This window comes from Diadema antillarum, unplaced genomic scaffold (assembly GCF_040938485.1).
Source record: "Diadema antillarum isolate AM-2024a unplaced genomic scaffold, OU_Dant_1.0 seq00002037_RagTag, whole genome shotgun sequence".
NCBI classification, from domain to species: Eukaryota; Metazoa; Echinodermata; class Echinoidea; order Diadematoida; family Diadematidae; genus Diadema; species Diadema antillarum.
In genome coordinates, this window is record NW_027272689.1 from 100318 (window position 1) to 205522 (window position 105205).

The 105205-nt window shown below is 38.7% G+C and overlaps 5 protein-coding genes across 5 annotated transcripts; 1 reads left to right on the forward strand and 4 right to left on the reverse strand.

Moving 5' to 3' along the window:
- Positions 1-684: 684 nt before the first annotated feature.
- On the reverse strand, positions 685-7494 carry LOC139713716 (melatonin receptor type 1B-B-like). Its single transcript, XM_071625420.1, has 4 exons — positions 7266-7494; positions 2985-3135; positions 1606-2221; positions 685-801 (listed from the first exon to the last, which is right to left on the reverse strand). The coding sequence occupies exons 1-4, from the start codon at positions 7492-7494 to the stop codon at positions 685-687; spliced, it is 1113 nt and encodes a 370-aa protein (XP_071481521.1).
- A 34484-nt stretch (positions 7495-41978) lies between these two features.
- LOC139713710 (actin, cytoskeletal) lies at positions 41979-48524 on the reverse strand. Its single transcript, XM_071625415.1, has 6 exons — positions 48406-48524; positions 46466-46633; positions 45102-45341; positions 44318-44564; positions 43649-43840; positions 41979-43100 (listed from the first exon to the last, which is right to left on the reverse strand). Exons 2-6 carry the CDS (start codon positions 46589-46591, stop codon positions 42775-42777), a joined length of 1131 nt encoding a protein of 376 aa, XP_071481516.1. The 5' UTR covers positions 46592-46633; positions 48406-48524; the 3' UTR covers positions 41979-42774.
- Positions 48525-62364: 13840 nt separating this feature from the next.
- LOC139713717 (uncharacterized) lies at positions 62365-64431 on the reverse strand. The gene has a single exon (XM_071625421.1). The coding sequence runs from the start codon at positions 64429-64431 to the stop codon at positions 62365-62367; it is 2067 nt and encodes a 688-aa protein (XP_071481522.1).
- Positions 64432-69743: 5312 nt separating this feature from the next.
- Positions 69744-75858, forward strand: LOC139713721 (THO complex subunit 3-like). The gene is made up of 6 exons (XM_071625426.1): positions 69744-69929; positions 71214-71370; positions 71896-72100; positions 73186-73347; positions 73901-74001; positions 75223-75858. The coding sequence occupies exons 1-6, from the start codon at positions 69750-69752 to the stop codon at positions 75381-75383; spliced, it is 966 nt and encodes a 321-aa protein (XP_071481527.1). The 5' UTR covers positions 69744-69749; the 3' UTR covers positions 75384-75858.
- A 5390-nt stretch (positions 75859-81248) lies between these two features.
- On the reverse strand, positions 81249-103722 carry LOC139713707 (transient receptor potential cation channel subfamily V member 5-like). The gene is made up of 15 exons (XM_071625412.1): positions 103425-103722; positions 95051-95204; positions 92753-92923; positions 92010-92199; positions 91355-91508; positions 90045-90296; positions 88431-88589; positions 87644-87751; positions 86546-86650; positions 85618-85772; positions 84813-84922; positions 83980-84119; positions 83559-83675; positions 82864-82995; positions 81249-81776 (listed from the first exon to the last, which is right to left on the reverse strand). The coding sequence occupies exons 1-15, from the start codon at positions 103620-103622 to the stop codon at positions 81567-81569; spliced, it is 2355 nt and encodes a 784-aa protein (XP_071481513.1). The 5' UTR covers positions 103623-103722; the 3' UTR covers positions 81249-81566.
- Positions 103723-105205: the final 1483 nt, after the last annotated feature.

The window sequence follows — 105205 nt, forward strand, 5'->3', positions numbered from 1 at the left end:
CGATTCTTGGATAGATACTTGGGAAGTTTACATGTCGGAACAAAATCCAGTGATAAACAGCCAAACGATTAATATATCTTTAATTTCAGTCGTAAAAAGATGGTCACACACACACACTCACAAAAACACAAACAAACAAGTATACATGATTTATAAAGACACGTTTGATGAAATCAGTCAAGTTGGTAAAAGTTGCAGAAACTTGGAAACTTTTGACGTTTCTGAAGAATAGAAGTCTCCCGGGCTTATGTCACTCCTATGATTATATAAAATGAGTGTTAACATGAATGATATTTTCAAGGAGATATTACGCCCTCCCTGGCTATTTGCGAGCTTTAGATATGCGACACAAACGCTAAAGCCCACCGCACACTATACGACTCAGGACCTGACGACTGACAGACTTTGGATCTGAAATAAACAAGCGATGTTAATTCTGAGGATACTGTGATTTATTTCGGATCCAAAGTCTGTCAGTCGTATGGTCGTGAGTCGTATAGTGTGCGGCGGGCTTAAGACGACGCTATTGAGCAAAAAGAATAAAAAATGGTGTTCTCATGCGCGGAACAGTTGTTTTCATAGTCCATACGGGAAGAGACGCCGCCGTCGAAGATCTAAAGCTCGCTCCTGTCACTCGCGATGAGAGGCACGTGACACTGTCTCGTGGCAAGGCTTCTTTCACTGCTATCCACTCTCATCCGGCATAATTGCTTGTCGGGCGAGGATACCGCCCGCCCGGCGTGTGACCGATGCTTCAACGGTTGATCGCTTAGTCCTCGGGTACAGTGAGTTCAAGTAGGACTACTCGTGTGAAGATGGATAAAACGCCCCGACGTCGATTGTCACGTCATAAAGATTTCCCTTTCACATTTTCATATTTTTTTTTTTATTTTGTCTTCCCGATAACACTCTGAGACGGATTCTCGCTAAATCCGACATGCTTATGAAACCGTCAGCGTTTTTGGTTGTTTTTTTTTAGTCGGTTCGCTCTTCATTTCCATTAATTGTCTTTTCTTTCTCTGAATAATATATATGAAGAGTGTTTGTACTCATTGTCGTGTTAGAAATTGTTCAAACACTGAAAAAATAAACGTATGGATTTACACATCACTTTGGATGGGCATCTCAATAGCATGGAGATAATTTCTTTATGCAATATTTGAAGTAAGCATGCAAAGGTATCTTTGCTAGTATTGAGAGCTAAATGATTCATTGACTGTCACACAAATTACATCAAATGAATTGTGGGATTTCCTGTCCTTTACGCATTGTTGTCACGAACAGGTCTTTCTGTCGACCACTCGCAGGTTGTGTTCGAAAATTACTAGCTTCCTTATGGCACCAGAAATTTGGAATTTTCTTTTCCACGAAAGATGTTTAAATATCACTGAGAATCCGAAATTAAAAATGAAAAACCCACGCGTAAAAGTGATATTAAAGTGATAATTCAAATATACATTTTTGTACATCAGGGGCAATTTACATAAATTGGCTGACATCAATTCATCTTTTCGGCCAAGTTTCGAGAGTCCGCCCACTGGTTGTTGCAGTTTTTTTCTGAGAAACAGATATGACGGTTTTTTGGATCGCCTTTGATGTTCTTACCCTCCTCAGTATCAAATCAATGCAAATCGAGTAGCCCTGCCTGAAATTCCTATTGGTGACCGCGTAGATGAAGCAATTCACACAACTGTTTGTGTGAGCTAGCAGGATGGAAAAGATGTAGGTGTTTCTCCCAACGTCGACGACGAAATTGATGACGATGCTCAGGGCGTAAGGTGCCCACATGAGGACGAAGACGACGATGATGATGGAGACGGAGCGAGCGAGTCGCATGTCGCCCACTCGATTAACGGTCGTTCCCGTATCCTTGCAGACGTTCTTAAGGTTGGCGGCGGAGCGCCACGCGCGCCAGTAAATACGTGCGTAGGCGTACAAGATGACAAGGAGGGGGAGGATGAAGGCGGTAACACTGAAGAAGATAGTGTAGGACTTGCGAAAACTCATGTTACCTGTGCACAGCATAGTCTTCCAGTCAAAATTATGGAGTCCCCAACCGAACAAGTTCGGAAGATCGATGAGGAAAGAGAGGATCCAGATAGCCGCTACCATGGCAACGACCGTCTTTCGGGTGTACACGGTGTGATATCGGGGCCAGTGGCAGATGCACACGTATCGATTGAGACCGATTGCGGCTATCGTCCACATGGAGCATGCGCAGCTGTATCAAAGAGCAAATAAAAAAAAAACTGCCTTACTTATGAGCTGTCCCTACCTTTCCACAATCACGAGCGGTATATTTTGCCTATAGGAAGGAAAAAAAAAACAACCGACAAACGATGGTGGAATGTTCCACGGCATCATGAATTCCAACTAACAGACTTTTGGATGTATGATACATAATGATGTTACTCAGAAGTTCAGGGTCAAAGTAGAGGTTTTGGTTCTTCTTATCAACGTGGCCTGGGGCCAGATGTTTACGATTTCATACCTGACCCCCTGGGATTCATTTGTCGTAGACATTCTTAATAACTGATTTCATATCTTCTCAGGACTATACGCAAACTACTACAAGGACATCATCGATCATTTAATTGACACACCCCAAGACAAATTGAATCGATTCCATCAGAGTAGTCACAATCCCTAAATGCCAAGCTATTATCGCTATTGTCATTACGAGAATTATAAACATGTCTAAAACTATCCCCCAACCCAGGTGGAACTGATGTATGCTCGACTAACCAAGTGCAAATTGAAAATGATATTCAATCATAATGTAGTCACTCCCAAAATTCCAAGCTATTAATATCATTGTCATTACAAGCATTTGATATGCTGAATATAACTATCCTTCCTCCCCCTCCCCTCATGTGGAAGATGTACTTTCTCTTTGTGCTCTAGTGTACGCTCAACAAATTAAGTGCAAATTTAAAATGATAGTCAGTATTTGACGAGGTCCATTTATTTCCATATAACCTTACCAAGTGATGCAGATAACACCTACAAATTGACAGAGCGCTCCCTTGCCAATGAAGAACCGTGCCTCGGTCACCAGTCCGACGATACCGAAGCTGTTGACGATGGTACTCACGCTCAAGTCTGCTACGGCCAGGTTGACGATGAAGACGTTACCTAGCAAATTGGCAATAGTTTATAAAAGACGTTATATTAGTCATGCATAATCGCATTATATTTGCTGAATTGACACCTATAGTTACAATGGCTACCGGTAGCTATATGGCAGGCACCCAACAGGGACCATTTGAAAACTGGGCATAATTATCATCAGTAGCATCATGAAAAAAAAAATGAGAGCATAGTAAATCAAAAGCAACGATTAAGTGAAATTATGAGCAAATGTGGTCTATTGGTCAGGTATTAACAAACTTATGGTCAGACGAATATCGATGACTCATCTTGCACAGACGGTGTCCAATGAACGTCGAAGTGCTTGTCTGCGTCACGCGACTATTACTGACGTCACGAGGACATCTTGTCTTACTTGTGCATGTTCTTTGTCTTATATATCCGATTTCCATTTTCTCCAAAGGGCTACTGAGGATATGCCAAGGATATCATTTATTGCCACACACCCTTCAAGACAAGTAGAATCGATTCCTGCACGAACTCTCACTATATTTCAAGTTATCTGTCATAAAAGAGGAAAACACGGTAATCGTGATTTATTTAGAGCTCTCTCACCGACTAGACCATCTTATTGTCTCCATTTTGTAGCCTCGTCATGGGGACACGTCTATGAGTTTCTGACACTTTAAATGTCATAATCTCTCTTGACGGGAAATTGAGATTTCTCTCAAGGCTTGCCGATTTTTAACCTCCCTCTTTGCATTTAAAATTGAAACAAGTTTTATCACGTAATGATACTAGTATACAGATACTAGTATATATTATTGTTAATATACTGATATTATAAAGAAATGCATATCGAAGTAAATGCAATGTCTCCTCATTACACTGTTTTGACAAAGATTATATGTTAATCGGTCTCTCACACGAACGCTTACAAGGTGTATAGATAAACACACGCATCCACGCACGCTTAGACTCACACAATAGTCATGCAAACAATCACTCACACACGCTCACGCACGCACACACACACACACACACACACACACACACACACACACACACACACACACACACACAAACGGGTACACTTTAGTGCCATCACCATCACCAAAAGTATCATCATCATCATCATTCCGCAATACATATCAGCAACACTATATAGTGACCTGAAAATCACCTTCATCCAGAACTTTTGCCAATATTAAGTGTCTGTGTGTACTATGACACGGACACTTTACATTGCGCAGAGTCTATATTAAATCAGCACATCTGTATACTACAACCAATCTTCAATCTCGGGACTCAAACCAGCTATAAAATCACTATTTCGGAGTGAGAACATAAATTTGTCACTCACAACACCGACTGATGAATGTAGCGTGCCTAGAAGCACATCAACGGGCGTCCCAGGCACTGCCATGGGAAAGCTTCAGCGGGCCAACCAATAAGCATCGTCCTCAATCTCGAGAGATTCAATAAAAATCGTTATAACTGGAAATGCTATGCCGTATTTTATTGCAAGTCTAAGGGAAAAAAGAAACAACAACACAGGGGAGTGGAATAATATTAGGGATGACATCCCGGGATGATACGTAGTAATCAATAGTCGCTGTCCTGGAAATGCTGCCACAGAATACTCTCAGCATGATGATGCAAAAATTCAAATGATGAACCAAAAGGTATGCCAACTTTGATCTAGACAGAATTTGAGGAACAGTCTACTACGATGATCTCCGCTGAAATAATGTTGTTGAAATCTTAGCGTTTTAAAACAGTGAGCGTCTTGTCAAAGGGACACGCTATAGCTATCTGATTGTGGAAAAGTCTGACGAAATCACACATTTCTTGTCATCACAATATTGACATTAAATTCTTTGATCGCTTAACTCATCTCCTGGAAACGGGCATAATTATGTAGTAACACAACTTAATTGTTGAGCATTCTCCCATTTTCAGTTGGAACATAATCATAGTGCGTCTGCATTGCAAGCAAATGGCTCGGGTTCGAGCCTTGTTGTTGTTGTTGTTCTTGTTGTTCATTTTCCATCTGTGAAGATGGCTGGATAGCCACTGGATAGCCACTTACTGCAAAATTGTGAGTAATCATATCGTCACCTCTGAGTTGATAATAGAGGCAATAGCAAAATGTCTTTTGGGTAATAAAGCATAGAAATGGAGGTCACGTATTCAGAGGAGTCACGACTCACGGTGAAACGGTCCGCCCCACTGACATATCCACGCCAGAAAACGGCGAGGAAGATGCCAACCTCTCGTGGTCCATCGCTCAAGGCGACTAGCAGGAGTCAGTATAGATTGTATCGATTCGGCACAATGTGTCAAGCGAAGAAAAGAAGGAATAAACACTTGTGAAATTTAGGTTTTGTAGAGCTAGAATCTTGAAGTCTGGCATCAGAAAAAAAAATGTTCCTGTTTGACTTTATGTTCCAGAGTAACCTGTAAGAAGACCATCTCCCTGAGACTATGTTGTAGTTAACTTCATTATAACTTCATAAACTTCATTACCTATATATCTTGTAGTAAATTTCATTTAATGTTGTATTCCACCGGGTTTACAATAGAATGTACTGGGAAATCGCAGGACTGATGAAGCTAAATTCAATCTTTTCTGTTCTGCACTCCTCTGTCGACGTTTGAGAACTTTGAAATATGCATTGTGAATTCGTAGCAGCACACTTTTTAACTTCACTAGCATTCATACACTTTTGAAATGTGTGCTCAAATCTATAAAATATTCACATTGCATATGGAACACACATCACGACAACAAGAATATGACAAATCACTCTTATTCAATTCGATCGAATATTTTGAGTGGACTTATACATTGGTGCACATTTGTGTTGTATTTCAGAGATGATGTTTATTCTCTGACCAAGTGACACCAGAATATACATGGTGATTGATTGAAATTCCGTAGGTGATTTTTTAAAGTGCTCATAAACAGAACGGAAAGTGGGGTGACGATATTGGCTGCATTTTCAAGCCTGGGTCCTGTTTCATAAAGCTGTTCGTAAAGTTACGAACATCTTACGAGCGACTGGTGATCAGTTCTGATGTGCTATACTTATCAGAATTTCCATAGTTCAGCACAAGAACTGATCACCAGTCGCTCGTAAGTCATTCGTAACTTTACGAACAGCTTTATGAAACAGGTCCCTGGTTTCTTTTGTATCCTTTTCCTCAATTACGCCTTGCGACGTTTTCGATCAGAACAGCATCACCCGACCCAGGACAGGATATGAGCAATTGATTATCATTTTTGCCTCGAATTTGATTCCCCACTCACTCGTCAGCTGCCATGAAAAATTGAAACTTGCTGATGACAGTACATATAATATACTTGGATCCATAACTGACACATTAACTGTGAAGAATCTCGGATGCGATCTCGCATTTCCTCAATCAATAAATGCAAATACACACACTTAACACACACGCTCGTATACACGGGCAACAACATCCATATTCATAACACACGGACACACGACAGAACATCCACTCATGCAAAGTAACACCCCTTACCTCCATTTTTCATTAATTTCCATGTTACCTTCCCAGTCAAGTTCCACTTAAGATAGTGGTAACTTGCAAATACTTTGTCTTTTTTTTTTTTTGGGGGGGGGGGGGGTCATAAGATTATTATTATTATTAAGAAGTGTTTTGTTCCCATATAAGGTATGACATGTTTGTTTCATTAGATAGCCAATAGTCAGCTGCACTAGCTACCCTGGACTAGCTGGTCGTCCATCATGTCCATGGGGTCCACTTGGATGTGAGGCGGAACCACTTCACCGGGTTATGCACCCTGCTCTTTGCGATAAATGTATGAAGCGGGATCTTTTGCGTGCAAGAGTTGTGATTCTCTCACACATGGGACCTTCATTTTATGTCCTATCCAAGGGACAGAGTGTTTTTTTTTCCTCGTTTATACCAGAATTGACAGTATGATTACGCGCAACATTGCTCAGTTGGACTCGGGAATCGAACCCGGGACCCTTTGATCTGGAGGCAGACGCGCCATTGACTGACCCAATAATCACTACCCTGAAACGTTTACATGCGTCGGAGCGAAATGCGATAATGATGATAAATCATTACAAAAATTGCATCTTTATGGAATGTGTATCGTCGTTACTTCGTAATCTCACCGACGTTCCTGAGATTCTTATGAAGCAACACAGCGGCGATGACCAGGATGTTTCCAACCGAGCCGCACACAAGTATGATGGCGGTCCAGACGAGAACGATCATGTGAACGACCTTCTCGTCGGGATAGAAATTGACGTAGCCGCTTGGGTGGTCGGACGACGTCGAAAGCGGCGACGCCGAAGGGTCAATCGTCCAGGATGTGTTCTTCTCTCCGTCAAAATGGGCCATGCTTGCTGACAGATGCACAAGTCACCAGTCCTGCAAGTAAAATGTTCGTTATGATTATGTTGCCATTTGTTTATTGCGTTATGATTATGTTTGCATATTGTTTATTGTGTTATGACGATGTTGGCGTGTCATCACAACACAGTATTATTTATAATTTCGATGTGAATACAGAGGATTCTGATGCATATAGATCGATTCGCTTTAATCTTACAATAATATGTGTAATGATGGACAAGGACAAGGTTGGGCATTGGTTCCGAGTTCATCAAATCACTGCCGGCAACCAGGGACAGCCTGGTGGTAGTGTCACTGCCCGGAAAACAGTAGAGGACAGGTTCGAGTCCCTCTGGTTCCTTTTTTCCGACATATTTGTTAATTTACAGATAAGTAGTTGCGATCTTAAAGATGTCATTTGCAGAAGGAAACAAACTGAAGAAACTTCACATCCTAACCTTCACCCCTGTGATAAATATTCTCTTGCTTTCTCAATGATGATCTTGTCAAATTATCCCTTGGTGTCTGTGTGTGTATTTGTGTGTGTGTTGTTTGTTTGTTTGTTTGTTTGTTCTACATTTTCCAAACATTACTTCACATAATTATAACATGCCTTCTGATTCATAATTACCAAATGAATACAAAGTGTAATCCTTCCTAAGTGTATGTGACAGCGCAAAGTATATAGACATCAATAATGATACTAACTATTGAGATTAGTATGATATGTTTTTTATGTTTAAAAATGCAGACTAAAAAACATAATAAATTTTAGCTTTCCTTGATGATGGTGGACCTTGAAAAAAAAGATACTATAATGACTATTATGATGATACATGTATTGACAATGATAATAACACAGACACACGGAATTCTTTTTTAAAGTATCAATGTCTCCTTCACACCAAAATATAATGATCTCGTGACAACCCACGCGAATAAAGTAAAACCCGGGGGGGGGGGGGTGAAAGGGAAATGATAATTACATTAGCGCTTTATGGCTAGATTCAGAAGTCTTGCAAATGCAATCAACTGCTATAGTGCATCTGACAAATGCAGGTCGAGAGAGATTGGAAAATTTTGTCGGAAACAGGGCTTACAGATTACAATTCTCGTCTCCATGGAAGGCGGGGGAGGAGCGTGGAATGTATAATGGCCTCTCAGTTAACGACTCTTCGGTGTAGATACAACACTCTACAACGTTCTTGAAACAGAACTGCCAAAATTAGTTAGAACAGAGATGAGAAGATAGACGTTTGCGAGTATACTTTGCTCACAGCCTTTTGGCTTTGTCGGTATCTGTTGCAAACTCCTGCAACCAAAGTTCAATCCAAGTTCGGTCCTTCACGCCATTAATGCTGTGCGCCCAAATTTTGATTGGTCAGCAAAGATTCTATACTTGTATCGTCCACGCTGAAAATGACATTTGTTGTTGTTGCTCCTGTTGTTATTGTTTTTATTTTGTTGGTTCTAGGCTATCAGATGCACTTCAGTATAATGACTAGACCGATGATTTGTACAAGACCACCGATTGTTTCGCGTAACGCCATATAACATGATACCTCGGCTGTATATATAGGAACATTAAAAGTGAGAAAATTGTTGTTTCACAAGTATTGAAAATAGTCCTAATACTAGTATTTGAAAAGTTGTTGTTGTTGTTGTCGTTGTCATCTCATCACATTATCCAATCTGTACTTGACGTATAAGAAATACACATCATTGATAAGACTAACGTGCCGCCTTGATAGCGAAGGCGGAAAAAAAGAACGAACTAATGAAACTGTGGTCTATAGGATCACCGTTTCAAAATGCCATTGGTTTGCTTACCAGCAGGTTTTCAATGACTATCACAGGGTTAATAATCATAGTGGCCAGAAAGAGACAACCGCTGAATGTCCCACGTACTTTTATCTTGATTGTAGCATAAATTTTACATAATCTGCAATACAATGCTGGATTATGATATATGCACGGCAAATGCATATCAGCCCAACAGTTACCTTTCATCGAGGCAGAGAGGTAATGTGAAGTAGAATTACACTCTGGCTAATTAAGCATTGAGAGTGTATATTGGGCTATAGAAAGCACATGAAAGAGTATGCGCCATTTTATTTTGCTATATAGTAAATAAATTGTATTCATAACATTGATTTATAACCTACTATCTGATGTTTACACGGGACACTCCATGCAAAAATCAAAAGTGTAGTACTGTAGGCCCTACTATGCGTTCAAGACCGTGAAATTTAAGAAATAAATGAGTGTCATGTGGCACTAATTCCACCAATCACAAAATGTTGTTGTAATTACACTATTCCCCATAAGAGATCATTGAGACAGCAACATCTAATATTGAGTGGAACAATAGTGAAAAGGCACGGGTAACAATCCTGCATTGTTATCAAGCGAACAAACTTACCTTGTTAGCACTGCCTGCCTGGTAGTTCTTGAATTATTTTCTCTTCGAATACTGAATTTACGCAGGTTCTGCAGAACATAAAGGTAGGACCGCGATATTAAATAATATTATCTTGTTAAAGTCACACGTTGCTGACCGTCACTGCTATTGGATGTAAAACAATGCTTGGTATGTTTGGTAAGCGCTTAGCCATTGTTACATAATACACTGTATAATATATTACGGATGGTAACTTCTTGGGATTTGCGGTGAACGGTGATGTGGCTGGTTCGCCCTATTTGCAGAGATAAGTATCATGTGATAAAAAGTAAAACTCTCACCGGGCCCAACACAAGACAACATAATTTATGTTGATACAATCATTTTGATCAAATTAGACGAGTTACAAGCTAAAAATAAGCAAGATATACGTTCTGGGAAGACAAGTTCAGCCATTGCCTCTGAGATATATAATGCATTAGATTTAAATTCCTCTTATGTAATGGATGTCTGTTGGTCATTCCAGTAGTGGGTAAAAAAATTTCCATATCAACACATTTTTAGCTGTTCTAAATGTGACGCACTTGGCAAGAAAGATCACTTGGAACATTATTCATACGAAGCTACATTGTACCATCGATGTACTGTATCATAGCCAGGGACTCATGCTTAACTGGGACCGTGCTTTTCCCATTCCCAATAAGATTTATCAGCGAGAATCTGCGAGTCACCAAATTAAAAACAATTTCAAAACAAGATTACATGAAAATAAAAACATTGCTCAAATACACCTAGACTCGGGAATCGAACCCAGATCATTTGGATGGGGAGGCATTGATACGCGCTACCGACTGAGCAAAACCGCCGGGCAACTATAGAGAGGGCGTGGGGGAGAGAGAGAGAGAGAGAGAGAGAGAGAGGGGGGGGGGGGGAGATTTCCCCTTGCAAACGAAAAATATTTTAAGGATAATATCTTACATGCAAACAGGTACATAGTCATGAAACAGGTAGCCTATACACAGTCATGTACCCCAAGAAAAAATTATTTAGAAAGAATAAAAGGATGTGATTCCAGGGTCCTGTTTTATGAAGAGTTAAAATGTATTATATAGTTGATTTCAGCTGTAAGTCTAAGGCAGCCTGTGTGGTAAGGAAATTTAGAATCGATTTTATCGTTTGATAAAACGAGGCCCAGGTTTGTGTATATCACCACACATTTCTATTGCCTCATTCGTCAACTGAAGTATACCAAAAACTTACAGAGGAGACAAAATGCAGAATACAAAATACGGTATACAAAAAACGGGGGAGAAGATTGTCAAAACTGCTACAAGCTGAGAAGAAAGTGGGAGAAATGGCAGTTCCAGAGTACCTCTTATGGCTCTTCATGCAGCCCTTAGAATATCGAAGTCCACGGGCTGTTTACCCGAAAAACAAAATGTTATTCTGGAATAATAATAGTATTCTCATTTAAGCTTGAGCTATTCTGTCTAAGGGGTTCAGAGTCCAATGAGAGCACAGTCTGGATTGGAAATAGTTAAATAGACAAAAAAAAAAAAAAAAAAAACTTTAGGCTTTGAGGAAATTTGAAGGATTTATGGATTATTGTTAAAAGTGATTACATTACCAAACATCCAATTCATGGGAAATGATTCCATTCAAAAGCATCCCCGCTCGGGGGAAATGAACTGAGTTTATATAAGTCTAAATTCCTGGGAAAATGCCAGATTCTTAGTTATATGGCTAGTCGATACGTGCATCAATGCGCGTGGGTGCCAAAATCTCGGGTTTTTTCTTTCTTTTTCGTTTTTCTGTCAAAGTACTTCGCATAATTTGAATTAACCAATAAAGCATATAGTTAAATTGAAGTCACTGGGGAGTCTTTCCTCCATATTTGTAACATTATAACAAAGCAAAACAAAGAAAAAAGATAAACACAGTGACGAAACTACTTTTGCACATATAGACAGAAAGAAACATGATCAGTCAAGGATATCCATTATACAATTACTATACAAGTACTTTGTCGTAGTTTAGAATGAAAGAGACGAAAACAAAGGAGAGTCACCGGAGAGAGGAGATCGACAATGAGACAGTCATGTTCATTACTCTCTAAAAAAAAAAAAAAAAAATCGAGTGAAAATATTCACTCTTAAAAGAGTGAATACAAAAAAGAGTGAATTTAGAGTGAAATTTGGAGTGAATTTTCAGTGAAAATGTTCATTTTCACTCATTTTGGAGTGACCTCAAGGATCACTCGAAGATTTTGGAGTGATCCCTGAGGTCACTCTAAAACGAGTTAAAATAAATGAACATTTTCACTCAAAATTCACTCCAATTTCACTCTAAATTCACTCTTTTTTGTATTCACTCCTTTAAGAGTGAATATTTTCACTCGATATTTTTTAGAGAGTAGAGAGAGAGAGAGGGGGGGAGGGAAAGAGGGGGAAACAGAGGGAGACAGGAACATAGAAAGTGAGAGAGTGAGAGCTAAGGAGAGAGAAGTGCATGCAAAAAAAAATAGGCAAATATGGGATATCATACTCATTTATGTTGAGGGCACACTCGTCACAAGTCTTTGCACTTCTAGGGATGCGCTTCCAACATCATGAACATATTCAAAGTGATCGCACATAAATAAATATATATATATATATATATATATATATATATATACAATGTATATATATATATATATGTATATATATAATAATATCATATTATATTGTATCATATTATATTATATTATATCATATCATATCATATCATATCATATCATATCATATCATATTATATTATATTATATCATATCATATCATATCATATCATATCATATCATATCATATCATATCATATTATATTATATTATATTATATTATATTATATTATATTATATTATATTATATTACCATATAATATTATTTCTTTTTTTGTTGTTGCTGGAAATAAAATGTCATTGAACCTGAAAACCTGAACCCAATTCTGTTCGAATGGGCAACATTTAAGTTTGGGAAAAGGATCTAATTCATGTTACCTAACATGCTCCAATTGCTTGTCTGAGACACGTCATTCAAATCAAAAGATTGAGAATGGTTCTACAGGCCAAATCATAGTCACCCCAGTTAGTAAGTAATACTTGCAACTTACAAGAATTCTATGCATTTTTCTTTGTCAGAAAAACTGTCGAAACTCGTACTTTGAAATGAAAATACAACGAAAAGATTATTTGACCTGGAGCCTCACACTTGAAAATGAAAATAATTTAAAAGAAACAACTCAATCTGCCCATTTTTCACGGGGGGGGGGAGCTGGTGGGAGGGACGGCTTTAATGCTCATCGTACGCAACTGTTGTCATGGAAGCGAAACAAATTTGACATGAACATGACTTTACAACATTTCAGATGTTGAGTTCACTTTGCTATATGACTGCATACCTACGCTTAACACTGGAGGCTTTCCGACTGTTTATCGAAAAAGAATGGGCACTTTTCTCCTAAACTGTTTTTTATCTTATTATGTTGCCATAACAACAACTTTATTAATGTGATATTCATTATTTGATTATGGCTCTAAATGGACTGAAATATGACTGCAAGCGCGGGAACATCAAGTAATGTACCCAGCTAGACATTCAAAACACATTGCTGGGGTCATTTTAAGGGAAAAGAACATATTTTCGTTGCTGAAGACGAGTAAGGTACCTTGGAAGTTGAAGTGCATGCGATACTTTTTTTTTCTCTCTCTCAAAAAATACAAATCCCAAATTTGGAATTGTGTAGCTATGTGTTAACTCTGGCCAACTTCGTACTTATTTCAACCAAATTACCAAATATCCCATTCAATGCGGGGCGAATTCGGATAACAAAAAAAAATCAAAATGATAATGATAACAACAACAAAAAACCACTTATAGGCATTCAGTTAGAAACTTTTTGCAATTTCACGATTTTGCCAATCGAAAGGGTGAAAAGGAGGATTCAAACCAAAAATAACAAACTACAAATAAAACAAGAACTTGAAAATTGGTCGTTATACAACAGTTGCCAATCGCCGAATTTAAGCCACTTTTTTTTTTTTTTTTTTTGGCGATCTTCAGATTCTACTTCAAGACTTACCACAGTTTTTCCTTCTGTCCAGTTATGGTCTTCTGGAAAGAGTGACCTCCATGATGTAAACAGCTAGCTTTCGGGGAGCGTCAAACTGCGCAACTGCTGACGTGAGCCGCAATTAGTACAGTTAGTTTTCATCTACCGTAGATCACGTTAACACGGTCAAGTCTCATAGTTCGAATACTCCGAGGAAAGAAGGGCAAAGTCTCATATTTATTGTGAGCGCCGACTCAAAATCATACGTACGCACGCGTGCACACACAGGTGTCCTGTACACACATACACTTTACATTGATAATCACTGGCTCGCACGCCTGAACCCAACTCACGTGCACATTTTCATGAAACTGCATGCACTTGAACCATCAATATTGTTACTCTTCAAAATTTCGACGAACAACAATCTGTGTGACCAAAGGCATGCAAGCAAACAGGCACATAGTATTAGATTGTTTTCTGTAGCTACCATGGGTTCATTATCTGTATGCCTCCGCTTCAGATTGAATCAAGGTTATGACAGAGTACATTATTAGAGTAATGATCTGCCATTCGCGAAACATGCGGCCAATTACATGTAGCTTATAATACCGGCCCGCCAATGCATGTATTCCTCCTTGTTTAATTGTTTGCCAACCTGTCGCATTCACGATTTCTCTTATTTTCATTTCCCCATAATTTTTCCATTATGAGTGAGATTCCAATCTACGTTAACAAACGCGTAATATAAAGATATTAAAACACAGACACATGTGCAGGTACATGCATGAACGTGTGCATAGAGAGGTTCATTACTTCACATAAATGTGGAAAAAATATATATAAACAATAAATACATTATGAATAGATAAACATGTATGTAGATATATATATATATATATATATATATATATATATATATATATAATTGTTTTAAATCCAAACTAAAGCAAGAATTTTTCTGATGTTAGGTGTGAATAATCATGACGTTGCTGAATGGAATCCTCTGCCAAGTTCATACATGTTATCGTACTGTAGGTCTGATAACAGTACCACTCGTCAAAATAAATCTGTACTCACAAGAATAGTCATTTACTTCAGTACAGACATGACTCTAATACAAATCAGAATATAAATTATCATTTTTGAATGGGTGTATTCGAGAAGATCTTTGATGAACCCGCTCCGCTTGCATTTATTGTTTAAGATTTACGAAGTCTGATTTTTTTTTTTTTTTTGGGGGGGGGGGGATATGTTTTGAGAAGAATTTCAGCATTTGGACAGGAGGAAGTCGATTGTTTGTTCATGTTTTTCTTCTCATCTTAAAACAGCCGCGCACTCCTATGTCTTTTAAAGTAGGAAAGAAAGATACTGTTAACATCACATTCCATTTGTTCGATAAACCCTAATGTGCCCTTGATGTTGCCATGGCAAATTTCCGTTGTCAGTGACAACGACTGACACTATCCCGCTTGTATGTATTCGAACTTTTCCGCTACAGAGGATTAAGTGGCTCTCTGGTGAATTTGCCCAGAAAGAAGGCGTTAATGCTATACAAGGGTAGAGCACGTCAAGGATGCACTAGTTACACCCACGATGTCATCGTCCGTCCTTCACATTCGGACGGAGATGGATCGCCAACTCACCAAACCGCACCAGCGTAAAGGGCGCCACCAAGAGTGACTCTAATGCAGAAACTGCGTGCTTGCGTAACCCAAATTGGTGGCAACTCAAATTCTATATAAGAGATGATACATTGTACGAGGTAAGTGGACAAACCTTGACTGCAGCGGTAGGGTCTTCATTCAGATTTTCACTCTTTAAACAAATGCGTGTCTACGATTTTTCTTCTTACCAAATATTAAATGAATAATGTCATACTTTTGTAGTTGTGCGATTTCTATGTAAACGAGACATGAAAACTCGTCACATTGAGGACGAGTTAGGTGATACGCTTGTGGTCATCAGATGACAGTCATCTGTGATCGACAAAGAAAAGAATGTGATATAGGCACCTTGAAGTTATATTGAGCGTGCATGCGAAACCGTTTCTGTAACCACTCGGCCACGGGTCATCCACGGAAATGGTAAGACAGAAAAACAACAACAATGTATAGATATAACGGGGGGAAAGTCAATGCCCACTCAACTAACGCGGCCGTGTGAACATCTATTGCATTGCTAGACGGAAAAGCGGCCTTGTAACGACTGAGGTCGCTATACCATTTCTGGCAACTTGGGAAAAATACGTCCCGCAGACATAAAACCTATAATCGGCTGGTTTTGATACCTTGCCTTTAATCACAATTTTCAGTGTAATGACGTCATCAAATTACAAAACAATGACATGGTCTTGAAAGAAAATTGTTCAAAGTACAACACCTCAGTCGTCGTCATTACATACTATGATCGGTTTGACAAAGTCAACCTGCAAAATTTTGCTGCAGTCGAAGCAATGTGGTCTCCAACACACAAAAAAGAGGGATATGGCGTGTGTGTGTGTCTGTGTGTGTGTATAGGTGCGTTTATATACGAACGTGATTTCTACATGGACGAATATGTAATACAAAATTGAAGAAAAAAAAACAGTAAAGTAGCTAAGTATTTTGTTTCGTGATCTTGTGAGGTTCGAACCCGCAACCTCACGTCTCTGAGACGTCGCCTTTAACCACTCGGCGACACGTCTCGACGGGAAAATATGGGGAACGTTATGGACTTGAAAGACAGTTGTTCAATATATAACACATTCATCATACGTTGTCAGTTTGCTATTGACATGACGATCTATCACATGAATATGAGGGAGGCATTAGTACCTGTATGAAATTATTATAGGCATGGTTATCAAATTGCCCTAAAATATCCTTATAATTGCCTTATTTTTACACACAGTTACGCTATCCCTTTAAACTCGTCACAGTTTAATTAGAATCATTAACATCATACATTAGTACCATATTCAGTTCCATAGCTGATCACGTTTGCTAATCAATTAAGAGTAATTGTCTAGAATGTGTCATATGGCCAACCTGTATACACACGTATATACACACACACAATGCTAAATGTATGTATCAAACATCTGTAACACAGCTTTGAACTAACTATAGGAATTATCGCTGCACTTATCATCCATACTTTTTATCACTATCTGAAACTCCACAAAAACCACTAATTGACAAATAATCATCAATACAGAAGACTGAATACCTTTTTTACAATGTATAGCTTGTTACATGTATAAATCAGCACAAAGTAACCACGACTACATTGTGTTACTGAATTGATATGAACAAATTTCATTTTGTTACAGTATACTGTATCAGTTTGAAAAGCCCAACCTGCAAAACTATAATTTTGCAGCAGACGAAGTAATGCAGTCTCCAACGCAAAACAAAGGTATACTGTGTGAGTGTGTGCGTATAGGTGTGTTTACATGCAAACGTGATTTCTACATGGACGAAGGTGTAGTACTCCATTGAAGAAAAAAAGTTAAAAAAAAATTATTATTTTCTTTCGTGCTCTTGTGAGGATCGAACCCGTACGTGTGCAACCTCACGTTTCTAAGACGACGCCTCTAACCACTCGGCCATACGTCTCGACGAGAAAATTAGAGGAACGTAAGCTTATGTACGTGAAAGATGAATCACGAATCGTTTGGTCCGCATTCCATTCTCATTTTCAGTTTTAAATTGCAAAATTGTCAACCTCATGAGGAGATTTCAAAGAATAAAATGCATGATTACTGCAGCTTATTGTCACATCTACAACATAAATAAGTTTCAGAGGAAATGAAGCAAAATCAGCTGAGATAAAGGTGCTTAAACGTTGTCAAGTCAATGCATGGTTTCTAAAAAAATCACCTCCCATAGACAATACACGTAAACTTGTCCGATTTTGCGTCTTTACCTTTAAACACAATTTAAAGCATGATGACGTCATCAAATTTCAAAACCATGACATGGACTTGAAAGGCAAATGTTCAAAGTACAACATATCTGAATTTGGGATAATATTGAGCTTAAACAACAGAGATACGAGCAAATGAATGTCAGAAACAGTACCTCAAAAAAATTAATTCCACTTTTTTGATTTCAGATGACGATATGATGACGTCATAATGTAATTATGGAAATAATGATACTTGAAACGTCAAGTCCAATTTATATGCTTTTGTAATATGCAATAAAAACATAGGGTCACCTGACGTTTTAAAGAGCTATGGCGAAATAAACAAAGACATGTTTTTTCACTATATTTGCACATAGACGCGCAGGCGAAATTTGAACTTTGACGCAAGTGCATTGCTTTGTTATTTGTAGGAATCGATTAGAAATCAATGGATATTGTTGCTCAAAGTATCAGGAATCCAAATCTGTCAAAAAAAGTGTATTTTCATGTTGCTGACGCGCTGTGCGCGCGAAAATGCGCGGACGGACGCGCACGCGCAAAATTGTTTGAAACGCATAAAATTGTCTGAAACTTCGAGATTTCCCATTGGAAAGTTGTTTTGAGCCTTTTAAAATTTTGACGCGCGCTTACGCGCACTTAATGATGTCCTAGGTAATTAGCATCAAAAGAAGTAAGATAGAACGTGACCTGAACTTTATGTCCACAAAAAATGATACAGAAATGACCTTTAGTTATGAAGTTATGATCGATCATGTAACATGGTCCAAAAATCACAAAATGGCGCCTAGACGACGTCATAGATATGTTACTGTCATGAAAACCTTATTGTGGCTAGATATTGTCATGAGACATGTTCCCTGAAAATGTCATGTTATTCCGTAATGTCATTCTTGAGATATTGATGACACAAAATTGTCCAGAAAGAAAGAAGAACGAGACATGAAAACTCGTCACATTGAGGACGAGTTAGGTGATACGCTTGTGGTCATCAGATGACAGTCATCTGTGATCGACAAAGAAAAGAATGTGATATAGGCACCTTGAAGTTATATTGAGCGTGCATGCGAAACCGTTTCTGTAACCACTCGGCCACGGGTCATCCACGGAAATGGTAAGACAAAAAAAAAAAACAATGTATAGATATAACAGGGGGAAAGTCAATGCCCACTCAACTAACGTGGCCGTGTGAACATCTATTGCATTGCTAGACGGAAAAGCGGCCATGTAACGACTGAGGTCGCTATGCCATTTCTGGCAACTTGGGAAAAATACGTCCCGCAGACATAAAACCTATAATCGGCTGGTTTTGATACCTTGCCTTTAATCACAATTTTCAGTGTAATGACGTCATCAAATTACAAAACAATGACATCGTCTTGAAAGACAATTGTTCAAAGTACAACACCTCAGTCGTCGTCATTACATACTATGATCGGTTTGACAAAGTCAACCTGCAAAATGTTGCTGCAGTCGAAGCAATGTGGTCTCCAACACACAAAAAAGAGGGATATGGCGTGTGTGTGTGTCTGTGTGTGTGTATAGGTGCGTTTATATACGAACGTGATTTCTACATGGACGAATATATAATACAAATTGAAGAAAAAAAAGTAAAATAAAAAAAAATTGTTTCGTGATCTTGTGGGGTTCGAACCCGCAACCTCACGTCTCTGAGACGGCGCCTTTAACCACTCGGCCATACGTCTCGACGAGAAAATATGGGGAACGTAAACTTATGTATATGAAAGATACATGAGGAATCGTTTTGTCCACATTCCATTTTCATTTTCAGTTTTAAACTGCAAAATTGTCAATCTGATGAGGAGATTTCAAAGAATAAAATGCATGATTACTGCAGCTTATTGTCTCAGCTACAACATACTAAAGTTTCAGAGGAAATGAAGCAAAATCAGCTGAGATAAAGGTGCTTAAACGTTGTTAAGTCAATGCATGCTTTTAAAAAAAATCACCTCCCATAGACATAACACGTAAACTTGTCCGATTTTGCATCTTTACTTTTAATCACAATTTAAAGTATGATGACGTCATCAAATTTCAAAACCATGACATGGACTTGAAAGGCAAATGTTTAAAGGACAACATATGTGAATTTGGGATAATATTGAGCTTAAACAACAGAGATACGAGCAAATGAATGTCAGAAACAGTACCTCAAAAAAATCAATTCCACTTTTTTTATTCAAAATGACGATATGATCACTTCATCGCGTTTTCCTGGCAATATTGATACTAGGAATGTTATTTACAATTCATATGCTTTTGTAATATGCAATAGAAATATCGGGTCAACGGACGATTTAAAGAGCTATGGCGAAATAAACAAAGACATGTTTTTTCACTATATTTGCAGAAAGACGCGCGCGCGGAATTTCAACTTTGACGCCAGTGCATTCCTTTGTTATAGGTCAACATCGATCGGAAATCAGTGGATATTGTTACTCAAAGTATCAGGAATCCAAATCAGTCAAAAAAATTGCATTTTCATGTTGGTTACGCCCTCTGCGCGTGAAATTGCGCGGACGGACGCGCACGCGAGAAAATGTTTGAAACGCTTAAAATTGTCTGAAACTTCGAGATTTCCCATTGGGAAGTCGTTTTGAGCCTTTTAAAATTTTGACGCGCGCGTAGGCGCGCGTAATGAAGACCTGGGTAACTAGCGTTAAAAAGTAAGATAGAGCGTGACCTGAACTTTATGTCCACCGAAAATGATGCAGAAATGACATCTAGTTATGAAGTTATGATCGATCATGTGACAAGGTCCGAAAATCACAAAATGGCGCCTAGATGACGTCATAGATATGTTACTGTCATGAAAACCTTATTGTGGCTAGATATTGTTATGAGACATGTTGACTGAAAATTTCATGTCATTCCGTAATGTCATTGTTGAGATATTGACGACACAAAATTGTCCAGAAAGAAAGAAGAATAAAAAACGAGATATGAAACTCGTCACGCTGACGAGTTAGGTGATACGCTTGGGGTCATCAGGTGTCGATCATCTGTGATCGACAAAGAAAAGAATGTGATATAGGCACCTTGAAGTTATATTGAGCGTGCATGCAAAACCGTTTCTCTAACCACTCGGCCACGGGACATCCCCGGAAATGGTAAGGCAAAAAAGAAATGTATAGATATTACAGGGGGAAAAAGTCAATGCCCACTCAACAATCGTGGCCGCGTGAACATGTATTGCATTGCTAGACGGAAATGCGGCCTTGTAACGACTGATGTCGCTATGCCATTTCTTGCAACTTGGGAAAAATACGCGCCGTAGACATAAAGCCTATAATCGGCTGGTTTTGATACCTTGCCTTTAATCACAATTTTCAGTGTGATGACGTCATCAAAGTACAAAACAATGACATGGTCTTGAAAGACAATTGTTCAAAGTACAACACCTCCGTCGTCGTCATTACATACTATGATCGGTTTGACAAAGTCAGCCTGCAAAATTTTGCAGCAGTCGAAGCAATGTGGTCTCCAACACAAAAAAGAGGGATATGGTGTGTGTCTGTGTTTATGTGTGTGTGTATAGGTGCGTTTATATACGAACGTGATTTCTACATGGACGAATAGGTAATACAAAATTGAAGAAAAAAAGTAAAATAGCTAAGTTTTTTGTTTCGTGATCTTGTGGGGTTCGAACCCGCAACCTCACGTCTCTGAGACGTCGCCTTTAACCACTCGGCCATACGTCTCGGCGAGAAAATATGAGGAACGTAAACTTATGTATGTGAAAGATGAATCGGGAATCGTTATGTCCACATTCCATTCTCATTTTCAGTTTTAAACTGCAAAATTGTCAACCGATGATGAGATTTCAAAAAATAAAATGCATGATTACTGAAGCTTATTGTCTCAGCTACAACATACTTAAGTTTCAGAGGAAATAAAGCAAAATCAGCTGAGATAAAGGTGCTTAAACGTTGTCAAGTCAATGCATGGTTTTAAAAAAAATCACCTCCCATAGACATAACACGTAAACTTGTCCGATTTTGCATCTTTACCTTTAATCACAATTTAAGGTATTATGACGTCATCAAATTTCAAAACCATGACTTGGACTTAAAAGGCAAATGTTCAAAGTACAACATATCTGAATTTGGGATAATATTGAGCTTAAACAACAGAGATACGAGCAAATGAATGTCAGAAACAGTACCTCCAAAAATTAATTCCACTTTTTTTGATTTCAGATGATGATATGATGACGTCATAATGTATTTAGGGAAATATTGATACTTGAAACGTTATTTTCAATTCATATGCTTTTGTAATATGCAATAAAAACATAGGGTCACCTGACGTTTTAAAGAGCTATGGCAAAATAAACAAAGACATGTTTTTCGCTATATTTCCACATAGACGCGCACACGAAATTTCAACTTTGACGCCAGCGCATTCCTTTGTTATAGGTCGAAATTGATCGGAAATCAATGGATATTAATACTTAATGTATCAGGAATACAAATCTGTCAAAAAATGTGCATTTTCATGTTGCTTACGCGCACTGCGCGCGGAAATGCGCGGACGGACGCGAACGCGCGGAACGCTTAAAAGTGTCCGAAACTTCGAGATTTCCCATTGGGAAGTCGTTTTAAGCATTTAAAAACTTTGACGCGCACTAATGCGCGCGTAATGATGTCCTAGGTAATTAGCATTAAAATGTAAGATAGAACGTGACCTGAACTTTACGTCCAACGAAAATGATACAGAAATGTCCTTTAGTTATGAAGTTATGATCGATCATGTAACATGGTCCGAAAATCACAAAATGGCGCCTAGATGACGTCATAGATATGTTACTGTCATGAAAACCTTATTGTGGCTAGATATTGTCATGAGACATGTTGACTGAAAATGTCATGTTATTCCGTCATGTCAATGTTGAGATATTCACGACACAAAATGTGCCAGAAAGAAAGAAGAATAAAAAGAAAGAAAGGAAGATTTTGACAAACACAATAGGTGATACGCTAAAAGCGTATCACCTAAAAATAAAGAGAGATTTTGACAATCACAATAGGTGATACGCTGATAGCGTATCACCTAATAAAAAGAAACGAGACATGAAAACTCGTCACATTGAGGACGAGTTAGGTGATACGCTTGTGGTCATCAGATGACAGTCATCTGTGATCGACAAAGAAAAGAATGTGATATAGGCACCTTGAAGTTATATTGAGCGTGCATGCGAAACCGTTTCTGTAACCACTCGGCCACGGGTCATCCACGGAAATGGTAAGACAAAAAAAAAAAAACAATGTATAGATATAACAGGGGGAAAGTCAATGCCCACTCAACTAACGTGGCCGTGTGAACATCTATTGCATTGCTAGACGGAAAAGCGGCCTTGTAACGACTGAGGTCGCTATGCCATTTCTGGCAACTTGGGAAAAATACGTCCCGCAGACATAAAACCTATAATCGGCTGGTTTTGATACCTTGCCTTTAATCACAATTTTCAGTGTAATGACGTCATCAAATTACAAAACAATGACATCGTCTTGAAAAACAATTGTTCAAAGTACAACACCTCAGTCGTCGTCATTACATACTATGATCGGTTTGACAAAGTCAACCTGCAAAATGTTGCTGCAGTCGAAGCAATGTGGTCTCCAACACACAAAAAAGAGGGATATGGCGTGTGTGTGTGTCTGTGTGTGTGTATAGGTGCGTTTATATACGAACGTGATTTCTACATGGACGAATATATAATACAAATTGAAGAAAAAAAAGTAAAATAAAAAAAAATTGTTTCGTGATCTTGTGGGGTTCGAACCCGCAACCTCACGTCTCTGAGACGGCGCCTTTAACCACTCGGCCATACGTCTCGACGAGAAAATATGGGGAACGTAAACTTATGTATATGAAAGATACATGAGGAATCGTTTTGTCCACATTCCATTTTCATTTTCAGTTTTAAACTGCAAAATTGTCAATCTGATGAGGAGATTTCAAAGAATAAAATGCATGATTACTGCAGCTTATTGTCTCAGCTACAACATACTAAAGTTTCAGAGGAAATGAAGCAAAATCAGCTGAGATAAAGGTGCTTAAACGTTGTTAAGTCAATGCATGCTTTTAAAAAAAATCACCTCCCATAGACATAACACGTAAACTTGTCCGATTTTGCATCTTTACTTTTAATCACAATTTAAAGTATGATGACGTCATCAAATTTCAAAACCATGACATGGACTTGAAAGGCAAATGTTTAAAGGACAACATATGTGAATTTGGGATAATATTGAGCTTAAACAACAGAGATACGAGCAAATGAATGTCAGACACAGTACCTCAAAAAAATCAATTCCACTTTTTTTATTCAAAATGACGATATGATCACTTCATCGCGTTTTCCTGGCAATATTGATACTAGGAATGTTATTTACAATTCATATGCTTTTGTAATATGCAATAGAAATATCGGGTCAACGGACGATTTAAAGAGCTATGGCGAAATAAACAAAGACATGTTTTTTCACTATATTTGCAGAAAGACGCGCGCGCGGAATTTCAACTTTGACGCCAGTGCATTCCTTTGTTATAGGTCAACATCGATCGGAAATCAGTGGATATTGTTACTCAAAGTATCAGGAATCCAAATCAGTCAAAAAAATTGCATTTTCATGTTGGTTACGCCCTCTGCGCGTGAAATTGCGCGGACGGACGCGCACGCGAGAAAATGTTTGAAACGCTTAAAATTGTCTGAAACTTCGAGATTTCCCATTGGGAAGTCGTTTTGAGCCTTTTAAAATTTTGACGCGCGCGTAGGCGCGCGTAATGAAGACCTGGGTAACTAGCGTTAAAAAGTAAGATAGAGCGTGACCTGAACTTTATGTCCACCGAAAATGATGCAGAAATGACATCTAGTTATGAAGTTATGATCGATCATGTGACAAGGTCCGAAAATCACAAAATGGCGCCTAGATGACGTCATAGATATGTTACTGTCATGAAAACCTTATTGTGGCTAGATATTGTTATGAGACATGTTGACTGAAAATTTCATGTCATTCCGTAATGTCATTGTTGAGATATTGACGACACAAAATTGTCCAGAAAGAAAGAAGAATAAAAAACGAGACATGAAAACTCGTCACATTGAGGACGAGTTAGGTGATACGCTTGTGGTCATCAGATGACAGTCATCTGTGATCGACAAAGAAAAGAATGTGATATAGGCACCTTGAAGTTATATTGAGCGTACATGCGAAACCGTTTCTGTAACCACTCGGCCACGGGTCATCCACGGAAATGGTAAGACAAAAAAAAAACAATGTATAGATATAACAGGGGGAAAGTCAATGCCCACTCAACCAACGTGGCCGTGTGAACATCTATTGCATTGCTAGACGGAAAAGCGGCCTTGTAACGACTGAGGTCGCTATGCCATTTCTGGCAACTTGGGAAAAATACGTCCCGCAGACATAAAACCTATAATCGGCTGGTTTTGATACCTTGCCTTTAATCACAATTTTCAGTGTAATGACGTCATCAAATTACAAAACAATGACATCGTCTTGAAAGACAATTGTTCAAAGTACAACACCTCAGTCGTCGTCATTACATACTATGATCGGTTTGACAAAGTCAACCTGCAAAATTGTGCTGCAGTCGAAGCAATGTGGTCTCCAACACACAAAAAAGAGGGATATGGCGTGTGTGTGTGTGTCTGTGTGTGTGTGTATAGGTGCGTTTATATACGTACGTGATTTCTACATGGACGAATATGTAATACAAAATTGAAGAAAAAAAAGTAAAATAGCTAAGTATTTTGTTTCGTGATCTTGTGGGGTTCGAACCCGCAACCTTACGTCTCTGAGACGTCGCCTTTAGCCACTCGGCCATACGTCTCGACGAGAAAATATGGGGAACGTAAACTTATGTATGTGAAAGATACATGAGGAATCGTTTTGTCCACATTCCATTTTCATTTTCAGTTTTAAACTGCAAAATTGTCAATCTGATGAGGAGATTTCAAAGAATAAAATGCATGATTACTGCAGCTTATTGTCTCAGCTACAACATACTAAAGTTTCAGAGGAAATGAAGCAAAATCAGCTGAGATAGAGGTGCTTAAACGTTGTCAAGTCAATGCATGGTTTTAAAAAAAATCACCTCCCATAGACATAACACGTAAACTTGTCCGATTTTGTGTCTTTACTTTTATCACAATTTAAAGTATGATGACGTCATCAAACTAGAAAACATCGATATGGATTTGAAAGACAGTTGTTTAATGTATAATATATTAATCGTACGTTGTCAGTTTGCTATTGACATGACCATCAATCACACGAATATGAGGCAGCTATTGGTACCTGTATGAAATTATTATAGGCATGGTTATCAAATTCCCTTAAAATTTCCTTATTATTGCTTCATTTTTACACATAGTTAAGCTATCTCTTTAAACTCGTCACAGTTTAATGAGAATCATGAACATCATACATTAGTAGCATATTCAGTTCCATAGCTGATCGCGTTTGCTAATTAATTAAGATTTATTGTCTAGAATGTGCCATATGGCCAACCTGTATACACACGTGGACACACAAACACAATGCTAAATGTATGTATCAAACCTCTGTAACACAACTTTGAACTAACTGTAGAAAGTATCGCTGCACTTATCATACATACTTTTTATCATTATCTGAAACTCCACAAAAACCACTAATTGACAAATAATCATCAATACAGAAGACTGACTTAAAGGAACAATTCAAATACCTTTTTTTACAATGTATAGCTTCTTACATGTATAAAATCAGCACAAAGTAACCACGACTACATTGTGTTACTGAATTGATATGAACAAATTTCATTTTGTTACAATATACCATGATCAGCTTGAAAAGCCCAGCCTGCAATATTTTGCAGCAGTCGAAGCAATGCAGTCTCCAACGATAAACAAAGGGATACTGTGTGAGTGTGTGCGTATAGGTGTGTTTACATGTGAACGTGACTTCTACATGGACGAAGGTGTAGTACTCCATTGAAGAAAAAAAGTAAAAAAAAATTATTTTCTTTCGTGCTCTTGTGAGGTTCGAACCCGTACGTGCGCAACCTCACGTTTCTGGTGACGACACCTCTAACCACTCGGCCATACGTCTCGACGAGAAAATTAGAGGAACGTAAACTTATGTACGTGAAAGATGAATCAGGAATCGTTTCGTCCGCATTCCATTCTCATTTTCAGTTTTAAATTGCAAAATTGTCAACCTGATGAGGAGATTTCAAAGAATAAAATGCATGATTACTGCAGCTTATTGTCACAGCTACAACATACTTAATTTTCAGAGGAAATGAAGCAAAATCATCTGAGATAAAGGTGCTTAAACGTTGTCAAGTCCATGTATGGTTTTTAAAAAAATCACCTCCCATAGACATAACACGTAAACTTGTCCGATTTTGCGTCTTTACCTTTAATCACAATTTAAGGTATGATGACGTCATCAAATTTCAAAACCATGACATGGACTTGAAAGGCAAATGTTCAAAGTAAAACATATCTGAATTTGGGGTGATATTAAGCTTAAACAATAGAGATACGAGTAAATGAATGTCAGAAACAGTACCTCAAAAAAATTAATTCCACTTTTTTGATTTCAGATGATGATATGATGACGTCATGAGTTTTCCTGGCAATATTGGTACTTGAAACGTTATTTCCAATTCATATGCTTTTGTAATATGCAATAGAAATATAGGGTCAATGGACGATTTAAAGAGCTATGGCGACATAAACAAAAACATGTTTTTTCACTATATTTGCAGAAAGACGCGCGCGCGGAATTTCAACTTTGACGCCAGTGCATTCCTTTGTTATAGGTCAAAATCGATCGGAAATCAATGGATATTGTTACTCAAAGTATCAGAAATCCAAATCAGTCAAAAAAATTGCATTTTCATGTTGGTTACGCCCTCTGCGCGCGAAATTGCGCGGACGGACGCGCACGCGAGAAAATGTTTGAAACGCTTAGAATTGTCTGAAACTTCGAGATTTCCCATTGGGAAGTCGTTTTGAGCCTTTTAAAATTTTGACGCGCGCAAACGCGCGCGTAATGATGACCTTGGTAACTAGCGTTAAAACGTAAGATAGAGCCTGACCTGAACTTTATGTCCACCGAAAATGATACAGAAATGATATCTAGTTATGAAGGTATGATCGATCATGTGACAAGGTCCGAAAATCACAAAATGGCGCCTAGATGACGTCATAGATATGTTACTGTCATGAAAACCTTATTGTGGCTAGATATTGTTATGAGACATGTTGACTGAAAATGTTATGTTATTCCGTAATGTCATTGTTGAGATATTGACGACACAAAATGTGGCAGAAAGAAAGAAGAATAAAAAACGAGATATGAAACTCGTCACGCTGACGAGTTAGGTGATACGCTTGGGGTCATCAGGTGTCGGTCATCTGTGATCGACAAAGAAAAGAATGTGATATAGGCACCTTGAAGTTATATTGAGCGTGCATGCAAAACCGTTTCTCTAACCACTCGGCCACGGGACATCCCCAGAAATGGTAAGGCAAAAAAGAAATGTATAGATATTACAGGGGGAAAAAGTCAATGCCCATTCAACAATCGTGGCCGCGTGAATATGTATTGCATTGCTAGACGGAAATGCGGCCTTGTAACGACTGATGCCGCTATGCCATTTCTGGGAACATGGGAAAAATACGCGCCGTAGACATAAAGCCTATAATCGGCTGGTTTTGATACCTTGCCTTTAATCACAATTTTCAGTGTGATGACGTCATCAAATTAGAAAACAATGACATGGTCTTGAAAGACAATTGTTCAAAGTACAACACCTCCGTCGCCGTCATTACATACTATGATCGATTTGACAAAGTCAGCCTGCAAAATTTTGCAGCAGTCGAAGCAATGTGGTCTCCAACACAAAAAAGAGGGATATGGTGTGTGTCTGTGTGTCCGTGTGTGTGTATAGGTGCGTTTGTATACGAACGTGATTTCTACATGGACGAATATGTAATACAAAATTGAAGAAAAAAAAGTAAAATAGCTAAGTATTTTGTTTCGTGATCTTGTGGGGTTCGAACCCACAACCTCACGTCTCTGAGACGGCACCTTTAACCACTCGGCCATACGTCTCGGCGAGAAAATATGAGGAACGTAAACTTATGTATGTGAAAGATGAATCGGGAATCGTTTTGTCCACATTCCATTCTCATTTTCAGTTTTAAACTGCAAAATTGTCAACCTGATGAAGAGATTTCAAAAAATAAAATGCATGATTACTGAAGCTTATTGTCTCAGCTACAACATACTTAAGTTTGAGAGGAAATGAAGCAAAATCAGCTGAAATAAAGGTGCTTAAACGTTGTCAAGTCAATGCATGGTTTAAAAAAGAATCACCTCCCATAGACATAACACGTAAACTTGTCCGATTTTGCATCTTTACCTTTAATCACAATTAAAGGTATGATGACGTCATCAAATTTCAAAACCATGACTTGGACTTAAAAGGCAAATGTTCAAAGTACAGAATATCTGAATTTGGGATAATATTGAGCTTAAACAACAGAGGTACGAGCAAATGCATGTCAGAAACAGTACCTCAAAAAAATTAATTTCACTTTTTTGATTTCAGATGATGATATGATGACGTCATAATGTATTTAGGGAAATATTGATACTTGAAACGTTATTTTCAATTCATATGCTTTTGTAATATGCAATAAAAACATAGGATCACCTGACGTTTTAAAGAGCTATGGCGAAATAAACAAAGGCATGTTTTTCGCTATATTTCCACATAGACGCGCACACGAAATTTCAACTTTGACGCCAGCGCATTTGTTTGTTATAGGTCGAAATTGATCAGAAATCAATGGATATTCTTACTTAATGTATCAGGAATCCAAATCTGTCAAAAAATATGCATTTTCATGTTGCTTACGCGCACTGCGCGCGGAAATGCGCGGACGGACGCGAACGCGCGGAACGCTTAAAATTGTCTGAAACTTCGAGATTTCCCATTGGGAAGTCGTTTTAAGCATTTAAAAACTTTGACGCGCGCTAATGCGCGCGTAATGATGTCCTAGGTAATTAGCATTAAAAAGTAAGATAGAGCGTGACCTGAACTTTATGTCCACCGAAAATAATACAGAAATGACCTTCAGTTATGAAGTTATGATCGATCATGTAACATGGTCCAAAAATCACAAAATGGCGCCTAGATGACGTCATAGATATGTTACTGTCATGAAAACCTTATTGTGGCTAGATATTGTCATGAGACATGTTGACTGAAAATGTCATGTTATTCCGTCATGTCAATGTTGAGATATTCACGACACAAAATGTGCCAGAAAGAAAGAAGAATAAAAAGAAAGAAAGGAAGATTTTGACAAACACAATAGGAGATACGCTAAAAGCGTATCACCTAAAAATAAAGAGAGATTTTGACAATCACAATAGGTGATACGCTGATAGCGTATCACCTAATAAAAAGAAACGAGACATGAAAACTCGTCACATTGAGGACGAGTTAGGTGATACGCTTGTGGTCATCAGATGACAGTCATCTGTGATCGACAAAGAAAAGAATGTGATATAGGCACCTTGAAGTTATATTGAGCGTGCATGCGAAACCGTTTCTGTAACCACTCGGCCACGGGTCATCCACGGAAATGGTAAGACAAAAAAAAAAAAACAATGTATAGATATAACAGGGGGAAAGTCAATGCCCACTCAACTAACGTGGCCGTGTGAACATCTATTGCATTGCTAGACGGAAAAGCGGCCTTGTAACGACTGAGGTCGCTATGCCATTTCTGGCAACTTGGGAAAAATACGTCCCGCAGACATAAAACCTATAATCGGCTGGTTTTGATACCTTGCCTTTAATCACAATTTTCAGTGTAATGACGTCATCAAATTACAAAACAATGACATCGTCTTGAAAAACAATTGTTCAAAGTACAACACCTCAGTCGTCGTCATTACATACTATGATCGGTTTGACAAAGTCAACCTGCAAAATGTTGCTGCAGTCGAAGCAATGTGGTCTCCAACACACAAAAAAGAGGGATATGGCGTGTGTGTGTGTCTGTGTGTGTGTATAGGTGCGTTTATATACGAACGTGATTTCTACATGGACGAATATATAATACAAATTGAAGAAAAAAAAGTAAAATAAAAAAAAATTGTTTCGTGATCTTGTGGGGTTCGAACCCGCAACCTCACGTCTCTGAGACGGCGCCTTTAACCACTCGGCCATACGTCTCGACGAGAAAATATGGGGAACGTAAACTTATGTATATGAAAGATACATGAGGAATCGTTTTGTCCACATTCCATTTTCATTTTCAGTTTTAAACTGCAAAATTGTCAATCTGATGAGGAGATTTCAAAGAATAAAATGCATGATTACTGCAGCTTATTGTCTCAGCTACAACATACTAAAGTTTCAGAGGAAATGAAGCAAAATCAGCTGAGATAAAGGTGCTTAAACGTTGTTAAGTCAATGCATGCTTTTAAAAAAAATCACCTCCCATAGACATAACACGTAAACTTGTCCGATTTTGCATCTTTACTTTTAATCACAATTTAAAGTATGATGACGTCATCAAATTTCAAAACCATGACATGGACTTGAAAGGCAAATGTTTAAAGGACAACATATGTGAATTTGGGATAATATTGAGCTTAAACAACAGAGATACGAGCAAATGAATGTCAGAAACAGTACCTCAAAAAAATCAATTCCACTTTTTTTATTCAAAATGACGATATGATCACTTCATCGCGTTTTCCTGGCAATATTGATACTAGGAATGTTATTTACAATTCATATGCTTTTGTAATATGCAATAGAAATATCGGGTCAACGGACGATTTAAAGAGCTATGGCGAAATAAACAAAGACATGTTTTTTCACTATATTTGCAGAAAGACGCGCGCGCGGAATTTCAACTTTGACGCCAGTGCATTCCTTTGTTATAGGTCAACATCGATCGGAAATCAGTGGATATTGTTACTCAAAGTATCAGGAATCCAAATCAGTCAAAAAAATTGCATTTTCATGTTGGTTACGCCCTCTGCGCGTGAAATTGCGCGGACGGACGCGCACGCGAGAAAATGTTTGAAACGCTTAAAATTGTCTGAAACTTCGAGATTTCCCATTGGGAAGTCGTTTTGAGCCTTTTAAAATTTTGACGCGCGCGTAGGCGCGCGTAATGAAGACCTGGGTAACTAGCGTTAAAAAGTAAGATAGAGCGTGACCTGAACTTTATGTCCACCGAAAATGATGCAGAAATGACATCTAGTTATGAAGTTATGATCGATCATGTGACAAGGTCCGAAAATCACAAAATGGCGCCTAGATGACGTCATAGATATGTTACTGTCATGAAAACCTTATTGTGGCTAGATATTGTTATGAGACATGTTGACTGAAAATTTCATGTCATTCCGTAATGTCATTGTTGAGATATTGACGACACAAAATTGTCCAGAAAGAAAGAAGAATAAAAAACGAGACATGAAAACTCGTCACATTGAGGACGAGTTAGGTGATACGCTTGTGGTCATCAGATGACAGTCATCTGTGATCGACAAAGAAAAGAATGTGATATAGGCACCTTGAAGTTATATTGAGCGTGCATGCGAAACCGTTTCTGTAACCACTCGGCCACGGGTCATCCACGGAAATGGTAAGACAAAAAAAAAAAAAACAATGTATAGATATAACAGGGGGAAAGTCAATGCCCACTCAACTAACGTGGCCGTGTGAACATCTATTGCATTGCTAGACGGAAAAGCGGCCTTGTAACGACTGAGGTCGCTATGCCATTTCTGGCAACTTGGGAAAAATACGTCCCGCAGACATAAAACCTATAATCGGCTGGTTTTGATACCTTGCCTTTAATCACAATTTTCAGTGTAATGACGTCATCAAATTACAAAACAATGACATCGTCTTGAAAGACAATTGTTCAAAGTACAACACCTCAGTCGTCGTCATTACATACTATGATCGGTTTGACAAAGTCAACCTGCAAAATGTTGCTGCAGTCGAAGCAATGTGGTCTCCAACACACAAAAAAGAGGGATATGGCGTGTGTGTGTGTCTGTGTGTGTGTATAGGTGCGTTTATATACGAACGTGATTTCTACATGGACGAATATATAATACAAATTGAAGAAAAAAAAGTAAAATAAAAAAAAATTGTTTCGTGATCTTGTGGGGTTCGAACCCGCAACCTCACGTCTCTGAGACGGCGCCTTTAACCACTCGGCCATACGTCTCGACGAGAAAATATGGGGAACGTAAACTTATGTATATGAAAGATACATGAGGAATCGTTTTGTCCACATTCCATTTTCATTTTCAGTTTTAAACTGCAAAATTGTCAATCTGATGAGGAGATTTCAAAGAATAAAATGCATGATTACTGCAGCTTATTGTCTCAGCTACAACATACTAAAGTTTCAGAGGAAATGAAGCAAAATCAGCTGAGATAAAGGTGCTTAAACGTTGTTAAGTCAATGCATGCTTTTAAAAAAAATCACCTCCCATAGACATAACACGTAAACTTGTCCGATTTTGCATCTTTACTTTTAATCACAATTTAAAGTATGATGACGTCATCAAATTTCAAAACCATGACATGGACTTGAAAGGCAAATGTTTAAAGGACAACATATGTGAATTTGGGATAATATTGAGCTTAAACAACAGAGATACGAGCAAATGAATGTCAGAAACAGTACCTCAAAAAAATCAATTCCACTTTTTTTATTCAAAATGACGATATGATCACTTCATCGCGTTTTCCTGGCAATATTGATACTAGGAATGTTATTTACAATTCATATGCTTTTGTAATATGCAATAGAAATATCGGGTCAACGGACGATTTAAAGAGCTATGGCGAAATAAACAAAGACATGTTTTTTCACTATATTTGCAGAAAGACGCGCGCGCGGAATTTCAACTTTGACGCCAGTGCATTCCTTTGTTATAGGTCAACATCGATCGGAAATCAGTGGATATTGTTACTCAAAGTATCAGGAATCCAAATCAGTCAAAAAAATTGCATTTTCATGTTGGTTACGCCCTCTGCGCGTGAAATTGCGCGGACGGACGCGCACGCGAGAAAATGTTTGAAACGCTTAAAATTGTCTGAAACTTCGAGATTTCCCATTGGGAAGTCGTTTTGAGCCTTTTAAAATTTTGACGCGCGCGTAGGCGCGCGTAATGAAGACCTGGGTAACTAGCGTTAAAAAGTAAGATAGAGCGTGACCTGAACTTTATGTCCACCGAAAATGATGCAGAAATGACATCTAGTTATGAAGTTATGATCGATCATGTGACAAGGTCCGAAAATCACAAAATGGCGCCTAGATGACGTCATAGATATGTTACTGTCATGAAAACCTTATTGTGGCTAGATATTGTTATGAGACATGTTGACTGAAAATTTCATGTCATTCCGTAATGTCATTGTTGAGATATTGACGACACAAAATTGTCCAGAAAGAAAGAAGAATAAAAAACGAGATATGAAACTCGTCACGCTGACGAGTTAGGTGATACGCTTGGGGTCATCAGGTGTCGGTCATCTGTGATCGACAAAGAAAAGAATGTGATATAGGCACCTTGAAGTTATATTGAGCGTGCATGCAAAACCGTTTCTCTAACCACTCGGCCACGGGACATCCCCGGAAATGGTAAGGCAAAAAAGAAATGTATAGATATTACAGGGGGAAAAAGTCAATGCCCACTCAACAATCGTGGCCGCGTGAACATGTATTGCATTGCTAGACGGAAATGCGGCCTTGTAACGACTGATGTCGCTATGCCATTTCTTGCAACTTGGGAAAGATACGCGCCGTAGACATAAAGCCTATAATCGGCTGGTTTTGATACCTTGCCTTTAATCACAATTTTCAGTGTGATGACGTCATCAAAGTACAAAACAATGACATGGTCTTGAAAGACAATTGTTCAAAGTACAACAACTCCGTCGTCGTCATTACATACTATGATCGGTTTGACAAAGTCAGCCTGCAAAATTTTGCAGCAGTCGAAGCAATGTGGTCTCCAACACAAAAAAGAGGGATATGGTGTGTGTCTGTGTGTCTGTGTGTGTGTATAGGTGCGTTTATATACGAACGTGATTTCTACATGGACGAATATGTAATACAAAATTGAAGAAAAAAAGTAAAATAGCTAAGTATTTTGTTTCGTGATCTTGTGGGGTTCGAACCCGCAACCTCACGTCTCTGAGACGTCGCCTTTAACCACTCGGCCATACGTCTCGGCGAGAAAATATGAGGAACGTAAACTTATGTATGTGAAAGATGAATCGGGAATCGTTATGTCCACATTCCATTCTCATTTTCAGTTTTAAACTGCAAAATTGTCAACCTGATGATGAGATTTCAAAAAATAAAATGCATGATTACTGAAGCTTATTGTCTCAGCTACAACATACTTAAGTTTCAGAGGAAATGAAGCAAAATCAGCTGAGATAAAGGTGCTTAAACGTTGTCAAGTCAATGCATGGTTTTAAAAAAAATCACCTCCCATAGACATAACACGTAAACTTGTCCGATTTTGCATCTTTACCTTTAATCACAATTTAAGGTATTATGACGTCATCAAATTTCAAAACCATGACTTTGACTTAAAAGGCAAATGTTCAAAGTACAACATATCTGAATTTGGGATAATATTGAGCTTAAACAACAGAGATACGAGCAAATGAATGTCAGAAACAGTACCTCAAAAAATTAATTCCACTTTTTTGATTTCAGATGATGATATGATGACGTCGTAATGTATTTAGGAAAATATTGATACTTGAAACGTTATTTTCAATTCATATGCTTTTGTAATATGCAATAAAAACATAGGGTCACCTGACGTTTTAAAGAGCTATGGCGAAATAAAGAAAGACATATTTTTCGCTATATTTCCAAATAGACGCGCACACGAAATTTCAACTTTGACGCCAGCGCATTCCTTTGTTATAGGTCGAAATTGATCGGAAATCAATGGATATTGTTACTTAATGTATCAGGAATCCAAATCTGTCAAAAAATGTGCATTTTCATGTTGCTTACGCGCACTGCGCGCGGAAATGCGCGGACGGACGCGAACGCGCGGAACGCTTAAAATTGTCTGAAACTTCGAGATTTCCCATTGGGAAGTCGTTTTAAGCATTTAAAAACTTTGACGCGCGCTAATGCGCGCGTAATGATGTCCTAGGTAATTAGCATTAAAATGTAAGATAGAACGTGACCTGAACTTTACGTCCAACGAAAATGATACAGAAATGACCTTTAGTTATGAAGTTATGATCGATCATGTAACATGGTCCGAAAATCACAAAATGGCGCCTAGATGACGTCATAGATATGTTACTGTCATGAAAACCTTATTGTGGCTAGATATTGTCATGAGACATGTTGACTGAAAATGTCATGTTATTCCGTCATGTCAATGTTGAGATATTCACGACACAAAATGTGCCAGAAAGAAAGAAGAATAAAAAGAAAGAAAGGAAGATTTTGACAAACACAATAGGTGATACGCTAAAAGCGTATCACCTAAAAATAAAGAGAGATTTTGACAATCACAATAGGTGATACGCTGATAGCGTATCACCTAAAAATAAAGAGAGATTTTGACAATCACAATAGGTGATACGCTGATAGCGTATCACCTAATAAAGAGAGATTTTGACAATCACAATAGGTGATACGCTGATAGCGTATCACCTAATAACAACTTCACTGTTTTCGCGAAACAGTAATATCAGTTGCAGTCGCGTTTGTAATTCAGATGTGATGGTGTGACAATGTCACCGAATTAATGAAAACAATACTATTAGGTGATAATGTCATCGTATTCTCTTATTTGCATATATCTTTATCTCTTCTTTTGTGCCAAATCATAGAGACGACTTAAAATTCGTATTTTCAATTCTTATCAAAGTTAATGTCCTTTTATAACCTATCGAAACTCTTACCCTTTCGTTTTACTAACTTCACGTTATCAGCTTAAACATTGAGTCAAGTTATGTTTTATGTTTCATCTAGAAATCCGGTGAAAAACGTAACAGCACATCAGAGGTAGGAACAGAAAATATCGACAATGAATTTGGTCTTAGATTTAGTTATCACCCCCCCCCCTTAATGCATTACACTGTAAGTGTATCAAAGTGTATCTGTAACAGAGCTTCCCTTGATTGACGCACAGGCGGTATAAACATCTCATTATAGTGATTATCACTACTTAACGAAGAGTACATGCGGGTGTTGTTGGGTTTTTTTTTCTTTCTGGGGGGGGGGGGGGGGGGGGGAGGGGGCAGATAAAGTGTCATTTCAATTCCACGAAAACCCAACGTCCCCGACCTGCTTCCGGTTTGCATTTAGACCATCTATATTGGCGAAGATCTATAACGTAGAAAACGGCTACAGGCGTATACCAAGCAGACGTACAGTGTGTTGTGTAGGAATGCAAACTCCCTTTCTCCGTATATAGTATCCATGACGTCCACAGAGCTGGATTTTTAGGAGGATAAGAATCAATATTGCTTCTTTTCCACCACCTTTTCCAGTATTATAGTTTTATACTGTTCAAAACAGTTTTCTTATTCAGCTATCATTCCACAGGCATACATGTTGACATGTTTCATAGGCTTGTCCTCTCTGCACATAATAGGCCTATACAACCAGACATGAAGGGCGGGGGCTAGGAGGGGAAATTTCATTTCGGTAGTCATGTTTCAGTTGTCCAGATAAACTGAAATTAGTTTGAAATTCTGTGTCAAAATGGGTCCAATTATGACGAAACGCACATGCGCACTTATAATTATTTTGATGTATTAGTATCAGAGTGTTCTTTTTTTTTTCAATTTCATTTTCTTTCTTACTTAGTCGCAGTACTTACTGTTTTTAAACACTTTTGTATACCTGCTAATTTTTACATTCACGTACATTTGCAATGGATATATGCACTGTTTTGATGTTTCAGTTAGATATTTCACTTTGAGTGGTTTTCTTTGTTTCCCAAGCCACTAGATTTCTCGGTCGGGCCACAAAAAAATAATAATAATAATGGTACATTATGATGATTTTGACGGCCCGAACCACCAAGAAAAAACAGTTAATGTTAAGCTTCCCACACACGCACACACACACACACACACACACACACACACACACAAACACACACACACATATATGTATATCCGTCGGGAATATATAGTTTGCTGAGGATTGAAAAGTGCCCAATGCTGTAAAGCAGAGCATATTAGGGTACGCCTATATATATATATATATATATATATATATATATATATATATATGTGTGTGTGTGTGTGTGTGTGTATGTGTGTGTGTGTTTGTGTGTGTATGTGTGTGTGTGTTTTTGTGCTTGTTTTGTGCTTGTTTGTTCATGTTTCGTACTCTCGTGTGAGGATATACGTAGTGGTTCTTCAGCGGCTGCTGATATTTGGTTCAAACATTCTTTTAAAGATTCAGGAGGCGAGAATGAAAATGATGATTGCAGTTGTCGGAAGACACCTGCGACCCTAAATTTTTAAGTCTTTTGGGTCTTCATTAGGCTTCCGTAAGCCTTCAGGCCCAGTAAGATGTCACGCGAGCAGATTTATTATAATAATGATGTACGACAATAAGCTGTCCATAGTTGATTCGAGGGATAGTTATATGCCACGTGGGGCCAAGTGGTCGACGAGTGGTTTGGTCCGGAGGTCATACACGTATTTAGAAAACAAAATCAAAATAGGTAAAAAGAAAACCAAAGTAAGAAATAATAATGATAATGATTATACAAACAATTACAAATAATTATATATAAATAACTCTCATACTCAATTAAAGTTTTACAAAATGATGATCTGATTTCGAGTTGATATTTGAATATGAGAGACTCCTAATACTTCTTCTTTCACTCAATTCAGGTCTGGACTGACATCAAGAGAAAATGTTTTCAGGATCCACTACAAATTGACATAAAATATGAAAGAATACATGATTTGAATATTTTTTCTGGACCATTGTGTGTGATTATTTTTTTTTTCAAATGCGTATGTGAATTGCATGACGTTCCAGTCTGACCTGCCAGAGGTTTTTAAATGTAATCGCAAACCGGCTTGGTCTCAGAGTGATCCAGTTTTCCAGTGATTGTAGCACTGAATTGCCCAATGATTTATTCAATTCATTGCCCTTTTTGTGTCTATCAATGATTATACGCGCATATTGCAGAAGCTGGCAAACATTTGTCATCATAACTTATAGTCACATAACCGTAATCATTATAATGACTAAACTTTTTATTGTTAGGATCACGACAATCGTCACTATCAATATTCAACTAATATCTTTGTCGTCACAATTTCACTTCAGATGCAATTACCTCACATGAGAAAAAAAAAAGATGAACTGCCGTATCGTAGAATACTTCTGCTTCAGGGCATAATGCCTTATAAAAACAGAGATAACAATATTAATAATGATAATAATCAACAGTGATTATAGCGCATAACACATTATATCCCTATGTGCTCGAAAAATTGAAAGATTATACAAAAACATACAATTCTAATTACAATGATGGTACCGAGCTTCATGTTTGCTTACATTGTAAGAAATGTGTTTTAAAAGCATACCTGAATCTATTAATGTGAGTGATTTGTCTTAAATTCTGGGGTAGATTGCTCCATATATGGGGTAGAAGCGTTATAAACAAATGTTCGTTCTCCATAAAATTTGGTTCCTCTGTTAGAAATTACAAAGTATAGGGATCAAATGTTTTGTTGGGTTTCTCAGAACCATTGCGAGTCTATACCTCCCTGCAGTGCTTCTTTTAAAAAGGTAGAGTCTTTATAATAATAATAATAATAATTGTTTTGGATATAAACTCCAAATTTTATTGTCCAAGAATGGAGTCCTTTTTATTGCGAGAGTTATAACTTGTATCTTAATATATAAGGAGTATCAGTTTGAGGGTTTCCACGAATGTCAAATGTTGAAATCCCCACCTGATGTTGAAAATGGAAATATACCTTAGGTGTGCTTTATCGGAAACCACTTAAAAACCAATAAACTTCATCGAAAACTTTTCGCATATATACTGTGGAATCCGTTTCTGATATGTTTGCGAGTTCTTTTTTTTTTTGTGGTGGCAATGCGATTTCAAAATATTCAACTCTAATTGATATTGATTTTACCGAAAAGAGACGGGTATTCACGATCTGAGCATTATCGTACTTTGTACATGTGATATTCTATATTGTGCACAATAAGCTCTTTCATACGGTATTTTAAATCGAGCTGGTGTTACCACTTAAGAGATTCTCTAACTGCGTAGTGATGTTTGTTAAAGGATACTGTTATAACAGGGTTTATTTTCTGTTATTGCCCTATTTTCCGTAAATGATGGCATGTATAGCTCTCTCTCTCTCTCTTGAGAGGTATTTTGCATTATGAATAAAAAGTGTGCTCTTTTGAATTATGAATAGAACTGTGCATTTTGATCATTTTAACTTATTGCTGCTTAGAGAGGTAAAATGTTGGAAGAATGGATGTGCTCTTCTACCAGTGCTAACTTCAGCAGGCCACACCACTTTACCGTGCAAAAGATAGACCGACAAACTTGCGGATAAAAAGGCTGAATACAATGATGGGTAGATAGATTGATGTATAGATAGATGGAAGAGTGGAGAACGAGCACCTGCAATGCTTTATGTATTATGTATGTTATACGCACACACAAATATATCTTATATATATATATATATATATGTGTGTGTGTGTGTGTAGCTCGCCTACCTCCACCCATCATCACTAAATGTTTCCCGCAACCGGTTGGCAACTGATTGCCGGCTTGCAACCAGCCCAAATGTGAATTGTACATCACATCTCTTGATAAAGGGCAGGGGCCCGAAAACTTGAAAATGAAAATCAAACTGTGAGGATTCAAGCTACGTCTATCGTCTCATCCTTTCTCTCACCTACACACTACTAAGATACGACGGCCAAGGGGTTTAAGAACTGAAAACACACCTTTCACACTCACCATATATATATATATATATATATATATATATATATACATATATACCTATATGTACAAACATGCCAACTATCTCAAAGACTAAAAAATATTAGACCATCCATCAATCAATGGATGGATATGGCAGATTTCTAAGTTCGAGTTATTAGCAACGGTTGGATAATCTCTATTGTTGATAATGGTATGATTATAATTATAAGTTTAATGAGCACCACACTATGCTCACAAACTATAGCAATATTTGTGAGTTGTCAATGTTGAGTGTGATTTTTGTTTATCTTTATGTGTGTTGTATAGGATAGAAACGCAAGTCATGTGTTCACTCGTTGTTGAAATGATTGAATAGCTCAGTGACATACTGACATCGCTCAGTGAAGCAATGTGTCTGATGGTTTCGCCACCCCGACTCCTAACAACCAACATGACATCATCAGGTTCAGCTAATCTAAAGTTCACATCGCTGCTCACAGTCAGCAAATCTTACTGTCAATAGAATTACATCGGCCAACGTCACCACACACAATCACCAAAAACACTACACGGAATGTCATTGTTGAATAGACCCTTTACATGATTGCTGGGATGCGGTGACAAAATTTACCAGTCAGGTAAATATATATTAAAGAAATTACCAAGCTTACAATGAGTAAGTGTGTGTGTGTGTGTGTGTGTGTGTGTGTGTAATGTCTGTGTGTCTTTGTTTATGTTTGTATGTCTGTGTGTCTGTGTGTCTGTGTGTGTAGATCGACAATTTTCGAAAACCAGTGACAATAAATCTGACATTTGACAACGTCTTGATGATGCCAAGAGTTAGTGACATCATACAAACTGTGGTGGAAAGCGATATTATTTGCCAAAGACAGCACTCGATATCCACAAACTTTCACACTGAAACGCTCCACTTTCGTAAATTCAACAAATGAAAACTGAACATGTGAGATTGAACGGCTTTCAGTACTTTATTCAGTGATACTAAACCATAGAAAGTTACATTTCAACTAAATCTAAGAGAGAAAAAAAAGAATAGAAGATCACAAAAAAAAAAACTGCCTTCGCCGATCAAAAATTTCTTATCTTTCTGTTTCTCTTGTCTTTCAAACATATCTTTGATGAAATACATAGCAAACACTTGTTTCCCGTAAGAAAAGTTTTTATCTAGCCTGTCCTTCCGATAACATGAAAGATTCCTGATGTTGCTGAATCGGTATACAACGTAACGATGTCTTGATAGAACACGGCACGGTAGGCGCTCTTCGAGGCAAACCTTGCAAGAGGATTCCCGTCATGCACTGGGCGAGATCTTCAACGGTAGATCAACAAAAGAGGGCGACATACGAGTAGAGTTCTAAAACAAAATGACCTAAAATAATAAATATAATGCTATTGGGCTCCGACTACAGATTGCACAAAGAAAAACTGCCAATGTCAGCCCTCCAACCCACGAGCCCTCAATCTGCGTGGAAGACAGTGTGAACAGACTATGCCTTTAATATAAAAACAGAAGAACAAAAGAGAGAGGGAGAGAGAGCAAATGTACATAAGAAATAACTTAACCCTTTTATCGAGACGTTGTAGCGGAGTCGTGATGCATGGTGTACAAGTTGGCGTGGTGCGCAGAATACATGGTGTTACCAAGATGGATGACGGAGAAGTATTAGCCAGGCATCGGCATTGCGAACAGGTGGGCTTCACACTGCCTGCCTAGCCTCCGCGCCGATAGAGTCTTTGCATCCATCTTGGTGTTTTTGCGGGGTGGGAGCAAGGCGCTTAGAAGCACTTGCGGTGGACGATGGATGGGCCGGACTCGTCGTACTCCTGCTTGCTGATCCACATCTGCTGGAAGGTGGAGAGGGAGGCCAAGATGGAGCCACCGATCCAGACGGAGTATTTCCTCTCTGGTGGGGCGATGATCTTGATCTTCATGCTGCTGGGGGCAAGGGCAGTGATCTCCTTCTGCATGCGGTCAGCAATACCTGGGTACATGCTGGTACCACCGGAGAGAACGTTGTTGGCGTACAGATCCTTACGGATATCAATGTCGCACTTCATGATGCTGTTGTACGTGGTCTCGTGGATACCAGCAGATTCCATACCTGGGGGCGGAGAGAGAAAAGATGATATGATCGATTAGCACATGACCAACAAGCCGCAAAGATTAAGGTTCATCGGAAACCCACCCCTTCAGATCTCAAGAAAATCATAAAAACAAAAACAAAAACGAAGAGGCTGAGATGACGAGATTACCGTTTTGGTTATTACGAGTATTTAAAACTTTTGGAGGGTAAATAGTCAAGGGTTTCAACACGACTTGGTCTTACAGCCCATCTTCAGCATTTTCTTCACAAAATATTTCTCGTCGAACAAAAGTTTTGGTCTAAGCATTTTGTTGGCTTTGTCATTAAAAAAAAGAATGCATTCGTACAAATTTTACCACATGTTATAGGTGGCTAGCACTGAATTTTGAAAATAAAGTTGCATGCTGTGAGCTAAAAAAATGTTGAAATCTATATAAGTGTAACCCTCTTCGGACCCACTCCCTTACCCATCTCAACATGTCAATGAAAATGTGTACCAATAGACTTTCATCGATAATGACACAGTTACAAGAAAGATAGAAAGGGACACTTGGGTAATCGCTTACCAATGAAAGCTGGCTGGAAGAGGGTCTCGGGACACCTGAATCGCTCGTTGCCAATGGTGATGACCTGACCGTCGGGAAGCTCGTAGCTCTTCTCGAGGGAGGAGGAGGCGGCAGCGGTGGCCATTTCCTGCTCGAAGTCCAGAGCGACGTAGCAGAGCTTCTCCTTGATGTCGCGAACGATTTCGCGCTCGGCTGTAGGGGGTATTTTTCATAAGTTGAATTAGCACCAAGTGCAAAACGCCGTCGATACATCAAGCACAACGAGCATGGTCTTTATGGTGTGCAATTCGCCAAGATTTTCTTTTCGACCGTTCAACGGCACAGTGACGTAAAAAGCGTGGCTTCGTCGGCCACGAGAATATCTCTCTTAATCTATGATGAGAGCATTGGGTGAATTACCTTTGCCTCATTCATTTTTACGTTTGTCTTTTAACATATATTCTACGTATATTGGATCAGAATCATGGTAAGCTCTTTGTGTGTCGGAGCCTTGATGCAATTATCTCTGTCATATCTAAGCTCTTGTTTTAAAACTTAATTTTGGTAATATCAAAATCAAAATTCGGAGAAGGGAGTAGACAATTCTCTGTAGGCGAGACATTTCAAATCATGATAATGGGTAGGTCTTCAAGTAAGTATTTTTTTTTTTTTTCTGTGCAAAGTCCTTACCCGTGGTTGTGAAGGAGTAACCACGCTCGGTGAGGATCTTCATCAGGTAGTCGGTGAGGTCACGGCCGGCCAAGTCCAGACGGAGGATGGCGTGGGGGAGGGCGTAACCCTCGTAGATGGGGACTGTGTGTGTGACACCGTCTCCGGAGTCGAGCACGATACCGGTGGTACGACCGGAGGCGTAAAGGGAGAGCACAGCCTGGATGGCGACGTACATTGCGGGGGCGTTGAAGGTCTCGAACATGATCTGGAGTGGGTAGAGAAATAAAAGGGGATTGAGGGAAGCCAGTCGTCAGTAACAGTTTAAACACGGAGGGAATCTCTGCTCTGATTGCTCATAAGATACTGGTAAAGCTTAGATGCTACACACGCCTGTGCGAATGTGACTATAACGGAATCATACAGATTTGGCTGGAGCAACGCACAACGCACAGCACCGACCTCACCTCTCTTTCCTTCACATAGACACACACATCATAAAATAATTTTGGACGGTAAGATGTGTTTCGATTCGAACGCAAGGCCAAAACATCCTCTCTTTTACTTTGTTTCCTTCCAGCAGCATTACATGGTGTTATAGCTTGCTATTTGTATCATAAAGCTACTCAAATTGGATACTGGATTTGATGAGGTTTGAAGTTAGAAGTAGAAAGAGGAATAGTGATAGTTTTCAGAATGATCGGCTCTTCGGCTCTTTTCAGATTAATTATCAACCTTTATTTTTGCCGCGTTGCTTTCATACATGATACCGCAAATTTGTCAAACAAGACTAATGTATTTATACCTGGGTCATCTTTTCCCTGTTAGCCTTGGGGTTGAGGGGAGCCTCGGTGAGGAGGACGGGGTGTTCCTCTGGGGCGACACGGAGCTCGTTGTAGAAGGTGTGATGCCAGATCTTCTCCATGTCGTCCCAGTTGGTGACGATGCCGTGTTCGATGGGGTACTTCAGGGTCAGGATACCTCTCTTGCTCTGGGCTTCGTCTCCGACGTAGCTGTCCTTCTGACCCATACCAACCATGACACCCTGGGAGGGGAAAGTAAAACGAGATGAGAAAAGTTATAAACCAGCGCCATTTCGGCAAAGGAGTATATGAAAGAGAGAAATCATGGGACACCTTGACAACTGAACAGCAAATGAAACATATTTTTACTTTCAGGAGGAATTGAAACAGGTAGTCAACTTATCATATGAAATTAAAATCATAATGTTATAAAAAAGTGCTCCCACAGGGTTAAATTTTGTTCGATTTCTGTGAGGATAACAATATGGACTTGCAAGTATATTTTACCGAATTGCCTATAATTTGACATTAGATTTAAAAGTCTTTTCTCCTTCCCCTTCATTTCATAGAAAAGAACAAAACAAAATAGCAAACTGCAACCCCGACCAGAAATATCATTTTGTAGTCAAAAGGGCAGATCGTAAGTGACATTTTCTCACTCATGTCATGAAATGTGGTCGTGTACTAGAATCAATCCGTCCCAAGAGAGACAGCGGACCAACGCAGACGAAAAAGTATTTGCCACCGTGACCTTATAATTTGATGGGAACCGTGAAACTCTGTCAATTGTAATTTCGAAGCACGCGGAGTATTTTGACCGAAAAAAACCCAGACAAAAACAGAAAATAGGACTGGCATTGTATACTGCACGCAACACGAATTTACAAACAGAACGAAGCGCTCGGAGTGGGGAGTTTTCTTTTTCTTTTCTTCTTCTTCTTTTTTTTTGGGGGGGGGGGGTAGTTGCACTCCTGCTAGCGTGATCAAAACAAAGGTGTGGCTATTGTAAGAACACACACATGTATATACTTCAGTACTCTATGTTCAATTTACAATGTAATTATTTCTGAAAGTAAAGCTTAATCAGTTTAAAGCAGTTGCTATATAATAATTTAGTAACTTTGCTTTCGATATTCAAACTAGAACCCTTCAGAAGCGAGTAAAAGGAATGTTCAGTTTTCGTTTCAACTGTTGAATAGCCAATGCGTTTTGAAAATCCCAATATCTCAAATACATGCCAAATTTGAAATCAGAATGAAGAGTGGCAAGCATAGAGATCGCCCATCTGCACAAACTGGGGTTATGGTTTCCTGGGTTTGTGAAGTTCTTATCCTTCAGAGTTTGATGATTACAGGGCTGAACTTACCTGGTGACGCGGCCTTCCGACGATGGATGGGAAAACGGCCCTTGGGGCGTCGTCTCCGGCGAAACCGGCCTTGCACATACCGGAGCCATTGTCGACCACCAAAGCGGCAACCTCGTCGTCGCACATGATGACTGTTCTTTGTGTTTTACTGGACTTTCAAAAGAAGACCTGCAGCGCAAAAGATGGAGAAAGAAAAGGCGAAAATTGATAAGCTGATGAATATAAAGATGGTGATAGAGCAGAAACACAAAGGCGCCCAGAAATGTAAAATGTTTTCGAGAATTGTGGTACACAATATCAGCGAATTCCGAAAGAGAAAGCTATTTTGAGAAAACTGTGGTATTTGGCAAAAGTTAAAGAAAAATGGGGAGAAGCAAATTACACGCTGGGTTCACGTTTGACTCCTGTACAATGGTCTAGGTCGGAATGATTCAAAATATTTCTTGCTTGCTTGCTTGCTTTGTTGCAGCCCTCGAGCAATCGGTAACTGTTCAACTCGACTTCAGAATTCTTTGTACCCCAAGTTTCTTTTAGACACACTGGCAAAGAATTAGTTCATCAGCTCCTCCAGTGGAATGTCGCTGTAACATGACAAGTATAAATGCCTGGTGCGCAGTTAATTTAGTAAGAGGATGAAAGTGTTTCTGTTCCATTCTATGCGAGCGAGACGATCGGTCATGTAGGGTTAACTTTGTTACCAGCTGGCCCGCCAGTGAAATTGTTTAGGACCAAATATGGAAACGATAGATGACATTCCATTGGTAGGGAGTAGACGGGCGTAGCCACGCCCCCGCTCAGTTCGGCCAATCAGGTGCACTGAAGACGACTATGCACGCGGCTACTAGGCAACCATGTTAGGACATATTGTGCGAATGGGAAGGATACATGAGGGCCAACTCCATTTCAGCACGAAAGGTTAGAATGTTTTGGAGTCCACAAGTTTAAATCTCAAGATACGCGCAAGATTTTAGGCATGGGATATAAATTCTGAAGTAAAAAACAGACATGCCATCATGTCTAGTAGGCATGGAGCAGAGTTGAAGGCATGATCAAGCCAGCCTCAGCAATTCACTGACGATGAAATATTCCAAAAAGTTTTGTCTTTTCCTCAACTTCGCACGGTATGCCCAAACTAAACGAAAACCAAGCGATAGCATGCATAGTAGTCGTCAATCTATCAAGAATTCCTTGAGAACTAAGCTTTGCTCGGCGTATAGGAGGACAGGTAAGATAAGTAAAGCTCTGCCAAGTTTAGTATTCATTGACTGCCTAGTTAAGGATGCCAACTGTTTTAGGCCAGACCCGTTGTAACTGACAGATGACTGAATGGCACTTGGCTGCCATACAATGTCATTGACTGATTAACCGCAAGTAGTAGAGTGTGGGCGTAGAGCCATGGCGTAGAGCCAGATCACGTGGTAGGGAAATTATTATGATAGAAAATGATGCCCCTTCAGTCGCTGAAGATCGCATCGCGAACTTAAAGACACTAGGCCAGTTGTCGATAGCTGGAACACGTTAAGTAAACGCAGAGTTGTAAATACAACTTTGTTGGTATTTCCGAAAAATAAGCCATCAACAAATGATAGAAATTTTGGTGTCGATGTAAATGTGTGTTCCGAAATATTAAACGTCCTCTGTTATAGTGCACACAGTTCCGGTACAGAGAAAAGTACGTAAGATTCATTTTGAGGCCGGGTAATAGCAAAGCAGAAACGGTATGTAGAAACCAGTAAGAATCCGGGTAAGCGCAATTTGTGGAAGAGGCATCGTCTCTACTCAGCACACCCGCGGTCTTCTACTACTCCTAGCAATCGTCCACCGGGTATCTCACCCGTCGGTATATCCTCAGCGTTTCGCTCAAAGCACCAAGACCTTGAGGGCTATGTAGGCATACGTATATTCCGAGAAGAGGAGTATAGTTAGCTAGAACTACTCACCGATTTCGCGCTAATCCTTTAGCTGCCGCTGTTCACGGAAGGTGTGGAGCTTGGAGGGTGGAGGACTAGCATTTATACCAGGCCAGACCTAGTGATTCCCAGAAACCCTTGCCGACCCTGCCCATTTTAGGCCACAATCTGCATCCCAACATACACGGGACTCTATTTTCCAAAACGGCTCGGAGCGGGAATCGAAGCCTCTCCTCATTGGCCCAAGTTTATTGGGTTGTTGAATATGACATGAATATTGATGCATATTGCATATTCACGAGGGAGTTTTTCTCGGAAGCGATTGAGGGGGCGACCAATGGGAGGCGTGCTACCTATGTTTGGAGCAACCCGGACGGCGAACCGAATATGGCAGCGAGGGCCCGACAGCCGAGACGGTAAATGCAGAGGAGGACGAGGTATGCCGCACGAGGTATGTAGCGATCATGTCCCGAACTCCCTGCCGCGGTATCCCGGCCGCAGAAAATCAGACACTCGCTTAGCCACCAGACTTACACCAATAGTCCCACACATAGCAAGAGCAATTACATCCATTAGCATATCAACATCTTGATAATTATGCTCATTCTGTATACTAAAGTTTCATGAGCCTTTGTTGCTGGGGGGAAAAGCCATTTGATCTCTTTCGAATGAAATACTAAAGAATAGCATAAACCCAAAAATGATAACATGACATTGATCGCTCATGACCAGCCAACCTCGCATCCAGTCTATTCTTGGTATATGCACCGTTTTTCCTTCTATGAAAAATGAAAGATTATAAAAAATGCCAACAGAAAGACTTCAAATCACATGATAAACTGACATGAAAATAAAAAACAAAACGCAACCTGTTTGTTACTACACAAAGGCTGTAGCCTTAACGAAAAGACATTCTGATCATTGACATCATAATTATGGGACGCATGCATGGGTTGCGAATGTCATCTATATCTTATACATCAAATAATAAACCTTTATTCTTACAGTAGATAATAATTTGATCAAGCTAAACTGTTCATATATGAAGATGTTTCACGTTTGTTCGTGTCTTTGAGACAATGCCTTGAGATGCAGTGTTTCTTAACTGACTTACTTTGAAAGCTATCTCTAAAGCAAACAAACACAAACGGGGGAGCTGAAAATATCTGCATCGAAACATCCGAGGTATATAGGGGTGAATGGCCGAAAAGAAGGAAAGAGTGAATCTCCTAGAGAACGTGTATAATCAATGGTCATCTTTATGAATAGTGTATACCTAATATTGATAGACAATGCGGCATGCGATTACTTATCTCTTTACAATGATGCGAAATTTCATGGTTCACATGGATGAGACATAATCATCATCCACGTCTCCCTGACAGGGTTTCTTTGCTCTGGTGAAGAAAAACATACATTTTTTTTCAAAACAATTGCGAATCCCAAACTTACCCTGTCCTCGATTAATTGGATTATGACTGGAATTATGTATCACGTTTACGTTAGTTTGCTAGTTTGCTTTTTACTGTTTTATTCAACATGCAAGTTTTATATAAATCACTGTCCAGGATTCTGTCTTTTACAGGTTATTGAAGTCAGAGGTGAGAGTTAAACATCATTTCATTTCATTTCATTTCATTCATTAAGTTTCCACATAAATTATACAGTGTTGTTTTTGTAACATCAAACATCATTGGTGCATTTCGATATTCAAAAGTTAAAAGTCATCTTGCAATAATGTTATTGTGTCATGACAGCAGACTTCAAACATTTATATTCTTTGCAGCAATTGATATCCCCGCAATTACATTTTTAAAAACAAAACAAAACAAAATAAAATAAACAAACATCCTGGCTGAAATGTCAAAAAAGGAGTACACTAGCAGCTGAATTCTCATTGGCTGAAAGCCAAACGAGATTTGATTGTTTTGTTTCCCTGTAAAATTTACTCTTTATCCAGCGGATTTTATGATGCATTATGCCGTAAAATATAACTTCTGCAGTTGACCTGAATGCAACTTATGAGCTCGTTAGCATAATGACGGACTACTACACAGAAATGAAGAGTTTAATCACAAAACGAGTTCATTCCATTCTTGAGAATTTGAGGTATTGGCGAGTAAAGCTCATAAAACCCCCCAGAGAAAATAACAATAGAATATGGGATATTTCTAATCATAACTTCAAGAGTATTCCGTGTTATGTTACAAGTGAGGTATCACGATTTTTCTATCTTTTTGTTGTTCTCTTTGATGATGGACTTGCTCCAAAATATTAGAAAATGGCGCGTAGCTCATTTTGCGATGAAACTCTTCAAATATTATGATTATTGTAAATAAACATGAAACTTCATGACTTGACATGCTAATTAATCATCTCTTTCTTCGTCACAGCGAAACGTCAGCCTACAGACGAGAAACGAACACGGGTGATGTAAAAGAAAATTCAGAGTGCTGATTTTAGACTGGATCACTTACACAAAAAGCATGAAGTCGGACTAAGAGATGAAGTGCGTGGGATTGTCGTTTTGTTCGTTTGTTTGTTTTTCAGTAGATGGGAAGGGAGATTGTAGAAGAGGTCCCTATTTTACCTCGAACAGGCCCCGTTCACGTTTGTGTGGCTTCCCATATAAAATAAACTTTTTTTGGCTCAGTTGAAATTCATACCGCCATATATAGATATATTCTGTATAACGCTCAAACTACAGGCGAGATCGGAGCGATGTTTTTACATGTCTTATAATTTTGGTGGGCCACTCACCGGGTTATGATACCCATAGAATATGATTCAAATCTTTTATCTGTGGTTATATCATAACCTGCTTATTCACTGACATAATTATAAAGGGCTGTGGTGTAAGGTTTTTCTCCTGTTCTGGTAAATCAAAATCGTGAAGAAAGATAATTCTACAATCTCTATCGCTCAGACCTGACTTTACAATCAAAAACTACCTACCACTGAACTAGAGTGTATAATCATAATCCTAACCGCAATCATGAATATCATTCTAATCAAAACAATCGCTCTTAAGACTATTATCATCGTCGTAGAATCATAACGTTGAAACACATAACCCTTGTGTTGATTTTGATCTACTTTTATGAATTGATGTGATTAGTCATTAGCATTGCAATGTGACTTTGTCTCTATTATTGATATCTAGATATGACTATATTATCATCATTGGCAGGAGAAGAAGTATTATCATTATCATAATCATAATCATCAGTATTATTGATCTTTTATCTGTTCCATATCTATGTTTTGTATGTTTACTGTGCACGTTCTGTATGTTTATTGTGCACACGTTATAATGTAATATAATGTTTGACGCAGGGCTCCCTTGCATGTAAACATTAATGATCTGAAGCAGACCTTCTTCTTCTTCTTCTTCTTCTTCTTCTTCTTCTTCTTCTTCTTTCGGTAGAGTACAGGCCATGGGGTGTATTATCGTACTGGTATCGCCTTTGTAGCTCTGAATGGAACTGCGCTGCTTTTTTTTTTAAACTGAAAAAAGACTAAATAAATAAATAGCTAATTATCATTATTACAACCTTTATGACCATCAGCATCATTACCTTCACATGCGAACCGTGTCATTATCAACATAGTGTTGGTATAACTCTCTTATGTTTCGATATTGTGATAGATGGCAGACATTATCTTTATTTTGTTTCTTTATTGTTTAACCCTCACAATCATGATGACTACTTTGATTTTGACAACACCATAGTAGACTCTACCGTTACAAAAAACAAACAAAAAAAAAAAACACACACACAAACAAAAAACCCCAGCGTTAAAGGGAACTAATTCCAGACGATTTTCATAATTTCACATCATGTAGGCCCTAGTTCGTAATCGATAGTGCTATGTATGGATTTGTTGAATTTATTGCGGTCTTCGAGCAGATAAACAAATACTCTGAAAACCCCAAAACAAATTACAGTGAACAAGGATGATGGCATAGGAGGCTCACATATTCCAGTACTGTATCTATGTTATGCCGTTACCATATCACTTGCTTAACAACTTCAACTGTGTAGCTATGCATGCTTTCTTCTCTTATTCTACGTCATTGAGCATCAAGTCATGTGAAGCAGCTATTTCATTATCCTCGTTCATTGTTATTTTTAATGAATTTTGAAAACTTTCCTATTCCCCACCGCAATCACTATTAATTCTGAAACTCTGTTACCAGTATAACCAATTTATGAATGTTCCAAGGCTGAAGTCTTAATCATCTTGACGTTCTATTGAAGGGTGAACTCCCCATCACATTATTGTAATACCCTTGGCGTCAATATACCCACTTCTAAAAGTGCAGGCATGAATGCATTTTGAACGTAATAATTACAACATGAAAAACATGTGCTCATATTTCTCAAGGTCTCATTTATAAAATAAAAACATGATAGCTAAAATGCCCATAATCATTATAATAAAGCATGATATGCTTTACTATTTGCTTTAAAGGAAAAATGGGAGGGGGGTTTGTTCCACTTTGCTCTTCGTTTTGAAAAGAAAAGAAGTTCTCTGCAGTTGACAACGCCATGCGTCATATCATAATCACTCTCTATAGTTCCCGTCCTTTCATCCTATGAATTCAAGTCCTGTATCTTACTAGAATTTCCACTCTATGTCCCGCTCTTGCTGTAGACGAACCTAAAAATTGTACCGAATGATAAATATACCGAATGGCAATTTACCAGTGCGGCACTCGGCTCGATAGTGTGTTGGCTTATTACTATTCCGGTGTGGATAGCTGACATTCTACATTCACGCCGATGACCTTTATATGGCATAACTGAGACGGCGTTCCAAGCCGGTAGTGCTCATATGTTTAATATAGCTCAGTGCCTGTACCCCACCCATAAACATCCCATACCAGGAACACTTATATACACTCTGCAGTATATTTTCTGTCATATTTCTCCTTCGATATTCTGCATTTACATCCTGTGAGATCCTATATGTACAAAGTTGTCAGCATTCCATTTGGTTTGTGGTATATATGCACAAAATTCTACAAGAGGTATATATAGGTTTATAGGCCTATAAGCGACCTGTCTGTCCATCTGTCAGTCACTGCTCATCGCTTTCATTATTATCTTGACCTCTATCTGGCCTGCCTCACGTTGGCAGTCAGTTATATAGAGTGACAGAAAAATTCATTGACGAGGAGTAGCCTACCAATGGCGCAAAGCGAGGTCGTGACGTCACAATGATTAACCCATCGCTTCTCAGGCCCGTCGACAGTGTGGATATAATACCTGGTCCTACACTAACTAAGCGCTCTCTTCTGCTTCCCCTCCATCTACTAGTACTACATTGAAGTCCAGGTGCTTTGTCTTTGTAAGTGTGATTCATTCTCAACAAGGAGGAAAATTGCAGACCGCTGCCAACGAATCGGAGTGTGTTGGAATCCAAAATACTTACCTTTTTGGTAGATATTGACATCTCAGTTAAGTCTCTGTGTACGACGTATACGGGCAGCGGTAATGCCATATATTATAGTGTATTGATTTTGGTTTCTATACCTCGAATGTCATGTAAAGTTTCCATATTTGCTTGCATGTATTCTTAGCTGCTCATCTTGTTTTCGTCTTCACGGTCATGATTTATGTATTGCTGTGTTTTGAACACCTCACAACACTTAGGCTATCAATCAACTCTGGAGTATATTCTGTTATCCCCCAACCCTGGATACAGGCCTTCACGTAAATCATACAATTTCATAGCCAATCAACTTTCATATTTTCTTGTATGTGACTCTTGGTGTCGCTCTCACATCGTATAACTGCTTACGTATCGAACACGTGAATGCATCAATGTTAGAGAAAAATTATAGGCGTGGACTTGCGTTTAGTACCAGTAATAGGTCAATAAATTATGCTTGTGAAGTCAAATTCGTGTTTTTTCCTGTCCAAACTTGAAGTGATGTGCCGTTCATTGTAAATCATCTGCCTCTCATGTGGTTAATTTTCTTCAGGGGGATTTCCTTTTTTTTTGACTTCAATTGTTGCCATCTTGTCAAATTTCAGGCAAATTTTGAGCGAGCTTTGATACATCGGATAACCTTCCCGTTTATGACGTTGTCGCTAAGCTCAAATCAAGTAGAATTTCGTCCAGATGATTTTAACTATCAGCATCCCCCTTTATGCAATATAAACTCACGTGTAATGTCATGTGGTGTAAAGTAGTTATTTGAAATGCAGATGATGTGCAATTTCAATATCTATACGCCTATTACTTTTTTTTTGACGAGTTTCTTTGTTTACCCTGTCACGTAGAGTAAGCCAGGTCACAGTAAGCAATAGTCTGAACTTATCTCTATACCACAGCAGATGTTTCAAACCATGGATTAATGTTTTCCTTGGAAGAGCAGTTTCCGGGAGCAGTTGCAAGCAGAAATCGGTAATTTACATTTATCAAAAGTGCTGCATGAAATAGTTTTTGCTAATTTGATTGAAAAGAATAAACATTGACCTGCACACTCTGATGATTATGCACCTGATTCATATATGAATATTCATTGCAAAGTTTTCATGAAGGCCTATCAATTTTTTATACCTCAATAAGAGTCAATTTCAAGAGAATTTCTGATGTGATCTTCATGTGTACATGCACAGATCGTACCTTTGAACTGGCTCAATATACTCGTCGACGGGTCTGCATTATACTAAGATTGGGATGGTTTGCGGTTGGACCGATTACTTTTCCTAGAAAAGTTTACACTTTATTTAGATGTTTATTTATTTATGTATTCTAACGAAATTTCATATTACATAACGGACGATTCTCAGGTTAAGTAGTGAACATATGATTTTATCTCAAACCGGCATTTCAAAGTTTCAAGAGACGAAGGAAACGTTTTCGAAATTATAGTATAGTTGTCTTATGAGGGCTCTATGGTGTTGTTCACTGCAAATAGATAAGTGCACTCTTCTTTTCTTTTAAATTGAATGTAAGCCTCCTATGATGGATGTGTAAAAGTACATCAGCCTGAAGACAAGGCTACTGGTTTGACTGAAATAAGAGTTTAATTGAGAGGGCTGCATGCGAATCATACCAAGGTATTCGTATTCCTATTTATAGTTGGGCTTTCTAATCAGGACTCTACAATTGTAAAAATCCTGCATATAGTATGCAGTATGTGTTGAGTTGTTATTTTTTCAACAGTAGGCCCCTATACGTGTTTGGTATACGTGAATTAACTGACCAAGAACTTGATTTGGGGAAATGATACAGTCACTTGCGCTGGTGTTTTATGCCATTTCTGCTCCTTTTTCGAAAGAGCCCGCACTTTCAGGCCCCCCCCCCAAAAAAAAAAAGAGAGCATATTGACGTTTTCATATCTTGTCACTTGACCAAGAAGACTTGTTTTGAAGTCCCAAGAGTCTCCATGTCAACTGAAAGTTTGACAAATTGCAACTTTTTAATAGACTTGTCCGATTTCGCTCATATTTCACCGCTGTCGTTTGTGATTTCAGTCTTTCCATGCGAGAACAATGCCCCCATGGACATGATCAATGGAGATATATCCTCGTGATGGGCAAGCTACGGAAATATATTGGTCCTTAGTAGGAGTGGTCATGCTTGATGCGGGATAGCTCGGTTACTCTGGGGATGTGACACCGGTAAGGATGATAGCCACGCGACTGTCGAGTGGCAGGGAAGAGGGAGTCAAGCTCCAGTGATGCCTCGCATTCCAGCCGATCGAGTCGTTGACAGTTGTGGCAAAGGTTTCCGCTATGACTGCTCGTCCATTCTCCCCCTCGGGAAACACGTCAGGCTGAGGGGACATTCTGTAGGTCCTGCAGCTGCGAGACACGATGATGCATCGTGTGAGTGTGTGTATGTGTGTGTTGATGTTGTGCGTGCGGCAGATAATGATGAGCGCGCCATCTTTCCATCACCAAGGCAACGAGACGCCGTCTCCTCGGGGAGTCCGTTCACAGCGAGGCGAAGCACGTGCCGCTCCTTAAAAGGGCATAGGGTGGTGATGGGCCATTCTTGGCGTGAATATTCATGATTTACAACTGTTGTGAAATCTTGACGAGAAACACCAACTTGTTTTCCGTTCATCCACTTCCAAGCTAGTCGTCAGGACGTCATCCAATGTTAATCTGAGGCCAACCAAAAGTTTTTCATAAACGATTTGGAATGAGGTGTGTGGCGGGCCCGTAGTGAGGATAGGGAAGGGTTACAAAAGAGATGTGATGATGATTTGTATGGTCACACGCTAGTGCGTAGTTTGACGAAACAATTATGAACATGAAACAGGCCGCAGCAAATTTTTAGAGAAGTCAGAACTGCTGCTCTGATGAAAAAGTCAGTCCAACAGATAGTTGACTAAATTGCCAAGAAGCATGGCAGTTTTAGTCGTGATGCCCTGGGAGTGATTCTAGCCTGCAACGCCTTTATATTTATCTTATTGGTATGATTCAAAGTGATTCAAGACATGATAAAAATAATCTGGTAATTGAACTTATCATTATAAGTTATCGGCTATAATGACAGTAATGTATCTGTACTGCACAGTATTAGCCTTTATGTAAAATAAATCCAACCTGAAACTTACTTATTTCCAACCAGCCACCATTGCACACATGTGAAAACGTGGCAAGTTACTTTCCTCATCGAACAGTAGTAAAAGTGCTTTATCAAGGGTAAATGTACTTATGAACACATACAGTGCTATACCATTTGTTTCATGTTAACTAACGGAAAGTGGCGTATAACTTCATGAATTATCAGTATTTCTATATTTCACCTTGTCAGTCCTTGTGTAGTCAGGAGCACTCCTATCAAACACGAGTTAAATTGAAAAGAACATGACTTCATTGGGATTGAAAGAAATGGGAGGGATAAAGATCAATGCAAAAACATAGATAGATAGATAGATAGATAGATAGATAGATAGATAGATATAGTTAGAGAGATAGATAGATATAGTTAGATTGATCAATATAATAGGAGGTGGATAGAGAGGGAGAGAATGGATAGAGTGTGAATGAGAGCTAGAGAGAGAAGGAGATGGGTAGGAGATGATTATGCTTACCTCTGATTCATCTTTATTCATATCACCTCATGAATATTCATAGCGCTGGAGGTCGCGCGACATCAACCTGCCGGGCTTTCCTTCCCGCCCTCCCCCAAGGCGTTCATAAATGGTAAATGGGGCACTGACGGGGTTTGGGAAGTCTCGGGTCGACATTCCATCGATGCGATGTCCATTTGTAGACATGGCCGCACCCTAGCCACAAGTCCTGGTCGACTAATCCACGGCGACTTCATCAAACTATTATGTTTTCTTTTCCTGCAACCACAACGACAAGTTCATCTGCATCCTGTTCATCATTACACCACTGTGATTCCATCAATCACGATTAATAAGTTTGGGAATGCTGGCGAATGAAGTTTGAGTTGTGAACGACTTCCAGTAAGGTCCACTAAATGCAGTAAACGCTCTTGGTGTATATGAGCACATCCAACATTTTAGTAATTGTAGTTTGTTTGTGGATTCGTGTGTGTTTGTTTCCAAATAGCTGTGGAGGCAACACATGCAGACTGTGATTTCAAACTGTTCATTCTTATCGCTATTAAGCGGTAATTATATGATTAAGAGTAGTGTAAGAGCAGGATAGACAACTTAAAAACCTAGATGGTATTATTACAATTTAAGAAATCATTGGTTATTGGTGAACAAGGAAATAAGTTAATTCGTCAGCTCAGATTATTACACTGATACAAAATTCACGAACACAATATATGCGCCTGTTGAATGCGCAAAACATGCATGTCTGCATGAGCGCACGCGAAAACACCGCATCGTGCCCACGGACCGATGTATTGCACGGTGAATTCTTTACATTCCTAGACATGATTCAGTCTTAATCATGTATATATTTCTTAACTAGTCGTCCACACAACCATTGGTTAAAATTTTGTTCTATAATACTTTCAAACTGAGAAGCAAATGCTACGGTAATCGTAAAAATTTTCTTCCAATCATTTTCATGTATCTATAATTATATAATTATATATCCCTATTATATACATATATCATATACATGTATATCGTAGTATATATATATATATATATATATATATATATATATATATTACATAATTACACATAATATATCCCTATTATATACATATATCATATACATGTATATCGTATTATATATACATATTACATAATCATACACATATATATACATTTGTGAAATGGAAAGTATGTAAATCTTGTGCGTCATTCAGAGGAGTATATTCTGATGAGATAAAGTGAATAAAGGATTTTTTCAGGCTCTCCAATTAACATAATAGCAATGTTTCCTGATCACACATAAACTCTACTCCATGATATGAAAGTGCTGTCTTGGATTTTCGTATTTCTCTTGTTACACGTGGTATAACAAGGTTAATTTTGTTACTCTTTGTTACGATAATGTATCCCCCTCCCCCTTTACAGACTTAAAAGTCGAAGTGATGATAAATAAACTGGTACCACCAGCCCCTGCTGTGTGACTGAAAGAAGCGATGCAATGAAGATATTGTAATTCTTAATCTCTCGTCTATCACTACCTATAATCAGAATACCCTTCTGCATAACTTCAAATATCTCTTTTGGAGGTGTGGGCTCTGCCTCATCTCTTTGACTGGCATCATTAAAAATCGCTGCCGTGTTTCCATTCTCCTTCGCCCCTCTGTAAAATATACATCTATGCAGAGAGAGAATTTACAAAGTGTAATAGTTTGCTTGCAGAGACAACCATGCTCGGCTTGGCCATTCATCAGTGTTGAGAAAGGAGGGGGGAAGAAAGGTTGAAAGAAAGAGAAGAAAGAGGGGAGAGGGAAAAGAGAAAGATAGAAAAAAAAAGAAAGAGAGGGAGAAGGAGAGAGGGAGAAATGAAAGTAATAATTGATACTCGATCAGTCAATTAGTGGACAGGCACTCGAGGAATGTCGGCCATGGAACATTCCCGTCATTCCGCCCGGGACTTGACGGGATGGAGGGGGAGGAGACTTTCGGTCACGGCACCGTTTGCATGGTCACTCTCATCCTCCGCTGCCCCTACCTCGGGAACGACGATCACGCCTGAATTACCATGTCGAGTCAGAGGTCGTGTGCGTGCGCGCTTGTGCGTGTGTGCTTACCATGCGTGTGAATCTGTATGACGCAGTTTCGGCAAGGACCTGAACGAATGATTGGTTGAGAACTCCTCATTGCTATTGGTTGGATGTATTTGTACATGTGCAGTAGGGTGATGCAATACATGACACAAACACAAACACGCACACACCAGTGTAGGATACTTTAACAAAATGATACGTGATGCGACGATCTCATCAAACCCCATATCAAATTCAATAAGCCCTAGCCCTTGACAAAAAAAAAAGAACAGCAGAGCAATATTCATGTATGATGATAATCCTTTCTTTGTACGACAATAATCTCATATAACACAACAAATAGTACTTTCAGTGCTCAGACAGTCATGACTGAAAATGAGTCGGAAAACGATGTGCTTGTACAGGAGGGGGGGGGGGCAATAAACGATAATACTACGCTACAATTATGTAACATGACAGATTGAATGAAAGTGTGGTGCATATACGTACTTATGGCCCTGCAGTACACGACGTGTTTGTATGTGTGTACTTAGTACGTGTGTAGTTTGTGTGAGCACCATGTGTACATAAAATGCGTCTCTGCTTTAAGACCATCGACACAAACTGTGTTAAGAAGACAATGAAAGAACTGATTTTTGCAAGACGTTTTCTACACAAAGAGAATGATTACAATAAAACATGACACTTAAAAGATGAAATACTCCTCACATATATCAGGTATATAGCGTCTTGCCCTTTCTGTTCCCTTCGTTTCCTAGCTCTCACTTTGTTTGGTGGTCCTTTTTTTTTTTTGTATTTCTAGGCGAATATCATTGTTGCATACTAATACACGCCTTTTCAATATTAATTATAAAGATGATTATGCTAGAAATATAACCACCGCAAGTAAATTCGTGGTCAATACAGTAAAGATTTCGTTGATGTTTCATGAAATAATAACCCACTCCCCTTTTCCAAATAGACTTTGCTGCAAAGAGTTAAATCAAACCAGAACACTGAAAGTTTCATTGGCATGTATGGAACTAAAGATGAGATAGTTATGGAATTTTTAAGTTCAACAAGTTGTCACAGAATAGCGATATTTGTCACACAGATCAGGGCAGGACCATGACCGCACAAGAACTCGGTACAACTGTATTCAAATTGTTCACAAATTCCAACTTACAGTAACATCCTTACTTGACATGAACTGAATAATATATGAATATATATATATATATATATATATATATATATATATATATAGTCGTACATATCATATGCATCAAATCATTGAGTATCAATGACTAATCGTGATGATAACTCTGTTAAGTTATGGGGGTTCCGGTTGCCGAAATACTGACAAAAGAACGACTTAAAACATGCAATGACATCTCCGTCTCGTCCAATATCATATCATGAACATAATTAATATGCCTGCTTTGCGTAAAAGTAACTTGCAGTACTAGTATCTTTCAGTACTAGTTACACACACACACACACACATATATATATATATATATATATATATATATATGCATCAAAATTAAGTCGTTGAGTATCAATGCCTGCTTTGCGTAAAAAGTAATTTTAAAACTTCGTGACTGTCTTCCATTTCGGTCCGATTGTAATAAAATTTTCATTGTTCCTCTTGTCTTAGACTTAGCTCTTCATATCAATAATCAACTTAAACGCGGAATTCCCTTCAATCACCTAATGGGCGGCTATTTCAGCTTCTACTCATTGATGTCAGTCAATCATTGATGTCCCTAATTAAATTGAATTTATAGTTATCAGTTGTTGATGAACTAAAAATACCATACAGATTTTTTTTTTAATCAATGCGACAATGTTAAAAGAAATCCAAATTTCCTTTCTAAAAAAAAATCATGTAAAAGTCATATTAAGCTTAGCGATAACAGCTGCTCGAAGTCTTAAACTGCACCTTGGTAAATCTCATCATAGTTCTTCAACCTTATAAACTTTTCATTAACTAATGATGATAAGTACAGCGGACTAACGACCTCTAGAGTGTGTATTTATTACGTACATTTTTATACCAATTCTGGTTTATCTGAGAGGGCCTCTGTTTCATATCTGAGGTGAGATGCTGAGCCTGAGTCACGTATAAAAAACAAATGCGTAAAGTCTGTAAACATTTCACTAAAATTCCTGTCCAATTCAGGATTCGATTGGCAAGAACATCTCAACTAGTTACTGCTTTAACAATGACATTTCAAAGCGGAAAGCTCAATATTGAAATTGATATTTGTACGGATCATGCTGAAACGTCATAACATGCATCTGAGTCCGCTGTTGAAATGATATGCGTACAGCAACGTCAGTAATTGTAACGATCACCCCTTCCCCTCAAAAAAAAAAAAAAATCCCACAACATGCAAACAATCGAATGTAATAGCAAACCGCCCTATTATTCATTCATTCAAAACATCACAAAAATAAATTGTACGTCATCCTCAATGGTGCGGAGATGTAAATCAAAATTTTCTCCTGGACATAACACTATTATGCAAATGAACATATAGCATGTATACCGGCTTAAAGCACCAGGATTATGGTCACTTTAATTTCGTTCCAACTTCAGCGTCTGGGGTTGTTCCATTTTAAGCTCGTTGGCGCTATTTGAAAGAGAAGTTGATATAGGCACCTAGAAATTGGGATTCCAAAAGAGCGAAGTCTTGTTGAATAAATAGACACAAACAAAAGATACAGTTACCATCATCTCTGAAAACAACGAATGTCCTTATTTGGAAAATCTACATAAAATCAGCCATTATATTCTTCATGTGGGAAATATCGCAGCTTTTCTTGTCTCGTGCAGGATTTCTTGAAATGAGGAAGTGTTAACTAAACGTCATGAGACCACGTTTTCTTCTCCCTGTCCTCGTCACACTTGTGGCTCGGATCCTTGAAGGTTTTCCACGTTCCTATTAAGACGGTTGTCTTCTTGAAGCCGTGCATATTGAACGCTCGCCGCAGACGACACGCATCTCGCTTGCTGCCGCCAACTATGAATCCTCCCGAGTGCTTGAGGGGGACTCCAGCTCGGAAGGCTAGGATTCCCGCGTAGGCGTCATCAATGGGGATGAGCTTCGTAGACACTGCCATGGGGGCCATCTGTTGCACGGCCGCGGCGGACATGATGTAACCACCGCCGGAGAAATAAGGCAAAAAATACTTGAAGGGGTAGACTTCCCTGCGGACCTGGTACTTGGACGAGGTTCTGATAGCGGGACTCATGGACATTAGATTCCCCATGAAGAGGTTCTTTGACTCTGATGTCTGGAGCTGGTCCAGATAGCCGATCATGTGCTCAAAGTTTACCAGCATGTCGTCATCACCCTTGTACACGAAAGAGGCAGAAGGGCATTTCTCTGAGACCCATCTCAATCCCAAGATGACCTTTAGCGTTAGGTTATGAAAAGATTCAGCAAAATTAGCTTGCAGTATGTCACCAAACTGTTTTGCTTCTCCTTCGATATCTTGGACCGATTTCTGTGTTTCGACTGTCTCTCGACCTATCACAAAAATTAATCGCACTTTTAGGGGTTTGATGTAATTTGGGTGGCCCCAAGTCACTCGTATTGCACTTCGGAGATTAGTATTGTGCGGATGAGTACTAACCAGAGCTAACAGTGATATATCTTGGCCTTCACAGCTGCGAGGCTCGTGAATTAAACGCAATGCCTCACTGAAGTACTGTTTATGGTTTACGCCTTTAGTCCACCATGACACTTCGGTGGCGTTGGGAAGGGGGTTTGGACAGTAGTCCATCTTGTGCGTGTAGTTCCTCCATGCCCCACGTATGAGCTCTGGTCGACTGAAATCACCCAACGTCAAGGTATCGCGTAAGTCGCAGTAATCGGCTTCCCCTCCCGACTTGTGGAACTCCTCGTGGTAGCGAGGAACTATGTTTAGTTGGTTTGAGACTATCCCGACCATCGCGTCACTCAACGGAAATGCATTGGCTCTTTTGTTAAAACGAACAGCTCGTGGGTGGATCTCTCTCATACAAGGCACCGACATAACAAAGCCAGCCCCTCCCACGCAATAATTTGGGTATGTTTCTCTGGCGTACACCGTCTCGGATACATGGTCCCATCGCAGAGTGTCTCTTTCCACTCGCGCGAATTTCTTCACTCTCCCAAGGATGAAAGTCTTGAATGGTTTGGGGGTGACGAGTTTCAAACGCTCGACGATATGGTGGATATTGACGAAGAGTTCGTCGTTGGCGAAGAGCACAAACTTGGCTCCAGTACAGTAGGTGAGGGTCCACCCCATTTCTGAGAGCAGGACCTTGGAAGAGGGTCGGTAGGAAATCAAAGAATCCCCCGCCACACTATGGATCACATCATCGTACTCTGCCGCCTCCTTACGGAGGCCGGTCATGACATCCGGGCGCGGAGAGACCCCGGGTGTAACGAAGATAACTTTCACCCTGGCACCATTCACCTCGGACATGTTTCTCGCCCATGTTTCTCGTATCGCCTGGCGCTGGGCGAAGTGGGGTGGAAGAGAATGGACGAGCGTCAGCAAGAAAATGTCTTTTCCACTGCCCTGACAGCCACCTGCTGGCATAAGATCGAAGTTTTGTGACACTGCCGCAGCCGGTATAACCTCCCAATGATCGCCACTGTCTCCCTCCAATCTTCGCCAATCATCATCTTCCTTCCTCGCGATCTCATGGTGAGCCTGGTCGTCATGGTAACCAACAAAGCTGACATTGCTTCCCCCGCGGTCGTGCTGTCTCTTCGGAGCCTCCCTCCGAAGGACAGACCCAGAAGAGTATCCAAGCTGAAAGACCGGAGTAGGGGGCGAACTTTGTGGGCCGAGGTAGATGACGACGAGGGCGATCCGCGCGCAGGAAACAAAGCAGCAGATCGCAAGGAGATTTTTTATCAAACCGTCTCCCATGGTCATAAGGTCACCTTACACCAGCTGTCATAGCAGTATCGGAACATTTGTAGCCGATTTACGATGCCCTGGAAATATAAACAAAGAAACCAAATACTTCATTGATAGTATTTTAATAGGTAATCTAGCAGTTATGGGGTATGATCAAATGCCACGTGAAGTTGCTGTCAGATTGAACAGTCATTATTGCAATGTTCATGTCAAAATGCAGTAATCGTATTATCTCCCCCACACACATTCTCTCTATAGAAGTAAGTAGGTAAATGTTGCCACATGTAGATAAAAAGGTACATAGATAGATAAATTGTGGATAGATGGATGGATGGATAGGTATAGATATAGATAGATATAGATAGATAGATAGATAGATAGATATATAGATAGACGGATAGATAGATGGACAGACAGACGAAAGATACATTGAAAATTTAAGACATTTGATATGCACATCAGGCCTTTAAGTATGTAAAGGAGGACAAAATAAATTTTTGTATTGTCCACAATACTGCAATTACGTTGCATTTGTTGTGTGTACCGAAATTACCTTGCAACAACAATAAGTACAATAACACAGCTTCAATATTCCGATTAGATGCATATTTTGGCAAGATAGTTGCTACACCACCAATTGTTTGTTTGTTTGTTTATTTATTTTCTTTTTGTTTTCTCTTCAAATTGAACTGGGTGAGGTAAAAAGTTGAATTCCCTGAGATTGTGGTAGCATAATATATCCTCCCTCCAATGAGACGTTAGTAATAACAATAGTATGATGAAAATCATCATCATCATTACCAATAGCAGGTTCCCTTTTCAATGTAAGCTCTGCTCTCCCAGAAAGCTCTATTATTATCACTACCCTCAGCATTGCCAGGAAATGATATAATACTCCTCTGTAAATTGAGAGACAGTCATGGCTGAAACATTATGTCCAAGGAAGAACGAACTTGGTAGGATTCGAACCTCAGACCTTCTGTTTGTTTAAAACTCTAGACTCGTATCCCCTCTACCACCGTACTCCCACATTAAGCTCCTTGATTTCTAATACATGTATATAGCTCTTTTTACATCAACGTGTTTCGCATAAACTTTGCCGCAATAAGTTTGGAACGGTGATTAATAATAATGATAACACATCGTTTATTTTAAAAAAAAGACCGTCTGCTATTTGGTGAATCTGAGAAATTTTAATTTTGAGCCTTGGACCACACCCACTTTCCTGGTTGCCGTTTTGTCGTCTATAAACGAATACCTCACCCCACAGTCTGCACTCACCTTCATAGTTTGTGAAAGTGTGTCATCAGCATACAGACATTATGCATTATTGTCTCGCGGTCTAATTAACGATGAACGCTGTAGTTTCAGATTGCAGCACGACAAGTAGTATAGCGTGTCCAGAAGTGTTAACTGTATAGTGACGCCACGGACCGCTTCTCTGCCACGTCATACTATGTGGAGACGAGACAGAAAAAAGGCGAAGTAATAGACGGGGTAAATATATCTCACACAGGTGAAAAGGAGAGACGAAGGAGAGACTGAAAGAAGAGAGAGGCGATCTCGAGTGAGTGTGTGGCTGTGTGTGTGTGTGTGTGTGTGTGTGTGTGTGTGTGTGTGTGTGTGTTGTGTGTGTGTGTGTGTGTGTGTGTGAAAGAGGGATAGAAAAAAGAGAGAGGAGAAGAGGAGGAGAGTACAAATGTGCAAACAAAACAAGGAGGAAGGGGAAAAAAAACGAAGAAATGTCAGTTCGAACATAATGTTAGAGAAAAGGAAAACAAAGGAAAAGAAATAGTCTTGAAAAGAAAAAAGAGCTAACGGGCGAGTTCTAGCGGAAGAGGGAGTTGAGAGAGATACCCCAACTTCGTGGGCAGACTTCGATTCCACTTATTCAAGGGTCTTTTGAGGATTCACTTTAAGTTACATAGGCTTTACAGCTGTTTGAATGCGAATCCGAACGCTTTCAACCGAGCCATACCTGGCTACTATCTTTTGTTGACCCCCTGAGGTAACTCTGTAAGGGAATGTTTGCGTTCCGCTCGACCCGCATAATCGAGGCTCGGCTTGCCCCTCGATCCCCGTAGACATGGAGTGGTGTGCCTAGTGCGGCAGGAATGCGAATTATCAGCAAAATCATTTGGCAAATCATTTCAGAGTGATCTGGAAACCACTTGAGGAGATTAAAGCACGCCGTTTTGTATTAAAGGTATATAAGACGGACGTGGTTCGAAGAAGCTATTAGAGCTCACAATATTATTTAGATTATTTTTACTATGTAGAAACCGTCATTTACACGACGAGTCCCCCATTCAAGTAAAAGAGAGAGAGAGAGAGAGGGGTGGGGGGAGAGGGAAGGGGAGGGAGAGAGGGAGGGAGAGGAAGAGGGATGGGCAGAAGGAGAAAGTGGGAGGGAAAGTATGAGAAAGCAAAATTGACCGGTAAAGCATGATAGTCATGTATATGCAATAAGGATATTAGATTGCGCAGCTAAAAAAAAAATAAAGTAAAGGACAAGGAGAGCTTGATGGTCAAATCGTATGTGATTTTTCAGTCTATACAGTTATCTATATTTCAAAAGAAATACACAAATTGAAATATTTCCTACATAATGTCAACTGTACTAAGTATTCATATAAATTGATGCAGTCTGGGTAACAGTCGAAACACCAAAAGAGCCACACAAAGTCGCTGGATGCAAACCTGTCCAGAGCGGACATCCAATAAGAGAGGAAAAATGACGACTTCATACATACCATTGACGCAAATGATGCTACAAAACAGAAATTATTTTTGAGTGCACGAACATTGCGTGGCTTCTAGAAAGAATTGATCGCATTTAGGTAACCTGTTGATGGTTTAACCGAGTTGGCCTCTAGTGTCCTTTTAATGTCTGCGTACTAAAATTCTGGTGTGGTATTAGAAAAGCATCAATATAGGAGATAAGAGATAATCACATCTATCGAATTGTCTGATCCATCGATAAGTCAAAGGTTTTTATAATAAAGATTAGTAATATCCATAGTCCTTATATGATATTTCAATCTCGTTAACATGCTGATTAAAGGTCAACCGAAGAGTGAAACATGAAACATTAGAATATCATATCACACATTGATTGCTGACTTACTAATGCTCTTTTCCTGCACAAAAGTACTCGTACCAACTTGCTCGTTGTAACCCGCAAATACTTTTTAGCCAGTAATGATTTCATGGAAATGCTAAAGGGAAATCAATCAGATCTACCTGTGAACTAACCTTTTAAAAGCTTCCTCGCCATTCTTCAGTTTCCCTCGAAAAGCAGTCGAGTTGAATTTTTCTTGCGGAGATTACTAGCTAGTGGTATGGTACAAGCCTTTACTAGATACACAGCGGATTGTGTTCTCCACAGAGAATGCGAAGACGTCTGTGCACTAGCCGGTCCTACACGCTTTCTTCGTTATTAACACAAGGGATGCAAAATTGCCTTCGAACTGGTCACTCGGATCAATAAAAAAGGGTAAGAACCTACACACCCATGCTCCGCTCGGAGGAACACTATTTACATGACAATAGCGTATAATCTCTAGTCATCACATAGGGGAAGTCATGTTGAAAACAGATCGGGGTGGACAGCATTTTGGAGGACGTCGTGCTGGCTAGCGTGACAAATATGTAATCTAACGTTTTTATTTCCTGCGCCCGAGCTGTCAAAGCTGATAAGTATGAGATAGGCAAGAGATGGCGTATATCTTCATATTATGTTTTCTTTCATCCTATTTACCTTGTCCGACAAACAATAAAAGTATTCATCATTATGATGATGACGATGGCGACAACGATAACCATAATAATAAGTATAGAATGGTATTGAGCATAATGATAATTACAGTAGTAATAAGTAACAATTTCATATTTACCATCATCATTATTATCATCATTATCATTATTACTATAATTTTTGTTAGTATTATGATCATTATCATCGACATCATTATCTATATCATATCTATGATCAAATCCAGGGCTCATCACGCTACATAAGGAGGAGGTTTAAACCAGCAATGTTTTATCTTAACAGAACTACATACTCGTGATATGCAACAGATATCATAATACAAAACATCAGGCATTTCCATATCATGTGCAATTTACATAAAGTGAATGTCTGATGAACATGTGGTGGAACACAAACTCTTATTTCCCTTTGGATTTTCTTTCATATACCGTATGTAATTTTTTGTTGTTGTTGCGCAAATTGGCATGATTTATGTGTAGGGTTATGTTCGCACTCAAAATCAGGCCTAATACTGATTTTCTAAATCACGGCACTTGTATTTCTTTTCCTCAGACGAAGTAAAATTCATGATGTTTACCATTTGTTATTGGGGATGATGTTCATGAAATATTTTCATTAAATAGCCCGCTCAAATAAATTACCTTTGATTTTTATTAAAAGTTCTCAAACATTACGGCAATTACCAAACAAGTCTAGCTAAAACTAGTAAATCATTATTCACTTTTACTTTAAATTCACTATAGATAAGGAAACTACCGGTAAGTACTATACACTTCATGACTTTAATGGAAAACAACTTAAAGAATGTAATTACAAAGAAAATTCATCATATTTTCACATTTCTATCATTATGAAAAGCACTGGACTTATCTCCCCTCAGAAATAATATAACTCTTTGCATATGTCAGTAACAAGTCGAGGGAATGTTAAAAAATGACATTTTGTGGAATTCCGTATGTTTTTCGTTGTCCATAAATTGACGTCATGAAGCGAATTAGTCTCATCCAGCGATGGCGGCATCAAAACTAAAAAACATTCATGACTTTTGAACGGATTGCCCTATTTTCTTCAAACTTTCACTGATATTTTCTACTAATATTGCTGCTTATTACTTATTCCACATTTATATGTTGTGGACTTTGGTTTCCTAAGTTTTGGAAAAGAATTTGTGCTTTTTGAAGACACCATACTAAAGCAAGTGCAAAAAAAAAAGGGTAAGCACTATCTGGGCACCCGTCCCGCTTCATCATGAATATTCATCACCTACATGTATCCGTAATACCGTTGAAATACATATTTTTTTCATTTCCCGGCAGCGTTTTTACATTTCTCGGCAAAACTGAGCATTTTTCCATCTCCCGGCGAGACGTTTTAACATTCCCCGTTGATGCAATTTTTCGAGATTTTTACATTTCCCGGCCATACGTTTTGCACGTATCCAGCGTTCTGCCATTTACTAGTACAGTATCTTACTGCCTGATGAATATTCATGATGAAGCGGGACGGGTGCCCAAATAGTGCTTACCGTGCAAAAGATGCAAAGCAAGTGAAGATGGCTTCTCCCGTTGACGGACTGCGCAAGCATTTTGAAAGGAATTCTCGAACCAAAGAGCACAATGGCGCTCATGCCTCGAAAGTACACTCTGTCGCATGGAATTGTGATGGAAGAATGTTAGCTTCGGGTTCATTCGACAGAAATGTGAGCGTTTTCACTCTGGATCGAGATCGGATGGTGAGTTGCTGACAAACTCAGAGCTTGTAAACACATGCTATAAAAATTAAAGGGTATTTTCGGTCACCATTTAACGTCGGGGCGCTCCTCCGCGCGATCCGCTTCACACAGTTAATACTGAGTACTTCGACTGGTCGCAGTTGGTCAAATATAAATTATGGTTATGCCTGTCCGCTTACGTACTAGTCTAGTACTGTTGGCAGGCATGGTGGGTGTGGACGTGTTTATGTACCATGTGTACAGACAACAGTGCATGTTAAAATAACGCGTAACGGTAACCAAAATAACTAACGTTACGCGTTACCTGAACATTTTCTACAGTAAATTTACGGTGCTGCTAAAAACACCCCACCAGCGCCAGCATTCCCTTCTACTCTAACGTTAGCGCCGAGTAGCGCCGAGCGGAGTTGAATTTCCTGCACCACTTGCTGAAACTGAGCTATATGGTGCAGTTGACGATATCCTGGGGCAGAGCAGTCCACAGTCTGATTGTGTCTGGGAAGAATGTCCTTTGGTCAATGCAATGTTTGGTAGCCAACAGTTCGTGCATATATATGGAATAAAGGGCATACTCGTGAAATAGGCCCCACCTGCACCACTGCGTGTCCATACTAAAACCAATACACTCGTGAATTCAGCCCCACTGTGTGGCGTTCATCGGTAGATAAGCACGGCGGTGGGGCTTTCTTCCACAGTATACTCGTGAATGCATGCAGCCCCACTAAACAGGTTCGTCAGCTTTTACACGAGATTGATACAGCGGTGGGGCCAATTTCCGCAGCATAGCATCTTTCGTCCTCCCTTTCTTCTCGGAATTAGGCCTCCCTAATGTCCCTCGACTAATTTAACGGCCAATTTAACCATAAATACAACCCTACCTAACCCTATTAAAAACCCTAATCCTAACCTAACCTTGCTTGCTAGCTATGCTAACGCACGGGTACCAGGCACTGCGGTGGAGCCTATTTCACGATTTTGCCGAATAAAAGAGCTTGTGAGAATGTCTGCGGAGTGATGTTGATGAAGAAGGGCGTGTGATATCTGGTGCTGTTTTTTTTTTTCATATATTTTAATACAATAAATGAATAATGATGACGATGGTGATGTTGATGGTGATGTCAAATGATTTCAGATGTAAAAATGTAATAACACTTATATTATTGTCTATATGATAATATATGAATAATGATGATAATGATAAAAGTTTATTAAATTTGCATAGACCAAAGTGAAATACTGCAGTATTTTGATTGGAACTATCTAATTATCCTTTTTTTTCTTCAGACAAGGGAAATGATTCTGAAAGGCCATGCAGGTAGTGTGGATCAACTGTGCTGGCATCCCAGGAACCCAGACACTTTTGTCACAGCATCGGGAGACAAGACCATCAGAATTTGGGACACACGGTCTGGAAAGTCAGTCTCAACCATACAAACGAAGGGTGGGTTTTAATTTTGTAAAGATATACTTCGGCAGACCAGGTGTTTTTATTTCATTTTTTATTTTCATCTCTAGGCAGTGTGATGTCAACAAGTTTGAATTTTTGTCCATTTCAGTGCTTTTATGGTGATTAATGAGCAAACTTGTCTAGTTAGTAATTAGTAAGGAGCTCAGGTTATTACAAAAAAAAAAAAAAAGAAGAAGAAATGTTTCATGAGGCTTGACAGTAATGAAAAATAGACTAAAAATTACTTTTGTGTTGTCTTCATATAGCAATGCTAAACAAGTGCATTGCTTGCCCAAAGTCTGCAATATTCTCTATGTAATTATCTGTATGATTTATATTCCCTCTATATATTTTGTGTGTATACTGTAATGATTTTCACTGGATGCATATATGTAATTCTATATCAATCTGCTAAAATATTGGTAAACTTCAAATTTTATCAATCATTTACATCCTTTTTATTAGATAGAGTGTAGTAGTGTAATGTTGGCTGTCTTGTTTTGCGTCTGCAATTATCAGGTGAGAACATCAACATCTGCTGGAGTCCCAACGGCCACAACATTGCCGTGGGCAACAAGGATGACCTGGTCACCTTCATCGATGTCAAGTCGAGTAAGATCCTGAATGAGGAGCAGTTCAAGTACGAGGTCAATGAGATCTCGTGGAACAATGACAGTGATCTCTTCTTTCTCACCAATGGCCACGGTTGTATCAACATCTTGAGGTAACGATTCACGTTGCATGATTAAGGGCATGAACAAGGCCAACTTTAATTATTATGTAACATGTGTCTTTTAGTTTGGCTATGTAGTGGCAAGCCAAAATGCTCAGACACAGAAATGCCAACTCTTGCTCTCTTAAAATATTTTGCACTGTTTTTATGTCAAACATGCTGCTGGTTTTATGGAAAATACTATTTTTTCCAAGTTGTATTACTAAACATGTTGATTGTACTGAAGGTAAAGATACTGTTTTTCTGCCCAAATAAACTTGTGCAACCCTCACCCCCCCCCCCCCCAGAATACTGCAATAGTGTTTACAAGGTTGACATCCCTGCAGACATTACTAGTGTTTTGACTCTTCACGTCATAGCAAGATCAAAAGCTTTAAAACAATCGATCCTGTATTGTATGTCCATAAAACACATAGTGAAGTAGTGACAGAAAATAAATTGAGGCAATATAGGGTATGACTTTAGCATTTAACAAAAATGACCAAAGGCAAATACTGTAAAAGTGGAAATTTTTGCAGTGTTCAAATTTTCTCGCATTTCGCGCAACCAGAAACTAGCGCGAAAATAAAAGCACGCGAATATTTTTGCTTGCCATATGTGCCTGTGCGTGATGTCTTGATTCCGCGGAATTAAAAACATGCGAAACTCTTCCGACCCGGCCAAGCGCGAAAAATTAGTCACACGAAAATATCCACTTTTACAGTAATATGCACATGTTACATGACGAGTGGACTGACTTGAAGGTATCTTAGAAGCAGAACTGAAGTTTTTGTTATGTAACTCCAAAGAGTATGGAACACTTGTAAACAGGTCGACTCCATTCCTGTCAAAGGTCAAGGAAAGTGCATTTTCTTTCTAGAAAAATCAAATGATGAATATGAATCACTTTGTATTTTCATTTTTTTTTTTCAGTAAAACTTCACTCACTTAATATTTGTCATGAATGCAAAGGGCATTGTACTACATTGAGATGACAAAGACATGTCTAAAATGTTGAAAACATCCAGAAGTCTGTGTGTAAACTTCCAGGCAGAATATCATTGCTTTCTTTGCTTTCTCAACTCTCCCTTCCACAGCTATCCAGAGTTGAAGCAACTGCAAGAACTCAATGCCCACCCGGCCAACTGTATCTGTATCGAGTTTGACCCGACCGGCAAGTACTTTGCAACGGGGAGTGCAGATGCCCTGGTCAGTTTGTGGGATGTTCCTGAGCTTGTCTGTGTCAGAACATTTTCAAGGTAGGAAAGAGTGTATTTTTGCTCTTTGCTCCTCATTTATATGTTTTGCACAACTTGCCAAGCTAAGAAATACACAGCCTTCAAAAAGACATCCAGTATTCTGTAAAAAAAATCAAAACTCCTTCACACTGACTCAATTTTAGTAAGCTTCACTTGTTTTATGCTGTGAAGAAAAGGGTGTCTTGATCTCCCAAAAGTGTTTGTGTGTAATTTTTGTGCTGTTTTAGTACAGGGTGAAATTCAAGAAAATTTCTACATCCCAAAACATTTCATGTTTGCCGTACTGTGTTAAAAGCAAAGCTAGAAACCATTTCAAAGACACCACAATTCTGTATGTATGTATGTATGTATGTATTGGCATTATTTGATGAGGAAAGAATTGATCTGCCTCTATCTTTTGGGACCATGTGACCAAATTGAAACGAGTCAAAAGATGTTCTTTGATAAAGATGAAACCTACATGTAAAATTTGGAAACAAGTCTGTCAGTCTGTATCTTAACACATGCCACCATGATACCGGGTAAATTGTTTGGATACGTTGTGTCCTTCCAGACTCGACTGGCCGGTTCGAGCCCTGAGTTTCAGTCACGACGGCCAGTTACTGGCTTCTGCCTCTGAGGACCTCATAATCGACATTGCTCATGTAGAAACAGGTGAGATTTGAGTTCATGTATATGTACATCGTATTTGTACAATTGGCTTGTATATTTCATCACTCAGGGGTTCTCTCATCTGTAAGTTTCATCATGCTGAAATTAGCATCTCCAGGAGTGACAATTGTGGTAAGACAATGCAATACTTTGTGTACTGTACAATTTTATTGGTAAGGTATGTTTAATTGCATTACTTGAAGTCATGGATGTTTTAAATTTTTGACTTTTGTTTCACATAGTAAATATAAATTTGCTTGCTCTGCTCTTTTCCAAACTAAGATGTCTGAATATGGTAAAAGCTATTTCGCGTACAGATATTTTCTTGAATGAAGAGGTCACCGACGTTTTTGCAAGATGCTGTTTTTGCAATTTGACGCCGAGACTATGTAGTAAGTGCACTTATACCCTGTGTGTGGCAATGTTTTAGTGTGTTGTTAAATTTTGCAAAATTTGCACAAATTAAGCCCTTGCAAAAATAACAGCTTTTACAGTATGCCAAGGAAAGATTGTGCAACCTAGCGAACAAGAAAGAAAAGACAAGCAATACAATTGTAACTGCTCATGGGAAGATTTTGACAGGCAACTCTACCTGATTAAAATCTAAATTTATTTGGACCAGAAAATAAGCTTTAGCATAGGCAAAATTCCACTCACATACATGTATATGATGTAATTGACACACGTTCTCCACATTTTGGTCCGACAAAATGTTTAGACTTTCATAAAATTCAATATATACGACTTAAAACGTTGAAAAAGAGTTGACTGCGTGTGGTCCCCATCTACAAAATGCTGGGCTTTCTTTCACATGTAGTTGTGTGCTTGCCGTGTAGAGGCATCAAAGATCTCTTCAAGACTGACAAACCCTCACCATAGATGGCAGCATGCCAGTAATGAAGCAATTTACAAACGCATTGTGTGGAGGCGGGTGCTGCTGTAGCCAGCTAACTGTGAAAGAAGTTTTTTTTTTTTTTCCTCCCATTGCTTGCTTATATGCTGCCCACTAAGGCAAAGTGCAGCCAATCTGTCCCTTAGTTTATACCATAAATGCAACACTTCTCTGAAAGTACATCCGAGTATAGAAGTGTCAGATCTGTCATTCTCTAGGTTTAAGTCCACTTTTGACTTTTCCCTGAATTTGTGTGACTTTGTTTTGTTTTTTCACTTAATTTTAGCAGAAAACTAATGTAAAGTATTTAAAATCATGTGTGTTTATCAAAGGTGAAAAGATAACTGAAGTCAACTGTGAGTCACCAACATTCACTGTGGCCTGGCACCCAAAGAGATATCTCCTTGCATTTGCATGTGATGACAAGGACAAGTACGACAGATCCAGGGATGCCGGCAGCATCAAACTCTTTGGACTGCCGACTGATTCATAGCGTACAGTTGCTGGATAGAAACTTTCTTGGATAGTGTTTGCTGATATGATACGAGCTACGATAAGAGCTACAAGGAACACAAATTTGAGTAAAATGTTCTCACCAGAGTGTAGCGGAGGGTGTCACGGATCCATCCATCCCCACCCACATTTTGCTTCACCAGCTGGAGGCAGCCCTTGAACAAGTATCTAAGAGGAGTCTTCTCGATCCTTACACACACACCTTGACATTGGGTTTTTATCGCCAAAGCTGGACACACATCCGTCGGTCTCAACGGGGAATCTGTTTGTCCACCAGTCACTGCGGCTGAGCCGTACTCCGGAATTATCCTTGTTCCGTGGTTGCCATAACAAAGAGCTGTTTAGTTTGTTTGGCTAAAATTCCATCGAGGACATCATTTTATGTTCATGTCAGCTCCATGAATATAATCTTCAAGTTGAAATCTCAAGGCTGATAGCCAGCCTGACCCCAAAGGTACCGGTAGTCGTTACTCTCATCTCATTATTTTGTGAATGGTATTTGAAACAATTGCAACATTGTTGAATTACCTGATCAGGTGCCCGTTGCATAAAAGTTACTATTATGGTAACTTTGCCATTCAATGGTAACTACCATGGCAACAATACTCAACAGCCAATCAAAATCAAGAGTTCCATGGAAGTTAATATAATATAATAGTAACTTTTATGCAAGGGGCCCCTGATCTCTTTATAAAACAGTTTCATAATTCTTTTCTTTTTATTGTGAAATAACATCATGCCCCAAATGTAATAGTCAAGCAGACTTATGAATAAAGTACAGTGTATGTCTACGGAGAAAATGTGTGAATTAGTAGCATTTCACTTACAAAGTGATGTCAATTACTGACCAAGTTAATGTCTTATTGAGGTACCCATTTAATCCATATAAGGCAATTTACTAACATATATATGGTCATAACTTAATATTCATCAATTTGTCCCCAGTAGTTCACTTGTCTGTCTTTTCTAGTGTTCAGACAAAGCAGGTTTTACATATGGAGTACATTTTCTTCTCTTGGAATACCTATCATTAACATTTTCCTTTTGTTCTGTTCTGTTTTTGTTTGTTTGTTTGTTTTTCAGTAAAGGCTACACAAAACAGAAAAGAAAGGGTTGCTTAAATTTTATCCAAAACTACCTGCATGCAGAAGATTTCTGTGAACCCTAGCAAGTTTGTTTTGATTTCTAGGCATATTCCAGTTCTTTACAGCAGGTAGGGCCTACTTCGTCCCTTACCCACTGTATTGATGTCATTCAATTGACATTGTGGTATGCAAACCACAGTTGACAAGCATTCAGTAGATAAAGCCACAATTTATCTGCCAGTATTTTGTATATTGTGAGGGGCTCTTTGTTGGTGAGATGTCCAATCTGCAGATGGTAGTGGAAACAATCATCAGTGTTGTAAATAAAGTCCATTTTGTACAAATGATTAAACTTGTTGTCCTTACTCTCTTAAAATTGAGTATTACACAAACAAAGGACTTGGATGTGGTGCTAGCAAATTGGCCTGTGACTAAGGGTGCGTTCGAGTGCTCTCCTAAAGCGAACTGTACCGTAAAGTACCCGCGCCAGAGGAGCGCTCGAACGCTCCTAAAGTGTACCATACCATACTGTACCGAGCCAAAAGTGGACCACTTCCCGATGTGCTTCAAAAGCGTACCAAAAGCGTACCAGAAGTTCGCTGTAAAGCATGCGCGTATCATGCGCGTACGTCACAATGCAAAGACATCATTCTCTTTGTTCGGGACAGCTGTAAGTAGTTCAGGTACCAGGTGCATGACATTCTTGCTACAAAAATGTGTGACCTTTTCTAAAAATAACTTGTGAGGTACGCTTTCTCGACAGAGCGCTCGAACGCTCCAAATCTGGCATGGTATGGTACGGAACGCTTTAGTTCAGTTCGCTTTGGTTCACTTTAGAGCGCTCAAACGCACCCTAGGAGACACAGAAAGAAAGCTACTTAACCCTTTCAGTGTCATTGGCAACCTATTTGTACATCTTAGTTGTTGGTCATGAGAAACCATGGAGGAAACATTTGGTTGTTACTCCTGCAGTGAATCTGAGTGGTGTGCTCAATTTAAATTTACATTAAAAAAAAAACCAAGGTAATGGACAGTTTAGCAAGAAAATTAGGGGAATGTGTGTACATGGAACAAAATGTGCAGCATAAGTTTCTAGGGTAACATCATGACTTAATATCAATATGCAAAATTTGAAATTGTAGGGTTGCCAGGTACCAGGGCTATTGCTGGCTTCAAAAGCATTCTTGAAATACATACTGTAAAACATGATATTTTCGCGGCATGAAATTTTCGCGAATTGGAGCCGAAATTTTCCGCCAGTTGCCTCTTACATTTAATGCATATAGTGTAGACAAGAACTTTCGCATGCATTTTAATTTCGCGAATTTTGGCTCTCGAAATTCACGAAATTGAAATGCATGCGAACATTCCTTGTTTTACAGTATATACCCTGCTGTTTGTGTTACTTGTTACTTCTTTCTATTCTGCAATTGCAGATATCCATAAAAAAAAAACACACACACACACACACACACACACACACACTCCCCCAAAAAACAACAACAAAACAAAACAAACAGAACTTGTGTTGCTTGGCAACTGTGCATCAAATTTTACATTTCAACTGCCATGTGTAAGAGGGATACGTCCACAGACTGACATTTTCAAGCACATAGGCATCATTTGTAGTGCTAATTTCTGAACAGCCATAGACTCTGGCTATAACGAAGTCCTCGGGAACGGCAGTTTTCTTTCGTTATAACCGAACAAATTAACAATAAAAATACATGGAGTGGATAATGTTGTGGCCTGAATTTTCACTTCGTTGTATCCGGAATTTCGTTATAACCGTGTTCGTTAAAATGGGAGTCATATATCACAATGCTGGTCAAGTAATTCCATATTCTCTTTGAAGCACATGTACATACACAAGCAAACACAGACACACACTGGAAACCAAGGCCAGTCAGTGACTTGCCTTCATTGTGTTCATATATTATATTTCCTCCATGTTCAGTCACAGAAACATCCAAACAACAAAAACACTTCATCCAGACTGAAGATATTATGTCCTTCTCAACAGACTCACTCTCCTTTGCTTACCCCTTCTGCAATATGCCGTCAAACCTTTTTTAGGTGTCAGTTAATGCTGGTTTTCATATCAGAATGTATGAATGAACCTGTATCAGAAAATGCATATTTCAGAATAATGCATACTCATGTTTTATTGGTTGGAGATTACTGCCCTTGCATTTACTGTATATGAATTTGAAAGCAATTTACAAGAAATCAAGAGATCTTGTGGTACGTCTGTACCATTGGATGTGTATTGTAATTCCATCATGCTATCAATCATATTTCACTATTTCTTTTTTGAAACAATATTTTTACAATAGTGGCATCACATTGACATGAGAGCATCCTTATATCAAGCTAACTTATCTTTTGCATCCAAGCATAGTCCTTTTCATCAAGTATTTACTGCAAAAACCATAAAAAGAAAGCTTACACATTGTACACCTATCAGCCTTTATATATTATGTACAGTAGAGGAACACAACTAAATTCATACACCTTTGAAAGAGCTACATATCAGCATTCTAGTTGTGATATTTCAAGATATTCTGATTCATTAAATTATTTGTAGTAAAGAAAGACAAAGGGAATCAAGTTATTTCTTCTTTTCTTTTTCAAGTGCATGTAATATCTTTAGACTTTATACCCAAAGTTCAGCCTTGTATCACACAAAAAATAATTATTATGACTGTCTTGAGAAGTATTCCAATTGTATATGAACTCTATCAAGTGCAAAGACTTCCTTTGATTACAATTTGACAAGGATAGAGTTTACTATAAACTGGTGCATGTAAATCATTAGACCTATTGTGAGTAAATAAGTTTCACTTTAGTTCTTTAATTCCTCCTCCACACTGCATTAGGGGGCATGCTGGAAAGTAGATAAGGCTCTACATTCACACACCAAAAAAGAAATCCAGTTTTTTAACCCCCCACAGTGGTTCACATCTTTGGCCATGATGTTTAACTCACTTTGTTCATTGTGACCCGTGTGCAGAGATGGTTTCCTGGCATAACTGGTGTGGTGAAATTTTGCTCAGATCTTTATTGATCTGCATTCTAAGTACCACTTCTGTTAATCAAATTGTCTTTCTCTTCAATACACTTCACCTTAAAAACAGAAAGTGCACTGCTCTAAGATAAACTAGAGATATGATTTATCATAGATATGCCATCACTTTTAGATGAAACCATTTTTTGTGTTTGATGAGTTGGAAATCAGCTTGTATGTCCGAAACTGATTTCCGAAAATTCCATGTCTGGTGCATTATTCTTATTATACAAGAGTTAGGTGCCAGTTTAATTTATACACGGACAAGAAAAACTGTTCATGTGATGCTCGTTGAAACAGCTAATAATAGCACAAACCATTATTAACAGGCAGAGTGGTAATTCCAATGCCTAGCAAGCTGCAGAGTTTAACTGTGAATTAATCTCAGGGGATTTGTATGCAATATGTGTTTACGATGAGAATAAGAGAATGAAAGGGTCTGATGAATACTAGTACTGAAAACATTTCTTCTCTTCAGAAATAATGTTGGCTACAACCTATGCATAATTTACATTCACTTGCGTGAACATGGAACAATAAATATGCTTAAAGCAAAGTGGAATGAAAGCATTAGCAAATGAAAGACAGTTTTAAATTATTTCAACAAAACCTGAGATCTTGCAGATTCATAATAGAGAAAGTCATTCGAAAAGTAAATGTACATTTATATACAGCTTCATGGAATAGTATAGTAGGCCTACAATAATATTTGCATACCATGTATTGCCATATTGCACAGTCTATGACATCCTATCACACAGAGCTATTGTTCACACAAATGTAAGTACTAAACAAGTATTGTACCAAGTACTTTTTAAATTCAGAATACTTCTTTCTTGAATACAGCCACTTCAGCACATTTTGTCATGTAAACTACTTCTACAACACACTTTCCATTATTCATGCAAGTCGGTGTTCTGTATAAAAATTTGTTCATTGCTGTGAATGAAAAATGTACATCCTATGAACATTAGTCTCTTAACACAGAAAGCTTCTTGTTCAGTGGAGTCCAAAACCTCTGTACTGCTGCACCATGTGAATAGACGGTGCGGGGACACACTCTGAAGTTTACAGAATAACAACATACAACTAATTACATACACAACAAACATGTTGTAGAATGTTATCACGTAATATCTACAGAACAACAAACCACTAGAATCAGGATGGTCCACAAAATCTTGAAATTGGAGTATGTTGCAAGCTCTGAATGCGAGAATACAGTGAAAATTGCATGTGCCCGGTGTGCACATTACGAGCATGTAGCATGCAGTATTTTGCAACCGAATTTTTTCTTGCGCTGCTAACGTTTGATGGTCTGTCTCATGATTTGTGCACAAATTTTCTCAGTAGTTAATGGTTCTCAAGTTTTGCACATGTTTTTCACATGTTTGGATACATTTCTTTTGAGCATGTTGCTAATTTTCAAGGATGTTGCATAGCATGTTGCTAATTTTCAGGGATGTTGCATAGCATGTTGCTAATTTTCAAGGATGTTGCATAGCATGTTGCTGGCTTTTGAGAATGTTGCACAAGAATTTGAGTATGTTGCAGCAACATGCTCAAACCCCTTGTGGACCACCCTGAGAATGTTATTTTGTTTGCTTTTTCAGTGACCAGAAAGTTGTAAGTGAGCAGAAACAAAACTGCCATGCAAGAGACTACAACAACTTACAGCATACATCACGCCATCAAGAGTGAAAAATGCAGACTTCATATTGATTCATATTTATGCTTTACTGCCATACCCCTCATGAATAATTCATCAAAATCTACCCCAGAGACCAATGACACATGTGCCAAGATGGCTAGGCTACCAAGCTGGGGTAATGTACACATGCTTTCTAAATTGTTACGACACCCATAACATGTGCTGACATTCTGAATACAAAGAATCAAACTTAGTTATATTTGACTGTCGTAGTCTCATATGCTTATTCAAGAATGAGACATATTAGATGCCCTTAGCATAAATTCTACATAGTTCAGATTCATAAAATTTATGTTAATGCTACACGCACTCTCCGTCTGTCGGCGGAGTAATCTTGGTCTCGGGCACAGCGATGGTGAGACCATGATCGGTGGCTTGGGCTGCAGACACTGTGCTACAACGTGGTAGGTCCATGTCAGGTGGAGGTACCCACTGGCCATCAATGAACTTCATCTTGGAGTTTCGGTTGTTCCGCTGACGGGACTTCTGGATTTCCCTGTCGTCGTGCGTCTGTGCGAGAGACAGCAATAGACAAAAAGAAGATCATCAAAATGATATTTATTTCATCTCATCACAACCCTACCCGCACTGACTCATATAACAGATTTGCATGGAGAGCGGGTGTTAGACGTTCTATCACCGTGCTGCCTACCCTGGGACATGGGACACCCTCAGCAGATGTAAACTAAAAGTAGGATCAATCAAGGATCAAAAAAGCATCAGTGTAAAAGCTTAAAGGGATGGTACAGTATTGGTGGAGATGAGAATTGGGCTTTTAACTTTTTGCGACATACCAAGAAAACACTTATGGAATAGTATAGAGCATACCATTTTAAGAGGAATTCAAAGTTTATTTGATTAAAATCGGGTTTGGAATGGCTGAAACATCCAAAAACAAAATAAAACAAAGCAATTGTAATAAAAGTTGGGTCCTACGCTTTATTAGAATCGCTCTGTTATTGGATATCTCAGCCATTTCAAAACCAATTTTCATCAAATAAACATTGAATTCCTCAGGGAATTACATGCTCTTTCATATTTCATGAGAGGTTTCTCATTATCTCACCAAAAAATGTTAGAAAACCTGAAATCAGGTCTAAACCAAAACTATACGCTCCCTTTAAAGACAATATGTATTACCAAAGCTGCTCATTCTGAGGACAAAAGGAAAGTAAAACATTACTACTGTAAACATGAAATATTTGTCATTGTGAACATTTTTATGTAGTGCCTGCTTGACTATAAAGCTATTGTGAAAATGAATGCAAATACTTCGAATTTTTATTTGCGAACAAAAGAAATCTCGTCCTCAGAATTGTAGAAACGCATCTGTCATCAGGACAGTAAAAGAAAACAAATGATCTACTAAATTTCTACCTCCAAAGTAGTTTTATATTCTTGAACAAAGAAATGTCGCAATGTGAAGGGAAGTTCATAATTCTCTTTTCTCTTTTCAGAGTAGTTCTTCCTTGTTCAGGAACAAAGACATGCTATACATGGATATGTTGTAGATTTTGCTTTTCATAAAAGCACAGATTGTGCGGAATGAGGTTGTGACACTTGAGGGAGAAAGGGATGTATGGAACAGTGAGTTTACCTCATGCTCTGTTTGCTGTACCATGGCTCGGCCCGGCAGCCCCTCCCACACAGGTTGGGAGTACATCATCTGCATGCTGTGCCGTATCTCTGGGGACAGAGACTGTTCCAGGACCAGCAGTACCTTGGCCCACTGAAAGACAGAGTGACAGACAGACAGACTTGATAAAACATTAATTCAACAACGATCAGGGCCTGCTCCACTCTGTGTAACCATAGCAACCACTGCTACTTTACAGCAGAAACATATTCACTGAGGCACCATCAAAGTTATAGTTTAAATGTGGTTAATGGTAATGATGCTCTCGTGAAGATTCAGAACAAAAGCTTTCTTGGAACACACGTCATGATGATGTGAAAGGATGGTAACTGTATTTATCCAAAAGGTAGGTGGGAGTATTTGTATCCCATTCAGACCCCAACATGCTTTAGCCTTTTCTTAGCTTTGAATAAGACTTGGTTATCAAGAAATGCTCTGATCAAGAGTCATTACAATCTCACAAAACTATGGGAACATATGCGGCATTCTTCAAATTTGATTCACGACATAAATGATGCAATGTCATTTTCTTTAAAGTCCATCAATATACATACATATAAACACACACAGTATATACACACAAACAAATACAAATGCACAGAAAGAGAGAGCCCAGGATTTGTTTGTTTGTTTTTTGTTTTTTGCTGTGGTCATACCTGTCTTTGCCACTCGTAGTCTGCGTTGGCGATGGTGCTGAATGTATTTCCCATCATAGCAATGAGCATGTTGATGAGCAACAAGGTCACAAGAACCATGTAGACAAAGAAGAGAAACTGCAAGAGGAGAACATGTTGAGAATCAAATATGTGACATTCAACCATTGTGCAGGTTCATGCTTACAACAATGTGAACAAAAAACTTGAGCAATAACATATGTTAAGCTAAATACTGAAAGATCATGTGTCCCTAGTTATTTCACTTAGCTATAACCTGCAATAATGTGTCTTAACTTTACTACCAGCAGAATACTTTGATATGATCTTCAGTGATTAATTCATCATGGCTATATCACTTCACAGCCGCTTTCACCACTAGATACAACTTAAATGCTGAATTTCCTACGATTCTGTCACCTACCTTAGCCATATGTGGGTATCTTGTGTTATCGAACTTCTCATACACATCTCCAAATTCTCCCAGTGACATCACAAACATCGCTACGGCTGAGTTGATGAAGGAGGTTTGTTCTTCAGAGCCGAGAAACACGATGTGCATTGCTGCAACAGGAGGAGAAGAAGATGAAAATCTGGCAACTGATACATGCATTATCAAAGGAGATAAATCACTCTGAGGCACTCATGGATAGTAAAAACTTCAATCCTGACTCGAAATGATGAAGCTTCGACGATTCTTACATAGAAGTGGGATGAAAATAACTTTAAAGCCATGAAAAAAAGAAGAAGTTTGTTTCTCACGATTATCTCTCAAAAACATAGATACCAACGCCACCTTATGGACCAATTTATGGATAACAGTACACATATCATTATCATTATCATTATGATGGTTATGATGGTGATGATGATGATACTAATACTACTGCTACTACTGCTGCTTCTGCTACTACAACTATTGCTACTACTGCTACTATTACTACTACTACTACTACTACTACTACTACTACTACTACTACTGCTGCTACTGCTGCTACTATTACTACTACTACTTATACTACTATTTATACTAACATTTATACTACTCATACTACTACTATCGTTACTATCATTATCATCATCATCATCATCATCACCATCATCATTTCTTGTGGATGCTTTACAAAGTGGTAGGGTGCCGTTGTGGGGATCACAGGATGTACTTTGCTGTTTTAAAAGAAGACTGATATCAATGGAGAACCTCTGCACTGAATAAACTCTGGCCACTACAACTCTTTGCAAACAGCTTCCACTTACCTTGTGAGAAGCCAATGAAGAAGATGAGATAAAGCAGAAGGAACTTGAGTAGATCTCCCTGGATCATCTTGTAGATCATGAAGATGAATGGTCCTACCAGGGCATATACCCTAAGGGTTGGTTGATCACACGAATATGGTAATTAGCATCCTGCATTTGCATGCATTTATATATTGCTTTATTGAGTTTTTCATTACTTCAATAACTTGTTCTGTCATTTATTATGGATTTATCTTTCTCCTTATTAATTTCTGATCTCCGTGAAAGTGACACAGTCAACACAGGGAGTTTCTGAAACAGTACACTGTTTTATATCAGATTCAAAACCCTTCATGGCAAATAGCATAAAATTATAGTAAGTAATTTTGGCAAGTGAGAATCAATGATCAAAACTGAAATTAACATAGACAGGAAATCTGTGAAGGGATAGTCTGGTGTGAAAACCCCTGGAGAGCTCTCGTGAGCAGAAATTATATCAGATAAATTTAAAGCTTTTTCAGTTGGAAATGGCATGTCTTAACAAAATAAATGATGGATATTACAGGGGAATTCCAGTGCAGTTGAAAGTCTGAAAAGAAGGATGAAATTTTCTTAGAACAACAATGAGAATTTGATCAAAATTGGATGAAAAATAAGGAAGTTATGACATTTTGAACTTTTGCTAAGTTTTCAGGAAAAAAAGTCCTTATTTTTCATTCTATTTTGATCAAATTTTCACTGTTGTACTTGTAAAATTTTACTCTTTCTTATCAGACTAACTTATAGCGGGACTGGAATTCCTTTTTAAGTGCTGTTTTCTACGTACCTGAGAAAGAAGAGAAAGAAGGGACAAGCGGTCAGGACGCACAAGATGATCATGACGTCCTCGTAGTATGGGTTACAGGGAGGAATCCTACCAAAGCTTGCCAGTATCACAAAGAAACAGGAGAGTAGGAACATGGCCTTGGCTGGTGCATTGCGCTGTGGAAGGATAACACAATAGCATTTCAACCACCAATATGATGCAAGGCTGGCACGTACTTTCAAAAGGGGGGGGGGGGGGGGCAGTTCATATTTCTGGTGCCATTTCAGTGCAATTTTCCGGTGCCAGTTCTGGGTTTCGTAAGCTAACAAGCAAAAAATAAAAGTCTTTACTGGCGATTTTCTGGTACAACTTCCGGGGTTAAATGGCTTGAAAGCAAAAATGAAAAGCAAAAAAAGGCTTAACCACATTTTTCTGGTGCCACTTCTGGGCTAAAAAAGTGGGGGGGGGGGGGGCAAGCTATTGTATATGCCATATGCTTCATGAGTATATTTTGCGAATTAGGATGTGTAAGATGATTTTGCAAGTGGTTAATTTGAGATCTGGAACATTATGTAATGAGAAACCAAAACTACGATCCCTTTTCATGAGAAAAGTGAATAGCAGTTTCCCACCTTGGGGACTAAGTAAAGTGCACTTTGGTTACATCGCACAACATTCTCGCAATTTGTTAAATGTGCAAATATCAGTCTACTTGCAAAGTTTATGAAAATCTACACACCACAAAATATAGGGCCTACTACTGTGTGTGAAGTAGGCCTATCATATTCCTCTCACATTACACATACACTAGTCTCATCAAAAAACTTTCCCAGAACAACATATCATATTTCAAGAACTATACATATCATAAACTATGCATTTAATAGGGCTCAATCAATTAGGTCCAATTGATTTAAATTCTTCTATTAAAACAGAATAGACTTCTTACCAGGACATTCCAGTAGAGTTTCCTGAGATGGTGGAGTTCCTTGAAGGCAAAGAACACAAACAAAATGGCTCCCAGCAGAGTCAGGCATTCAAACGTGAGACGGCACTGTGAATACATGAGCAGAGGGAGAGAGGAATATGTGAAAGGACCAACTGCCTATAACAATGACATCATCAACATAAGTGAAAAACCATTCCATGTTCATTTGCCTTGAATCGAACTTCGACAAAACTGTCAAAAAGTGTAGGCCTAATTCAAGAGCAGACATAACATTAGGAAGTAACAGAATTTTACAATTCTAAAAACTTGATCTAAATCTACTGAAATATAATCTCAACCAAACATGTAAAATGAAAATAATATCAAATAACCTTTGCCAGCCCTTGAGTGAACCTACATTACAGATTTGTGAGGAAATGAGGAATAAAGAATACCCCTAGAAAAAAGAAAAACAAAATAGCTTGAACAAAATATATCATGTACAAGTCTAGAAAAGCACGTTGAGGGCATATACCCCCACCAAGCAGCTCATAAACACCAATGCACACATGCTGAAAATTGCCCTTATATCCAATGATGAAAAATTTTTCTGTTGTGTCTCAGAGTGTACCTCATCATCAGCTTACTGCACGCTGCGCCTTGAGTGCACGCCCAGTGCACATATGCACACCTCGAATATGCATATCTTAAACTCCCTCATTTATTGGCCCTATTTGTTAATGATAATCCTTTAAAAAAGTATCCTGGATCCACACGGTTATCTGGATCACTACTAAAATCTAATCATCTGTTACTTGTATAATTATCAACTTTTCCTGTAAGTTTTATCCAAATCCGTCGAGAACTTTTGTAGTTATTTTGCAGACAGACAGACAAACAAACAAACCAATGCTGACAAAAACATGTCCTCCCGGGTGGAAGTAATAACCCCAAAAGTCCTGTTCACACATATTTGAAATACAGTGGATTTTTGTTCTTTTCATACAAGAGGAAAATGGTTTGCCTTTTCTGCGAACTCAGACAAACAGACAAAATATGGGTAACAGATATTTACAGACATTCTGGTCCTAATTCCATATCAGTGATCATTCTCCTTACCACGTCTCGCACAGTGTCTGACTTCAGGAGGTAACATGGATCTCTCTCCACCCGCTGCGTGACGTTCCCAAATTCATCCGTCTCATTCACAATCGTGGGGTTCTTGTCCTGAAAAGGGGTGGCAAATATCAATTTTGACAGAGCTTTGATGATATGAGGAACTAATTAAACACAAAGTGAAGAAGAAATCATAAAACAAAAAATATTAATGGCACGCAATGTCATACCATCCAAGGTGTATGCCATGAAAATAAAAAATTAAACAGAATCAAATGTCTCATACCCAATCACATCTGAACAATACTTAAAAGCAAAGAGCATGTAAACTACTCAACATGGGATTAATAGTCCAGAGTCTCAAATTTGATAGAAAAAAAGAAAAATTACTTATAAATTTATTAGACACAGCCCAACAGTATGCATCAAAAATTTGTGATGTAGCCACACGACATCTTTATCTATTTGTTTGTTCGTTTGTTTATTCATTTATGGTTGTTGTTGTTGTTTTTTTTGGGGGGGTTCTTAACTCTTAAATAGTGCAGAGCCTCAAAATTGATAGAAAAAAGGAAAAATTACCAATAAATCCATCAGAAACAGCCCAAAAATGTGTATCAAAAATTTGGTAAGTGGCCACAAGACATTGTGTTTGTTTGTTCATTTATTATCATTATTATTATTATTTTATTTTATTTTTTATTTTTTATTTTATTTTATTATTATTATTTTTTTTTTTTTTTTTTTTTTGGGGGGGGGGTTCATAACTCTTCAGCATCAGTGGAAGACTCACATTGCCAGGTCTCAGGTAGAAAGCCGTGGTGAGGAGAACCAGGTAGAATATGAAGAGGCTCATACGGAGGTAGAACTGGAAGCGGCCAAACGTCTTCCACTTCTCGTGCAGCATCTTACTCATGAGGCCCTTCATCAGACACAGGTGTTCCAAGTCAGACTGGGAGGACAGGGCAGAGGATGGAAAGTACTGGTTCATAAATACGGAACTCATATTGATAGGTTCTGTCTCATTGATGAACGCCCCCTAGCATCCGGTGCCAACACAATCCAAAAATCCAATTCTCATTTAAACAAAGACCACATTCACCTGAATAATCTTTGATGCTTTTACCATCATTGGACCCTTCATGTCCTATTCAATTTGAAAGTTCACCCACAGTACCCAGTCAAAACTAAGTCTTTATGTCCCTTGTAGTATAGCCGATGGCGATTTGACAACCTTGTGTTCCAGCGCCATTTGCCACAGAACTGAACCATAAGGAAGCAAGCTCAGCCAGGATACAATGCCTTAATTATCGTACATCAATCATAGTTGGCTGATCATGCCCATTTCTCACAAACCCTCACCGTACCTGTCCTTGATTGGAAGAGCATGTTTTTGGCTTGGTGAACACGACTACGACTATCCTGGCCATACTGGAACATGACGTCATAATGCATTTTGTTGGCCAATCGCGTAATGACGTCAGAATATCTGCTTCAGCCCGCGTGTGCCCCAACAAGCAAAATGAGACAGTCGTATCAATATGTTAGATCTGTGATTCGGTTGTTAAGAGGCAAAAAAAAAAATCAACCTGTTCTTTGCCAGCACAGAACTGCTTATCAAAATCAGTCTCGCGCCATCTGAGGTTTTCATGACGGTTCTGGGCCACTTTGGGGTCCGCTCAAATTCACGATGCATACACCTATTTGATGCCATTATGACGAATGACATATGTGGGCGCTACTTTACTGTGTATAGGCTGCATCTTAGCAAAATCTAAAGCTACTTAGCAACACAGCGCAGGGACATACGAGAACAGTTGACACAACCGTCATCTTAACATTCGCGTCGCAGCTGTAAAGCTCGCTAATGTGTGCATGGGTCACCAGCATGCAGGGCACATGTGGTGTAGCATTGTACAAACTTACATTGCCGAAACCACATGAAAACGATGTTGGCAGGATAAATTCCTCCACATTTAACTGATGGGCTTACTACAAATTGGAACATGTCACAACATAAAGAGCCTACAAACTGTATGATCTCATAGTAAGGGATTATTCTCTTTTAGCGATGAGAACATTGCACTTTAAAACAGAAAATCACATGCTTATCATACTCATCTCAATTTCATCATCTTTGGTGTTTAGTTTTGTAAAATCATAAAACTGCAACACATAATGAAAATAATTACATTTATTTTCAACAATATCTTCACTCCTGTTTTAACTATTAGTATTTATTTGTGTGTGTATGTGTGTATGTACCTCTGAACCTGTCTAGGTGTATGCCTGTTTGTGTGTGTCTGTGCAATACGATGTGATCCATAGACAGACTGACTTCAAAGAGATTACTGTACTGTATACAACTGAGGAAAATGACTTATTCAAGTGAGCTTGCAGTTTTTACCTGGTTGACAATTGTGAAGAGGGCAGACTTTTCGTTAACGCTCCCGTCCACTCCGATGCTGTCTAGGTTGTAGAGAGGGTAGAGGGCACACGTCACATCTCCAAACTTCCACGACACCTGGCGCTCGAGATAGATGATGTAGTCAAAGAGCTCCTCGTTGGCAATCTCAGCCGCCAGGGAGAGTGGGGTGTAGCCCTGGGCGTTGGTGATGCTGCAGCTGGAACCCAGCTCGAAGCACTGGGTGAACATGGCCTGGGAAACCAGAAACAAGATGTTTAATGTTTTTTTTTTTTTAATATCATGTCTTTATATCATTGTTTGTACAGAGCATTGAAATAATCTGTTTTCATAATCATGATTGTAAACAAGTGCAATTCAGCCTGTTCAATTCGATTCAATTCAATTCAAGATGTAAACCATGCCCGATGTTAACATCAAATTTGAAGTGAAATTGCATATAGAATGATTGTACACCCAGGCAGTGAAAATGGAGGTCACAGAAATTTAAAAGAAAGGAATGGAGTGAAGTGAGACTGAGGAGATGGTGGTTAAAAAAAGCATGAAGGAAGACTTGATGAGAGTAAAGGGAAATATGGACAAAGTCTAGAGTTGATGGAATAGAAGGACACTACAGCAGATCGCAGCCATCCCACAGCCATGGGTAGAATATGCTTGAAGGTGAGGAAAATATTGCACATGAAAAACAAACAAATAAACAAACAGACACAAATCTGAAAATTCCAGTGTAGGAATGCCAAGTTTGGATGTACCGGTAACCCCCCACCAACTTAAACTATTGAATTCTATATGGATGTAGTGAACCAAATACACCCGATTATTGGAGTCAAGATGTGCAATGTCACACATAGCTCTGAATTCTCAGGAGTGATGTACCACATCAATTGTGTAATGATAAGGGTGGAGAAGTTAAAGAGTAATGGTCTTTATCAAATGCCACTAGTTATAAGCCCAGAAGGGACTCTATTACAAATGAAGTCTTGAGGAGCACATGTATTGATGTGGATTAGTGCTTAACTAAATTAAAGACTAAAAACTATAAGAGTTATACAGGAACTGTCACCAAAGGAGTGACAACCAATCAGCTCCATACCCATGATGAAGATGGATGAGCTGTCATTTTCATAAATTAGATTGTACATTTAATCATCAGTACCATCATAATTTTCTCTATTCCTGCACTTCATACAGTTACTACTGCTTTTGTTTTCTTTTACTTCCTTGTTTTTGGGGGATGAGGGTTAAGGTTGACACAAGTTCTAAGGACTGGGTGGGACCACCACCAGGCTCACCTTCTTGTTGTGGAGGACAGCCATGTGTAGGGCAGTGTTCCCGTTGGCATCCTGGGCATTAACGTCTGCACCCTTGCTCCACAGAAAGCGCAGTATGTCCTCCTGCTCCAGGCACGCAGCAAAGCTCAGAGGGTATTCCCCAAAGTAGGTGTGTCTGCAGAAACATTACCATGGCAACAAAAAGTGGACAATAGGCTGGTTTCCTAATGTATTCACATATTTTAATGCATCTTTATTACTGTATGCACCTCGAGATAAGCCCTTCAAATCAACACATTTATATCAGATACATGTAAATAGATAATTGATTGCCTGAATTAGTCATAAGTTGTTGTGAAGGTATATGAATATATTTCAGTATGTGGTATACCATTTCACTGAAATCAAAATGGTACAGGGAAGCATTCGCAATGGCAGTATATCTTTGTCACTTGATATGTCTCCAACAGATCTCAAACAATTAATGAGCACTGTTATATATTGATTAATTGAATGGCAATCCTTTCGTTTGCCTATCTGTAGTTGCATTTTAGAGAAGAACAAATACAGTTGATGAAGAAGAGGGATGAAAGGAAGAATTGGTTGAAGAGGAGGAGGAGAAGATGAAGACCAAAAGAAAGAGGATAAAGAGAATTTTATCAGGAATTTTTCTCACCCTTGGTAGTCTGTTTTAGGATCCACCAGGATGGCCTCATGTTCAAATGTGTCCTGCCTGCACGTCTTCTGGTCGTCGGGGAGGAAGAAGCTCCCACACGCCCTCTCGTCAAGGTACGCCCCGTGCTCCACCAGAAACTTCACCATGGCGAAGTCCTCGTTGACGATGGCAAAGTGCAGACAGCTCTCACCTGTGCACATGTGATGATGAAGCCTTTGATGATTTGGTTTGTTACTGGTACATATTCCATTTGGGCACTGAAATCAATGTGTGATCACTTCTCATGCAATTATTGAGTAGCCGTTGCTGTGATCTACAGTTAAAAACCTGGCTGCAGTATATTGGTCACCTTCTATAGGCCTATGTCACTGCTACTGTACAAACAACCTCAGAGAGTGAGAGAAGAAAAAAAAAAACAATATGGGATGAAGACCAAGTATACAACAGATACATAATTTGTCTCTTGGTGACAATATTTCACTTTGGCAAAGCAAGTAGTGTCTGCAGATCAAGCCCTGCCTGCCAACATACAATGTACCAGTATACACACTTCTTTTTGTCAGAGTCTCTGTGAATCACAAAACAACTTTTGGTCGGGACAACCACAGAAAAAAATAAAGAAGAATACAATGTTTTGTGTGTATTTTTGTAAACTTGTTGATGCTCCAAGACTTTAAGATGAGCAAGAAATGGTGGCAGAATTGTAGTTCAAGTGGAGGTTCATTGGGGTTTGGCGAACTCACCGTAATACATGTCAGTGTGAAACACGTCGTTGACAAGGTTTGGCCAGGCAATGATGAGCCTCTTGGCCAGCTCGTTGTGGAGGTCGGTGGCATTGAGGAAGCATAGATGAAGGATGGTCTCACTGACTGCTCCCCTCTTGTCCAGGTCCCAGCACACCTTGCGGAATGTGGCTGGTGTCAGAGAATTTATATAATCACACAATCAACTCTTAAACCTTCATCTACTTGTGGATTGAGTGAATGCAGCGATATTAGCAGAACACATCAGTGAAAGTTTGGGGAAAATTGGACAATCTGTTCAAAAGTACGAATTTTTAAAGTATTTGCGCAATCACTGCTGGATGAGAAGACTACTACAGTGCATGATGTCACATGCGTAGAACGATATGAGAATATTATAAAGAGAATTTCACAATTCTTTTTAAGTGCACATTTCCTTGACTTGTCACTGATGTATGGTAAGGGTAATTTATTATTGTGGAATGATTCTGGAGTATAAACAAAATACATTGAGGGTAGAGACAAAATCACATACAAGGATGTGAGCAATGTGCAAAATTCATCAATGCTAGATATAAAATCATACAAAAAACTTTGAAACACTGAATAGAAAGTCAAAAATGCATGAGGTAAAAACCAAAACATCCACTAAACTCTGAAATGCTTCATAGAATGTCAACAAAGACACATAACAGATCAGGAGATAGAATAGCAATTCAAATAAGCCTGATATGCATTGCTTAAGGCCATTCGAATAACAAAGTGTAACATCGACCAAAAAAAAGATGATTTCTCGTGAAATATACCAGGAGTCAACAGATATATGCCATTAGCTCACCATCTGCATTTCTTCATCATTTCTGAAAATTACACATTATGATGGCAAAAACGCTTCTTCTCTTCAATCTGACAAACTTATCTAAAAAGAAATTGAATAAAATAATGAACTAGAAATGTCGCTATGGCGACTGGTATGCCTCCGCCATAATGCATGATTCTCCTAATAGGTCTATAGTACATGTGGACAATGTGTGATTACATTTTCACAAAATTGGCAAAATATTAAAATGACATGTTTGTCACAAATGTATCGAATGTTCACCTTCCTTGACCTATGTTTAATTGGATGAATAGGAGAGCATGTATTTGGGGATTCAAGAACTTTAACTTCGACTTTGACCCTTTCATAAGTTTACACACTTGAGTAATTTTCAAGGTATGGAGTAAAAGTGCAATTTCTGTATTGAACAGTAAATTGTTATCATTTTCATCTGGCCTTTGATTCATAAGAGAATCACTGTCAGGCAGAACATACATAAATATGTACTAAGTTTAAAGATAACTTGAGCCACTTGCGAGATATGGAAAAAGGAGTAAGTTCAGCACTTTCACTTGATCTTTGACCTTTTGACCTTTGGCCTTCTTGGCAAAAAAAAAAATCCCAGAGAATATCTAGTGGGTTATACATGCATACATCAAGTTAAAAAGAAAATAATCGTGCTGGCATTGCATAAATATAAGGAAAATAGTAAAATTTTGAAGTATTGCCCTTGACCTTTGACCCCTGACCTTTGACCCACAAACCCCAAATTCCCTAGATAACCATTGCCAGTCAGTACATGCATATATACTTTGTTCCATAAAGATACCTTGAACAATTTCCAAGATAGAGAGAAAAAAGTAAAATTTTAACATTTTACTTGACCTTTTGACCTTTGACCTTTTGACCTCATGACCCCAAACTTTTACCAGAGAATCTTAATTGGGTAATACATGTATACACTAAGTTTCAAGAAAATATCTTCAGGCATTGCATAGATATGGGGGAAATAGTGAAATTTTAAGCATTTGACCTTGACCTTTTGACCTTTGACCTTGAGCATGTGCACCCAAAAGTTGATAGGCACAACTTCACCCCCTAATACACATACATGCCAAGTTTCATTAGGATACCTCAAAAGGTTTTGATAGTTACCCTGTCCACAAAATTCATTACGGACGGACGGAAGGACGGACGGAAGGACGGACGGACGGACAACCCGAAAACATAATGCCTCCGGCACCACTTCGTGGCGGAGGCATAAAAATATAGTATGGGACATTGGCATTTTGCATATTGCATCATGCAGCATGCATTCTCCGAGACAATAGTTCATACACTAATTTCAGTTATCAAATTCTAACAACAACAAAAAAGACTCCTACTTGTATAATCTACTCAATTTCCGAATGACATACATTGCACGCAGGCTGTCTCAATCATCAACAATATACCATAGGTGCCTATATGTATCTCACCTGACTTCACAGGGCTGACAGTGTTTGCGCTCTGTTGCCGTGACGATGCTCCAATGATTTCCGTCTTCTCCTTTCGATTCTTGTTCCTGCGGCTCACAAGCTCCTTGATGGAGATGTCACGACCCTGACCACTATTGTACAAGTATCTCCTGACCTGAAAAGTGTAATTACAGGAAGGATACATTGAAAAACATTAACTAATATTGCAAGAGACAAAAGCTATACAGTGTATATAATACACTGTATGTTGTGCAGCATGTGACATGAAAACAAACCAATTTAATGTAAACAGCAAATCTGGGATGATGGATGATTCACTTCAAGACGCGCTGGCAAAATATTTGTGCAATGTATCAAATGAATGAAGTGAAGCACATAATATTACAATAATACTGGAAGAATAACAAAGACAAGCTCAAATGTAACGGGAAACAAACTTATACACTACACAACAAGGTCCACAATGTTTCTAGATTTTGTGCATCGGGGGGGCGGGGGGGGGTATCGGGCGTACACCCCCAAATTTTTTTGTTTATGTGAATAAGACAAAAGAAATGAAAAGAAAAAAAGATCAAATGAAACCCCGAAGTAGTACCAGAAATATCTGTTGTGCCCCCCTTTACAGAATTCCTGGGTCCACCCCTGATAATGAACATGTTCCCATATATTAGTACACACATGTCTACACTGTATATCACACACAGACAAGCATGCATTGATATTTACACAATGCACATACATGTACAATTCATTTATTCATTTTTCCCATCTCCAACAAAACATGTAAATGCAATTCTTTTGAACATAAGATATACATGTACATAGGTGCATATATACACGTGTATATATATATATATATATATATATATATATATATATATAGATTCACAACAGTAGGTCAATATAAACTCCGTTGGAGATGTGAATTTGACGAATTTTCGCCCATAGGGCTTTGTCAAGTCAATACATTTGACACTTTATTTTGAAGCAGATCAAAATAAAAGATGCGTCGTCACTGTGATGGTAGCGCGTCCATAACAAGATGCGCACAAACACAAAAGGCGCACAAGGGCGCACATAGACAATTAGCGCACAAGGTAGGACGTCACAAAGAAAACTAGGAAGGTAAGGAAAATACAAGAAGCGTACAAAATAGGACGTCACAAAGAACAAAGAGAAAGCACGTCACAAAGCAAAGAGGTAGAAAATTGCAGATGAGAGAGAGAGAGAGAGAGAAAGAGAGAGAGGGAGAAGGAAACGGAGATAAAAAAGAAGGATTATTACCTAACGGAGAAAGAACGGAAAGAAACATTCAGTCCATTGGGGTGAAGGCAGCCGAGGCGATAGATCAGTTGCTCTTCTCGTACAGTGTAGTTTGCGGATTTCGTCTGGGCCATTATGACAGGTCGTCATTACACCGATCTTCAGGTGGTTAATGGTGTATACATATATATATATATGTATACATATATATATATATATATATATATATATATATATATATATATATATACAAAATGAAATTAATGGATATACCATTGATAAGGTAAAAAGAAACACCAAAAAAAGCATTCTCAAATTTTGAAAATGCAGGAGATGGGGAGGAATGCTAAAAAAAGCCATGATTGTAGGGTGCATTTTGAAACAATTATACATACAATATTGATCTTCTATCTTTGTACATGAAAATTGGAATTACAAAATTGAATTACATGAACTAAGAATATAAACCTAACTAGTCCTAGACAAACATCCAGACAAATCCAAACACAATACAATGTACACTGTATATGTACGATGTACATGCACACATATGGACGACAGTCTGATATCTTACACTCAACACATTTGTGAACACATTCATAGGCTGATACAGTGTAGTTATTCTCAAATGCTATAAACTAGGATGAGGTGACTTAGGGAAAGTGCTTTCCATTAGGATAAATAAACTGCCCTTCTACGGCTGTCTGCACATGCAGTAAAAAATTGTCATTACCTTAATGCCCTGACAACTAACAATAATCTACCCTGATTGCCCCTGCTCAGGAGAAATGTTCAAGTGATGTTGTGCTATGTACGTATCTATATGTTCATGAGCAGCGTAGCAGCCAATCTAAGCACTAATATCGGGGAATCTAATGATTAGATTGTACAATTGTAATGACAGCAAGTGTGCAAATAATGAGATGGGGGATTCTTGAATGCTCCCTGTTTTACCATGACATGGTGAATCATCTCACTATACACACATATGAAGAGGTTTAAAACCCGAAGTGTACTACTATTACAAATGTACATGTGTGTGATCCACATATCTCTTTCAACTCCACATGTTAAACCATTTCTTTACAGATAAAAAAGAAAAGATATTTACATGGAACTCATTTTTCTGCTTGAAGACAATCTGACTGACCAAAGGAGTGACAAAATGCTATGATACAAGGACAACGTAGCTTGATATTTTGGCATAAGGCTTTATACTGTATGGACACAATATTAGTCCCTTGACAAGAATCTAATTATCATAATGACTGTGAACTGTTGAACTCACAGCCTGGTTATCTCTCTATGTAAATCTGTTATTTGCCAATGCTCTGTATCAGATGTGACATCTTCCTTTTACATAAACACTGTATGTGTTCTGTTGTAGCAAAAAGGGTGGTAGTTACAATCATATGACCACAATTGCAGTGAAGATGGATCTTAAATGAAGCATCATGCACACTTCATGTCCTTTTTTGTTCTTTTGTTTCATAGTAAGCACTTGATTACATTGGGAATCACAATTTACACATACTTGTAGGTACAATGTATATACAATGTAGATGTGTTCTTACTCAATATCACACATACACTGTACACACACTTACCCACACACACAATCAAATGTTTGTTGTGTGTGTGTGTGTGTGTGTGTGCACAATATATGGTGAAGTTATCATCGCCTTGATGCATTTCTGTAAAAGTGGAAATTTTCTCACATTTCGCACAACCAGAAACTAGCGCGAACATAAACACACGCAAATATTTTTGCTTGCCATATACATGTAAGTATTCCAGAATTTGATGTCTTGATTCTGTGGAATTAAAAACATGTGAAACTTATATTACCCCACCAAGCACAAATTATTACTCACCTGAAAATATCCACTTTTACACTAGTCTAAAATTAATATCATATGAAAATATAATGGATGGTCCTTCACTGTCAGTGGTGAACGAAATGAAATGTAGGCCTATCATCAATTAAAATGATGTTGTTGATTGCAAAGGGTGTACAGGTGGAAAGCATAGACCTCCAAACCTGCCAGAAAATAATAAAATATTAACAGATAAATTCACACGCATGGTTGCTAAATTTGATTGGCCTACATGCATGGTGAGCACAAGGCCCTATGGGCAAGTCACCCTATATCTGAAATGACTTGGGTAAAACGAAGTGGAAGCACAACAACAGAACTATATGCATATTAATTTCTTAACATTGGACAATTAAATAGAAATGATGAAGAGTTTTGAATTTCACTTTTTTGGGACAAAGCAGCATTTAAAGTGTCTTGAACTCTACAGTGTATGTGAAAAGCATGACCATTTTCTACTGAAAAGTGAAACAATTTCTTTTTTTATGTTCACTGTATACAAAAAATTCTGACAATGTGTATCTAAGCCTAATGGAGACTTGTACAAAGTGATGGCATTACCATCAACTACTGGTAAATATTTTAACAATGTTATTGTTGTGTAAAAAAAGAACAAACCTATAACTGCTTCTACAGCTGTACACGTATGTATCAAAGTATTTACCGTACTTAGTTATATTCTAAAATTGTCTGAGTTTCCCAAATTTGAATGAAACTTTGATTGCACTGTCTTTACAGTTGTATTCATTTCAATGTTAATAAAATGTATAGACCGATTCTGTGATGCGCCATGTGTATTTTTGGCATGGGCAGCGCCATTACTGCGGTGTCTTAGCCGACCCCCCCCCCTCCCCTCTCCCCCACCCCCTTCCACGCACGGAATGAAAAACTGATGCATGGTTGTTAGCCAATGGGCGAATGCTTGCTTAGTGCGCGAACCTTTGTTACAAGTGCGCGATAAACATGTTGACCGGGGGTGGGGGAGAGGAGGGGGGGGGTCGGCTAAGACACCTCAAAATGAGCTCGCGGCTACACTACGCCCAGTGCCACAATTTGTCTGCTGCCCTCAACGAACCCGAATCGGTCTGTATGGAGGGGAAATCAATGATAGAACAGACAGGTTGTCCAGTACCAGTGGTCAGTTGGTTTCATATTTGTTAGACTGAGAAAAGGTATGGACAATCAGTAGGATTCTACACTATCTGTCTTCAATCTGACAATAATATTTGAAGTTGAACACAGCATTTGGGACAATTCACATGTCAAAAAACATTAAAAAGTGTCAGAATAATCACAATTATCATTCACACACTGTAAATACTACCAACTGAGTTACATGACAATTTTCTATGCATCAATGTTACGCTTCACTGTTATGAGGGGAAATTTTATGGACTGATATGCCCCATGAATTATTATGTATTTGAGCTTACACCAAAACACAGTGTATTGTACAAATATACATTATATAATAATCATTCTGCAAATGAGGTTGAGGTTTTTGAAATTATTTTAAGATATCAATTTTACTGCATAAACATAAAATGAAGAATGAAGCATCATTTCAACTCAGTCAAAATGCATAATAATCATTACTCTTGTGATGAGGTTGTCCATGTAATTTTACAACAAAAATGAGAAATGGATTATGACTGCTGGTAACATATTATTCAAAATCAAATCAAGTTACGTTGACATCTTGATGAATTCAGACACATCATGCATACAGGGCATATTTGTTTTGAAAAACATTCACTTCACATAATTTTCCTCCATGATGATCAACAATGCATTACTGCAAACTGCTATAACCAAGCTTACACCACGTACTGTACATGAATATTGACCCCAAAACAGCATGCTCTTAATTCAGGTTCTCATATACACAATGTAACAGCGACTTGATTTCTTGTCGAGAAACTGTTGAAGTTGATACAAAAGCAGGAGTTACATTCACAGATCAGCCTATAAAGTATTCATGCTGTTGAGATTAAGGCCTCCCTGTGTCATTAAAACTCTGTACATGTACACACAGCTCGTCATAGGCAATAGGTTCATCAAAACCTGCTGGTCCAATGGGAGTTTGTGGCCATGCTGTCTGTGTCTTGACTAAGCCTTCCTTCATGAATATAATCATCTATACCCATACTTGCTAGCATGCCAGCCATTTACTAGCTTCTCTCTTCTTCTTTTTTTTTTTGTGGTTTATTTCCTTTTTTTCTTTCTTTTGCTTTTAAAAGGGGAGGGGAAGGTGCAAGGGAGGATGTCATAATTTTTGTCAGCTTCTTCAACATTCTGATAGATTGAGCACACAGGATATAACATTATAAAATCCAGCGCTTCAAACAGCTTGCACGGAAATGAAAGACTGCCTTTTTGCTTGTGAGACATACATTCTGTACATTTGCACATGTATATTCTATCCTTGGTGTTTGATTTTTATTTCTTTCAGTACATTGTACCTGAATCATTGGTATATGATCTTTAAAACTGTTCAGGCTACAAACAAATATGGAGAACTGAGATGAACAACTTGGCCAAATAAAAACCTCTGGACCATGATTGGCCATGCATACAGATGTACACGTAGCCCCCCCCCCCCCCCCCCCCTCCTGGCAATTTGAGAAACTTGTCAGGGAGAGATGTGGTTCAGGGTTGCTTTCACACTGCACGATTTTAACATATTTCTACCCCCCCCCCCCCCCCCCCCCCCCATTTACAAACAAGTTCTTTCAGCTAATCTGAAAGGGTCAGTGGTGTTGCAATTGCGTAAACACATGTGCCATTCATTTGTCTCTTTCCACCTTTCTGGGCAGGTGGAGTCCTGACCTTCTAATCTGGTCACTGGATTATCTAGACTCTTGACCTGAGCTGACCCACTTCTGGTAGGACGGTCTGGCTTGGACTAATTTGACCATCTGGTGGACAGATTGGGGATTGATTGTCCAGCTGACCATCAGTAAACAATCAGGTCACCTTAAGGTCATATCTAGAGGAGTGCTCCTCCTGAGACTCAGAGCGTGTTGCAGAAGCCTAGATTGCCCATAGCAGATCGAGACTGTTGTGTCGTTTCCGAAATGCAGTGTTTTGTATCTCTCACCAAGTTAGTGTACAATTGTATACCAAGTATTAGTCAGTGATACAGTAACAAGGGAAATTTTAGTTTTGAGAAACATTATATGTAAATTCAGTGAATGCAGAAAGACTAGAGAGACTCACAAAAAAAATGTGACAGTCTGAATAAAAGTTTTGAATGTCTAGACTCTTGGCTACACCGTAATTCCCTGTCCCACACTCTCTACTTGGGAACTCTACAAGAATTTGTGATGGCATGATAATACAACATTATGAAGATATAATGTCTATTGTATGCATGTAGGTGCAAAGAATAGGAAATATATTTGTTCTGAGGCCCTAAAAAAGAACTAACTGTAGCTCCTCCAGAAAGCATGGTGAATATTATTTTATCAGCATTAACATGTCCCCGAAGTGAGTAACAATTCAAGGAAGTGTGTCCTTTTTATATGGAAAAAAAAATTGTGAAATTCTCTTATTATTTCTGAACATCAATTCTCTATTCTGACATTATTCTAAATGTTTGTCTCATAATGATGTACCCTCTCCCTGGCAAATGAGATGTTTTTTCTGGTTATAAAAAGCTTAAAAGGGCAGCATGCATTTAATCAGCTACAGTGTATAGATACTGGCCTACATGATATACATTAGCCCCACTCACTGCTGCACAAACAGGCTCCTTGCTTTGATATACTCTCTACAGGAATATGAAGCAAGAGTGCTCATTGATCGGTAGAGTGCATCTGATTCTGGGAGGCCTACTGGCATCATAGAGGGTCTTGAAAAATGATGCACATCCAGAATCAGGTATTATCCAAACATGCATACATGTACTCACATGGAGACACACACACATGGCATGTGCAAACACACACACACACTCAGAGGCTTGTGAATATTATAGATTACATTACTTGCATAAAATAGAACTTCCACATTGCACTGAAATAAAGAAACAACAAGACATACTACTTACAATCATTGATATTTACAGCCTGGTTCTTAATCCAAAGTACCTGAAATTCCTTTTTAGTGTAATTAACAGCACATGCACACTTGCACAATATACTTCAACAATGAAAGACAGAGAGAATGGTATGAAACACTCATATCAAGGGAAACAGGAATGAGGGTAGATTTACATCTTATAGTTCTCAATCCTGTCTATTTGAATTTTAAGTTCATGAAATTCAGGAGAAAATAATCCACTGAAGGTCAGAATAACACTAATGAGATATATGTGAAATATTGACATTGCAGTGTATTATATTCATCTTTTCATCACAGTTTGTAAATATTGATATCCTAATTTCATCCAGATTACAAAACAAATGATTTATGGAGTGGCAGCCATGCTTTTGTAGATCATCTCTGCAAAGATGTTCGCTTTCATATCTTGTCTTGATCAACGATAGGCCAATAAAAGGTTGGTCTCTTGGACATGTGTAAGCATTCCTACGGCTAATCTCTTGAAACTATCTTTACATGTACAGATCTACTGTCATTCAAAAGTGTTATTAAAGGACAAGTTCACCTTCATAAACATAAGCATTGAGAAAATGCAACAATATTAGTAGAACACATCAGTGGAAGTTTGAGGAAAATTGGACAATCGATGCAAAAGTCGTGATTTTTTTTAATTTTTGTGTTGGAACCGCTGGATGAGGAGACTACTACAGCTTGTGAGTCATATGCGTACAACAGTATAAAGAAAATATAAAAGAAAATTCAACATATTTTCACTTTTTTCGCATAATAAAAGAGCAATTGACTTGCCTCTTTCTAAAGGCAGGGGGAATAATATTACCCATAACATTTATCGGTAACGAGTCAGGGGAATGTGTACTTTTTTCAAAAGATGGAATTTTGTGAAATTCTCTTTATATTTTCCTTATATTGTAGTACGCATGTGACATCTAAGTTATTCATACACTGCAGTAGTCTTCTCATCCAGCGGGTACTGCACAAAAACTTCAAAAATTCATAACTTTTGAACGGATTGTCTGATTTTCCTCAAACTTTCAATGATGTGTGTACATTCTCTCAATCCTTATGTTTATGAAGGTGAACTTGTCCTTTAACACAACAGAAAATGAAAGGGAGAGAGATGATCTATATATACATATATATATCAAAGTAAAAGTAAAAAATGTACTCACAGCATCACCCCTGATCTTGTCCTCCAGCGGTTGCCAGTTTTTGGTCTTGATGGCTTCCCGGGTCAGTTCCACCAGTTCACCACCCCCCTTGGGGTTCACCAGGGAGTAGAGGGGGAAGGTCTCCTGACTGTTGTCATCCACCTGTTTCTTGTTCCCCTCATCCTCATCCAATTCTTGCTTGCTCTTGCCTGTTCCCATTCCTCAAGAGTCTATCAGTATATACATGCAAAACTTAATCCCAGATTTTGAAGATGCTGCTTGAGAAGGTTGAAGTGCGTGTTTGCCACCATCACACACAAAAAAGAGAGACTCTTAGATGTTGGTTACCATGGTGACAACAATCATTCCCTTCTGAGGCACTGCCTGGAATGTTCAGGAATGATGGAAAGAGAAAACATATCATCAAACACATTTCAGTCCAATTGGATGGTACATTTGACGTACATCATTCTCAAAAATAAAGAGGGTTTACACAGATTAGTATTTCTGAGAAGTCTGTATTCCAAATGATAGTTGTCATAATTTGCAAATTATCAAGGGGGGGGGGGGGGGTGACAGGTCAATATCTTTAATAAATCCTGTATGACTTTATGTCACTCAAAGGCATAATGATTAATTTCACTGAAAAAGAAAACCTTTTAAGTGATGTAACAATTCAATGTCATACAGTAACTGTAAGCACTCAAAGAAAATGCAAAAAAATATATATATATATTTGAGTAATACTTTTATTTCTCCTTGCCTCACATGTACAACACTACATGTTGTTCAAAGCTATAATTTGACACATGCTACACTTCATATTACTATAGCCGTACACCCACTGTTAAGCTGAGAAGAAAATAAGTGAATACAATATGGGGTTTCCATATAAAAAACTGGTCTGCAGTTATCTGTACATTGTATGCTTTGTCCAGTTTGCATGAAATTCATTCTTTTTAGTGACTTTGTGACACTGCTGTATTCCTCTGGCAAACTTCTGAAGTTGTCTTATGCCATGCCTTCACAAATACTCTGGACATTTATAATTTCACATCATTTTCAGGTCATTCCACTTATACTAATGGAAAAACATTCTAATTACCTCCGCCAAGGGAGGAGGTTATGTTTTTATTACCGTTGGTTGGTTTGTTTGTTTGTTAGTTTGTTTGTTTGTCCTTGTGCAAAATAACTCAAAAAGTAGTTAACAGATTTGAATGAAACTTACAGGAAAGGTTGAGAATGACACAAGTAACAAACGATTAAATTTTGGTAGTGATCCGAGAATTTTGAGGGAATTTATGAAGGATTTTTGATATTTTGACAGGTAGGGTCAATGAACTTGGGAGTTCAAGATGCGCATTTTTGAGGTTTTCAAATGCGCACTAATGTGCGTGCTCCAGTTTCTGCAGCTGGGCGAGGCGCGCCGTGCAGCTGAGGGTTTATGACATAACAAAGGCTTCTATATTGGGAAATCGGGCAATTTTTCAGCATGTATACCTATGGGTGTGGAAATTACTGATCTCTATGGAAGAGCCCAAAGAGCTTTTCCCCAGCCAGGTGGAGAGGAGAAAAATCTCTTTGGGAAGAGCAAGATCATCAGTGGAAAGTACTTGTAGCTGCTTGGCGGAGGTCTGCGCTCTCAGAGTGCTTTTCTAGTTTCTCAATATATTCATGATCATGACATACCAGATTTGCATGTACTGTATTACGTTCAAATGTTATAACAAATGACAAATCTGTAATGTGACTATTTTTCGGAAAGAATGAGCCTAGCCTATTGGCAAGACTGACATTTTGAT

Coding starts and splice junctions, on each gene's coding strand:
- LOC139713721 (XM_071625426.1), top strand. CDS start 69,750: ATGGCTTCTCCCGTTGACGGACTGCGCAAGCATTTTGAAAGGAATTCT. Junction 72,101..73,185: donor GGTTGTATCAACATCTTGAG/GTAACGATTCAC, acceptor TCCCTTCCACAG/CTATCCAGAGTTGAAGCAAC. Junction 74,002..75,222: donor CATTGCTCATGTAGAAACAG/GTGAGATTTGAG, acceptor TGTTTATCAAAG/GTGAAAAGATAACTGAAGTC.
- LOC139713717 (XM_071625421.1), bottom strand. CDS start 64,431: ATGGGAGACGGTTTGATAAAAAATCTCCTTGCGATCTGCTGCTTTGTT.
- LOC139713707 (XM_071625412.1), bottom strand. CDS start 103,622: ATGGGAACAGGCAAGAGCAAGCAAGAATTGGATGAGGATGAGGGGAAC. Junction 92,924..95,050: donor TGTCAGCCCTGTGAAGTCAG/GTGAGATACATA, acceptor CTCTGACACCAG/CCACATTCCGCAAGGTGTGC. Junction 81,777..82,863: donor TACAGCAAACAGAGCATGAG/GTAAACTCACTG, acceptor TCTCTCGCACAG/ACGCACGACGACAGGGAAAT.
- LOC139713716 (XM_071625420.1), bottom strand. CDS start 7,494: ATGGCCCATTTTGACGGAGAGAAGAACACATCCTGGACGATTGACCCT. Junction 3,136..7,265: donor TAAGAATCTCAGGAACGTCG/GTGAGATTACGA, acceptor CCAATTTGCTAG/GTAACGTCTTCATCGTCAAC. Junction 802..1,605: donor TTGATTTGATACTGAGGAGG/GTAAGAACATCA, acceptor TCACACGAGTAG/TCCTACTTGAACTCACTGTA.
- LOC139713710 (XM_071625415.1), bottom strand. CDS start 46,591: ATGTGCGACGACGAGGTTGCCGCTTTGGTGGTCGACAATGGCTCCGGT. Junction 44,565..45,101: donor ACAGGGAAAAGATGACCCAG/GTATAAATACAT, acceptor TACCCACTCCAG/ATCATGTTCGAGACCTTCAA. Junction 43,841..44,317: donor TTACTCCTTCACAACCACGG/GTAAGGACTTTG, acceptor TACCCCCTACAG/CCGAGCGCGAAATCGTTCGC.